This window comes from Fringilla coelebs (genome assembly GCF_963513975.1).
Source record: "Fringilla coelebs genome assembly, chromosome: 16".
NCBI lineage: Eukaryota > Metazoa > Chordata > Aves > Passeriformes > Fringillidae > Fringilla > Fringilla coelebs.
In genome coordinates this window covers 7,100,870-7,243,374 of record NC_140042.1, presented here as the reverse complement: position 1 = coordinate 7,243,374, position 142,505 = coordinate 7,100,870, and the positions used below count along the sequence as shown (strand labels likewise).

The 142,505-nt window shown below is 41.4% G+C and overlaps 7 protein-coding genes across 8 annotated transcripts in view; 6 read left to right on the top strand and 1 right to left on the bottom strand.

The window, feature by feature from the left end:
* The window catches only part of VWA3A (von Willebrand factor A domain containing 3A), a gene marked incomplete at both ends in the record, with an annotated part of 23,905 nt that extends 11,419 nt beyond the window's left edge, over positions 1-12,486 (top strand). The window contains 16 exons of the mRNA XM_084216177.1: positions 529-673; positions 1,584-1,782; positions 2,220-2,290; positions 3,283-3,423; positions 4,826-4,925; positions 5,972-6,082; positions 6,437-6,534; positions 6,684-6,836; positions 7,336-7,444; positions 8,133-8,277; positions 8,756-8,900; positions 9,948-10,099; positions 10,362-10,488; positions 11,038-11,135; positions 11,501-11,564; positions 12,460-12,486. Coding sequence (XP_084072303.1) covers positions 529-673; positions 1,584-1,782; positions 2,220-2,290; positions 3,283-3,423; positions 4,826-4,925; positions 5,972-6,082; positions 6,437-6,534; positions 6,684-6,836; positions 7,336-7,444; positions 8,133-8,277; positions 8,756-8,900; positions 9,948-10,099; positions 10,362-10,488; positions 11,038-11,135; positions 11,501-11,564; positions 12,460-12,486 — 1,885 coding nt within the window. The remainder of the gene's footprint in view (positions 1-528; positions 674-1,583; positions 1,783-2,219; positions 2,291-3,282; positions 3,424-4,825; positions 4,926-5,971; positions 6,083-6,436; positions 6,535-6,683; positions 6,837-7,335; positions 7,445-8,132; positions 8,278-8,755; positions 8,901-9,947; positions 10,100-10,361; positions 10,489-11,037; positions 11,136-11,500; positions 11,565-12,459) is intronic.
* A 9,124-nt stretch (positions 12,487-21,610) lies between these two features.
* Positions 21,611-30,356, top strand: LOC311159954 (putative short-chain dehydrogenase/reductase family 42E member 2; the record flags this gene model as incomplete). Its single annotated transcript, XM_084216364.1, has 11 exons — positions 21,611-21,841; positions 23,199-23,294; positions 24,065-24,125; positions 25,890-26,008; positions 26,355-26,430; positions 26,837-26,919; positions 27,433-27,570; positions 28,611-28,676; positions 29,481-29,544; positions 29,871-29,944; positions 30,153-30,356. The coding sequence occupies 11 exons, from the start codon at positions 21,611-21,613 to the stop codon at positions 30,354-30,356; spliced, it is 1,212 nt and encodes a 403-aa protein (XP_084072490.1).
* Positions 30,357-33,934: 3,578 nt separating this feature from the next.
* LOC311160104 (putative short-chain dehydrogenase/reductase family 42E member 2) lies at positions 33,935-45,478 on the top strand (the record flags this gene model as incomplete). Its single annotated transcript, XM_084216586.1, is given in 13 exon segments — positions 33,935-33,991; positions 33,995-34,273; positions 34,814-34,909; positions 35,888-35,945; positions 36,550-36,668; positions 38,028-38,103; positions 39,397-39,479; positions 40,692-40,829; positions 41,806-41,871; positions 42,538-42,601; positions 43,088-43,161; positions 43,739-43,903; positions 45,236-45,478. Coding segments are annotated over 13 exon segments (1,518 nt in total).
* Positions 45,479-49,659: 4,181 nt separating this feature from the next.
* On the top strand, positions 49,660-76,217 carry EEF2K (eukaryotic elongation factor 2 kinase). Of its 2 annotated transcripts, none has more exons than XR_014616568.1 (19): positions 49,660-49,759; positions 53,801-54,121; positions 55,877-55,927; positions 57,659-57,759; positions 59,317-59,377; positions 60,209-60,246; positions 62,377-62,548; positions 63,686-63,835; positions 65,315-65,447; positions 66,096-66,223; positions 66,623-66,824; positions 67,104-67,156; positions 67,897-67,974; positions 68,788-68,850; positions 70,143-70,277; positions 71,243-71,431; positions 71,801-71,881; positions 72,497-72,675; positions 73,311-76,217. XR_014616568.1 is itself a non-coding variant. In XM_084216837.1 (19 exons), exons 2-19 carry the CDS (start codon positions 53,879-53,881, stop codon positions 73,418-73,420), a joined length of 2,211 nt encoding a protein of 736 aa, XP_084072963.1. In that variant the 5' UTR covers positions 49,660-49,759; positions 53,801-53,878; the 3' UTR covers positions 73,421-76,217. The 2 variants fall into 2 exon arrangements, 1 of the variants encoding a protein (XP_084072963.1); XM_084216837.1 differs by having other exon boundaries at positions 71,801-71,925.
* Positions 76,218-79,535: 3,318 nt separating this feature from the next.
* POLR3E (RNA polymerase III subunit E) lies at positions 79,536-107,584 on the top strand. The gene is made up of 21 exons (XM_084216546.1): positions 79,536-79,632; positions 83,586-83,667; positions 84,733-84,783; positions 85,486-85,563; positions 87,063-87,178; positions 87,476-87,558; positions 88,279-88,386; positions 88,724-88,773; positions 89,054-89,173; positions 89,726-89,811; positions 90,840-90,884; positions 90,964-91,055; positions 91,703-91,823; positions 93,378-93,459; positions 95,667-95,726; positions 96,668-96,825; positions 97,112-97,176; positions 98,659-99,155; positions 103,566-103,643; positions 104,440-104,565; positions 106,826-107,584. Exons 2-21 carry the CDS (start codon positions 83,632-83,634, stop codon positions 106,880-106,882), a joined length of 2,109 nt encoding a protein of 702 aa, XP_084072672.1. The 5' UTR covers positions 79,536-79,632; positions 83,586-83,631; the 3' UTR covers positions 106,883-107,584.
* Positions 107,585-110,306: 2,722 nt separating this feature from the next.
* CDR2 (cerebellar degeneration related protein 2) lies at positions 110,307-122,761 on the bottom strand (the record flags this gene model as incomplete). The annotated part of the gene is made up of 5 exons (XM_084216524.1): positions 110,307-111,262; positions 112,379-112,543; positions 112,706-112,854; positions 117,415-117,527; positions 122,683-122,761. The coding sequence occupies 5 exons, from the start codon at positions 122,759-122,761 to the stop codon at positions 110,395-110,397; spliced, it is 1,374 nt and encodes a 457-aa protein (XP_084072650.1). The 3' UTR covers positions 110,307-110,394.
* Positions 122,762-126,512: 3,751 nt separating this feature from the next.
* On the top strand, positions 126,513-140,087 carry LOC311160015 (transmembrane protein 180-like; the record flags this gene model as incomplete). Its single annotated transcript, XM_084216458.1, has 7 exons — positions 126,513-126,665; positions 127,494-127,537; positions 128,451-129,141; positions 132,042-132,196; positions 133,644-133,727; positions 134,801-134,944; positions 139,958-140,087. 7 exons carry the CDS (start codon positions 126,513-126,515, stop codon positions 140,085-140,087), a joined length of 1,401 nt encoding a protein of 466 aa, XP_084072584.1.
* Positions 140,088-142,505: the final 2,418 nt, after the last annotated feature.

The window sequence follows — 142,505 nt, the reverse complement described above, 5'->3', positions numbered from 1 at the left end:
AAGTTAATAAGCTTGGGGTGACTTTATGTTTCATATGTGTATATAATATATATGTACACAGATACAGAAGTGTCTGTGTAAGGAATGAAGAGCTTACATGAAGAATTGAATACTGCGTCAAGTTCAATTGGAATGTGAGAGCTAAACAATGGGGGTTTTCCCACATGCTTTGGAAAAATATCCCAGGTTTCTGTTTGTGGAGTCACATCATCTGTGTTCTCATTATACCTCTTGTTTAATTTCTGTTTCTGTAAGTTCTACTACATTAATATTTTTCCACATAAAATTAGGAGAGAATTCTTTCCTCTTTATGCTTTGTATCTTACTTTAAAATCTAGTTTGCCATGCTGGCAATACAGAAACCAGAAGAAATAATTTGTTATTTAATCTGGTTTTGCTCTCTGTCATTTTCAAAAATTTTAGACTCCAGTGCAGTGTTATTTAAGACACTTAGTTCTCTTCATTGCTTTCAGCAGAAACAAGAGCTTTTGTTTCTTCATTCTTTGAACTTTAAACATCTTGGTTTAGGTGGGTGTTGAGCTTGGAGTGCAAGGGCAGTAGAAATTTCATGAGTGCACTCAGAAGAGCTGTGGAAATTGACTTCAAAGACAAAGATAAACACAAATCACAGGGACTCTACCTGCTGACTACTGGAATAGCTGATCAGGAAACAGTGAGTGTCATCATAGGCAACTCTTCTCTAAGTTCCTATCAAAACTAATATCAACTTTATTTTTCTCTTTTTTCCCCATGCCTTTTTTCCCCTTATAGCCAATCATAGTTCATTGGCAGAATATTCCTCCTTTACATGCCTTAAGGCAGCAGAACTGTCTGGATCCCAAACTTCCATTTCTGCAACTGTTAGTCATGTGTTGGAGGTAGCAATTATTAATTATTTAGAGAAAATTCAAGACAGGCTTTTAGGTTTCCTTTCCTGTTCCAGCTCTGGGCATCATTTTGCTTCAGATTTCTGAGTTGGAGCAAGATGATTTTTTGTAATAAATCATTTCTGTACAACTCATGGAACAAAGACACAAATAATTTTCCAGTGGAGGTCCATAGCACACTATGTAGAGTCAGCTGCTGTTTTTATCCCAGTAATCCCTTGCCTGGATCCATGTTTGTGGTGAATGTGCTCCATGGCCATTAAGCCTTGAGTTTCTACATGTGTGTACAGTGAAGTGTCTCCTGCTTTTGTTACCAAACCTCTGGAAATTCTGGGCAGACCTAAGAAATCATTAAAGCCCATATGGTTGACAAGAAAATGAGGGACAAATGGACAGTTTCATCCCTATTGCTTCAGTGCACAGCTAAATTTATGTCCATAATCTCTGTCTTTGATTCCCAAGTGTACCCCAGCTCACCCCTTGCCTGCAGTAGAGCTGTTGTCCCTGTAAGCAGCAATTGTGACAATTGTTGTGTCTGCATGGACTGAGGAGGCATTGCACTCCTCAGGGTATGTTCCTGTTCTGAACTGCTCCAGCTGGGAGCACTTGTACATCAGTCAGGAACCAGTGGAGCAGATGGAAGCTTGTCTGAGGCAGAGGCTCAGCCCTGATGTTTCTTTCTCCTCTGTCTTACAGCACACAGTCAGTGCTTATGTGGCTGAGGCTTGTGGAGGTTTGGATTTACAGCTCCATGTCTGTCTGTTCAGTGTAACAGAGGGCACTGACTCCACTGGAATTATTCCTGCCTGCTATGCCAGCCCCAGGGAGACTGCCAGTGCTTTTAAAGAAATTGTACAGGCAGCCAATGGGAGGTTTCACTGGTTTGGAGAAGCAGGTATGAGCAAAAGAAAGTCAGCACATACTTCTGTTTCATTAATGAAATAATATTCAGTAATGCTTTTTTACTCCCAAATCAAGTAGTTTACTTTTTTAAGATATGCTGAGAGCACTGAGATATAAACACAGGTCATAGTTTTATTGAGACCTTCAACCCCTTTGCAGAATATTATAATGCAGCCTTAATGAAGGAATTTGGTTGGTTTTTTTTTTTTTCTATTTGAATTCACCCTTTTCTGTTTGCCTTTTAAAAGATGCTTTAAAATATAGTTATTATTATGATAAGTCCAGATGATCAGGCTTGCAGGAAACAAAGGTTTTTTAATTCTCTGCATTGGTATTTAGCATCTGGTGCAAATTGTTGTACATTTAAAAAAATACTTATTTTGTACACTTTAAGAAACCCATGCTAATTAGCATCTATTTGATTATCAGGTATTTTTGAAAGTGATGATATTACCAGTATTATATCTGAAATGGAAAAAGCAAAGAACTACTCCCAAAAGGTATGAATTACATAGAACTTTTTAATTGCATGTTTCTTCCTAAAAAAAAATGAACAGTGTTTGTTCACCTGACAGTTCAGGAGATTGGACAAAACCCTTTTATGATGAGCAGGAATGTTCTAGAGCATGAGATTAGTGACCATAGAGTAAATATGGACTAGAAAGCAGTTCCACAACAGCACTGCAGTGACTGGTGTTGGAGTAGCCATGATTCCATACCAAATACAAGTTTACAGTTCAAGTGATTCTCCTTTTTGTTGCCAATTCTATGATTAATTCTTTTCAAATAAATTAATTCTTCATTTTAATAAAGTTATAAATGTTATATGCAAATAAATAACACTACATTCTTCTAAGTCCCAGTGTAGGGAGGGCTTGTCATTAGCACAATGGCTTTGTCAATTCTAAACCAGTTGTTTTCTCAAGTGTTCTGAGAGTGTAGAACTAGACTGTATCTCACCATATTCCATGCACATTACTTTTTTCCAAAGATATCCAACAGAATAACTGCAGCAGTATAGCCAGCCTGGCATTGTGGTGCCTGCTTCTTAAAAAAGTGTGAATAGAAAGAGATCTGCAGTAAGAACCTTTTCCAGAGGGCTGAGAACCCTCTTGGATGCAAGTCTGAGTCACAAAAGTTGGATTTTTGTAAAAGAAGAGCTGGTGGCTATTCAATGACACCTAAAAATACTTTGTTATCATGTTACAGTTTCATACACTTGGTTCACCATCTTTCACTTTGTTCTAGCTTTGGTTTATGTACACTGCTGCCTTTTGGTTTAGTCTGTTTGCCCAGAGCAGGAAGGGTTTCCATACAGTGTGCTTGAGCAAGCACAGCACAAAGGGGCTTCTGTTCAGTTAGAGTGTTAAGCATTGTCAGATAGGAATATTATTTATTATTATAGTAGTAAATACACAATACCTGTCTTGGAAATGTTATTTCCTAAATTCCATGTATCTGAATTGCTAAGGAATGTGGATTTCCATTTCAGTGTGCATTCCTGGTGGAGTCCTTAAAGCAGCGCTCCGTGAATCAGTCTGTGAAACCCCTCACAGCAGAAGGAGACTCAAGTGTGCTTATGAGGAATGAGAAAAAAAAACCACAGAAGGTGCCATCTCCTAAAGTCACAGCTGTAAGTCTGCCTGGAATGGTTTGAAATGGTCCCATTTTTAATATGCTGTGTGTTAGTTAAAGACCCTACCCAGCTATTGGATGTTCCTCTTTGTGAGAGAAGTGCTCAGCTGAAAATTTGAAAAATAAGAGCAGCACTGAGATAGTACTTTGAATTTGTTTGCATTCAAAATGCTACATATACCAAAAAGTGCATCATACTGAGTAATTGATTATAATGGAACCACACTGTTGTGTCAAAAGGTGTCTAAATAATCCTTCCTCTGACCTTAAAAAATAATGTTTAATGGAAACAAAGGCAAAGCAGAAATGTGCTTTACCAAATTACATCTATTTTGTGAGTCCTTCTAGAGGGTACTGAATATTATGATGTTCTGCTCATTTACAGATGAGACAGCTGCAGCTCAGTAGCATGTCTTTGGCCTCACAGAGAGCCAGCATAAAACAAGAACAGGATTCAGGATTTGTTTCCTGCCTGCTGTACTTATTTCTGTGGAGCTGCACTACTGAATCCCCTGGGATTTTGCTAGTGTTAGTTAATTTTGACTGTCTGTTTGAGTAGGTGTGCACATCTGTAATATGCATAAAGGGCCAGTGTCTGCTGGAACTTTCAGTTCTCATCTTTGGAACGGGAATGGCATTGTAGGTGTGGGAATGTAGGAAATGGGAATGTAGGTGTGGGAATGTTGCAAAGGTTTTGTAGGTCTTCCAGGCTGTTTTATCAAAAGTGACATATTCTCAACACCTCTTCACAAATGCAGGAGAAACTAATTACTCAGAGATGACAATAGAGCATAGTTTTGCAGGGATTAAACTTGTAGAAAACGGGTAGGGGGTTGTCCACAGATGTTAGGTGATATTTATAGTAGAGCTGTATGTTATATTAGATGTCAGTTGCTTGAAGGCTCAATGTCACAGCAAGTCTTATCCTACAGTAGGGTTAAACAAGTGCTTGTGCTGTTTAGCAGGCTGCTCATCCCCTAGAGGGAAAAGCCAAACCCAAAGGAGAAATAACGGGTGTCAGCACTAGATTTTCAATAGTCACTAAAATGCTGAGGAAGATGCTAAATACTGTATTCTATAAAGCAAGGCCATTACCATACTGAACTGCTCCTTCAGGTGGCAAAAATGGTCCAAACTCCTCTCCCTGTAGGTGTTAGTCTTCAGGTTTATAGTAGCAGATGATACTGGCAAGAAAATGAAAAGAGAGCCATTAGAGTTACTTAACCCAGCAAGAAACTCCAAATTAATGTGTTGTCATGGCAGTCTGTGGATTTGTCATAGCCAGAGTAAAGCAGAAATTAAATAATAAAGAAGCATAGTTCCAGGTTAGAGTAATGCAGTTATGATCCATCTGAAGCACTATTTTTTTGTTGTTGTTGTTGTTGCTGCTGTTATTAAAGGTGCTTAAGGATGTTAAAGACAACCATGGTGCAGAGAGAAATACTCCTGGAAGAGTACTGGCATGGCGTCCTCCTAGTGCCAAAGCAGGAATTCCACCAGGTCTGTATGGATTAGGGGCTTTTTTCTTCAGTTTCTTTGGGGTTTTGCTTAAAAGCCAATATTTAAGTTGGGGATTTAAATTAAGATTTTAGAAACGCCTGGAATTGTAATCTTTAATCAAATTTATAGGAACCATGGTGCTTGTTTTGGAATGCCTTTGGGATGAGTTTTAGCTGTAATTTACCTCATTTGCTTCTACACTGTGCAAGAAAGGAAGTCTGCACAGCTGTGCAATGATTTCCAGGACCTAGGATTGAATACCTGACCTTTATCAGGAAATGTCAAATGTGTCTGATGGAAAGTAGAGCCCCACTGTGTCCCATACCTGAAGCCATAAGACTCAGCAGTTCAGACATTTATTATGCTATTAGTTCAATGTATACATTGCCACTAAATCTGTTAGATCCCATTTTAATTAAGACGCCGTTCCACTTGATTTATTTATAATCAAGTAATGAAGGAAAAGTACAAGGCCAGTGTCAGATTGTCTGAAGTGCTAACTCTTCCAGCTGCTTCTGGTATATGAAAAACTCTTAAACTGATTCCAGTTACTGCTGGTCCCTTAAAGACCAATTCATTTTTCCTCCCTTTCCTTTTTTTTTTATTTTCCTGAGTTTTTTCTTTGTATCATCACTAACATTTGCAGTTCATTTTTCTTTACATTAAATTTGAGTCTTCAAATCTCCTGATGTTGATATGTAGCAGTGTTTAGAAATCTAGATTCATATTTGCATCTGAGCTGCTCTGTACAAAGTTAACTGGTTTCTCCAACAAATAATATGTTTGTTCAAACCTGTCATTTTTTTCAAACTCCTGTGACATTCTTCCTGATGGTAATTTCTTATTTGTAAAAGTTTCATTTCTATGAAAGCTGCTGAAGTAGTGCTGTAATATGATTTTTTTTAATCAGTATCAAAGAAAATGAAGCATTTATAATTGTGGTAATAGGATATATGAAGAGAAGAACAGGGTTGGGCTCTTCTCATGTAAGAGTTTTATCTAGCTGAGCTAAATTAATGGGGGTTTTATCTATTATTTACTTGTAGCACAAACAGTAAAAGAGTGGCCTCAGACTGAGAATAAAGGAAAGCACAAACCCAGGAAGCAGCCAGAGCTTTCTGTGTCTGTATTTTACACTGAAGAAGGAAGAAATGTGGGTATGTGTTATCAGGATGGGATGGGTGAAGCCCTTTTCTTATCAGCACTTCTGTTATAAAACTGGCAGGATGGTAAGTCACTGATAACCAGGGTGCTTTGAACAGTGAGTGGGAGAGAGTTTCACTTACCAAATAGTGGTAGGGATTTTTACTTTAGATGCAGGTGGGTGGCACTTTTTGCCTGTTTTTTTGGGGTGGTTTTCTTTTGTAAAGTCCCTTGGGGTCATTTGGTCTGAGGTGCTCCGAGGAAAGGCCCTGTGAACATGGTTCAGTTGTTTTGGTTTGGAATTTTTTGAAGGTGACAATTTTTTAAAATAAGAGATTTTTTAGGTACTTTGTTCATTTCTTAAATAGGTACAATATATCAGAGGTATCCCAAGGCAGTGAGTGTAAAAAAATCTGTTTGCTCTGTCACATTGCCAGAGGAAGAGGAAATCTGTTCAAGCAAAGAGGTATTTTTCTCCTTAGTAATAAATTGCTATTTTGGAACTATCCATCTGAATTAATGTAAATGTTAACTGTGATTCTGTACAAAGTGTTACTACTTAAACTGTTCTGATATTTGCCAACAATCTATTGCTCTATTTGTTTGTCTTACAAGTGGCTGACCAAGTACAGTATTAAAAAGCTTAAACTGGAATTGCCCAGACTGATGTTTGGTCCAAGCTGTACCCACCAGAAGACAACTGTGGAGTCTCTGCACAAGAAAGTATCAGCAAAATACTGTTCTATCTTCCCCAGTGCAGAAATCAATGTAGGTTTTTTGCAGATGTCAGGTACCTACATTATTGAAAGGCTTTGTATTTTAGTGAATGTTGATTGATGTTTCTGATTTTTCTCTCCACTTTTCCCTGATCTTTCAAAATCATACTTCCACTAGCAAACTAGAGAAGGTCCTTTATTCACTGCAAGAAACCATTTAGCATGTTAGAAGTCCAAACTGCATGTTCTTTAGAATGTGTATCATCTCCTCTGTTCATACAGTATGAAAAATAATTTTTAAAATTTAAGTAAAACTTTTCAAAACCATGTGTGAGTTAAAACTGGGAAAATGTTGGATCTTGATTGTTTCAGTTTGTGTAATGACTGAAGAGAAGCATGGGAAGTTAAGTACAAGCAATAGAGTCACAGAATTTTTCTTACCATATTTCATAGATAAAAAGACAGACATATCCCTGATGTCCAATGCTATATAGCAGCTCAGCTCGGATTTCCTGAAGTAAGATGCTCTTGTACAAACTGAATTTTTCCAGGGGGTTGTGAAACATCTGCACTTTCAGCCTAGAGAACTGGAAACCTACAGAGAGCAGCTGGAGAAGGTGCTGCAGCGTTATATCCAGAGAGTGCAGTGGCTTCTCTCAGGTACTGGTGTGCCTCTGGTTTTCTGTAAAGCACAAATATGTACAAAACTCTCTTGTCTTGTCTGCTGTTTCTGGTAGAATGGATCTGAATGTAACTCTGAACCTCCAGTGTGAATAAAAGTTCTCTGTCTTGTATTTCATTGGAAATTTAAAACTTATTTTTGTGAATACAAGAGAATTCAGCATCTGTGCAGCTGATAAACATCTTGCTTGCTGACAAATAATTAGGTTTTGGTCTTGGTGTGTTTGTGAATACAGAGTAGAAGCTTTCTATCAACAGAATATATATAGTAACATACACAAACAAAGTTAGCTTTTCTGCATGTTTTGCTTGGAATGTGCCCTGCTTAGAAGTTCAGCATCATTACTGGTGAGGACTGTTTTTATTTCTCTGTTGCTCATAAAGGTCTTTGTTGGGAAATAGTTTAATTTTTTGCTGGATTGTATATGGCAAATTATTTAATGCAAGTTGCTACAATTAGCTAGTAATTAATGCTTGATAGTTCTAGTTTTGAAATGGCCAAACGCTTTTCTATGTTAACCTTTTAAGTACATAATTGCCACATTAGATTATACTTAATTATGTAGAAATGTGCCCAGAATTATCCCTAAAGACTGAAGATTTACATTATGCTCAATAAAATAAGCCTATGTAATAACTCTTAATCAGTTTTAATGTTCTGGCCCAGGAAGCCGAAGATGGTTTGGTACCATTTTAGAAGCAAATGTCTGTGTTTTGATTGATACATCTGGTTCCATGGGCCCATATTTGCCTCCTGTCACAAAAGAACTTTCCTCCCTTATCTGGGAACAGCTGAGAAAAAATGAAGGCAGGTATGGTGAATTACTGATAAAGACTGAAATCTGCACTCATTATTATGTAATCAGATTGCTTAATAGTTACAGTGATACAGCACTGAAACACAATTCAATAATTACTGTGTTAGAGTATAATGTGCATGGGACAAGAACTGCTTTTCCTGTTGCTTTCACCAGTTTGAAGTTCTAAACTCTCTAAGATCTGAGCCTCTGTTGTAGGCTGATGCTGTTTACCCTTTTAAGCTCAGCATTCCCATAGATTTTCTGTTCATGAAAAGTAAGATATGCTTTTTGACTTTTCCATGGCTGAAGACTTTAATCCAACACTAGGCTCTTTGTCAGGGGGTTTAGTTGGGATTCATGGTTTTTTACTGTTGGGTTTGGGCTTGGTTTTTGTTAAATTTAATGTATTTACTTATTTCAAAACTGTCTTATCCAAAGTGACTTGTTGTATTGGTTAGGGTTAAATATTGTGGGTCATCTTTCTCCTCAGGTTTAACCTGCTGAGATTTGCTGAAAATACAGAGAGTTGGAAGGAATATCTTGTAGAGGCAACTGATGAAAGCTGCCATGATGCTGTGCAGTGGGCTTCCACATGCCATGCTCATGGGAACTCCTGCATCCTTGCAGCTTTACAGGTTGGTGTGCCACAGCTTGGAGAGCACATCCTGTCTTGTGGGGGTAAAACTCTTCCACCTGACTGGTGACATTCTAGGAGAATTACGGCGTCAAAGTGTACAGAATCTTTATATGCCAATCACTGAACAGTTTAGAAATCAAGTCACTGTTTCTGGCCCCAGGGCTCATAGATACTCAAATTGCTCATACTAAGTTTTAAAAAGAAGTCAAATATCAATATCAGTATCAATAGTTTTTTTTAATATTTGTGCTCAAAGAATACTGGAGACGGAAAATAGCCAGTTGCTCAAACTGACGTTTAAGTACAACTGCGGCTGTGCTGTGTTGCTCTGACCCAAACAGGATTTTAAATAAGCAGTGTTTGTTGGAATCTCATGGGTTTTGAGTACAGTTTTTGAACTTCAGTAACAGATAAGGCAACTTTTCTCCTATAAAAATTCTCAGTGTAGAAATCAACTAGTAACAATAACTTAAAACTGAACTTGCAGTTTTATGAGATTTTTTTAAATGGAATCAAAAAGAAATGTTGCCTCTAAGGATCGAATCTTCTTCCAGACAACCTTGGACAAGCTCTAAATAAATGTTATGGCATTCATGAAGAATGAAGTCCAGTAGAGCTGCAAGATATGTATATATTACAGAGATGTCCACTGAGTCAATTACTGTAGCAAATTTTCATAATATTCATTCAAGTCCTAGTGAGCCTGATTTTCAACTCCCATAAAATATGATGTAAAAATCTTTTGTCTGTAGTTGTCCAAAACCAGTTAACTTTCTTAATTTCAATGAGTCAATTTTTGGCCGTGTCCTGCTTATAAATATATTGTCTTATGCTACAAATTATCTACTTAAATTTTCAAATTTATATCCTTGATCTCCTTCCCAAATAAGCGAAAATGAAAAGAAAAAACTAAGTTGATTAATAATCAAATATAAATATATGGCAAATATAAACTATCTTAAATTATTGGAATGGTGTTTTTGTTCTGAAGTATGACATTTCATATAAATGTACCAATTATTTAAGCTTATTTTCTGCTTTTCAGAAGGCTCTCAGTTTCCAAGGTGTAGAGGCACTGTATCTATTGACTGATGGAAAACCAGACACCAGTTGCAGTCTGATTTTGAAAGAAATTGAAAGATTGATAAAGACACAAGATATTAAAATCCACACCATTTGTTTTAGCTGTGCAGACAGGTATATGATACTTTGCAAGAACAAAACAAAAATCTCTTAAAATGACTATTCATTGTCAGAAGTCTGTGCTACCAAGATGGTAATGGGGAAGATTGTTCTGACACAGGTAATTGCCACATGGCCTGCATTTCATACAGGAATTTATAATCATGTCCTCCAATCTATTTGTTTTGATGTCATTTTTGAGGAGTTTTTAGAAATTCTTTTGCTATTGCTTTCACAAGACAGTTTTCATAAGTAGCTTTCTACTTTGTGCTTACAGAGGGGCTGTTGAATTCCTGAAGAAGCTTGCTTCCCAAACAGGAGGCCGCTTCCACTGCAGTTCTGGAGGTGAAGATGGACAATTAGCAGCACACAGAATATTGACAGAGGGGCTGGATGATGAAGATGTATGTTAAATAAATCTGTTTGTTTTGTTTCTTTGCAACTTAGTTCTTTATCAGTAGAGAAACTTCAATTAAAAAAGAAAAATAATGCAAAACGTCTAAGATATTTCATATTAAAACTAAAAAGAGAAATCTTAGTATCTGTTTTTGCCTTTCTGCTAACTGCCTTGGTGAGGTCCCCAAGCCCATGAAAGGAATACACAGGGCAGGTTTTGAAAGAGAAGTCAAAAAAATATTGTGTGTCTGCATGTGGTTTTTAAGCTAACTTCAGCTTTTACTGTCTTCTTATCCTTCCCATCTTGTGTTTCATTTAACTGTAAAATCCTTATACAGTGCTTAGCACGTAAATTCTCCAGCAAGAGACCTCAGGCATTGCCTCTTCAGGACAATGTTACTGAACAGAGCCAGGTTCAATCTGCTCTGCTCTCCCCTTGTAAGACTGAAAACTTCTCTGCAAGTAGGGAAATTTAGAGCTTAGGATCAGTTAATTCAGTTGGGGAAAGAGAAAACAATAACTAGGTGCAAGTTAAAACATTTTAACTGTGCTTTCAGAATCCAGTTTTCCCTTACTTTGAAGGAGATGATCTAAAGAACCTTACTCAAGAAGTAGCAAAAGCTAGAAGCTTCTTAAAGCAGGCAAAATCTTGGAGGTGAGTATTTATAAATAATCTTTGTATTTATTATTTTGTGGAATGAAGACAAGAATATCTGACTCCCAATGTCTATTTTATAAAAAAATAGATCTGGAGAATTGTCTAGAATAGGCGTGAAGGACAATTAAATTGTATTGATCCTTATGTTTCTTCACTGTTACCCTTCCTAACTGCCAACCCAGAACCAGAAAGCACCAGTTCAATAGGAATAGTAGGCAAAAGCTCCTGCAAAGAACTTTAAAATGCATATATCTCTCAGTGAAAAGTCACCCAAGGGCAGGGCTAAGCAGAGACTCCAAGGTGTTCTGTGCCCCTGTGAGAAACTGCTGTAATTCTTTGTGGTTTGTTTTTCTTTCAAACAGATTATTGCTTGAAAAATGGAACACAAACCAAAAAGACAACTCTGGCTCCCAAAAAAGTGTTCAGGTAAGCAGTCACCACATTTACATCATAGTTCATGTATAGTTCATGTATTTCAGTAGAAGGGTAATATTTTATTAAATGTATTATTTCTAGCAGTTACTTTTTTCAAAATTGGAAACATTTGTAGTGGTTTTAGTTCTTAGCTGAGATAGTCCACAGTAAAACCCCAAGTAACCAAAGAAGAGTTCAGAGAGAACTGTTTGGGGTAAAAAGAGCAAGGCAGATGTGGATTTGTAGTTATTCATGGTCTAGCAAGCAGTTAAGCACATTAGAGAGTTAGAGCCAGGTGTAATGGCTGTAATAACAATTGCTGCATGGGCTGCATGATTTATCTGTTAAATGAACAAGGCTGACTGGAAAAGGAGCCCACTAATAGCAAAGACATCCTCAGCAAACATGGGACTGTCATTACAGAGTGGTGGGAGAGGCAGCTGGGCAAAATGAACCTATCACAGAGCCAACCTGCTGCTTTAAATTGGCAAAGTGAAAACCACAGGAAAAGAGAAGTTGCTGTAGTACTTTCTCAGGGTTAAACAAAACAGAAGCATTTGTCACAGAGCTGTTTGAGGGAAAACAATGGACACAGACAACTGCAGAGTTGCACTAGACAACATTGGCCTGCCAAGATAGTCATAAAGGGCTCGGGTAAGGCAGATACAGAGCAAGACTGGGTTTTTTCAAATCCTTGTTTCTATAGCTGTAGTTTGTATTTTGGTTCAAAACATTGCCCAGTCATTCAAATAGAAATCAAAAAAATCCAGTCTGACCTGCTGGCTAAGAATGCCTGGTTCATGAGAGTGGAACCTGGAGCCTGATGTGCAAAAGTGGGTGTGTGGGAGTGTGTCAGAGTGTGTCTGAGTCTGCAGAATTCAGCATTTAAGGGCTGATCACTCTCCAGAGGTGCTTGGAGAGGGAGCAGATATAAAACCATCCCATAGGAGCAGGGAAGTTCTTTCAAGCATGCAAACATAAGGCTGGTGTTCCACAACTATCTCTGTATCTCAACATCCCAAGGAAAACTGTATTGCTGCTGAAGTGTACAGCAAGGAATTCCTGTTCAAATGCTCCAGAAAGGGCATAGCACTGTAGCCCCATTAAACATGTAAGTAAGGAAACATGATTACTTTCAGTTTCAGTTGTATTGGTTTTCCATTACTCTTTTGTCAATGGTGACCTGGAGCCCATGCCTTTTATATATTTTGAGTTGTATTTTAAAAGTATTAATGTGCTTCACTTGTAGGATTAAATTTTAGTTGAAGAAAAGATCCTGAAGAAGTTTGCAATCATACCATTCACCTGCTTCTTTTCCAAGTGCTCACACCTTCCAGCTTCAAGCAGATTTTTTTCGTTGTTGTCACAACTACGGCAAGACAGGAAGTTGCAGATAAGTGCTGCACTCACTCCACTTGCAGATCTTGCAGGATTCAAAGTAAATCAAGCCCTGAACTCTACAAAGTTTAAATATAAGAAGAGGATAGTTTTCAATATAGCTAATACAAATTTAAACTGTGTATTTATCAGTAGTGATACAGGATCACAATTTTGGTTTCTCTTTTACTGCATTGTATTAATAATTTCTTCAATTAGTTGCTAGTATGTCTAAATTGCCTTTTTTGTCTGTTGAGAATGTTTTACTGGTGCTTATTATCCCTAACAGATGGGACAGATGGGTGTGATATTAGAAAGAGAATTCTTTATGCCAGTTTTGCATAGAAAGCCCAAGAAATAACCTTAGTGCAGAAAACAAAGCTTGTAATTCATGTTTTTACACAGAGAAGTTTTGCTAATAATTAGTTCAACTCTTTGTTTTTTGTGTTGGCAGTAAAGAAAAATTTAGAGCTGATGATTCAGAAATGATGAGACATGCAAGACAGTAATACCTGTTGCTGAGTAGCCTGGTTGTGTTTGTGTAACCAAACACTGCCTATCTTTTGAGCAATTCTGTTCTTATATATTTTGTGTCTAGAAAGATCAAAAATATGTTTGCCAGTATCAGTTGATTTATGAAATACACTTGTTTTTTACTGATTTCTGTAATTACCGCTCACTAGTATTTTGTAGATGTTCACTGTTGTCTTTTAGAGGGTTAGAAATTCATCTCAGGTGTTTAATATATGTAATGTAATAAAAATGGATTCATACTTCAGAATTAAGATACTTGATCTGCATTTATTCAGGAGCCATTTGCTTCTCTTGTGTGCTGCTGGGTATGCTGTGATATGGGACATTGTGTCTTTTCTGTTCCTTTATCTCTTTTGTCACTATAAAGAATTAAAAATCATTTCTATCATAAATGTATCTATTTAATGTTTTATGCTCTGAACCAGGTGACTCCTGCCTTTCATGTTAGTGCCAGCCTTTACTAGAATGCTGCAGTTGAACTGGTGCTTTGTGCTGTGCACCACTTTCTGTGATTTTATTTGTGGATGTGTGTAACTGCTGAGATGGTTTGATATGAAAAATATTAATTGGAAATTAATAGGATTGATTACATTTCTGTTTGGGGTATAGATGATGATCATTGACAAAATGAGGATTTCTACTAACAGAAATGTTAAAACAGTAAATGCAGGTAGAAAGGATGAGCTTTCTGTATTGCCAAAAAGGGTTTCTTATTTGTTTCTTGGAGGATTTAAGAAATGTCACAGTTCTGTAGCATAGAGTCTTATATTCCTATAAAAGTACTTTAAAAGAACTTAAAAGGAAACACATTTCTGCAGACGGGTTAAATGGTATCAGAGGCTCTTTGCAAAGTAAGATCATAAGGAACATGTTGGATTTTGCAAATGTGGATAAGCATCAGAATATTTCAGTCTGTTGTGCTAGACTGCAATTGTCAAAGCTCTCATTTAGAGCCTTTCTCCCCCTGTACAATATTTGGTGTTCAGAGGTTTTACTCTCTCATAACAATTGCCTTTACACAGTGTCTCCATTGGCTGATTGTCATTGGATCTGTAACCCCAATTTGGGGCAGCCTACATTAATACTCACCACTGAGCTGTTTGTTTTGGCTTGGACTGGTTGTTTGTTTCTGGGCAGAGTACAGCACATTTCTCTGCAGCCAAAGCCTTGTGGGCTCACAGGCTGGTCAAGCCCTGCTACCTCCTTCCTTTAAAACACAGATTCCATCTCCTTCCTACCTACCTGGAGACTCCCATCCTGCCTGCTCCCATCAGGCTGAGGGCTGCTCATCCAGGAAGGTGTTTTCAGGAGATGCCTCAGTGGGGCTGACCTCAGTAATACTCAGTGGCTGCACTGTCGATTTGTCAGCTCTGTGTCATTTGCTTTCCTGCTCTGTGCTTGCTGGAATGCAACCCACTGTATTCAAGACATAATAAATGAGGAGTTTTATAATTGACCAAATACATATTTTTCTGCCAGCTTGTTTGTAAGTCGTGCCATTGCTGTGACTCACTGAATATGCTGATTTGTGAGCAATGAATTAAAGACAAATGGCTGAACCAGTTGCTCCCTCCAGTGTGTGTGCAACTCCCTTCAGGAGAGTGCTGCTTTCACAGCAGGAGTTGGGAACTTCTGTGTGGAGCAGCTCATGTGCTGCCACAATTTCCAGTTTCCAGCTGCTGAGCTAGGTTTAACTGGTGCAGATATTCATAACCCTTAGCAAGGACTGGCAGTTCAGGAACTCCTTTGTGCACGGTTCAGCCACAGCTGCTTCAGGGGACAGCTTCCAGGAGAAGGAAAGCTTGGCATAGTGACAAATTCCTCCATCCAAATACGCCTGCATTTGAGTCACCCCCAGCAGTTCATGGTGCTTCAAAGGAAGGCAATGGCAGTGTGTGTTGTGTCCTTCAGAATTCTGTTCAGTAAGAATTTCTCTGTGCCTTATAAGCCTGTTGCTACTTTAAGCATATATGTAGATTTGTAACTACAAACTTCCAAGACTTTAGGCACCCAAATGTGTTACTGCAACTAAGTCACTGGAATTTTTATGGAATCACTTTAATGCATCTAAATGAGATGTATATCAGCTGTATATTTCATTCCATTGAACTTTAGTCATTTGTGACACCATCTCAGACAGATGCTTATATTTGCTTGCTGATTAGTTTAAATAAATAAATAATAGGAAGAGAGAAGGGAAAATGCAATTCCAGAAATTTGCCAGCATCAGAAAATAACCTTTGTCTTTCCTGTCTCTGTTACAATAATGATAATTTAAGTTTGAGGTAGTTAATGTGCTGGCAGAAGTAATTTATAAGGAATCTGATAATCTCTGACTCATATCACGTGATAGTTCATCAGTTAGAATCTTAAATTCTACCCAGAATTTGATAAGTAGCTTAGGCAGACCTTGTAAGCCACAAGTTTATCTCCTTTCAGTGACATGGGCTGCCTCTGTCACCATAGCCGCTCCTTATGTGGTACCAAGGCTTTACTAAATAGAGTAAGAATTAACAAACCTGTTGGAATTGGTGTTATAATTTCTTTCAAACATGCATTTGTATAGTTTGTTCAACACTTTTGTTGTCTCTGTGATTCCCATGTACAGCAAGCTAAGCTGTGATCCCTGCTAATTGTATAGAAATGTGCCTTTATCCAGTACAATGTAATGCAGTATTTTTATTTATGATGCATTTGTATTCCTTCCCTTCAAATATTGCATAAACTGTCCTGTTCTTTAACAAGACCCTAGGGCTGATACAGGGATGTTGGTTGCTGCTGTGAGGCGTTGCTTTGTTTCTTCGTGTAATTCCATCCTGACTTGGCAATGCAGGCTCAGAGTTATCATTTCATTTGACCTGTAAATCAATCTGTGTAACATGCAAAGTAACCACGAATGCAAAGGAAATGAGAACAAAGTCATTTGAAAAGCATTTTATGGGGCACATTCCAAGGCTGTATTTATGTGTGCTTTCTTCCTTCCATGAGGAAACAGTGAAATATGCAGAACTGTAACACAAATACACAAAGAAAGAGGAAAAAGGAAGGATAGAGTGAGAATATTTATGTATGTTAATGAAGAATGGAGGGATTTAAGAAGAACCTGATCTCTTAGCTTTGCACCGAGGAATAAGGATCTGCATCTTCCTTTCCCTTCTGGCCTGGACTTGGAGCAAGGCATGGGTAAGTTGCTTTGCCTCTGTTCTTACTCCTCTAACTTAACAAGGAATGTGAAGAATGTTGTGTTATCATAACAATTTGGGTCTTACTTTGCATTTGTTGTTGTTGTTGCATCAATATTGTGTTGGTAAACTTTCTTAAGGATGACTTCATGCCTTAGAAATGTTTGATATGTACCAATGTTTAGCATTTGGTTATATGAAAAATATTCTGAAGTTTCCTTTTCCAAATTCAGATCCCATGATTAATCTTTTTGACTAAAATTTCTAAGCACAGCTAAACATAATTAGAGGAGAGCTCTACTCTTTTTCTCTTCCATTAACATTGCAAGACCTGATTTAAATGCTTTTTAACATTTTCTGTCCTCTCTCACATTGTCACTTCCCTTCTCTCAGCTCTCTGCTATTTTAGACATCCTTGTTATGAGGGTGGTTGTTTTTGTAGTCACAAAGAGTAAGTTCCCTTAGTCAAAAGTACTTACACCCTACAACAGCTCTGCCCAGACTTCTCTGGGGTTGCAGAGGCAATCAGCACTCTGTGCCCTGTCCAAACGGGTCTCACCACTCTGAGTTCACAGCCTGTGTCAGTGGCTCTGATGGGCATCTGCATGTGAAGAAGTGCATGAGCAGGAGCTCAAACACACAGTAAGCCTGGACAACTCTACTAATTTAGGGCTTAGATGCAGAAATTTTTGGTAAGTCAGCTGAAGAGAGGGTATCTTTTGTATGGCAGGTATTTCAGCAAAACCCTGTCCTTGAGTAGGTTTAAGAGAGAGCTTAGGCTCTTCTGATTTGCTGCTATTCCTCTGCCCTTGGGCGCTCCAGAACGTCCCATCCTGCCCGTGACTCACACCAAATATCCGGCTGTCATCTTAACTCACGCCTCTGCTGAGCCCTTCATGCTCTGGTTATTCTGTTAAAGCTCCTTTCTGCATAGGGTCCTCCACACTTGAAAGCCATTTTTCAGGTTGCCCCACAGCTGGAGCACAGTTCCTGTTCTGTGGCCTGGGAGTGCAGAGCTGTGAAGTTCAGGACACAGACCTGGTCTCACACTTCTGCCTTCTGGGCCATGGTTTGAAACCCTCTGGGGTCTGGTACCCAGCAGTGTTCAGAGCCAGCATAGGGACCAGGTTTGTATGCTGGGGACAGAGATTGTCTTGTCTGTCTTATGCCAAATGCTCCTTACTCAATTCAGGCTTGGTTCTGGCAGCATGTGACTTGAAATGAACGTGTGTAAGCACACTGGGTTCCTCTATGAAACAGTGCAATTACATTTCAACATCACCTTACAGTCTGGATGTAACACTTTGATAAGCCAAACAACATTTCAGAAATGTGGACCTCCTCCATGTACATAAATGGACAAACTCCCTGACACCTTCCTGCTGTATTTTAGTCATCTGCTATAAGTACTGGATGTTTTGTTTGTTTCCATGTGCCTACATGAACTATGGTCATAGGAGGAAAAGCAGAAAAAGGCAGTGTAGAGTTGTGATTCGAGACCAAAAGCAAGCTCCAATCTTAATGCAGCAGCTTTTCTCCTTGTAACTTTAGTTTCTGTTTCTTGCAGAAATACTTAGCAGGATGCATTGAATAAAATATGACCATCCTTCTTTACTAAAGGTAAGAAAATAAGCATAACAGGACAGGTGCAAAATACCAGTTATGAAAAATCCTCTGAGGCGTCCCCTTCTTGCCAAGGTGGAAACCAAGGCCAAGTTAAAATGCTCTTTGTTAAATTTCACTGAAGAGTGAGGGATTGATATCCTTTGGATAAGCTGGCAAGCTGCTTTGACTTATGAAGGAGTTCTGGAATAGTTCAGGGATAGAATGGGCACTTTATTTACTGCATTAAATGGTAAAAGCTGTCAGGGCTGAGTACAGCTCAAAACAGACAGTTTGGTGTTCTTGGGGATTTTCCTGTGAGCTGAGCTTGTCACTCACTCAGCAATCCAAGAAGTGCAGATTAATTTGACAGGTTCAATATTCTGGTTCTAATGCCAACGATAGGGACTTTAGAACATCCACGTTATGTGAAAATACACTTGCCTAGGTGTCAGTTTGAGTTCTTGTCAGCACATGAACATTAAATTACATTTAAATTGCAATTGGTTACCTATGAACTTGAGATATTTCTAACATGCAAACACTGAAAATTGTAGTAATTTATATTTAGATGTGGGAGTGTTTCTTTAGCATCTTAACTACTGTTTTGAGTCTTAATTTTAGACACACCCATTTAAAAATGTTGGCTTTGATTTCTGATTGTTAAACTTGCAAAAGCATATGTTTTAAAAGTGCTTTAAAATCTTAGGACAGAGCACATATATAATTATTAACAACTTCATTAATTCATCATTCATTAAATATGCATTATTTAACAGTACATCACCTTTTCCTGTTATGTACAAGGTAGTTTATTACCTTCATATTCATCTTGGAAGCCAGGGAACACCCCATGTGCCTACAGTTAAGCCTTTCTGCAAATACAAAATTGGGTTGGGGATGGAGATATAAAAGTCAGGATGAAAGTGCTGAGTAGCACTGCAAACAGGAATTTTGTTCCTTCTCTAGTAGTTTATCTACAGAATGATGGTACCAACAGTATATTTGTGTTGTGCACTGTCTTATACTTTTACCAGGTAAGTGATAGCTACCATCCTGTTAAGAAGGGTCTGATGTGGAGAATTTTAATTTTTTTTTCCTGAAAAGGAACGTAAATTATGTACCAATTAAGCCCTGCCCTTTTTTGGCTCCCAGCCACCCACCAGCTACAAAGGAGCAGGAGCAGCAAAAGGCCTGAGCACACGTGAACTTCTCTGTCTGCCTGAGAGCACCTGATGCCCTTGAGTCACGAATTGTCCAGCACAGACATCTCACCCTCCTACCTGGACAGGAAGGCCTGGGAGACACTGACAGCAGGATTCTACCAAGGGTACTTACTACTTCTTTAGCTATTTTTAAAAACCTGATGTGTTTGAATTTAACTTTTTATGGGAAGTAATTAGAACATTTCTGATATTTGAAATGACAGTAGGGGAGCTAAGAGCAACTCCCACTACATGTGCTGCATGAGATGTGACTATGCTTATCATGCACAATACATTAATAAATAAGAATAGCTCCTATAAATTCAGAGAAAAAAGGAAGTTACTGATTCTGAAAAGAAGCATTTTCAAAAAGAAATTGTGTTCAAAATTTGAAAACAATTTTCTACATCCATGAAGCAGATTAATATGCTAATGCTATTAGTGATTTTTAAGGAAGAGATTTCTAGAAAACTTTAAATTTTTAATGCAACCTCCAGCTTATTAAAACCTTAAGAAGATATTAATGGCAAGTATTCAAATATATACCATTTCTCAAATGTCTTTTTGTAATATATGTGATAAACTTCACTTTGCTTCTCCTTACAGTGTATAAAAAGATGCTTTTTCTTAGAAGAGAAGGCAAAAGAATTTTATATGGCTTAAAACTCCTGCAAAGCATACTCTAGAGATACAAATTTATGTTTCCTTGCTTGAACAGGACAGCATACTTGTTTTAGTTGTATTACATTAGTTGCAATTTATATTTTGTTTGGAAACATGGATTATTTTTCATTTTTGAATTGTTAGGATGTTTTTCAACATAAGGAGCTTGTGTTTTACACTGTTCTGTCACTCAGAATTGAATGAGCTGACATTGGTGTTAAAACCATGTAACAGCATGGAGAATATGGTCCTTTCCTCTGTCTGAAATCTAAAACCCAACATATAAAATAAGGAGAATATCACAAACAAAATTTTAAAATACTAAGTAAGCAATGGCTAAAGTAGTCCATAATTTTGTGTGCTGTGGCTGCATTTTGTGTTACTTTTCTAGACCCTGGAAGTGACAGAGCTGCCAGCTCCCAGCCCTGCCCCATTTCTGCCTGGGCTCTGCTGAAGCCTGGTGGAAATGGCTGAGAGCAAACTGTATTTAACTGTGAGGCTCCTCTCATGTGAGGAGCTCTCCAACTATGAGAAAACCAAAATAATCTGCAGAGATTGGGTCCATCTTCCTGTACTAGACTGCAAGAACCCAGCTGGGCTCCCACTTCATGGTGACATGACTGATTACAGATTTCTTCTGGATTTTTGTTTGGGGGTGTAAGAGCCTAGGTGCAAAGGCCAAGCATGGAATCAGGACAACAGGGGCTCTCTGTGTGGAAAAGTTAAATTTTGTGGACAAGTGATTAATGTTGAATAAACTAATTTGCAATACAGAACAAGGTGTACAGCTGGGTAACTCCCATGGAGTTGTTATCCTAGAATGATATTCTAATCAGTTTTCCAACTAGATGAACCCACAGGGCAGATGGCTTATCTCTTCTGCCCCTTGTTGGTTTAGCTGTCTATGAATGCCCTAGTGAGAACAACATGGTCAAAAGTTTGTGAAAACTGGACAGAAAACAAAATATATTTAATGTATAACCAGAAAATGGTTACAAACTGTTATCATTGCTAAAGACCGAAATGTGAAATAAAGTTGATTTTAAAACTAGAATGAATCCTTTCTTATATGCCTCATCTAAAGTCTTGGTTTATTTTCCTGACTAGTAGAAAAACATCAATTTGGTATTAATATATCAGAATTTAATGAGCTTTCAAGGATAAAATATTTGATTAAACCAAGTATTAAAAAATGCCATCATAGCTGTTAAGGTTAGGTAATTATAATGGCTCTAAAATCCTGTAATTTTATTTCTATATAATATGAAATTTAGGAATATGAGGAAAAGACTCAATCCTGGAATATGAAAGTATTCAGACTCATTAAACATTTTATATAGAAAACCCATCACCAAAATTATGAATTTACACATTTTAAACATACTAAGATAATAAAACTAGTATGGGAGCAATGTAATGTGAAAGTCATTGAAATTACCCAGACCCCAAAGCATTATGCAGGAATTTTCAAGAGATCTTCTCTGTTGCAGTCGTGATGCCAGAGGGATCCACAGAAGAGCTCCACAGCAGCCCACCCTGTGGGAGCCAAGTGACAGAGCCTGCTGGGCTGCTGGCTCCCAGGAGCAGCAGGACAATGGTGACAGGAGGTGGAGGCTACCTGGGATACAATCTGGGATGTGCCCTTGTCAGCTCAGGAATTGCTGTTGTGCTGTTTGATCTTCGCAAACCTAAATGGGAAATTCCACACGGAGCGGATTTTTTCAAGGTATGTTGGAGCTTCATGTCTAATGCTCATTACCAAGGCTTCCTCTTAAGGATCATTGATTAAAACATTTATGGAAAAGCCTTTCAGGACAAGAAGAAGCTGTGGTAAAAGGTCCTTGCATGCATAAGTACCTGATTAAGGGATGGCAAACAGGGTCCCAGTGTCTCCAGTGTCACCAGTGATGCTCTGCTGGGAGGTGCCATTCAGCGCCCCAGGGAAACTGAACAATGAAGGGACAAAGGTTCCTGCTCAGGAATTATTTGAATTATTTCAGATAAAAAGGTGAGAGCCAAGACAGGGCAATAACAGGGATCACAAAAGCCAAACGACTGCCATGCAGAGAATGATTGAGGAAACTGGGATTTCTGGGATTTCCAGGCTGGGAAAGAGGTGACTCAGGAGTGGGAGAGTTCTACAGGCTGTGAATGGCATTGTCCACTGTCCTTCCAGTACAAGAAGGAAAGGCCATCAGGAATGTGGAGTCACTTCAGTACAAACAAAATGACGTGGCTTGATTTGTTAGTGCTATAAGTCCGCAGAATTTAATTTAAGTTTGTGGACTTGATGGCAATTTACATCTTCTAAATGGGATTTGAGATCTCACAAATGATCTTCTAGAACAGAGTTTTTTTATAAGTCAATTTAGAAAGAATAAATATTACAAAGTGTAGGAGAGCTACCTAGAAAATTGAACTATGGAGTCCCAGTAAATGAATTAGTAAGTGACTTCAGAGGTTTGAGCCTTGAGCAGAGATTTGGAGATGGCTAATATTGTTTATACTGGTTAGCTCCTGTAGCATTGCATTGAGGGTGGGAGGTGTAAGTCAGCTGTATTTGTGAAATACTTTGGCAACCTTAGGAGAAAAAAGTTGAGAGTTAAAGACTGGTTAGATTAGCTCTTAATGTTATTCTATCAATTATTCTATGTTATTCTATCAATCTCATTGCAGGAAATAATATAATACCTAATATTTTGAAATATTTGGTGATTCCAAGGCAAACATTTGAACCCTTCCTGCTGTGATTTATTGTCCCTGGGGCTGGATTCTCCAGCCCTCAAGCACTTGCTGCTCCCATTCAAGTCAAACAAGTTTTGCCAGCCTGGAGGCTGCAGGACTAAGTGTGAAAATACGCATTATAATTGAAGCCAACAAGAGTCATCTTTGTTTTGCAACAAAATACTGGCAGAATTCTTAGTCATTGTTTCTTCTGCCCGTTCATAATATTTTATTTAAATGTCTGTGAAAAACAGACCAGAATACCTTTAGATTTTCCATACTAGCCATAGTTAATACAGTTCTGTAGAGAATGTAAGGAGCTCTACCTGTCAAGAATCCATTCTTTTCTTGTTTTACAGGGTGATGTGAGGGATTATGAAGCAGTGTTCAAAGCATGTGAAGGGGTTGACTGTGTTTTCCATGTAGCTGCATGTGGAATGTCAGGATTGGAACAAGCAAGTACCATTTTCCTAAAGTTTTCTTTGGTTATTTTTGAGAAAGAAGAACACTGTCTGCTTGTTACAAAGAATGTAGTTTTACAGTATGTCAGAAGTTGTTATAAAGGCCAAGTCATCCATACAAGAAACAAGGGAGGTATTCCTAAAATAATGAAGTCAAAGTGCAAAAGTAATGTACTACAAAGTATTCTAGAAAAACGAGACCATAGTTTTAAGGCCTCGGATAAGAAGGTGTAGCCTTTTTCTCTGATCTGAAGAAGGGTGACAGCATTGCTCTAAAACTAATACTGATGCATTTTCTTCTTGTGAACTCAGTCATAAGGAAACAGACCACAATCAATATGTTATGCTAAATTACAGTGATAGTCACAGAAGGTGTTATCAAAAAAATCATGAACCTACTAATTTATTTCTAGGAACAGGACAGATTGCCACTGGAACAAGAACTTGTGAAAGCTTCCAGGGAGCATCACCCCTGCCCATGATTCTTGTTTCTATATCATGGATTGTCTGGGGTGTGACAAAATATTGAAGTATTATGATTTCTTTTTAGATGCATTTTATCTTTCACTTTTCAACTTTCTTTGCTCATATACAGAACAAGAGAATAAAAATGAGAACTGTCAGAAATCACTGTATGTCAAACAGACAGAACTGTAATATCTATCACAAAAAGACCTCAGCTATTCTAGATCTGGCAGTTGTAACCATCATATTGTAAATGTGACAATTTGATTAATTAAATCTTGTGCAAATTCTATTTCTAGCTTCAAAAGAAAGATCAGATTGAATCCATAAATGTTGGAGGCACAAAAATAATAATTGATGGTAGGTACCTAGATTTTCTTTCTCTGCATCAGATCCAAATCATGAATTAAAAAACTTTCTAACTGGATGTTTCCTGTGAAGAATAGGCAGTAAAATGAGGCTCTTCTCTGCCTCCTGTCAGAGTATGATGTAAACCTGAGTGTGCAGGGCCCATTAAAGCTGGTAGATTTGCCACTGGTTTGAACTGGGGATAGGTTTTCAACCTGGACTTCATTCCTTGGCAATCCAACTAAAGCTGTCCTCCATGTACTGGTCATTTTTTGCCTTTACTCTATGTAATGGAGAAGTGTTATCCTCTTTCCTCATAGAAATAACATGAGAGCTGTTGTACTGTTTGTTGTGTCATAAACATTTGGTAACAGGCACCACAGATGTGTAAGTATATTTAGCTATTATTTTATCACATTATTACAGAAAAGCTTCCATTCTTTCTGCTTACTGTGATCCCTTTTTATTATACACAGATTCTTAACTACTGTCTCTGGAAGATGCCAGTAGATCTCTTTCAGTATCTTCAATTCCAGAAAGAATGTTTTCTGAATGAACTGTAAATACCAAAGCTACCTTCTTTTTGGTTTTCCCTCAAAAACTAAATGGGGGAAAAAAGGCAGCAAAATGGCAAAATCAGGTTTTTTTTAGACTCATTTTCATGCTGCCTGTGTGTTATTACTGAAAAAATGCATAAATTGAATAGTAGGCAAGTAAAACTCTAAATGAGTTAGAAGGAAGAGTTGCTACATATTGCCTTCTTTGTTCCCCAACCTCCAAACCCACAGAGACGTGTCATGTCAAATTTCCATGGGCTCCCAGCAAACCAAGACACTGGGAGGAGTATAAACTGCTCATCTACATTTTAATAATACACGTTATTATTGCATTTTTTCCCCAAATATTTACAACAATAAGCATTTTATTTTCAAAATGAGCCAATGAATCAGCAGAACAGATTGCTCTGTAAATTCTAAGAATTTCTGAGTTTGCATTTTAATTCTCTTCAGCTCTAGAAATATTGTTAAATGAAAAGGAAATTTACATTATTCAAGTTTGCAATGACAGATGTGCAGCAGAATTTAGCTAATGTCTTGGCTACACAGGACTGGAATCCATAATTAAGTCTTTGTTTTGCAAATAACATTAATTTCCTTTGTACTTAAAGCAGGACTGATTATACACTAGCAGAGTGTGTTTTCCTGTTAACACACCATTTGTCACTGATGAACAGACTGAGACAAAGGCACTTTTGTGGCATGTGGGCAGAGCTGGCCCGTGCTCCTGTGTGACTTCATGCTCCATCAAAGTGGGGTGCAAGAGGCAGCTCATGGAACAGGGGTAACCCAGTGGCCTTGGAGTGGCTGCTCCCCACGCTGCCCAAGGGCTGTACCACAACAAATGTTCTTACTCATCTCCTTTGTATTCAGTTTGTAAAATGAACATATTTTAAGAAAGGTTTCTCAAGGAGTAATTTTTCCTCCACTAAGGTAACTCCTCTACCCAGTTGGTGACTGCAGTCCAGTGATGTGATAGTTACAGGTACCTCATTATGAAACATTTGGTGATCACAATGTGTAATATTTGCATATTCAAGGAAAAATTCCAGCTGAATGGAAAATAATATTATATTAAATAATAAGGTAACATTAAAATTAAAGTACTGCCTTTTCTCTATAACTGTAATGTTTGTTTTCAAAAATAAAATCTGCTAGTTCAGCTATTTCTTACTCTTTATTTTTGTTTTTAAATAATTTATTTTGTGTATCACTCTAGTCTGCAAACAAAGAAATATCCCTAGACTGATATATACCAGTACAGTGAATGTGGTGTTTGGAGGGAATCCTATTGAAGAAGGAGATGAAGAAACTGTACCATATTTTCCACTGGAAAAGGTACTTTGTCCATGGGATGGTGTGGCATGTACTGTGCTCCAAAGGGTAGATGGTGTAAAGGCTGTTCTGAGAGCAGAGGCTGTTTTACTGTGCATGTTCTCAGTACATTCAGCACAAAAAGTGAGTTAAGTAAATATGAATGGACTTAAATTCACTCTGAAGCTAAACTTGTGCCACTAAAGTGTAAGTCTTTTTGTCATAAATAAACTATATACTTACTAAATTTTACTATTTCTACTTTTGTTTTGCCCAGCTGGTATCTGTGAGCTGGCTAGATTTAAATGTCAGTCATGCAATAAGGTTGCCTTTACAGATTCAATAATAATCTTATTCTGCTTCCTTATAGCAATTTAATCATTATTCCAGAACCAAGGCAATTGCAGACCAAATGGTCCTTGCTGCTAATGGAACTTTACTCAAAGGTACATATGAAGCATTTGGGGCTTTTCTATCATTTAGGTGTGCTAATGGGCATTCCTTTCTTTGGTTGCTCATTTATCAATAGTATACTTTAACTGAAAAAAGGATCTATTTGTTTCTATTCCTTTCTTCAGCAGATAATTAGCTGTTCTGATAATACCAATTTGTAAGCACTGTCCAATGGGTTCTTCCTGTAATCCCAAGAAGGTTTTTCAGGCTGCTAAGCTCAGCTGTCACAGCTACTGAATTCAATTTCACACAGAAATGAAATCAAGTTCCCAGGAAGCCGAACCACTCAGAATGGTCAAAATGAGCCTTAATTTTGACAGTGTAAAATTCAGCCAATATGAGTCAGCCCTTTGCTGCTATCACAGCTGTCTGACAGTCACCTGTTGCTCTCTCTCCAAGGAGGGGACAAGCTCCACACGTGTGTGCTTCGCCCGCCGGGCATCTACGGACCAGAAGAGCAGCGGCACCTGCCTCGAGTAGCCGTATGTGTTTTGTAGTCAACTCTGGAGGACACCACAAGTAGTTGTAAGGGCATAACACAAGTGGTAGTACCTTGATTTCAGTTCTTAACCATTCCTGCAGGAATGTGGTGAAAGTTTGGGGATAGCTGATGTGGTGCAGGGTAACAAATAGCAGGAAACCAGCTCTGTGAGCCAGGACCAAGCTGGGCTTCTCAGTGAAAAGTGGAAGGCTGAAATGCTGTGGTAAAAGAACAAGGTTTGCATCCCTATCATTTAATGGAAATTGTCTTTTAAATATGCACTTTAGTTTCTGCCAAAAAATATATTGTCACTATATGTTGCCACTGCCTATCAGTGCAACCATTTTTGATTTCCAAAACCACCCACTAGTTGGTTTTTTTTTTGTGACAGGTTTCTTGTGCTGTAATTGTACACAAATACAGCAAATTCCAAGTATTTGAGTTGAGACAAAAATCATATTATAGAGCATAATAAAGGAATAATGTAGTTATCTCATGTTTTCTGTTTCTACAGATAAATATCCAGAGGAGACTTTTTAACTTCAAGTTTGGGAATCACAAAGTTCAGATGAACTGGGTTCACATAGGAAATCTAGTGCAAGCTCATTTACTGGCTGCTGAGGCCCTCACCTCTGAGAAGGGCTATGTAGCTGTAAGTAAACAATATAATCACCACTAGCTTCAGTTCTCAAACAGGCTTAATTTTTGATGTTTTGAGATCAGGGTGTCCAAAAAGTCCTATGCTAAATTCTGTAAAATGGTGTGTAGCTCCACAAGCACACAGACAGTGCAAATGCAAATATATTTCACTCATATTTTGATGATGTTTTGTTGGATTTGAAAATACATAATTTCCTGGGTTACTGGAGGAAACTGTATTTTTAACTAGCTTAATATACCATTCATTAACCATTACACAAATCTATATATCCTGTCATTCTCTTGAAAATATGTTCTGACCTAGAGGCATAAAATTTAGAGCAACCATTCTGAGGCATTCCAGTTGAATTTTCAGAGCTGAAAATTCCAAAAAGAGGTTGGACAATTTTTAATGGACAATTTTTAAAGGTTTTTCTTTTTGTTCTACTGGTCATAATTGCAACACCAATCTGAGGACTGTGAAGCATTACAGAACTGACAGTGCTGCAGCAGCTGCTTCATTCACAGTTCCTGAAGGTCCCAGATTCATTTAGATTGGCAGGAACATACAGACAACAGGCACTGACACAGGTGAACACCTCTCCATGTGTTCTCAATTAGTTCAGCACTTGGAAGCCACACAACTGTTTTAGACTGATGTCATTCCCAGAGTCCCAGGTTTGCTTGGGTGCTCAGGTGTTCCTGATGCTCAGAGCTGTGTTTGTTAAATGCCATCAGTGCTGCCCCTCCTGTGGGACTCACAAAGGTCATTCTGTGCCCAGCACATCATGAAGAACACAATGCTCCAACAGCTGGGCTGCTACATGGGGAAACTGAGCTCTGATCTACACTACACCATGTTAATCACCATGAGCCCTACCACCACTGTGGGGTTGCCACAGGGAAGCCCAGTGAAGGCAGCTTCCTCTGTGTGCATTCACCTTGTGCATGCTGGCATGTTGCTCACAAAATCATGACAGGTAGGTAGGTATGAGACAGAAAATGCCAACCTGTGCACAGTTTTGTCACTGTTTTTCTCTGCTTCTTTACCAGAGTGGCCAGGCTTATTACATCCATGATGGTGAAAATGTCATCTTCTCTGAGTGGATTGTGCCTTTGGTAGGTACTGCACAGCCCTGCAGCTCCCAGAACTGCCTGGGCACAAGGCCTGTCACTGACTGACACACCAGACCAACTAAATGAACTCAGTGCACAGAAATTACTTAGCATGAAACTCAGTCCAGTTTTCCCTGCATATCCCAAAGTTCCACTGGTGTTTAGGGAAGTTTGGGATACCTGTAACTGTGGAGTTTGGCCTTATTGTTTTGTGAGAATTTAGCTGGGAGGTTCAGAACCTGCTGCAGGACAGCATTTCATGAAGCAAACCCACAGTGCATGGCAAGCTCTGCCTCTGGCACCTGGCAGGACTCTTCCAGCCAATGTTTATCCCTCTGTCCTTGGCATCAGCTGCAGCACAGAGGGGAAGCCCATTCAGAATCTTATCTTAGAAGCTAAAAAGAGAGAACACTGTATTTTCAGAAATATTGGGCTGGGATTCTAGGAGCATGCCAAAGTTTTGATCCTGCAATGCCAGCACAGAAAATGACTGCAGCAGAAACTTATGCCTGTATTTAACTGTAGTTCAGTATTCCAGTCTGGGTCACTTCCCCCTTGGAAATGGCCTTTGACTCCCCTTTACTGTCCAATTGCAGATGAAGGGTGGAAGGTGGGCACCAAAGAATAAGTAGTGGGCTTCAATTTCATGTCTTGCTACCTGTATTGACAGGAAGACTAGCTGGAAAAAAAGTTTAGATACAAGTTTTGTCAACATTCTTTTAATTTCTTTTTCCAATTTCAAGCCTTATTGACACTTTCAATTTGGTATAAGTTCTCTGTTATTCTTTCTTTTTATACTCTTTTTAGTTTGAAAAATTAGGCTACAGGAAACCTTGGATACATATTCCTGTTCTCCTGGCTCATATAGCAGGTAAAAAAAAAATAAAATACATTCTTAATTATTGTGGGTTTGACTTTTTTTTTAAATTCCTATAAAGATACATAGTGATTTTATAAAATGCAGGGGCCCAAATTGCAAGAATTATTTAAACTAACATTATTTTAATTGAGACTAATTACTTGTGCCATGTGGTATTACTTAAAGCAGATAAAGTTTAAAGGCTATGCATAAACTCATAATGTACTTTATAAATTAAACAGTGCCTTCTGCCAGTAGGAATTACAGGATGTATAATATCAGCATTGTCTCAGTTTATTGTTAACCAGATGTCTCATTAAGTAATTTCTGTTTCACAGCCACTGTGATGGAATATTTGCACCTGTTACTAAAGCCAGTTTTTAGCTTTACACCTTTCTTGACAAGGAATGAGGTAAATATATTAAAAATAATAATAATAATGTTTATATATTTCTGACTCAAATTCTCATCAAGGACATGATACACCCTTTGGATTGTCTGCATTGCAGCTCTGTTTTGTGTTCTGTTTCCATTGTAATATCATTGTTGATAGATTTTCATCCAAGTTCTACAAAACTGGATATTAAAGTCACTACCATAAGTGTCCTTTTGGCTTTTAGGTGTGGAATGTCACTGTAACTCACACTTTCCGAATAGACAAGGCACGAAATCAACTTGGTTACAAGCCAAAGAAGTTCTCATTCGCTGATTCTGTGGATCATTACCTAAAAACAAGACCTACCTGCCAAGAAGATCACACATTCCTTAAAATGGTGTTTGTTTTAGGCATTTTGTTAAGTTTTGTCATTCTTTCTTTCTTCTAAAATCAAATAACCACTCACCTGCTCCAGAAAACTTCATTTTGTTTCTGAGTATTAATTATCTGGTCATAGTACATTCCTCAGCCACTCTGGGCTTTGTTATTCATATTACTATGATGACACCTCTCTGACGTCATTAAGAAAGAAAAAAAACCCAAACAAAAAAAACAACTAGAAAAGTGAAAACATAGGATGTATCAGGCAATGTTCTCCAAGAGCAACACAGTATTACAGCAAAGGAGGCCACCACAAATGGGTGCAGGAATAGTTTTAATGGATCTTCATTAAGTGATGTTTCATGCTGGGAAGCATTTTCTAAAAATGATAATTCAGGAGGGTGAGAAGGTGGAAGGAGAGGAACTGTCACAGGACAACAGTGCTGTAACAAGTCCAGTAGCTCCAGTGAAGAAAAGTGTGACTAAACAACTCTTCTGATGAAGCTACAGCTGCTGTCAGTTAGCCTGAGGAATTACAGAGACCTGGGAAACAGTGGAAAAATGTGGAAAGTAAATATTTATAAATAATAGGTGATTAGAGGAGTGAAAGTCATATTTATGTAAAATAGTTGTATTGTTCTAAAGCTTTGTAAAAATGTAATAAATATCATTATGTGTGTTTGCAAATCAAATATATCCTTTTAATGCTATAATAAATAATAACTGAATCAAATAACTGAACCTCCTGTTTTTAAGGAGCTTGGGGCATGGTGGAATTCAGCCAGCTGTTATTGGTCTCTGGAGTCACATTCTCCACAACCCTGTAGCAGAGCTGGCACACACTGTGTGTTCAAGGAATTGCATTTTGGGGTGAGCAGAGAAGCCAAGCACCAAGATAGGAATGAGAATCCAACTTCTCTCTTTTCCCCTTTCTTAAGTCTCACATCAGCTGCTTCTTGGGTGGACTGCATTATGTGAACCACCTGTGCTACATGTACACACCAGATGTAGCCCAGACAAACCTTAAAGATGATAAGAGTTTTTCCTTAGGAACCAGCTTTGCTCTGACCAGGGAGCAGCTGCTCCCTCTCTTGCACCCCAGGTAAATCAGGAGAGTGGACTGGCCATAGTGGGCCATGGGCCATGGAAGAAAGACAATGATGGAACAGCTCTGCCATCTGATTATCTCCACTCATTATTCATTTTGCCTTTTGTTAGCATTTTACAGGATTTTTAGGACCAGTAAGTTTATAGAGATTCTTTCACTCTACATCTATAGGATATGCAAGAGAGCCAACAGCAATGCTAGAAGAATAAAGGTCACAGGTAAAAGACAATACACAGTGACAGGAAAATGTGTGAGCAACCACAGTTACCACTGCAGCTTATGTAAGCTAAGATTTGTTTTACTCTGGTTTTTTTTCTCTTCACTAAGAAAATAGTTCTGTGTGCAGTGAAAGCAGTAGAGTCTGCTTGATTATGGATTTGCATTTGGAGATTGTCCTTATCCATATAAAGTGAGCTCCCACTGTACATCTTCCTTTAGCAGGGGCACTGCTCAGCTCTGTCTCCTATTGCTGGCAATTGACAGGAAGCTTAAAGAAGCTCTACCTTTATTCAGGTTTGATCAAAACCAGTTAAATTCACAATTTATCACTACAGAGCTGCAGCTGAGGCAGCAAGTGCTGCAGGCAGGCAGTACCATGTAAGCCTTTACTCCCTAGAAACCCAGAACAGAAAACCACAAGTGTAAAGTTACTTCCCAGTGAGAGCATTTTAGCTGCATGTAAACATTCAATTTGGTTCTAAATTAGTTATTTATAAATTTTTCATGTCACTTTTATTGGACTAATAGCTCAGGATGCATCCTGGATTACACCAAGACTTTTCACAGGAGTGCAGGCTCTGACCTTGCTCGGATGCTCCTCAGGAAGGACTAACCAAGGAATTCACTGGCTTTGTGCTTGTAAGTCCCCAAGTCCCATCATTTCAGTTCTGGAACACCAAACCTGTGGTTTGTTATTTTGGGTAGGATGCTTTTTACATCATTGTTATAATAGCACTGATTAACAATAATTGGCTTCAGTACATTTGTTTATCTTTCTTACATATGCAGTATTTGAGATTTTAGAACAATGCTCAGTACCAGTTGGGCACAGCCAGCTCTCTTATTTCTGTGGGTCTTTACTGAGTCTCACTTTAAGCTGGCTCTTGTTTGAGTTACTCCTACTCTAATATAACTGCAATGTGTCTTTAAGTGATTAAAATTTAATATGAACGTTCAGACATAGCACAGCTGTAACAAAAGAGGTAAACGTGTTCAAAGCTTAACTTTTGCCTGGAATGGGTAACTGAAAATTCTGCAGCTCCTGACCCTTTTCACACCCTCCCAGGCTCAAATGACCACAGCGAGGCTCAGGTGGAAAGGGACATTAGTGCCTGTTTGTTTATTTGTGCTTGTTTGGGAACTCCTGCTGCTTTGCAGGTGTCTCAGAAGTTCTGCATCTCTATGAGCCATGTCCTGCCACCGACTGTCCAACCAGTAGGCAGGAGGTGGTGTTTTTTTCCTGAACAACCTGTTCAACAGGTACCTCAGTGTGACCGGAGCCCTCACTACTGCCAGGATGCTTTTGTGCAGCAGTCACAGCTGCGTGAAGACACTCGGAGGTAAGAACCACCGTAGGATGCTCTGGGATCCCAGGGATGCTCTGGCAACCAAGGAACACCGTGACATGCTGTAGGAACCCCAAGATGCTGTGGGCTACATGGACGCTGTGTGATGAGCAGAATGCCAGGAAGGATGTGCAATCCCAAAGCTGCTGCCAGATGAGTGGGACCCAGGGGTTCTGTGGGAGCCTGGGGATGCGGTGGGATGTCAGAGATGCTGCGGGATGAGAGGGTGCGGGGATGCTGCGGGACCCGTGCGGAGGCTGTTGCGGGGCCGGGCCGGGCGCCCCTGCCCGGAGCGGCTCCCGCGGCCGCTGCCCGCGCCCGGCCCCAACGGCCCCAACGGCGCCGCCCGCGGAGCCGCCAGAGGCCGGGGGTCGGGCGGGGGCCCGGCCCGAGCACGGGGCCCTGCGCTGCCGCCCGGCCGATTTGCAAGTGAGATGCAGAGAGCCCCGGCGGGGCTCGGGTGGCTTTGAATGTTTAATTGCGGCCGGGGCAGGGACTGGGTGTCGGAGGGAGTCGGTAGCCACAGCCTCTGAAATGTCCTGACTACCGGTGAGGAGCCCCTAGAAGGGCAAGAACCTCCGTGTTCAGAAAATAAGTGATACACGAATACTTTTTTCTTAATGCAGTTATTTACGTCTCTATAGTATGGCAGCTATTTTATTCGAGTTCCCCTCGAAAGCAAGGGATTTGATAGCCTTGTTCTCTGATACACCTTCTAAAGTTATAGGGATCAGGCATCCCTCTTCCCTCCTGACATCTTCATCTCTCTCAACTCCAGCAATGATAACAACTCAGTGTATTCTTAATTTATGTTTAACTGCTGGTACTTAGAAGCTGGAAATACCACTTCTCTCAGATGTCTGTCTTGGCAGTAAACTGGGGACTGTAAATTTTGGGTTGCTTTTGTCTTTATCTCTCTTAGGCAGGCTGCATTAAAGCCAGATTTTGCTGCTGTGACTAGATCTTATCAACATGAAACTCCCTGAAATTGTCTGCATCCAGAAGTGCTATGGAGCAATTTTCACCATGTAGAAGGAATTTTTACGTGTATCTGGTAGTGCTGGGCAGTATTTCATTGACACAAAACCAAAAATGAGCAGAGCAACACCCTCCCGCCAAAACTCTGACTGCACACAGAGCAAACGTGCTGGAACACTCAATAAAATCAGTATGAGAGCCGTGGTGACAGGAGGTGCTGGCTATTGTGGATACAAGCTGGGATGTGCTCTTGCCAACATAGGAGCTTCTGTTGTTCTGTGTGACATAAACAAGCCTTTGTGGATGATTCCCAGTGGAGTGGTGTGGATCCAGGTATGATAAATAATATCTTCCCAACAGTCAAAGTTAGTTCATTTGCCTTTTTCATAATGTCTTCCTAGTTTTCACAGAATCCAAATTATTTCCAATTATTTCAAATTTCAGTATTGCCAATTATTTCAAATTTCAGTAACCTTTTTAGCTGTGAGAACATCCCAGATGAGTTTTGACGAATGGATTTTAGTATATCTGAAATAAACCAACAAAACCTGTAATGCGTGGAGCAGTTTCACTCCTGACTCCTCAGGATCCTACCTTCATCTGGGCCTAAGTTAAACTGCCTGTAGAATAAACACAGGAGTACTGTGAACCTTAATGAATGTCTTTAAAATTCTTTGGGTTCTATGGAAGAAAAGTATAATTATCAGCAAGTAGGGAGGTGTGCCCAGTTTTGAGTCCCAGGATACTTGTACAGCTAGTACAAGTACATATGCCTTCTATTAATGGATTCCCTCTGTGCTAACCCCACTGCATGACAAATGCTCACCTGCAGCTTTGATCTCATGTCCAAATGTCTTTTCTTGTGTATTACAGACAGATATCAGGGATTACAGTGCCATACTGGCAGTCTGTGAAGGGGCTGACTGTGTGTTTCACGTAGCTTCATATGGAATGTCAGGAACAGAGCAGGTGAGTCCACATAGTTTTGGTTTTTTCTGTATGACTGCCCACACAGAGGGTGAGAGACTTTGATGCTGTAACACTGCATGACAGATTTCATCTCTTCATATTGCCCTGGTCTTTTGGTAAATTGCTCTGTGCAAACTGGAGTGCCACCTGCAAGCAGGCTGCTTGCAGTGATTTCCTCTCCATTAGAGGTTCCACCAGCACCCTGGGAAGATGTTTGAGATGGAAATGGCATTGAAAAGTTCTGAAATACTGTGAAGACAAAATGAAGGACAAGAGAGGCTGGTTCCCTCCAAAACCCTGATTCTTCCTTAAACCTTCACATGGATCTCCTAGGTGTAAGGTCACTAGGAAGAATAAAACCTTAACTAAATTATAAATTATTTCATTTATCTGATTTATAACAATAACAATATCTGAAGTCTTTAATTGTTCACCATTTGGTAAAAAGCTGTACAGATGCACTTGATGTAGGACTCTGAGTCACAATTTTATAATTAGAGTTACAAGCACACACACACACATACACATCCACACACAAACACACCTCTTTCTTACTTTATTTAATAAGAGGAACTTCAGTAATTACCCTGTCTGGATAGAATAGCTCACTTGAAGTTGTTTGTCACTGAGCAATGCCTAATTTGAATTGCTCTGGCTAGAGGCAATTGGTCACTAAAATGCTACTGAAACACATGTATTTAACATACTGCTGCAAGATATGTAATAACTGGACATATATTTTTAGAAGCACTACAATTTTCTTTGCTTCAAGCAGACTAGTCTGTAAAACTGCAAGAAAAATACACATATAGTTTAAAAATAATGATTAGACTTCTTTAAGTCTGAAACAGCAGTCTAAATGGCATTTTTAACAATCAAAGCACTAAATTATGTTTATTTGGGGACATTTATAACATCCCCCTATTGAACTGAATATGTATTATTACTGTAAAATGCACCATTTTTTTCTTTTCCTAGTTGCATAAAAAAGAGATTGAAACTGTCAACATTAATGGAACAAGATTAATCCTTAATGGTATGTATTTAACTGTGCCATTGGGTGTTAGTACAGCATATCAAACATCATATCCCATTTAGAGAAAGTCAGTTGGCCTTTTTGGCACACTCTGGCTGTCACCAAGTACTTTACATTGTTGGCAGAAAATGAGGAAACATGTCATGGGATGGAGGGGGGGGGGTTATGCTCAGTTCTGCTATGAGGTGTGATATGAAAGGCAGCACTGTAGTTCAACTACTTCAGCTTTTCAACACCTTGTTTGCCTGATGTGGGAATCTGTATCCATGTAAGGAGTTAACCAATTCCCTGTGTATTTTACAGTAGTTAACCTGCTTGCTTACAACTTGTGTACAGGCAGTGAGCAGCCCTTGAAGCAGAAGGACTTCTGTCCTATGCCCAGCAGGCTGGGGGAGCTCTCCTGAGGCACAGTGCTGGCACCCAGCTTAGGATGTGCTTCTACACTGAAGTCTTCCTTTTCAATATGCTCTGCATTTCAACTCACCCAGTCACAAAATAGAAGGATTTTCTCATTTAAGATTTGATACTTTCTTAGAAAAAATGGCACACAAACTTTTTTCCCAAATAATTTTCCACTAAAGTAACTGATTATTCATTGCTGCAGCCTGCATAAAAAAAAACGTCCCTCGGCTGGTGTACACCAGCTCAGTGAACGTGGTGTTTGGAGGGCTTCCCATTGAAGACGGGGATGAGGAATCTTTGCCCTATTTCCCAATTGACCAGGTATTTCCTTGTATTGTATTCTCCACTTTCTCTGTTTACTTCCATGTTTCTGAAAAAGCCTGGAGTGCTTATGACAGAGTTTTGCCTGATGCAAGCATCAAGGCACAAGAAAGGTCAGGTGGGATGATGTAGGGGGATAGAATGTAAGAAAATAAAGATAATGTAGAAAGTAATCTTACCCCTAAGGAGTTGGAGCTGGGCCAATTATCAAAGATCAGGAACAGGCCTGACTTTAACAGGCCACAGCTGTAGAGTGCTGTAAAAGAGTGGGGTGGCTGGGTGAGAAGGGAACTGGAGTCAGTTGGCTGCTGTGTGAAGAAGGAAGAGGCAGTGCTCTGAGGAGGTGGCCATGAGAAAACACCAAGAAGGTGTGAAACTTTTGTGATAAGGAGACAACAGCATGGAATCCCTACAATAAGATGACAACAGGATGAAAGTTTGAGCAGCCTGGTCTAGTGGGAGGTGTCCCTGCCCATGGAAGAGGGGGTTAGAACAAGATGACTGCTGAAGTCCCCTTCAACCCAAACCATTCTGTCATTTTATGAACGAAAAAAGAAAACTCTTTGCACTCTTTGAAGATGCTATTTACAACCCTGGCACATCAGTTTTATGTACATCAAAGTATATATTTTTTTGTTTTCCTATTAAGGTCTTGATTTTGGAAAATAACTCCCACAGTGCCACATTAACATGAGGGATATTCCACCTGGACATGAGGATTCTGTTAATATGGCTTGGTGCCTCTTTAGCTATTTATTATCTACATGATTTTTCTGGTTTTCCCTTAGAGGATGACATACATTCAAGGTAGAGCTGATCTGGGAAAGCAGCCTATTTTTATATGGTTAATTAAAAAAGAGAAAGTACTTCTGGCTGCTTTGCATACACAGTTGTTTTTTGTGTCCCTCCTTTCTCCATCAAGTACCTCACAGTGTTTCAAGAAGTAGAGATGGAGATAAAATATGAATATTTTTAATAACATTTTAAATAACACTTTCTCTGGGACAATGTCACATGGAAGTGAGCACTTCAGACCAAGTGTAATGACTTCAAAACTTGGCTTTTGACTTTTCCGTTACCTGAAGAAGAAATCCAGATTACAAAGTAGTGATCAATTACATTCCTGGCAGCATCCAAAGCATACATATATTTATCGCTTCTCAAATGTGCTGAAATTAATTAACCGGATTTGCATATACAAAAATGCTTCCTTACTCTAGAAATATTCATGTGTTTTAGTCTGAACCTAATACCCCACAACTTCTGTATTTTGAGGTAAGTGAAAACTAGTGAAGGAAGAGATGCCTCTGTCCCACCATTTCAGGAACAGATACAAATGTATTTGCTTTTTCTCTGTAGCTTGTTGACCACTATTCCAGAACCAAATCGATTGCAGAACAAATGGTATTAGCAGCTGATGGATCTTCACTAGAAGGTACTTTTGTCTGAGCATGAATTCATAGTAGAATTTACTCCTCCTCTTCTTGTTCCTCCCCAGAATCCTGTGTCCTGAATCAATCCTTAGTGGACGAGATTGCCCAGCAGTTATGAAATTAAGTTACCAACTCCCTCTCACAAATTAAAGTATTTTCATTTAAAAATTACTTTTAATTAGTTTTAAGTTCCCATTCTGATTAAATAGTTACATCCACACACCCCCTCAAGTTATAAATTAAAATCTGAAGTAGGTACCTGAGCCTAGGGCCTGGAATTATTTATTAGTGCTTCCCAAAGTTTTCCATGTTGAGGAAGCCAGTTATACACTTGAATACTTAAGCTCACCTGTGAGATACTATAACTGCCAGTGCAAAACAAATTAATGTAAAGTGCAACATGATTCTGTGTGACCAAGTGATACTGAGCTAAATTTAGCTGTGGACAACTTACAGAAAAGACTCTTCACTTGATACGTGCAGAAGCTATAACAGATAGAAAGTCCATGATGGGAACTCCATCCCAACAAAATTATTTTGTTCAAAATAAGAAAAGGGTTTTTTCCTCCTTTTATTTCCTTAGCAGCTCTTCACATCAAAGCCTCTCCTAATTACAGGACCAATACACAGTTCTGTATTTGTCAATGAAATAGAACCAAACATCCCATTTTGATTCTGTGCCATAGCAGGACTGATATTTTATATGTTTACAAGTACTATTAAGAACAGTTATTAGCAGATGATGAAACAGCCAGCTGATGTACAGGGGAAGATTTGATATTTATGATCCCACTGAAATTGTCAAGAGCTTCTACCTCACTCCAGTGGTAGCTGAACATACTGTTGAGGGAATCTTTCAGCTCTACCCTGTACTGCTAACAGGTCACTGCTTCCCATCAAAAATTTTGTGGGGGATTAGTTGGTTTCATTCCATGATCCAATATATTTTTGAACAACCTGCTCACTTCAATGAATTCATCACCACAGCCAACACATTCATTCACTGCTCTGGCAAAAGGACAAGGGACTAATTAGAAAAAGATTTTTAAATATCTGGTATTTTCTAGGAACACAACTATGCTAGCAGGACTTCTCTGAACCTTTGCTATTTTGCATGCTCTAATTCTCCCATCTTATTATCCAACTACTAATGCAGCACCTTTTGGTATGTACTGTTTTTTAAGGTAGTGAAATGAATTTAGAGTAAGTTCTGCTGCCTCAGCCTTTGGTTCATACAGTCAAAGACACAATGTAGTGATATGAAGGTCTCTCAATGATCTTATCCCATGTTCTAGGAGGTGGAATACTCCATACCTGTGTCCTCCGCCCACCAGGAATCTATGGACCAGAAGAGCAGAGACACTTGCCAAGGCTAGCAGTATGTCATCTGAATTTTTTAACCAGCAAAGTTTTCTGTGATATGGGTAAAAAGCTGAAAGGAGCATCACTTATTTGTATTATAAATTGACTGATCTTATTGGGTAGCAATTCAACAATTCAATCTTCTGCTGAGGATATTATAACTTTTTTTAACAAGCATTCTATCTGTAAAGTGTAGATTTTAAAAGCCTTTTTTTTTTAAATTAAATATAAACACATGAAAATTCAGGCCAATCCAAGATATTTCAAATGTCTGTTTACATGCAACTTACACCAAATGGTTTTAAATATTAATGAAAAGAGATACAGCAAAATATCTTATTTCCAGTCTCAACTCTTAACAGCTTTCCCTGTCCAGTGAAGCAGGTTCCAAAGTTGGAAGAACCCTCTGGTACAACAGGTTACTGAAGGGCAGCAGCTGAGGTGTTCACATTTTACTCTTTTTCATTTGCTTTTAAATTGCAGGGCCAACAGATGATGTTTAGAACATGATCCCAGTAGAATTCTGTCAGCCAGTTATTTTAAAATAATTAGTGTAATATAAAGTTATACAAAGCTTTCAGGAAATAATAGATTCATGTTGACCACATAATAGACATTTTTTGTTTGTGGCTGAGGTAGGAAATTATATTGCAGTCATCCAAATTATATGTTATCATCTTGTAAATAATTTTAAGAATGGAAAATATAATTTTAGTTAAATCTGAGATTTTATTTTAGCTCCTTTAAAAATACAATATTTTAAAATTTTTATTTGATTTTGAGCTTTATTGTTTTGAGCCAATTTTAAGGCATCATGCAAATGTCATGTTCTGCAGTTTCTAAAATTTACATGTTCAATGAAAACTGGGACACTTTCCTTCCAGCCAAAGTGTATCTTCCAGTTTTTCCTAGTCAAAGCTATTTGATAAATTTGATCCAATTTAGTGAATACTTTTGATCCACTCAGAACTGTAACTTACCTTTCCATACAATATTTTACTTATCCCTAGATAAGTAAAGACTTGTACTTTTTGTAAATTCATGACATATTGCAATACATCTTTTGACATTTTCTCGTGAGCAGCTCCCTTGAATATTTTTAATTGATTCATGTATTTCCCTTTTTTTTAAAGTAGAGCTAGACCTACATTTAGCTGGACAAGAAAGTACTCTTTACCTCATTCTAAAACTCATTTTATTATGGTTTCATGTTTGTTTATATCTACAGAAGATTATTGAGAGAAGGCTACTTAGCTTCAAGTTTGGGGACCCCACTGTTCAAATGAACTGGATACATGTAGAGAATTTTGTACAAGCTCATATTCTAGCTGCTGAAGCTCTCACCCCTGAAAAGAACTTCATAGCTGTAAGTACACAGTGAAACTACCACAGATCTCACTTGAGAGTGGATCCTGTCACTGTATCCTGTGCCACAGTAAGCACTGCAGTAATTAGAGTTGTTGTCCTTCAGCTCACATTGTTGTCTGTGTTTTCAGCTGATCAGTGTGCTATGAGCAATCTGGAATGGGGCACAGTGTTGGCTGTTGGTGTTGGTTAAGAGATGGAATATTCAGTTCTGTAACAATGTCTCCATCTTCGCATTTTTAAAATGCAATATTTATAATTTCTGGAAGGTGAGCAAAGAATGTTTGCTATGCTGGAAATGAAAGTGGAAGTTCAGGCAAATTCATCCTGTTCCCCTGTACAGGTCCACATTTAGTGTTCTGAACTGTGATGGTCAGTTCTTCCCATACCATGTGCCAACAGAGGCACATTTCATTTGGGGTCATTGCTTTCAAAAACAGTCACAACTGTTTTCCTCCTTGCAAATACAGGTTTTTAATCACCTAGAAGCATTGTCCTGAGACTAATTAGAAAGTGGTTCAAAGTAGATTAAACTACTTTTTCTAAAACGCTGAAAGCAAAAGGAAAGCAGGAACATAGAGCTTGGCTACACAGGAGTCTTCTGGATTCCAGTGAGCCTTAACTAGATCCAGGGCAGAAGATGTCCCCCCCTTTGGTGGACACGTGCCAGCAGCACCAGTGAGATCCAGCAGGAGCTCCAGTGGTGTCTCTGCACAGTCAGTACAGGCACATCTGTAATGAACCATTCATTCCAAGGCAGGTTAACCACACACGCCACCTGCTCACCAATTCTGTTGCACCCAACAGTGCCACTGAATGAAACACAAGCAGAGTTTGTGACTTGTGTGTGCACCCACTCATATTTCATATTGCTGTTTGATTTTTAAGCTGTTCATAAGGGGTGAGATAAAGAAAAAAACTAAATATCTATGCAGTACTATTTTTACTGACTTGTCTCTTCTCTACCTCTTTAACAGAGTGGCCAGGTGTATTTCATTCATGATGGAGAAAAATCCAACCTTTTTGAATGGCTAACTCCCCTTGTACGTGCAATACTGATCTCCAAGTACATTCATTTCTTTAACTGTATGCAATTGCAGTTTTTGTGTGCATGCTACATTTTGTATGTTTGCTTTGGGTGTGAGAGTTCCACATGGAACTCTCTGAATGTGGGCTTAATTCCTGCTTGAATTTCAGTGTCATCAGCACTGTAACAAAGCCCACCCAAAATACTACAATTAAAGCAAATGTCTTCCCTGGGACCAAAGGACCATCTACACCAGCACTGTGTCCTGAGCTGTTACTGTCTTCATTTATGGGGCATGCAGATGGGAATAATGGGCATTTGGAGTGGGCAAAAAATAGAAATCTTAAGTATTCATCTCTTCATTCTTTTCAAAATACCATGTTGTTAATGACAGGCTCAAAACCATGAACATGTCATGATGTTAAATTAGGAATCAGCACACTATGACATTTCAATTAATTATTGTAATTTCATTTCTTCTTTTAAGATGCAAAAATGACATAGTGTCCATGGGTGACATTTAACTGGCATCTCCTCAAAAATGAAAAATAGTAAATAATAAGAGCCATGATTAATTTTTCTGTTTTAACAGTAAATATTTCCATAAATATCTTCTATATTGAAACTTTAAAACTTCTTTAAAGTTTCTGGGGGTTTTCATTGTTTTTTAAATCTTTTTCAGTTTGAAAGATTAGGCTGCAGTAAGCCATGGATACGTATTCCTACTTCTTTAGTCTATGCATCAGGTAAAATATTTTATCAACATTTCTCTTTCCTATTCATGCTACCCTGATTCCTAACTGTAATATAATATTATTTGCCCACAATTTTCATTTTCATGTATAAAAATGCTGCCTGCTCACCTAGTGTTCAGCAGTGTAAAACTCACCTCTGTGCAGTTGAAACCAGAATGATCTCCTATTCAAGTCCCACTAGAAGAGGTTCTCTGTAGCCATATTTTTTATGAAGCCTCATGACCTTTTCACTAGATCTGTGCCGAACTTTTTCCTTTTTCCAAAACCTTTTTCCACAAGCACAATAATTAAGATTAAATTAGATTAGATTAAATTCCAGCCCCTTGTGAGCAAGTAGTTAGATGGTGTTAGTAATGGTGCCCTGAGCTCTCAGGTCTGTGATTATCCTTAGTGAGCATTTACAGTGTGAGATGTCACAATCACAATGGCAAAGCAATTTACTGTTCTTACCTCAAGTCAAAATCTTTTGTTATGCAGCCACATTCATGGAACACCTTCATGCAATTTTGAGACCAGTTGTTAACCTGCCCCCACTGCTGACCAGAAATGAGGTAAAGTCTGTGTTTGTAAACTTTCCTTAATTCCCATGGGATCCATACATGTTCATCTGAGGGAGACTTTCAGTCAGTAGAAAGTAAAATCCACCCAGTGCTACTTCAGCCTCCAGTTTCCAGGGCAAATACAGGCATCGTGTACAATTTAGGCAATATATTGTGCTTGGCTGCCACGATTTTTGAAAAGAGCTTATGCTTGCAATCTGGGAGAGGCTTCTTCAGCCCCTCTCTTCCAAGGGTCAGTATCCTGTAAGCCTTGGCTGGGCCTTTAGGAACCTATGAGATGGATTTGATCTGACTCTTTGAGTACCTAAGCAAGAGAACACTTGCAGAACATTTTTTGTGACATTTACAGATTCTTCTTGGCATTTTTTAATATCTCTTTGTGCTTTCAAGAATCTCCTTTTGAGTGGACAATTTTAAAAATAATGTGTGCAATACTCATAGGACATTGATATAATGTGGGGTTTTTTGTATTTTACATTTCCTTTAACTGTGTCTTTGCTACCATTTACAGTATGTTCCAGTTGCCCGTGTAGTCATACCTCTGTATGTTGACTCCTTTGCCCTGCAGGTACAGAACATTTCTGTAACTCACACATTTCGAATAGACAAGGCACGAGCTCAGCTGGGGTACCGCCCACAGAAGTTTGACTTTGCTGATTCTGTGAACCACTACATTGAATCCAGACCACCCTCACATTATAAGCTCTTCCTCAATATTTTCCTTACTTTATTTGTTACTTTAATTTTTCTTTTTCTTTTTGCAAAATTTGGTGGCCTTTCAATTTTTGATGTTCTTAAAGGAAGACGACACTGACCTGCACAAACTGCACGGTCACAATATTGCTACCCAGATCATTCTAACTTCCACAATAGTTACTGGCACAGTGCAACAAAGAGGCAGCTACTTTTGAATTTACAAACAATATCATAACAAACAAGTGGCTGGACTTGAGAAATTAAAATACAGTAAACAATAATTGCCAAATCACCGAAACACAACCAGAGTCATGATTGTTGCCTCTATTTCAAACCAAACCAACAACTTTCCAAATTGATTGCCGAAGTAAATGAGAACCTGCAGGAAAAACAAGAGCTGCAGACAGCCTGCAGTGCTTCACCAGTGAAGAAAAATGGCAGAAATAAGAAGAAAGACTGACCACAGCTTCTGTCATGGCTCACTACCTTGTGGAACAGAGGAACAAACAAAGGCACGGACAGAACAGATTACTGCAAATAACACACACCAGGCTTACAGACACGTCACATTGTGTGATTTCATGAATTAGCTCTAGCACCACTTCTGAGGGAAAATAAAAGTGTACTTGAAACATTGCTGAAGTCCGTGCTGTGCCTCTCCACAATTTCCCAGAACAGTTCCCTGCCCTGCCCCTGGCATAGAGCTGTGGGTACATGCTGGTAGGGCTTTTCACAGGGTATTTCAGTTAAATTAGAAGTTACTCAGTAAGTTACATTAGTTAAGAGTATTTATGACACAGTAGAGGAATCTGCTGCTATGGCTTGAACAGATCTTTTTCTAGCTTTCTTCACCTCCTGTAGTTAAGGGCAACAACTAATACAGTTCAGTTGCTCCTCAGCTTAACTTAAGGCCCAAGTCTGTTTTGGCACCAATTTCTGAAGTAGGGCAGCTGTACTGAGCAAATCCCTGCAGCAGCTAAAGTGAACAATGTGCTTTTCAATTACTGTTCAGTGGGAATTTATCAGAGAAATCTCTTTCCCACGTGCATCTTTCCAACCTGTAACATGGAGAGACAAAAACCAAGGGCAATGTGCAAAGAGCTTGGGAAAGGACTAGGGATGAGAACTTGGGAAATCATGGTCTGGAGGGGAGTAATCATTGATGAGTTTGAGAATTCTGGAGAGGGTGCGAACACTGGCACCGCCCCTCCAGGGGAGTCAAAGGCAGGCCACAAAGCCCAGGGGCCGGGCCCGTGGGGTGCTGTAACGCAAAAGCAGCGCGGAAAGGCAGAAGCCCTGAAAATTAGAGTGTTTCTTGTTTTATTCTTAAAGCAAGAGCCTCGCACAATGGATAAACCCTTTTCTGTAGTTCACATCACAACTTTCCATAATACTGATTTTACCGACTGTGACCGACAGCCCCCAGCACCCACGGCGGGCCGTGCTCGGCCCGGGCAGTGCCGCTCGCACCGTGCCGGCCCCGGGCCGCCCCCGCCGGCAGCTCCCGCGTTTCTGCTGTGCGGGAGGCGAAAAGGAGCCGCCGCAGCGGGGACAAAAACAACTTGGCAGCGGTGGGATTCGAACCCACGCCATCGAAATGACTGGAGCCTAAATCCAGCGCCTTAGACCACTCGGCCACGCTACCGCCTGGCTGTTAAGGCGCCCGCCAGGCCTCTTTGACGGGGGCAACGCCGCCTTCTTCCCCTCCATATGCGCACATTGCCTACTCGTGTCCGCGGCAGCACACCGCCTGCAGCGGCCGCCGCGCACCGTGAAGGCCGCTGCTGCCGCCAGCCCCCGCCCCGCGTTCCCCATGCCCGCAACTGCGGCGGCGCCGCCGGGCCCAGCCCAGCGCAGTCCCCGCCCCCGCCCAGTAGGTGGCGCCGCCGCCCTGTGCCCGCCGCCGCCTGCGCACGTGGCCCCGCGCTCGGCCGGACGAGCGGCTGCCGGCCGGGGCTCGCAGCAGGGCTCCGGCTCCCTCTCCCGGGCTCGGCCGGACCTTGAGCCTCGGCTCCTTCCTCCCTAGGGGCTTTGGGGCCGTCGGGCTGCGCCTCGGGTCACTTTGTCCCCGGCAGGCCCAGGCGGGCACCTCGGCAAGGCGCTACCGTGCGGTCTGTGCCCCACAGCAGCCGCGGCTGTGGTGGATCACCTCCAGCTGGTCCTCGGGACGGCTTTGTCCGTGCCCTGGTCCCGCAGGGTAGAGGGCAGCCCTTGGCTGGTGCCTTGGCAGCCGCGATAGCAGGTGTGCACACACTCCCGGCCAGGAAGAGGGTTCGTCCTGCCCCGTATGGGGGACCCACTGCCTTCCCTGCCCGCTGCAGTCGCCTCTGGCCCACCAGAGCACACGTGCTGCCCAGGAGGTGCCAGCTCGCTGCGAGGCCAGTGACCTTCCCTGGCAGCTGCTCCTTTGGCATGGCTGTGTGTCCTCAGCTGAACCATTCCCACCCGACCCGGGAGGCCCCCGCCGCCTTTATCTCGCTGGCACCTGGGGGTCGGGCTGGCCGCACACCGATTGTTGTCCCGCCAGTCGGTGCCTCCTTACCTGCTGCTGGGCTGCGGACGGTGCGCGCAGGCGGTTTCCCTGTCCGCCTCAATGAGAGAGCTGGCTTTGGCAACCAGAGCCAGATTCGGTCACTGGTGAGTAGAAAGATGAATTCTCATGTTCTGGGAGGCCTGCGTTACAAATTTCTATAATTACTTTGTGGACAGAGCTAAAAATAGCAAGACTAAATGCAATGCAATTAAAACAATATGGAGAAATTATGTCCACCATTGCCCTTCTTCCCACAGACAATCATGCACTGGTGCTCCAGGAAGTTTTAGGTGCGTGTTACATGCACCTCCCATATGAATGGAGTGAGGCTTATGACCAACTTGATTCACCTTGTAAGACCAGATTATCATAGGAGTATGAGGGCAAATATTGTCAGGAAATTGATTGACTTAAAGGCAAGTTTTAAAATGTGAAGATTTAAACAAATGCAGAATAAAATTGCTCTGTAAGTTAATATCATATGGGGTGTCCTTTCCTTTTTCCTTTCAAAAACCACAGTTCCCTAGAACAATGATTTCTAAAGGATACCTTATTTAAAATGAGCATACTGAAACTTTACAAGCTATACTGCTCTTGGAAAAAAATTCATGCAGTGCTGAACATACTCACTGGAAGAACACCATACTAGACTTGCAGGTCACTGATTCCCTGGGTTGCCATTTCTAATTTAATTTTTAATATTTTCAAACAACAAAAAAAGTGACTCAATTCTTTAAGTGTATACATAATGTATAAATAGAATACTGAAACTAGAACATACAGCATGTCTGGGCCAATGCCTGATTTCAACATGTCTTTAGTTTTTCATCATCACTGATTGTTCTTTTAAAAAAATGTTACAGAGAATAGAAGAGAAGCTCCAGGCTTAAACCTGGGAATAAGTACACCCTTGCACCAGGGTAGCAGAGCTGGCTTATTTAAAAGCATGAGAAATGTGTAGCTTGACAAGGCATCACCTATGTTCCTGATAGAGCAGAACATTCTCCATGAGGATTTATGGCAGAAAGCAGCCATGGCGCTCCTTTTAGTCCAAAATAATGCCAAGTATTTTGTGTCCAGAGATGGGCAACAGAGCTGGTGAAGAGTCTAGAGGGTAAATCCCTCTAGAGGAGCAGCTGAGGGAGCTGAGGGCATTCAGGCTCAAGTAAAGGAGGCTCTCTGCAAATCCCTGAAAGGAGGTTTTGGCAACATGAGGAGCAGTCTCTCCTCCCAAGTAGCAAGACAAAAGGAAATCACCCCAAGCTGCGTTGTGGGTGTTCAGGTTGGATATTTGGAAAAATTTCTCCACTGAAAGAGTGGGTTAAGCATTGGAACAGACTGCCTAGGGAAGTGGTGGAGTCACCATCCCTGGAAGTGTTTAAAAAAACAAGTAGATGTGGCACTTTGTGATACGGTGTAGTGGGTGTGGTGGGATTCAGTAAAAGGTTGGTCTTGACCTTGGAGGTCTTTTGCAACCTTAATGATTCCATGATTTGCCTGAGTTTAATACAAGCTGCTCTCATGATTTGTGTGTTCAGTCATGCCCATGGATCACACCAGTTACAGTATTCCACCTTTATCAGTAGCCTACCATGGCAGGTGGTGATTTTTTAACCATTATCAACACAATTTCACACAGTGGGAACCAGACATCTGGCTTCTTCTAGGCTTTCAGAATTCATTTGATGAGTCTGTGTTCTTCCCAGGCCCTGTCATGAAGCATCCCAACATCAGCCCTGCCGGGTGCTGCTCTCCTCAGGGTGCTCAGCTGGGCTAACAGCAGAGTGAAAAATGAGGAAATGCAAGTTCTGGTGCTCATAGGGCAAAAGTGCTCAGTTATTGATAACTACTAATATTACCACAGTGGTTTGCAGCTGGGAAATGAATAAGCTCTCAAGAGTTTTTCTGCACAATCACTAACATTGCAAATGTGTTTCAGTTTAAACTCTGCATGAATTTGAGAAAAAATGTGCCCTTAGGAAGAACCATTAAACAGGGGCTCAGTCAAGTGTCTGCTTGACATTCTCAAACCAGGGCTTGCAGCCTCAGCATGGTGCTAGAAATTGGTGACAAAATTACAGGTACTGTCAAATTGCAGGTGGTGTTCCTGCACATGTGTGCTGCTCCCTCCAGTCCCCATGCTGAGACACAGTTTAATTTATGTAAGTAATGGCTGGTTTTTCTGGCAGAGAGTCAGAGCATCTGCTCTGTGTGTTTTTAATTAAATATTGATAATCTTCCTCCTGAAGATTATCTCAGCAGCAGTGTTTTTCTGCTCTCTTTGGAGAGCACAGGGATTGTGCATTTTTCTGTCTGTGGTGCTGCAAGAGACCATCCATCTGTCACAAAGGACGTACTCACATCTTCCAGTCTCGGTTCTGTAACCTCTACTCATGGTAAAAAGCACTAATGAGGATTATTTACATGAGTAAGGGATTGAACAGCAGTAAAAAAGGCAGATTCTTTGCAGGCTGCCAAGTAATACAATTAAGCCAGAACCTATTTACATTAATTTCCATGTAACTCATGAAAGGATAAGGAGTTTTGTTTAAATTTTCCACAAATTCTAGCTTGAGGAAAAGCTAAAACATGGGCATTTTCAACCCAGAAAGCCAGTGTTTTGGGACAAATGCAAATGTGGGTATTTTGAGGAAACATAGTCTTTAGAACGTGAAATCTGGTGCATAATACTGCCATTTCTTATGGGGAAATGTGCAATAGCGCAATTTAATTTAGCTCCAAAGACCAACCTGAAGTGCAGACAGGCCCCGTGGTCGCTGCCCACATCTGCTCCCTGTGCCTTCCCTCGGGGCTGGGATCTTCGGGGGGCTGCCATGCAGTGGGTGCCCCAGGACACCTGCCCCAGGACACCCCCCTCCTTTCAGCTCCCTTCCCAACAGGAACAGAAATGAAAGCAAATTTGGGCGGCTCTCCTGTGAGCACCGGACACCCGTGAGACCTATCCTGTGGGTCCTGCACACCCGCTCTCCTTCCTGTCCGCATTGGCCCCGGGATTCCCCATCGCTAATACCTAACGGTGTTAGGTGGGAGCTCTGCTCAGATTTTTGTCGGTTTTCTCACTGGAATAAAGTATCTGGCAGGGTCCCGGCGCCGTAGTGCTGTGAGGCGGCGCGGCCGGCGCCCGCGGGGCCGCTGAGGGAGCGGGAGGCGGCGCCTTGCCGGGGCCGCGGGCGGTGAGGGGCGGCCCCGCTGCCCGGCTCCCGCCTCCTCCCTCCCCTCAGCGGGTCGGCTTCTCCTCCCACCGCCTGCCTTTAGCAGGGCGGCAGCTCGAAGGGGGTGCTGGGGTTGTGGAATCGCTCCGTACCGGGCTGCACGGTGGATCTGGGCTCTCCTAAGCCGGTAGGTGCCGTCGCGGTGCGGGGCTCTGGCCCGGGGGCTGTGGGCAGCTGCCTCAGCGCCGCCCGCGGCGGGAAGCGCGGGAAGGGCGTTTTTAATTGCGGAAAATGACGATCGCTGGGGTGGTCGGAGCCTGCGAAAGGCCGGCGGGCAAGCTTCTGCGTCGGCCTAGAAAAAACCTGATTTGTGGCATTTGGCAGCAGTGCTGTGCTCACACCTGAAGGCTGGCGTTTCGTCCATTTATGTGTCCACGACAGTGCGCATTATTTGGTGCTTAGGCTGTTTAAAAGTGCCAGGTGCTGTGACCGTGGAACAGCTGCTGTGCGCGGGACTGACTGCGGCTGAGTGCGCCCTGACAGCTTGGGACGGCTCCAGGACGGTTCGTGTTCGGAGAATTCTTCAAATACCTCAATGCGCATAAAGCATGGAGTTAATTACAACGTGGGGTAATGAACAAATGCCTACAAAAAGTCAGCGATAGCTAATTGTGCAGAGTATTTAACGCCAGTTGAAATGACAGGTCTATTAATGGCAATGGGAGGGTATTTTAAAGTTATCTTGGATGTTCCTTTTCTGTCCTTTCCAACCCCCGTGTTTTGGATACTCTTAACGTAGTGTTTATTTGCTGTTTGGCAGCCGGCTGGACTTCACTCGGAAGGGCTTTTCTTGTGCCTCACTGCCTGCAGCTCTGTGTGTGTGTTTTGTGTGTTTGAAGCCGTGCTGTGTTTCCTTGCACAGGGTTTTGTCTCAAATGCTTTGTATTCTGAGCTGGTGCAGTTGAACTCACCCCTTTGCTTCATGAATTTTGCATTGTTGCTCTATAACACTCAGTCTTATAAAATTATTACCCGGCTGTGCTTGCAGGAAAAGTGAATGGGATTTGTGCCATGGTGTTTGCAGTAGTGATACTCTGGAAGGGACCTGTGTTAAAGGCTTCTCATTAGAAATCTGTCTTTGGTACGACAAGGTTTTCAAAGATGGACAGCGAGATACCTCATCTCTGGGGTTTTTTATCTTGTTTTTTTATCACAGCTCTTACCTGGACTCACTAAACCTGTTTTCTTGCAGTGTGTGGTGCAGATGAGAATAGACATTTACTTTGCAGGGGTCACTTGGGTGTTTGGACAGCACAATACTTCTGTAATATGCTACAGGACATTAATATAGCCAGTGGGGTTGTCTGGACAAGTTTATGTAGCTTTGGGTCTGTTGCTCATAAAGGTGATAATACTTTTTAAGTTGCATAGTCTGTATAGTTGCTTAGGTTAAATTTTGAATCTGGACTTTAAAAGGTGACTTCTCTCTTTTAAGAAAAAACCTGTTTGTTACTCTTACAGGTATCCTGTTAAATGGCTTTAACTGATGTGGTATTAAACCAAAAGGGATTTAGTATTATACCAGGGAGAGCTGGGTCATGCTTGCTTTGATACTTCACAAGACAAGCTGGGACTTCTGTTACAGGGCAGTTCCTGCCCCCCTGTCCTCTGTTAAGGAGTTGCAGGGGGCTGTGTCTGAGCTGAAACAGTGAATTAGAAGGAAATGGAGATGCTCCAGTTGTCCCCTCTTTTGCTGACTGTAGTATTTCTATCACTCAGCTCTTTGGGATTAATTAAGGAAGGTTTAGATGCTGAGGCCACTGTAGAGCTTTGGCCAAGAGTCTCACTAAACCCAGCAGTGCTTTGTAGCAACAGACACCTACAAGAAAAAAGTCATGCTTTAACAGCCCTGTGATGTGAATTTTCCCTGCTGTTTATCTGTGTCCACATATTTGCATGTTGTCCTTGCAACTCACCTGCCCCTCCTGGCTGTGTGGCTCTTGGATATAAAGGCAAGAGAAGGAAAATACTTAAAACAGGCATTGGGAAAACAATAATAAATGCAGACTAAAGCAGATTAAGAACTGTATTTTAAATTATGTGCATTTTGAATCACATAGTACAAGGTTGATAAAAAATTGAATAAATTTTCAAAGTGGGTTGGAGTGGGTAGTTAAAATTATAGGTTGTGTGTGATAATGCAGGCTGGCAGGCTTGGTTTAGTGCAGTCTCACTCTGCTTGTTGCTTAGCCTTAGGAACACTTCTGTAATGGATATTAAAGATTAAGTGATCAAAACACAACAGCGATAGTAACAGAAATTCCTATATAGTACAACTTCTGTGCTATAATGCAAAAGCACAGACTATAACTCTTGGGCTGAAGCTCAGGCTTTTTATAAGGGTTTTTGTCAAGCAAACTGTGAGGTTTAGAGCAGTATTTGTATAGTTCAAAATGTGGTTATTGAATTCTGTTTTAAAAAGCATTTTATGTGAGTATGATTATTGGTACATACATTCCCAAAGTAAACATCACAAGTACTTTACAAGAACTATGGTTCCAAGAAAAATCAAGAGACTTTCATAAACACCATTAGCTTTAAATAGAAACTGATTTGTGTGTTGGTATTTCATTTACACAAGTCACAGGAATCAGAATGTTTGCAGAATGCACAAACTCGCATTCCTGCATTGCTGCTGCTTCTTAAACTATCCTGAGCCCCATGGATCTGCTGATGTGTGTGACAGCAGGAGCAGAAGGGAGTGCAGGACAGCACTTGGGTGTAATGAGGCTGTGCAGTGCTGTGGTATGTCCTGGATTAGTCACGTCCTGGAGGCATCGTTTGACAGCTGCTGGCTGTGTGTGTGACAGGCAGTAGGGGTTCTCCAGCACTCTGTGCACGCTGGTAAGATGATCTCAGTAAAAATGGCAATGGCAGCTGAGGACACCTTCCCCGGCCAGGTGTGCGTGCAGTGACACCTTCCCCAGCCAGGTGTGCGTGCAGTGACACCTTCCCCGGCCAGGTGTGTGTGCAGTGACACCTTCCAGGCCAGGTATGTGCTACTGCCCCTTCCCAGAATCGGCAGCTCCCGCGTGGTGTTTGCTGGAGGAGCAGGTGAGCACTCCAGAGCTGCTCCAGTGCAGAGTGAGGTGAGCTGGCTGAGACCTCCTCCATCAGTGGTGTTCCAGAGCAGCTGCTGCCTGATGGAGTGCTGGAGTTAGCTCTGTTGCTGGCTGAAGTGTGGGAATGCTGCCCCCATCAGAAGAGCAGTAACCGGCAAAATAATGCTGCTGGTGAAAGCTGCCTCGTGTTAAGGCACTGTTTCTGTGGTGACCACTTCTCTCAGTAACTGGGGAGTGAGGTCAGCAGCTATGAATACTTCTGTAGGAGTGCATTCATCTTCCTGTTTCATGCAGAAAGAAGACTGAAAATGGAAAGGGCTGAGGAATAACTGTAAAGCAAAACTGAAAACCTTGGTGTGTGGTTGTTTTATTAAACTAGCTGCGTGAAAACCCCTGATTTTTCTGGGTGGGTGAAGAACTAAACAATGTGACATTTAGAAGTGTCTGTTTTAAATTAAATCCCGTTGCTCAGCAAGCATCATGGCCAAATTTCGAGTATTCTCACTAATCCTCTATTTTGTACATGCTAGAATTTCCAGAGTATCTGTGTAAATGTCCACCTCTTCCAAGGGCTTTAGTCATTCCTCCACCTCATTTTCCTGCAGTGTGCTACACTTTCAGCAGCCTGGGGGCCATTGGCTGTATGTAAGCTAAAAGCCAACTTAAGTCTTATGGATGGTGGAAAATTTTTCTGTGTTGTTCTTATAATACTCTCTAATTCATTTCACTGATAATTTGTACAGAATATGCTTCAGAAGACTTGTCCTGAAAAGATTTCAAAATTTGACTGTGCTGGTTGAGGTAAAACTCTCTCAAGTTTCTAAAACTAGTGTTGTGAAACTCAGCATTTCATATAAGGAAGAATAAAGACATTGGGAGGAGGAGATAACCAAGGACACTAAGCTCCTATCTTCTCAGTCCTGTAGCAGTTTAAAACCAGAATGCTGCTTCTCAGCAGCTCTAGCAGAGGAGTTTAAACTACTTGAGGATTACTTTTACAGAGCCAGATGCAAATATATTTTTTTTCTGCCAGTGTGCTGACCTCAATGTCATGCATTATTTGTTCTTTTATTAACAACCTTTTCCTTTTCTCCTCTCTCACCCAGCTCTTCCCCCTGTTTGCATGTGCATTGGAGTAGTGGGTGTTCCAGTCCTGGCAGGAGTTAAACCAACCTCCTGCAAACATGGCAGACGAGGACCTGATTTTTCGTATGGAAGGGATTGATAATGCCAGAACGACTCCAGTGGACTCTGGGAATTATCTTGATGCTGATAGTGATGATGAAGACAATTATTTTATCTGTCCAATAACTGATGATCCAGTTTCTAACAAGTCTGCCAATACCAAAGTAGACAATTATTACAGCAGCTTAGCAAAAACTGAGCAGTACAGTTCAAGTTCTTCTCCCAGAAGCTTTAGCTTTAAGGTGAGTATTGGCTCCAGTCTTCATTAAGGTTTTGGTTTTACTTTGTTGGCATGAGACATTTTCTAACATCTTCATCTCTTATAACTAACACTTTTCAATTAAGATACTCATCTGTTTTTTCCAGACCTGCAGTTAATTCCATTAAGCCAGTAGTCTGACACTGCCATGGAATTGCTTACTGTCCCTTTGAGTTCAGTGGGAGGATCTTTCTCCCCTCAGTCCATGAGAAAATTCACTGCCATTTACAATGCAGTATGTTGATTGGGAGATTCAGAAGATAATACAATTGGTGTAAGAAAATTGGGGCCTGTCAGAAGATAATTTATTATGAATTTTGCTAGTCGGTGATATTTTTAGTTGGACAAATAAAATTGTAAGGGTAACTTTTTATGTTGTAGCTCCTTCTTAGGGAGCTTTTGGCATGTTGACTGTCATGCTTGGGCATGAGGTATCACCCTGGCAGTAGTTCCTGACAGTGTACACAAGCAGTATCTGACCTTTTTGGGATGAACAGCAGCTACAGCATTGCAGGGAGGTCAGAGGGACTGTAGCTGGTGCTTCCTTGGCAGTGTGTCCTTTTTCACTCAGCTTCCTTCACACAGATCAGGCCAGGCAATGGAGCCTCAAGTGACATCCACTCTCTAACTTACATATCCTAAATAAACACAGTTTGTGTTTTGTTATTTGTGTTTACATGCTAAACTGGCACATCTTTTAGATTTTCCTATATTTAATGTGTTTTATTAACACATTTCTTATTATTGATATTAACATTTATTTAATAGATACTCTAAAATCTCGGTTATGCCTAATGCATGCTGTAATTGTTAAAAAACACTGGGGGTTATTTCAGTCAGATAACATAGTGAGTATCACATTGAAAGTGAAGCTGGCTTGTCTGCAGGAACATTTTTGCCAAAGCTAGTTAATAGAAATGTAATATGCCTAAGGAAGGTGAGGAGCAAAAGCTTAGTATAGAAATGGGACAGCTGTTGGTGTATGCTAAACTAAGCAAGTTAAGGCCTGCTAGCAAGCTTCGTTTTCATTTGTGTGTACATTTTTACATGCATTAAACACTTGCCTCTGGGTCTGCAGTGCAATTTTTGAGTCATGTGCTCTGAGATAAAACTGATAAGGACTTCAGAAATTGCAATTATTTACTCCTTCCTAAGCTGTCGTTTTGCTTCTGTAGAATGTTTGTACCCATGGTTTGGTCTCTACAATGTCTAGTTTGGAATTGTAGCTCCTATCACAGATAAATTGCTTTGTGTTGAGATGTGGAGGAAGCCAGTCTCCATCTCCTGTTTAAGCTGCAGGGATGGTGATTTCCAGCACAGTGAAGCAGACAGGCAGGGCTGATGGCATCCTAAACCCCACAGCCTGGCCTAGCAGTCTGCCTGTCAGACCTCAAAGCTAAAGCAAGGCAGTGTGGGCCATTGATAATGAAAGGCAGAGCCAGATAGAGAAGTTAACTCTCTGCTTTTAACAGGACTCAGAAATGTTTAATTAGCTAGTTAATAGGCAATACCCTTTTAATAAATTCTTTCTAATTAAACAAATTACCAACTTACCTCAATAGGTTTCTTCCCAGATATTCTAAGAAGGAACTTAAATTTGGAATATAACTTGAAGAGTGACTTTTAACTGGAATTTTTTTGGGTTTTTTTTACTAACAAAGAGAACCAAGACTCTTTGTCAATCATTTGTCTTATCACATGTATTTTCCTGCTTTCATGTCTCTCATGGATCCTTTAGAATGACACACAACATCGTTCTAAGCATGGCTCTGTGGTTGACCATGGTCGGGTAGGTTCAAAAGAAAATGTCAACACCATATCTAATAGATGCATTATGATTTTTTTGGTTTGGTTTTGTTGTTTGGTTTTTTTTTTTTCCTTTTATGGACTTTTTTTGTTCATTATTTTATTATTTGGGAGGACTGATTGCCTCACCCTGTAAGAGTCATCAAGTCAAAACTAGAAGAGGTACTTGTTAAATGGAATAATACCCATCCTGTGTTCTCTACCCTGAAATTTCACTGTGTGGCAGCCATATGCCTCCAGCAGGAGAAAAATTGCACTGTGAGCACCATTTCCATGAAATCCAACTAGTGTTTGTTTGAAGATTAGGATACAGCTTTTGTGCAAAGCACTTCAAGAGATCAAGCACAAGTAATTAACTTATTTAAATTATCATCTAACATGAACACAAATCACCTTTTGGAGAGGGAATCTGCCCAAGAATGATTTGATACAGCTGACCAACCAAGCAGTTATGGTTGCTGTCTCTCCTTATTTCTCTCATAGGTATTTAAGTTTGGAAATTCTCAGGTCCATATGAGCTGTCACTGAATGGCCTGAGGCAGCTTCATTTTCTTGTGAAACATGTAGGAAATCTTTCTCAATAAGTCCTTTAAAGTCACTTTCTTTAATGTCGTATTGTTTTCATTTTGTGTTATTATTGTCAGAAAGGGGTGCATTTAAATTGTTTGCAAGGTACGCATAGTTAAAGCTGAAATTCAAAATAAACACAAACATTTAAAGCTTAGCTGCTTCAAAAACTTCCTTGATGCCATTGCTGACACAAATTTATAGTGTATTTTTTTTAAAAAAAGGACTGATTTTAATTCTTGAAGATAAAAAACAAAATAATCACAACATTTTAAAAGTTACTGTTTCTGCACACTTTGAGTTCAGTCAGAGAGGCAGTAATAATATCTCAGAGTTCAATACTTCTTTATTGGCAAGGTGCAGAGTGCTTTTTCTCCTGCTCACTTTGCAGAAGGCATTTGGCACATCACAGGATCGTATCTCCAGTTTTCTTGGAAATACACAATGTAAGAGAGGGAGAACAAAATGTTAAGAGTAAAGCATCCAAATTGGCTGGTAGAGAGAGACTGTTTGTACTCCAGAAAAGTGCTTTAATATTTTACTATTGACTTGGTGAACATTGAAATAGCTACTTGTCTGGAATTGTTATAATAATCAATTTTTACAACATTCTAATTTCTTCTTTTCCACGCTGAGCACAGTCTGGGGCCCTGGGGTTCACAGAACTTCTTACTTTATCCATATTGATTGTATCTTTAATGGACTTTTTTGGACTTACTTTTATGCATGCAAAACCATATGCTGCTACATATGAAAAGCTAAAAATCAAAACTGAAAAAGTGAATTAATATAATCTTGGTGTGCCTTACTGCCATGTGCAGAGCATGTTGAAGATTTCTGCAAATTACCACAGGTTTTGTAAATTGTATCTGGTATATACAGTGCCAGGTTCTGTTCTCAGTGACTTTACAGTGGTGCAAATTGAATTGAAATCTATGCTTTATATATCTGAGCTGGGTTTCATTATAATTGAAACTATAAAAAGGTCAGAGTTGTCTTTGGTACTACTTGGTCCCTGCTCTGAGTAGTGCTCTGGGGGCTTGTGTAGTTGCACAGCTCCATAGCATTGGGATCCTGATGTGCTCTAGAAAGTGCTGGTTTTGTGAGCTGCTGCTGATTATAAAGTGCCAATCTGTAACTTCTTCAGGAAACCTGGAAGCATGCTATTGAGAAAGCCAAGCACATGCCTGATCCCTGGGCAGAATTTCATCTGGAGGACGTTGAGACAGAGCATGCCACTCGTTACAGGTCTGTGGGTCGTCCTGCTTTGGATGCTGATATTAAGTAGGAATGCTGGTTTGTGCAAGGGCTGAGTTTGTAAATATCTGACTGAAGAAATTCAGACAGAATATCTGGCTGAAGAAATTTCATGATGCCCAAAGGGTCTTAAGTCAGTCTCCCAGGAATATGTAAATACTGCACATCACAAAAATAAACCTTTCAGCAAACCATTGTCACACTGTCTCTCCCACCTAAGCAGTATCTAGGACTTCCACTGTGTAGACAGGAAGCAAGGCTGAAAAGTATTTTCTGGTTGATTTGTTAATGCCATAAATGTAATCTAATAAGGAAATTAATCCCAACAAAGAGGCAGCATACTTATTTTAACTGGTTTGGGAAAGAAAGCAACCTAACCCTCCACAACTTTCCCAAAATAGCAGTTTCAGTTTTACTGCTCCATGCAGTATTGTTGCATGTGGCTGGAATTTAAATCCTTATAAAGCCCAGAATGGCTCATTGTGGTCTACGTGCTAAAAGGGAGTTTGGCCCTGAAACTGGTTTCAGTGCTTTAATGTGAGCTTTGCCAAAATATTTACTCTACTGACACAGGTTTCTGGGAGGGAGGGTTAGGGGTTAGAGGCCAGTTAATCACCACTTAGCATCAGTGTTTGGGGAGGCCTCCCTTCCATCCCCATGCCAGTCATGCAGTGCTGCTCTTCCCCATAGACTACATCTGTCCCTGGTCAGCCACACAGTCCTGAAATAGTTTGCATATTTTAAAATACAAATAAGGGATAATTTTAGTTTAGGACCACTCAATATCCTGTTAAAAAGAGATGGCTCTGATACTCCTGTTTTTACCTCTTTCTTTGCTGCAAGCTGGGGTGACACATAATATATAAGTGAGAATATGGCATGTCTGCATGCATGAATTACTCTGTGCAGATTGGGGGAACCAGGCTGGAAACAATCATGTGTTGATGACTCAGCTGCTGTGGTTCCCAATTTGGCTTTCACTGTGTTGGGAGCTCAAGGGGTGGGGAGAAACCACAGTCGTACTCTTTGTATTATCACAGGGTTGTGCAGGGACTTGCTCCTCCCTCAGTGCAGTGTTGGGCAGTTCCTGGCCCCACTGTATCTCACAGCTGGTGCTGCTCACATTCTTCACAGCCCCAAGGCAAATATCCAGCCAGAACCAGGCTTATGCAAGCTCAGAGTTGGAGGAGACAACCTGTCCAGTGTGTAGAGCTTGGTGAGGCCCTTTCTGCCCCCAGGCATCACAGAGGAGGTTTAACTTCAAAGCAGATAAAGCCTGATCTGTAGTGTTACAGAAGTTTAGATTCTGCTTTAGAATCTGCTCATTGACAGGAGGGTTCAGTGTCTCTTTGAAGAGCTAGATGTGTTTCTCCTTGCCTGCCCAAAATGAGGAGGGCCAGAGTGTAGTGGGAAGACTGGAAGCTTTTGTGTGGGAGTGGCAGCAGCACTTTTCCAGAGTCAGTTACAGATAAGGAAGGATAGGTGCTGGAAATGGGAGGATTTGGGTTCCCTTTGCATTCTTCTGAGATGTATCTCCTGATTTTGCAGGTACAATGCTGTTACTGGGGGCTGGGTTGAAGATGAAGTCCTTATCAAGATGGCTTCTCAAGTAAGATCACACTGGCCTTCATGTTCACTAACAGCAAGTTTGTAATTTCCTTTCTGTTCCTGAACAGTGGCAGCAAGATGTTTTCCTTATAGAAATTTTGAAGTCTCGGTGTAATTCTTTTCACCAGCCTCTTTTTCTTTGTATCCTTCTCTCGAGAATAGAGCAGAAAATGGAGTCAGACCTTCCCTGTCAGCAGCATGAGGCATTTGTTCCATTCCCAGTGATTTCCCTTCCATGTCACCCCTCCCATTTCCTTCTGGCATCATTTCCCTGCCTGGCAGTAGTCCCTACTATTTTGTGTGCTCCCAAATAATTTCTGTTGTTAGAATGAAAACCAACTGAACTTTCTGTATGTGAGAGTAGAAGGCACTGTCCTTTCCCAGTTAAGTCCTGGGGTGTGTTGTGTGTTGGGGTTGCCTTGCTCTGTGCTGCTGGTCGAGTGTCTGGCATCTGGAGAGATGATGCTCTTTGGCACATCCCCTATGGAAGCCTAAATGCAGAGAGCATGAAGTCTGTGAAGCTTCTTTAGGCAGTCACACAGAGCTAACTCCCAACTGGGGAGAGAATTGAAATTGCTTATTTAAAAGACATACCATTTCTTCTCCATGGGATATTGGTAGGGGGAGTTTATCCAAATGCCTTTTCCCCAGATACCTGCTTGCACTACCAGTGGGTTCTCACTTTTCCTTGAGGAAATATTTCCTATAGAGCCTGTTTGAAAACTGCTTTCTGCATGGTATAAAGGGGAAGTCATGGTTGTGTCTCTTACTGGTTAGAAATCAGCTTTGTGGAAATGGCAGTGCTGAGTTTTTGGTTTTTTCTCTTCCCCAGCCTTTCGGCCGTGGAGCAATGCGAGAGTGTTTCAGAACGTGAGTATTTGCCCGCTTCATCTTTGTTGGCTTCCTTGCAGTATTTTTTTCTGTGATGACTGGAATTTCACTCACATACAGTGGAAATTGTGTAAAGCTCGACTCCTTTCTAAAATGCTTTTTTGAGGGGTTTATCCCAGTTGTGAGACTCTACCTGCAGGGAATGGGGTTCAGAAAGGAGAATGTCCTCTGAATGTTGTATTTCAACTTACCCTGGGAGGCAAAATATTCATGAAAGTATAGTAACAGCCACTTAATTTCTTCTTGTTCCTTGTGTGCTAAAATATCTTAACATTTGATATGACGTCATAGGTGTGTGCAACTGGAGACCAACTTGAGGCCATAGTTAGGCAGAGAAAAGTGAAAGAAAGAATATCTGGTTGGTGCAGTCTCAACTGGAAAAGCCTCCATTGATAAAGAAGGTTATCCTCCTGGAGTTTGCTTTGTTTCACATATACCAGTATCATGTTCTGAGTAAGGCAGAACTTGAACACTAACAGTTGTGCTTTATAGAAAGATAATGTGGGGGGGAAGACTGAGGAGGAACTTTTCCTTCCTTGGAGAGTGTTATCAAATGTTATTGTGGGGATCAGCATCCAGCTATAAATTGGTGTGTGCTAAGAGATCACCCCACCCCGTCCAGGCTCTGGGAATAAATGTTCCCTGGAAAATGTCAGGAGGTGTGTGTTTAAAAGTATTCCCCCTTCTTCCCAAATGTAGAATCCAGAGAAATTGCACTTCATGTGTGGTTTCAGCTCTGGAAATATAGACACTCCTGAAAGATGGAAATGTGATGTTTTGAACTTGAGGAAAAAGGAAGAAAAGTAACCCCACACTGCTCCAGTTTGGCATTGGCATTTCAGTATCAGTTCATGCTGGTGGCTCTGTTCCTGCAAAGCCAGCTGGGTGCAGTAGTGAACGATGCCTAGGAAGTAACAATTCTCAGCCTGCTGACATTGCTTTTAGTTGTTGTTACTTACCAAACTCCTCATTATACAATATTTTGAGTAATGCCATAAATAAAAATTTGTTAGCAGTTTTGCCTTAACCTCTGGTACTAAAAAAGCATAGCTTGAATATCAGCTTCCTACTGCTGGGTTTCCCATATGTGTCAGTGGTACAGGGATATTTCCCATCTGGAGCTCTCTCCAAGATTTTTGTAACTCTGCAAGTTTTTAGTTAAGACAGTGACAGCATTAGCTGCCCATGGCACAGTGAACCACTGTGAGGATATTGACTTCAGAAAAACATGAGCTGGCTTGTTTTATGCAGAGGAGTGAGTTCCTTGAAGATCTGGCTGAAATTTTTACCTCATTTCCTTGTTCATTCTTTCCAAGGCCTCTTTCTGTGACTGTGTGCCCATCCCTGTAGGAGATCAGGCAGCATGAAGTTGCTTTGCCTGTAGAGTGTCCCCTCTACCAAGACCTCTGCACCAAGTTCTTAGCAGGGAGAGGAAGAAGAATGAGGGGGAAGGGTTGACTGAGTGCTGCTACTAATTAAAGCACCTGCCTAATGCATTTGTTGGCAGCCAGCAGATCCTTTCTTATCAAAGTTTTCCTGTTCTACACACTACCACGCCTCCTGCCTCAGCCCCCCTGCTTTGGAGGGATCTGTGGATTAAAGATTTGCGCATCAACAAAAGGGAAAAGCTGCATCATGGCAACTGTCAGGTGCAGTTTTCCTTCCGGGAGTATGTGGGGTACTGAGCAGTCACTGCTATGTGTTGAGAAGCAGCAGATTGCTTTTATCCCAGGAGAGGTTTCTCAGTTCATGTTTGAAAGGCCACTCCCTGTTAATTTCTGCAGAAAATAATTGTTGACATTAGAACAGGTTGTTGTACTCCAGGTTTGAGAGGAACAGGAAGGGAAAGGGATTGAAAAAAGGAGAAAGTTCAGAGCACAAGTAGCTGCAGCTAAACCAAACAGTTTGGCACATCCCAGCCATTCCCATGGGATGTTTCATTTTCCCTTGTCCCTTTCCTGTGCTTCACGTTTCAGGTGAGATACCTGGTGAATGATGCAGGGTTATGCTCATCTTGGAGCCTGGCTCTGTCCATGCAGGCAAGGGAATGGGAAAGATTGAATTAAAATCCTTGGGTTTCCTTTCACCTATGATTGATTTATCTTTCAGAAAAAAGCTGTCCAACTTCTTACACACTCAGAACTGGAAAGGTGCCTATAATTATGTTGCCAAGCAATACATAGAGAGTGTGAGCAGGGATGTTTATTTTGAGGATGTTCGACTGCAGATGGAAGCAAAGCTCTGGGGAGAAGAGTACAACCGGCACAAGCCACCGAAACAGGTGCATTCAAAGATCTTGCTAAGCAAAAATGCATTATGGTTCTTCTGTTGGGTTAGTTTTCAGACATAATTTAGAAGGAATTATTTGTTCACATTCCATCACATTTAAATGCTCGGATAGATTCTTTTGCCCTTCTATGTTTTCTGTTATGCAGTAGCTAATTTTGAGTGGAGTAAATAAGAAATTGCTTTATATTTCCAAGACTAGGGGCTGTGTGTTTGTGAATGTCTGACTGTCCTTAGCTGTTGACTGAAAACCAAAATAAAATGATCTTTGTATTGCTCTCTTTGATGTGTGCCCAGCTGCTTTTGTGATAACTAGAGATATCACAGAATTTATTGCCAGCAGCAGTCTCAGCAAGCACTTAACTGTTTGTGCTCCAGGGAGGTAGATGCTTAAATCTTCTACACCCATCCAAACATGTAACTAGCAATGATTTTTGAAAACAGCTGGAAACCTCCTGGAAACTTTAGCAATTTTAATAGCCAAAATTAGTGATTTTGATACAGGGGATATTGGCATTACTTCCCCTATGAGGAGCTGTTACTACTATGCTGTTACTACCTGGCTCCTAACGGCAAGGTGAGGTCTATAGTGAAGCTTGAGGAGAGAAATCTACAAATCTGGAAGTTTTAAATGCCATGTTGGAGAAAATATATAAGTGGAGTGAGAGCTGTGATTGTTTCTGCATTAGGAATGTGTGTGGGACAGAGAGAGAAGGTGAGGCAGGATACAGATATATCTGAACAGTAGATACCCTCAGCCCTTCTCTGAAAATGCATTTCTTTGAATTGTGCAGTAGTAATTGTATGTTTTGCTCTCTGGGTGCAGGCTCTTTGTAGAGTACTCTTAAGGTACCCACAAGATAAAATAGAAAGCCAGCACATGCTAAGAATTATTTCAGAGGGGTTTTTTTGCCAAAGTGAGCTGTTTTGAAGTAACTGCTTTTAATTTATGGAATTCCTCCAATAACTCAAGAAGCACATGACTCTTCCCCCACCCCCTTGTTAAACAGAAGGATCTTTGCAATTGTTCAGATTCTTGCATTGGGAAAGTTTTCACAGCTGGAGGATTCACACACACTTTGATCTGAAGACAGTATGTTATTAGTCATATTTATCTTCTTTCCCTCCCCAGGTGGATATAGTGCAGACCTGTATTATTGAAATGAAGAACAGGCCTGGAAAGCCTCTTTTTCATCTGGAACATTACATTGAGGGCAAATACATCAAATACAACTCAAATTCTGGATTTGTGCGAGACGACAACATTCGTCTAACTCCACAAGTGAGGCTTTGTTTAATGCTTTCCATGGAGTCTGCTGCAGAGAATTTCTGGGCTCTCTCCAGAGCATTACTGCCAAGAAAGGAAACTGCAGGCTCTGCAGTACAATGCCAGATTAATTTCTCTGTTTGCAGTTTGTCTGCCTCTTACTTGGGGCCCGCTCTTCTAAGCGCTGAGTGCTTCTTTATTGGATTTCAGTTGATTACAGTTGAGTTGAACAGGGTTAATACTCTTTGGAAACCTTAAGCCCTTTGACTCTAATTATAACTGCAGGCATCAAAATGTTTCAAACTTTCTTCACATTGAGGCAGTGAAGAGATCTCTCATGTACTATGTACTGAATAGTCTTTTGGTTCCTCACGTAATACACAAGAGTTGGCTGGTATCCAACTCATGTAAATAAATCCAGTCCATTTGCATATAAAAATGTCAGTTTTTCTAGCTGCAGCCTCTGAATAGCTGAATCTGAGATTGCATATAGAAATACAAGGACAGATTTCAAGTAATTCTTGAATCTTATAAAATTAATTTAAAATATTACTGAAAAATGCAAAGTGGTCAGTGTAACAAAGAAGTATTTTACTGGGCTTGAGAGTTTTGCTTTTACATTTTTTTTCCACTATTTTAAGGTATTTGTCATGAGGCTTAATGTAAGCAGAGAATTTGTTCTGGGCTGTCGGTTGTGCACTCAATCAGTGCTGTGCTTTCACAGGTTGGGAACAAAATGTTCCCTGGTATTTGCTGCAGTTAAAATGTTTGTCTATCACCACCAGTCACCACCCCCAGGCCTGGCAACGCTGTTTTGGAGGCCTTCCCAGAAGATTCCTAATATCTCAACTTTATTCTAAAGAGAAGGGCTTTTTGTACCTCATTCTAGAAATGTGTTTTTTCAAGAGCACAAATGTACATTTCATTATCTGTTACACAAATGTAGACACAGAGCAGTTGCTCAGGGGGATCACTCAAAGGGGAAGAAGAATTTGTAGGGATGCTCACATTTATTTATTGGTTCTTTCTCCAAACTGTGGCAGAGCTAATGCTTGTTGGCAGAAAGAAGCAGTTTCCCAGAGATGCAGAGCTTGCAGATTCACAGGGACAGCCAAAATGTTTATACAGAAGTTATTCTGCACTGGCTTCAGAGCCCACTGTTTTTCTCTCTGCCAGCCAGCTCCCCACTACCTAAGGTGAAGACTATGGTGGAAAACAATTGCTAGTACAAAAATGAGGAATTAAGCAATGTCCTTTCCCCTGCCTGTGCCCACTGCTGCTTTTCACTTTGCCTTTTTTAGCCTCTCTGTGAGTTGGAGCAGGTTGGAGAGACAGGATATGTGCTCTCTTGCTGCTTTCATCATGATGTTTATACCAGTTATATTTCACTGATAGGGTTACCAGACTTCTTTTCCCATTTATAACAGGGGTATGTGTTGCTATGCAGTACATGAAGGGAGAGTGTTCTCAGACATCTTCTATGGTTCTTTCCAGGCCTTCAGTCACTTCACCTTTGAGCGCTCAGGACACCAGCTCATTGTTGTTGATATCCAGGGAGTTGGAGATCTTTACACAGACCCTCAGATCCATACAGAGAGTGGTACAGATTTTGGAGATGGCAACCTAGGTAAAAATCAATGATTCTGTTTCACTAAAGGGTGCTTCTCTTTTCTTCCCAGCTCTGCTGGGTGAGCTGACACATTTCTGAGGGTCTTGCAAACAGCTGGGGAAGTCCTATTGTAAGGAGTCCTGTACAGGTCAGCTGTCATATAAGGGCAGTCTTAAAATGAGAGGTGATCATGGCTCATGTCTCCTGGCCTACTCCTAAACAAGTAATGTAATTAAGTAGTTTCTACCTTGTGAGAACAATAGTCATGGCCTTTGATTTCCTTGCCACATTGCAGGAATGGATACAGCTGAATGCAGAAAGATAGGCACCATGTATTTTTGAAGTTCCAAGTGTCTGTGTATGAAGCTGTTCTTAGGACACTGCAAGCTTTGTAAGCAGGATCAAATTTAGGCACATTCCTCAGTGATGGATTAGGTTTTTGTTATATCTTGCTCATACATAGCTTTCCAAGATTTTCCTCACTTCTGTCACTCTTCATGCAGAGAGACTGAAAGGCTCTTACAGGTGTTGAAATGGAAGAGGGTTAGGCTGTGTGCTACAAAGCATTTTCTCTCTCTTGGCTTTTTAGGAAAAGCTCGGCTTTTAATAAGTAAATTGTAATATAAAATTTGAGCAAACCCTTTCTTAATTTTTTTAATGCCTTAGGTGTTCGAGGTATGGCCTTGTTCTTTCATTCTCATTTCTGCAACAACATCTGCAAAAGCATGGGGCTTGCACCATTTGATCTTTCATCCAAAGAGAAAGATGCCTTGGATTATAATAAAAAATTGCTTGTAAGTGTTTGATGAAAAAGTTTCATTAACAGGGAACCTTGAAATCAGTGTATATTTGAGACCAAGTAGATCTTTGAATGATGAAATAATTTATAAATTTTGGATTTCACAAACCTGATTTGATGCTTGTTGCAAACTGATCTTGGTTTCAGTGGATTTTGGTGGCAGTGGGACTTGATACAGCACTTGGAATGAAACTCAGTCCTAAATAAAACTCTCTGACAGTAAAAATGTCAGGGTTTGATATTTTGCTGCAGTGTAGAGCTTTTCAAAGCAAATACTTCTGGATACCTATGTATATTTATAGAGGACTGCTAATAAACATTCACATTGGCTTGTATAGCATGCTTAGAATTCACAGAAGGATTATTGACAGGACTTTCTCGTTGATTTCCCGAGGAATCTGCTCAAACAATTCTCCGTGGCACAGAGGAGAAGTGCGGCAGCAGCCGGGTGAGGACGGTGTCCGGGAGCCGGCCCCCCCTGCTCTTCCGCCTGTCTGAAAACTCGGGGGATGAAAGCATGAGTGATGTGGCTTTTGACTCCCTGCCCTGCTCTCCCTCCTCTGCAACCCCTCACAGCCACAAGGTGGACATGCTTAGTGAGTGAGCCTGTCATACATCACCTCCTGGGGGGTTCCTGAACATTGGACGTGTCTTACCCTGGTTTTGTCTTTGTTTTTAAGCACAACAGCATTGATTTAGTCCAGAACAGTTTCTATTGCTCCTCTTTGAGCAGAAGTAAAACTGAACATGCTTCTATATAGATAATTAATGCACAGATGCTTCTGTGAAAAACACAGCAGTAAAATGATATATCTAGAGCTTTTTCCTCAAGCATGTTATCCTTATAATAACAGCAAATATTTTTTTTCTCCTAGATTGGCCTGTGTTCAGTGAAGTAGATAACTTGGATCAGCTTGACAACAAAAGGGTGAGTGTCTTTCTAACAGAAAATGAGGCTGCAGTTGCCTAATGAAATGTCTCTTTATAGAACTTCTCAAAGATTTTGTTCAGTAAAAGCACATAAAGGTACTCTGTCTATTTCTCTTGTTGCAGATCATGTTACCTCCATGCATTTGCTGTTTCTAGTAAAGGAAGAACATTTTATCTTAATATTTTAGTATTCATTATTTTGCTACCAGAATTTATTTGGATCTGGTGTATTTTAACAGATACTTAAAGCATGTGCCTGTTTTCCTGCCTGCATATTGTATCTTTAGTGCTTGTCCCAGCTGCTGTGGTATTAAACCTAAAGAATCCCTATGGACTAGGTCTCTGCAAGTACTGGTACCCTGGAACATTAGAGAACCTTGCCCGAGGAGGTGCAGGAAGTTTGCAATGGGCATTTTCCAGTGCTGGGCCTTAGTGCCAGAGGCAGTCAGTTACTGGTTTATTACTGAAGCTGAAAACTATATTTAGTGGATTCTTGATTTGATAAAATATGGAAGTCATTGATTTGTTTAAATGTATGTAAGGGGGAAGACAATCTTAGACTACTTTATGTATCATTAAGTCCTGCTCCTTCTGACAGAGGTAGCATGATCATTTTCATCCAGTCTAACCATCCAATATATTTCACTGAAAGAGCAAACCATTTGCTCTGTGAGAAATGTTGAGCTGAGGTTCTTACAAAGTATAATGCTAATGCTGTTCCGTTCTTGACTTCTGTAGGATTTTGAAAATGGTGGAGATAGTGGGTATCCCAGTGAAAAGAGAAGTGAGACAGAAGATCTGGATCATAGAGAGAGGGTAAGAACCTGACTGGTATAGGAGAGTTGGTATAGCCTGTTCCTAGTTAAACTGTTTTTGTAGAAGAATCTTCTTTTTTATCCTTTCTGATCTAGATCTGTTCCCGATCTAGACTTCGAAAACAGGAAACAGAGAGATTCCCCCATGTGGCAAAGTTACTTATTCATATTGGGAATTGCACTCTTACAGGAAAAAGATGATTTGTAATGAGTAGCTTAATTTCAAATATTGTATTTGATTAGGTGTTGTTGTGTGGGTTTTTTAAGTTATTTAAGTACATACTGCATTTAGGATGTGTAGCCATCTTTTTGTCATGTGGAATCCGTGAATATGATCTGCTTTCAGACTAATTTACCTTCTCTACTTTGTATAGCTTGAATTATTACAGAACTTAAATGTTGTTGTCAGGTAATAATATGGAACTTTAGAATTCCTAGAAGTTAGTTGCTTGTTCCTCTAAAATACAAACTTTTAAATAAATGGTTCTTGACCTGGAGATCTTAACAAGATATTTAATTAGAAGACAGGAAAGAGAATACTGCTTCTAGAGATACCCCTCCTTTTGTCACCTCCTTTGGCAAGGTATTTGTCATGGCATCTCCAGCTTATGGGATTGAAGCCCATGTGTGCCAAGTTCTTTATCATTTTGGTATGTATCACTGAAAGAAATGGATCCAGTGGAAACAGTTTTGGTCTTTATTAATTCACTGTTTTGGTCACTATTAATTCTGGAAGGTAGGAATAGTCTAGAGGCATATCTGGCGCACATCAGTTGCTGCAAATTCAATGATGCAAATCTTTACATTAACGTAGGGCCATTCAAACAACAACCGGAGGCAGGAGTCTGATGAAGACAGTTTGGGAAGCTCTGCAAGGGTAAATAAAGCAGAAATGTTCATAGACTGAGTTTGCTGCTCTGCTTGTCCTTTGTTCTACTCATCTGCCATCTAACCACATGTCTGAACCAGATGTTGGTTCCCCTTCCTTTTCAGCTACAGAAAATATTTATTAATATCAACTTACCACTCTGTTACTTCCTTTTATGTTTTGTCTTTGTTTTCTCGTGAAAGAAGTACTGTGAAACAAATTGTCACCTCTGTAGCTGACCTCTGTCATAAATTAGTGATTATGCGTGGGTTTCTCACTTGAAAAAAAAATTACAGTTCTGTGAATTTATTTTCTACCTAGATAAATTATATTTCCTTTAGCTAAATTATATTTCCTTTTTGCACATTAGTTTTGGAATTCTATCCTGTATGTAGTTGTTCTGTAGTTGAAATCATATCCTGTATGATTTCTTAAAAACATGCAGTGTTTGAAACAGATACACGGTGAAGAAAACTGCTGTCGCCTGAGTTAGGAAAGACCAGACCTTATATGCTTTTAGAAAATATAACTTCTGTGATAATTGGTCTTGGAAATAAGCTTAAATAACTACTGTGAAAGGAAAGATAAAAATAGAACTTTGACAGCAATTAATAAATTATTTAGATACAATTTTCAGAATTTCCTTTTAATTATTATATATTCCTGTTTCAGAAAGTTGAAACAGCTTTAACAGACTGAAGTTATGTGCCAGCAGCCTTTCCTGTTGTGTTTTCTCTGTGTACCTGCAAAGGCCTAAATTGTGATAGGATTGTTTTCAGCTACTGTTTCCCACCAATTCATTATGTTCAAAAATTTCTTCATTTGGGTTGCTCCTCCTGAGAAATGCCAATGCATGTATCTGCCTGTGATCTTCTGCATGGTTACATAGAATTTTTTTAGACTTCTAGAATGCATACTGCATTTAAAGTGTTGGGAACTGAAATTCTGGGCAGAAAAGTATGGGTTTCATTTTTTTTCTTTGTGCATGGATACCTTCAGTGCTTGCAATGTGACTGTTCAGCTGCTTATTTGTGTAAGTAATGTCTTCTGATTCAGAACTTTGAAATGATTCTTCAAAGTGATGATGTTCAGATTAGAAATAGAGGGATTTACTCCATTTCTTTAATGAAGAGTAATAACCAATTATTCAGCTACTAACATGACTTTTGAAAGCTGTGTTTTAAAATACAATATTTACTACAAAGTAACAATATTAATTGAGGCTTTGATTCCGGGATGGTAATCCATATGGATGGGAATTTTAATTTTGAATATGAATAATAGTGTATTTTGTATTTCAGATCAGTGTGGAGAAGTGGAATCTTTACAATTCTTCCAGAGTCCACGTTCATAGACCGTCCTGTGTTGCCCAAGAAATTCAGAGGCTCAATGCACTAGAACTTGAAAAGAAAATTGGGAAGTCAGTCCTTGGAAAGGTGGGATGGGTCTGCTGATACTGTTTTATCCAACAAGAAACATCTTGTATTTATTACTTACGTAGAGATGTTGCCCTGCTTGCATTTATTTGTGCAGTTGAAAATAACACATCTATACCTTTCTGTCACCTACCCATGTTGTATAAGTGACATTTGAGTTCAGAAACCCGTGAATTCCATCTGCTTTTGGCCTTGCAATTTCTGGGCTTCTTTGGGAAGAACCCTGCTGTTGTTAATCTGCATTTCCAGAGGCATCACACAGGGAGGATAGAGTGGGATGGGTGTGCTGTGCCTGACCCACATACCTTGCACATAGGCAATGCTGAGCTCCTGAAAACTGGTAGCATGGACTGACTCTTGTTCCTTCAGACTATTCCAGATAATGCAAATGTGAATTAAGGGGTTATGTATCGCCTTAAGCCCACTCTTAAAACATGATGTAAATCTTACTGAATATCCTGGAAGCTTTAGGTGTTCTCAGACCTTTTGATGTGGGAAGAAACTTGTTTTGCACGGAATCTTTTAGGTTTGAAAAGACCTCTAATATCATCGAGTCCAGCCTCTGACCAATCACCACCTTGTCAACCAGACCATAATACTAAGTGCCATGTCCAGTTGTTTCTTGGAAATGAAAAGAAACATTCTGGAGCTGTGATTCCACCACTTCCCTGGGCAGTTCATTCCAATGTTTAACAGCCCTTCCCATGAAGAAATCTTCGTGATGTCCAACCTGAATCTCCCCTGGTGCAGCTTGAGGCTATGTCCTCTCATCCTGTCTTGGGAGAAGCTGCTGACCCCCACCTTGCTAGAACCTCCTTGCAGATAATTGTAGGGAGTGCCAAGGTTGCTCCTGAGCCTCCTCTTACTCCAGGACTTAGCTCTAAGACCTGCTAAAGTAGGAGCAGAGGGCTTTTGGAGGATCAGATCCCTACATCATGCTGTCTCTCCTGTGCAATTGTGTCCAGGTTCACCTGGCCATGGTGCGCTACCATGAAGGCGGGCGCTTCTGTGAGAAGGACAAGGAATGGGATCGGGAGTCAGCCCTGTTCCACCTGGAGCATGCTGCAGACTGTGGGGAGCTGGAAGCCATCGTTGGGTTAGGCCTCATGTGCTCTCAGCTGCCACATCACATTCTGTCTGAGGTCACTCTCGAGGTATGGAAGATGCCAAAAAAGAGAATTGTAGTTCATTGTAAAAATAACTTTAGAATAGTAGGAAATGGAGATGAAATGGAAACAATATTTCGGTGTTGTGTAGCCTCTTCAGAGAAAATAGATGACTTTGTAATTAAGGATTTGGAAAAAGCAGCAAAAAAATGCTGCCTCTTTCTGGTTTTGCCAGCAGATTACTGCATGCCTTTGGGAAACTTTTGAAGCCACCTCTGCTGTTCAGCTGCTTTGTTTCTTGTGGCTGTGCCAATTTCTCAGACATACTAAATACTTGCTGACTTTGAGAAACTGCATTTAATGGTAAAAGGATGGTTTTAGAAGCATGCATTTTAAAGGTTTTGTTTTCTTTACTAGGATACAAAGGAGAACAGAAATAAAGGATTTAATTACTTGCTGAGAGCAGCAGAAGCTGGAGACCGGCCTTCCATGATTCTGGTAGCAAGAGCATATGATACAGGTGTAAATCTTGGGGCAGACAGGTACTGTGCATGGCTGAGTAGATTAACTTGGTGGTACTTCACTGAGGCAAGGCTGGGGCAATGATTTTTCTGCTTTTGTATTTTAGCATGTCTTTGTTATTTATGTGAGTTTTCTGTTTTCCACAACAGTGATACTGTTTAAATTTCCCACTGTCAAATAACATTAAACATCTAACTAAACTTCACTGAGCATTCTCAGTGTGCAAAATAACTGATTTTAAAGTATTTATGAAACAAAACTCTGCAACTTGAGGTTTTTTTCTAAATTGGTTGCTCTCACAAATGTAAATGCCAAAACCATACAACTGAAAATGAAGCTCAGACTCTGGAGTTCAGGAAAACACTTCAGTCTGATACTTTCTTCCTTAATTCCTGCATAAAGTGACCCCAGCCTCATTTTGCTTGGTGACCTAGTGCCACAGTGCAGTTAGTGAGTCTCCATGAGAACATTTGCTTTCTTGGGGGGCATTAGCACTCTGAAAAGCCAGTACAAAATTGGATGCCGAATCTCCAATGCAAAGTACATTTGTTTCCTAAGGAAACCATCTTCAGAAATGATTTTTGACTTCAGGGCCCAGGATTGGAAGGAGGCACTTCACTGGTACAACGCCGCGCTGAACATGACCGACTACGATGAGGGAGGTGAATATGATGGCACTCAGGATGAGCCACGGTATCTGCTCCTGGCCAGGGAAGCAGAGATGTTAATGATGGGAGGGTTCAACCTGGATAAGGATCCACAGAGATCAGGTGAGGCCTCGTTTCTGTTATCTGTAGTCTTGCTTTTCCTTCCCTTCTCCCCCAGCATGTACCCCAAAAATAGATTTCTTGCCTCAGCTGTTACAAAACATAGAGAGGGTCAATACCTTCAGATTTAATGGTGCTGGGTGTAACAAGGTTGGTAGCAGAGAAAGAAGAGATCTTGGCAGGGACAGGGTAGTGGGTGGTGCCAGGTCCAATCTGTGGCACACTGAGTCACTGCCAGACAACCTTCACTCCCTCTGAGGTTGCTCTTCGGGGTCACTCCCCTGAGCTGCAGGTTGCTGCTTGTAGTTTGAGCTACACCTATGATTCTCAAGGCCCTACACAACATTCTGTTACTTGTTGTGTAACCTACATGCTAGATGTCTGTCCTGGGGGGCTCCTACAGGCTGGTCCTGTCTGCAGTCCTTCCAGATACATTGGGGAGCCATCAGCAGCCCGTTGTATAACTTGAAGAGCAGAGGCCAGCTTCCCACCTGATGTAACTGACACCATTAAAACACACCCATACATCCGGCCCTGCAGTTTGACCTCAATTTCTCCCTTTGTCCTGTATTTGCTTCAGGCTAAAACCATATTCCTTCTTTACTCTGTCAACATAACTGATGCTGTTTCCTCTCTAGGTGAGCTTTACACAGAAGCAGCAGAAGCAGCCATGGAAGCCATGAAGGGCAGACTAGCAAATCAGTACTACCAAAAAGCAGAAGAGGCTTGGGCGATGATGGAAGAATGACACTGAAATTAAGCAGTTCTTGTATATAAATTTGTTAAAAACTTGCTGCATTTGCAGCTACAAAGATGTATTTTTATGTGATGTTACCAGGTTGGTTTCTTTTCATATTTTAGTTTTATAATTTTTGAGGGTAGAAATCTAAATGTTAGTAGTATGTAGGGTGCCATAGCATACTTCTGTTTGTGTTTTAAAGCTGTAATACACACACACACTTGAATCTTTTATACTTTTTTTACTGTTAGAACTGAGGGGCCTAGTTTTTTTCACAAAAGAAAACAAGGCCTTATTGTTTAGGTTTTACATGTCCTGTTTTTTTACACAGCAAATGATCAGTGTGTTTACATTTTTCTTCTCCTCCCCAAATACAGAAAAACATGTTCCTAAATTCTAAGCATTTCTTCATCATTTTGGTGTATCTCACCAAATTTGCACGTGAATGTCAATTTTCAGTTTATGGATGCAGCTACTGATGTTAGTAAGTAGTCCCATGCTATTTTGCTGACATTGTTGGACATTTATTCTCAAATGAATTTCAGATGGAATCCTTAGTTTGGTGAAGGGTATGGAAGATGATTCAGATTGGCAGTGAGGATATTCAGGGTAGAATATTTTATTGATTTCCAACATTGCATATTATACCATTAGAAAATCGTTCATGTTCCTGGTGAGGTGAGGCATCAGCTACCTCTCTGATTTTCACATGTTGCACCATATAAAATTTTATTTGTATAAAAGTCTACTGATCTTGTATTTGTCCAGTAATGTACAGTAGCAAGATTTGTAGTATATGGGTAATTTGAAGTTAGTTTTACAGGGGCATCTCCAATCTCAGTAAAGATAGATCATCTCACTTAAAATGAGAAAACATTTTCGACCATTTCCAGATGGATGTTTGAAGAAGTTAGGTGACGTTGATTCACCGATTTCTATGTACAAAAAAGAATTTACATGGTTTAAGTATATTTTTAAATGGTATTTTATCTGCAAATACTATTTAGAGAAGAGTTTTTGGTTAGAAAGGGAAAACAGTATTACCCCAAACACTTGAATTTGTGTCCTCTTTGCCTAATACTAATCAGTGAGGGGAGGAGAAATACCTGGTGGTGGTTGAATTATCCTTGCATAGAGATAAGTTTCTTCAAATCCAGTCTTTTATTCCAAAGCTGCTGTGCCATCTGTGTGGATAGTACAGAAGCTGTTCCTGCTCCGTGGTTGTGGTTAACAGTCATTTTGCAGGAGATTTCAGATGGAAGCGCCTCCTTGGCCTGGCAGTCTCCTGAGGTGTAAGTTGATGTGCACAAGGGACAGCCCTGTGAAGTGCTGAATGACCTGTAATGCTCACCACTTCAGCCAAGCAGTTGTAAAGCTAAGCAGGATTGATTAGGATTTCTCTCATGCATAGCCGAGGAATATTAATTTCTTGTAAAATGCAGAAGCTGTTCAGGGAACAAAAATCAATTCTTCCTTTCCTGTGCAAGTGCCTGTCACTGGAATCAGATTATGCTCCCATTTTTTCTTTCTTTATGGCAAGTGGATCTTGAATTGCTGTTTAGACATTATCCAAGGGTGATGTCAATAACAACTGCCACTGTCTGAAAGAGGTGAACTCCTGGTGGTTAAGGGAGAATTTGAATCCTTTCTAGGAGGGAAGGGAAAGTTATCCTTGGATGTTGTGCTTCTGGCTGGTGCTGTAACGAGCAGGCAGTTGTAGCTGTGAGTAGCCTTGCAAAAGATGGCAGCATCTTTTTGCTGTACATTGCAGAGGTTGTGGGAAAGCAGTGCCCATGGCCTTTCTCTTTTTTGTTTTGAGAGTGAGAGCAAAGCTCTTCACCAATTAATGGAGGAATGTTTCATTTCTAGATCTCAGCTGGTCTTAGGTAATGAGGTACTAAAATGACCAGATTTTTGGACCTAATATTTTTGTACATGCTGAAATGGAACCAGAGGACTGCAATTCAGATGAAAGTTTTCAGTGCCTATCCAAAGTTCTGCTTTAGATGCCTAAAGCCTCTCTGGGATGTGGCCTTTTTTGCTGTTTCAGTTCATAGCATTAAGGTATCAGCTGTCAATGAAAGGGGAAGCCCCTCACCTCTGAAGACAGTTGCACAGTCTGTTTTGTGCAGAACCTATACAGTGGAGGGACTATAAATCAGACAAAAGGATTTGTTCCCCTCATACGGTGGTGATGCCAAATCTTTGAGATTTTCCTTGAGAAGGAAGCATGTGTGACAACACCACTAACCTTGTAGGGAGGAGATTGAAAGTGTCCAAAATGTGCATGCAAAGGATGTAGAGTGTAATTATTGACACTTTTTGGTGTAGTTTAATTTGCTAAATTCAGTAGTTGCTAAAGTTGCTGACAGCTCTGTGTAGATCTGATTTGTAAACGTGCACATAACTCAGTGCAAAAATCATTATGGTTAATTCTTTGTTTGCAAATACTACTTTTTGGTGATGAAGACTACCTTCTGTCCTAAGGTGTATCAGATGATTTAGGCATACAATAAATGGGACTGTCAATAATATGAAAATGGAAATTGTTTACAGAAATATTCACAACTTATTCTGTGACATTCTTTTGAAGGGAAAAACTGTATATTTTAAAGACTTTTGCAATGATATTGCTTTATGCTGTATTTTTAATCTATTCACAATGAATAAATCTGTATTTTTTAAAAATGTGAAAATAAATCTGAGGCTCAGCCTACCAGAACTTACCTGGGTTCAGTGTTTCCAGATATCAGTGGGAATATTGTTTGGGTAAGGACAGTGAGATGGAAGCCTTTGTTTGATGTCAGACAAGCAAATACTGCTTGCCTGCATCACTTAGTCTTCTCATTTACTTTGTCTGAGTTCATTCTGGCTAGTAATAAAATTGTTCTTTTTGTCACTTTTCTCAGTAGAGTTTTACTCATTGCTTGTGGGCATTTGCTTTTGTTGGTTTTTTTCCCCTTTCCTTTATAAATTCTTTTTCTTTATAAATTTCTCCAAAATTCAGTCCTACTATTGCAAGCTTCCAGAAATCCTCTCAGTTGTTTGTATTATTCCATTCCCAATTCCATTCCCTTTCAACAGTCAGAAGTAACTAACTGGGAGGAAATTATTAGACGTGTAACAACAAAATCTGTTTTCTTCCAGAAAACAAAATGGTTGATGTGCTCTCTGATTTGCATTTGATTACACATGTAGTGTCTCTAACCAATGGGGGATAACATATAAGGACAGGAAGGCTCATTTGCAGGGTGCTACAGAGGCTTCTCCCTATGCTTTTAGCTTTTGTTTAGTCCTGAGAATGGGCTGGAAGTTCCTGGGCTCTGTGATTTGAGGTGGGATACAACATCTAATGATACACTGTCATCTTGCTATGATTTATTTCTCTTTATGTGCCAGAATAATCTGTTTGATACAGGCCATTTCAAACTGTTCAAAAGGGAGCTCTTAGTGTTGCCTTTTTATTGCTTTATTCAGACAGGTGGAACTTATACCTGTGTAGTTTAAAGAATGTGAAATTATCCTCTAGCAAAGGCACTGTGAAATAGCAGAATTTCCTGACAAAAAAGCACCATGTGGGCCTCTGAAGAATTACTGTGCACTGGAGAATTACTAAGATGAAAAATGGTGAAATTTGGCACTGCTCTAGCTTTATAGCCTTTGGAGGTTTTAGATATAGCTGCTGTCACAGAGATGGAGTGTTTGCCAGTGTAACAAAGTAAGAATAGCATTCTTCAGAAACCATGGAGACAGCAAACTCTTATAGCTTACAAAGTGTAAATAACTATATTGCCTGTTTCTTAATGACTGGTCTGTGGGACTGATTTGAATCTCATTCTCTTTCCCCACAGATGTAATTTCACTCAGAGTAGAATGAGTGCTGACAGAGCCAGGTGTAGTTACGATGGGTCAAGTCAGGACTTCTCATCTGAATTTGGACAGGCAGAATTTCATTTGAACTTCTCAGGATGGATGCAAGGCAGTGCTGCCAGGGGTGAGTCAGGGTATTTTCAGGTTTAAGTTCAGGGATATCTCTCAGTTGCTCCTGCTGATGGACCTAACTCCTGTGTGGGGACACCTCAGGGCTTTGTAACCTTTGGGCCTGGCCCTTAATGTAGGAGTTTGATACAAGTGTTGGGTCCTTGCTGTTCTCTGGCTATCCTGTGCCAGGAAAACAAAGTAATGAGCCTGGTAGCTTGTGTTATGTTGGAGTTCTCCTCTATGTTAATTCTGTTTTAATTTGGAAAAGTTCCTGGCATGGTAACTGATGTAGCACAGGTGAAAGGAAAAAACTGGTGACCCAAGTGCCACCCCCAAGGGACAGCCTGTGCTCTTGCCCCCTGTCTGTGTCACACATGGCTGATGTGAATAATCTCAGGTACACAGGCTTCCTTTGGTGCTCAGGTGAAATGTCTCTGTGGCCAGGCACAGAAATATTTCAGGGACAGAGGCTGAGCTCAGCTGTGAGAGGGCAGAAAAGCACTTTTCAGGAGGGTGTTGGTACCTTGCACTGCACTGGACAAAAGGAGCTGTGGGACTGAGCAGCCCACTCAGTAAGGAACAGTTTGTAATGAGTGTTCCATGCAGCCTCCTGCACACACACACACATGCATGCTTGGAGACTTAAAACTGACTTTTCTGCCTGAGCAGGTTACAGGTGATTTGCTGTGTGAAGCCAGTTCAGGTCTGCCTACCTTCTCTGTGAACCAATCCTGCTGCTCTGCAGTCAGCTCCCTCTGTTCCTAAAAAACCCTACATCCTGAAAAGACACTGAACTGAGGGTGTGGAACTGTAGCAGCACTAGAGGAATTTATTCATGTTTACATGTGTGTGCTGTTATTCCTCAGTACCTGTAGGCAGTGAATGAATATTTTAGCGAGACTCTGCAGTGCTGCAGCCTTTCACAATCAAAGTGCTGAAATGCTGGCACAGGTTGCCCTGAGAGGTGGTGGATGCCCTATCCCTAGAAACATTCGAGGCCAGGTTGGAGAGGGCTCTCAGATCAGTTCAACCTGATCTGGTTGAAGATGTCCCTGCTCACTGCAGGGGGTTGGCCTATCAGACCTTTTTTAGACACTTCCAACCCAAACATAATTCCTTGCTTCCATTTCAGCAGCTCCCTGGAAAGAGAGGCGGCACCACGGGGTGCTGCAGGGACAGGCTGTGGGAGGTGCCAGGGGAAAGGGCTGAATGATGCTGTCAGCAGGGCTCTAGCAGATTTATTTTCACTATCCTATTTAAATGAAATACCACAAGGACAGAATTAAATCAAGCTACATTAAGGCTATGTGACCTTACCCTAGAGAAGCTGGAATTTTTCTCAAAATACAACCCTTCAGTTGTTGTTAAGTGGTGAAAATAACATCAATTCTTTAAGAAAACTCACCAGACTTTCAGGCAAAATGCAGCCAGAGACTCCCAGAAGCACCTTCATGGAGCACCAGCAGCTGAGGTGTGCAACCACCTGTTTGCACAAGTGTACTGAGTACTGCCGTGCTGGTCCCTGTGCTATCGGCAAAAGAGCAGCCCTCCAGCCATAAACTGCTGACTTTTGACTTTGCAAATTCAGTGAGCTTGTGGCTTTGCAACGGAAAATTAGAATTTAGGACTTTTTTTAGGCTTTTAGAGGGGGTCTCCGGGCGGTGCCACACGTACCGCGCAGGGGCTGTGCTGCTCCGTGGCATCCACGTGGCAGCGGGCGCAGGGCGCAGAGCTCGGGCACAGCTGCTCCCGCCCGTCCGTCCCTGGCTGCATCGCGCTGCTCCAGGTGCCGCCGCTTGGGAATGGGCTGAAAAGGATCCCCCGCATTTTATTTTCTGGGTAGAAGGGGTGTGTGGGCAGAACGGCTGCTGGGGATGGAGAAAGGTGAGAGAGAGGGGGAAAAAAATTAGTATAGAGTAAAAGTACTGGCAAAAGAGATTGGAGACAGGGCGGTAGCGTGGCCGAGCGGTCTAAGGCGCTGGATTAAGGCTCCAGTCTCTTCGGGGGCGTGGGTTCGAATCCCACCGCTGCCAGCAGCGTTTTTTTGCGCCGCGGGCCGGTGCCACCGCCCCCTAGCGGCGGCGGCGGCCGGGAGAGCATTGTGGGTAGGAGGAGGCGCCGCGTCCCCACGTGCCGGCCCGGGGGCCACCAACATGGCGGCTGCCTGACCGCTGCCCCGCCGCCACCGACACGGGGAGCGGGGGAGCGGCGCTACCGCCGCCCGCCCGGTCCGCACACAGGTACGCCGGGCCGCGCTGTTTTTGCGCCTCCCGGGGCCGCCCCGGCGCAAGGGACCCTGCGGGCGGTGGCGGGGGAGGAGCGCGGCCTGGGCTGGGGTCGGCTCTGCCTGTCCCAGGAGGACGGCGGAGCCGAGACTGCGAGGACTCGGCGTCGCGGGGGCAGCGGGGGCGCGGGGCCGCAGCGCCCTGACAGGACACGGCACGGGCCACGGCGCTTGGAGGCCGGGCCGGGGTCCGGCCGCGGCCGCGGCTCCTCGGCTCCGGCAGCAGCACCGGGGGGTGCCGGCCGCTCCTCCGGGGGCTGTGAGCGGCGGCCCCGCCGGTGCTACCGGGGCCCGCAGCCCCGCGCCTTCCGCCCGGGAAGGACTCGGCGCACCCGCCCCGAAGTGCAGCGGCTGTCCCTGCGTGGCACCGGCTCTGCGGGGCCGCAGCCTAGCCCAGCCTAGCCATCCCGCCCGGCGGGATTCGCTTCGTCCCCGCGGTCGGGGCGGCTCGAACGGCTCGCTGTGGCCTCTCCGCGGGCCTTTCCCGCAGCCCTGCGCTGCCTGGCTGCTGTGTCAGGGCAGGGCGGGCGCCAGGAGCCGCGTCCGGCGGGAGCGCTGCCCGCGGGGAGCACGGGACGGGCACCGCGACCTGCCCCGGGAGTGTCGCACCGCGGCGGCAGTGACCCCTGCCCCTGGCAGCGCGGCCCGGCACGTCCAGTGCTGCGCACGAGGTGAGGTGGTAAAGAAAGGTTCATGCTTGATGCATAACCTGGTAAAACCCCAAAGGTGTGCTTCGGTGACATCACCTCCTGAGAGAGGTCCTGGTGCAGAGGAGCCCTCTTGGGTTCACTGCCCGAAGATGACTGTGCAAAGCTGCTTGCAGGCGAGGAGAAAATGAAGCGAGTAATTGGGTCAAAATGATAATTGCCATAAATGTATGGAAGGTGCTTTAACTTCTTCTGGCAGGTTCCATTTTACTGTGTGCTGTGGGCCACCCTGAGCTAGATGGCTGCCCAGAGCCCCTTCTAGAGGAGCCCGGGTGCCAGAGGTAGTTGTGGTAGTGATTCAGGACATGGCACTTTTTCCACAGTGCTGTTTCAGCATTTATACTTTCAGGCACTGATCCAGCAGGAATTCTTGGCCTTTTTTTGGCACTACGTGATTATATATGTCAGGTTTTAGTGTTAGCACTTTGGGGATCCATTTAGGTAAAAATGACAAATTTAGGTAAAAATGAAATACTGGAGCATTTCTTGCAGGCCTGACTAAAAGTCTGTGTGTCAAATTATGTGCAGGTTTGCAATTTACCTTCTTACAGATATAGTTAAGTCTTTGGCAGTAAAATAAAATTAAATCTCTAATACTCAAATGCCCTTCTAAGCTCAGAGTGAGATGCAGGATTCAGTTGCTTCATCACTGATTTTTACAGTTCTTTAACCACAACATTTTTCTTCATTGGTTCTACATTGATGGTGTTATGGGCAGCTAATGAGCAGTTTCATGGAGTGGCCTTTCTACTGGTCACTTTGAAGGAGAAATGAGAAGATTTATATCTCTTGCCCTCCTGTGAGCTGATAACTCACATTATACTTTGATTTGCACCTTAAACGAAAGTCCTTAAGGCAGAAAGGTTCTACCAAAAGAAATTTGAACCTGCTGACCATGTTTGCTGTCTCTTAATATTTGATTCCATTCTGTAACTCTTGTGGTATCATAAACGTATGCATATGAGAAGTGTGGAGGTTAACACTATGTATGTATATATCAGACATAGGATTATGTCTGCATGCCTTCATTCTGATTCAGAGGATTTCTTCCAGTTGCATGAGTATTATAAGTTGTGCTGGGACACACTGCTTCCTATTTATAGATGTGTCAGTCTCACTTTCCAGTAAAAGGATCTGTAGTCATGCTTTGTCTTTACAGGACTAAGAGAAAAATGTAGTTTCTGTAATACAGCATTTCCCCTGTGTAGTGACAGGTGGATTCACAAAGGGATTTTGTGTATAATTGCATAGGCAGTGTTCAGTGAGGGGCCAGAGACCAGGCCCTTCAGGCTGAGTTTCTCTGTCCCTCCTTAGCTTAGGGAATCTTTCTCTTCTCAAAAGTGAAGTAACTTTCTCAGAAGAGAGAGAACAAGCGCTTGGCATGCAGGCTGTCAGGAAGGGAAGGGTGGTTCCTGGTTCTCTCAGGAGTGTGAGGAAGGAGGGTTTGGACCCAGGTGTCCCACCTTTTGGGTGTTACCACATGTCCTCACACACCTTGGGCATCCTCCCACCCTCAGCTCTGTGCTGAGTGCAGACTGCAGTTGTTCCATGTCTGCAGAGCTGTCAGGTATTGGGCCAGCTGGGAATGTGAGCAGGGAAAGCAAAAATGGAACTGACAAACCTCATTTCTTTAAAACATATTAGTGTGTGTTTCTGGGAGGAGCTGGGTGCCTAATGGCAGAAAACACTGATATCAGTCAGATATCACATACTCAGGGTTTTGCTCACAGCCCAGCCTGTGGTTAAGGTACTGCCTTTTTTCTGGGAAGGTAGGAATCTGAAATACTGAGGCATAAATTTTCAAATACAAATGTATGGTACAAAGACCCTGGGATATGCTGGTGCATAAAGAAATGGAGAATGCCAGCTCAGTACTGGGAGGGGCATTTTTTGCTAGCCGAGAGTCTGTAAGTGAAAAATATGGAATTATATTTCTAGGTGCAATGGCAGAAACACTGTAAGCCTGAATGGATGTTAATAACACTTGTATCCAGAATGTCTAGCCTCTCTGAAAGGTTTCTTAGATACCTCTGTGTACATTAGTGTGACATTTGAGAAGCCTGTATGTCAGCTGAAATATACTGAGCTGCCTAAATTGTGTGGTGGCTTGAGTATTTGAAAAAAATGCCATTGTTCTAGATGTGCCGTGGATGCTGGGTTCCTTCTTTCCCAGCTGCTCAGTTCCCAGCTGATCCTGGATACTGCTTATTTCTCTCTTTTCCTCCATAGGAGGTCCAGAAAAGAAGTGAGCTATCCTCAAGGAGTGAGGACAATGAGGGAAGGTTCCTGAGCACAGATCTTGTTTCTTTTTGCCTGATCATCTTTGTTGCTAAAACTTATTCCTTGGTCAGTTTGTTAGAGGTCTTATTTTTTTATGCCTATCTTGACCAGTACTGGCTGATTAACATAACATTGTTGCAGTGGCATCCTGAATAATTTGTAAATCCTTTTGTTTAATTTCAGCAGGGAAAAACTATTGTTGATTTAGCTGAGAGATCATTTTTTATTCAGAGGTCTGAACCAGGCACGACACTGACTCCAGCACTGGATTGAACATAATGAACTTTTGTTCCAGAGTATCCAGTCCTCAGATAATATCAGAGTCTTATTTTCATTGGAGTTGGTGTAGTTGGGAAGAAAAATCTGTTCTGGTTGTTTTGGAGGACTCCAGGAAAGGCTGAGCAGTATGTTCTGGAGCTCTCATTTAGCAGTACAGTGTGAAGAGTGGCAGGTCAGGAGACAAGGCTGCAGCTCCTCAGGGAGATGAAATCAATGTCAGGGTATTCCCAAACTGGAATACCTCAGACAGGGACCCTGCAGGTCCAGTTGTGGCTGGAAAACAGCTGCTACCTGTGTGTTACTGTTACATAGTATAAAAAAGATACACTTTATGCTAGTGAAAAAGGCTGCCTTTCTGTCTTTAGGGCGCTAGTTCAGTGCTTTCTCAGTCACTGCAGCTATCACAGAAATTATAGCAGTTTACTTAGTTTTGAGACATTTGCTTGTCTCTAGAATTTTGTGGCCTTTGGTCAGGATTGTTGAGTATCAGGGACCTGTTCATGCAAACATATACATACCTTCAAAATACAGACTAAACAGATTATCAGTGAAAGGAACCAAGTTAACTTGAGCACTAGTCGGGGCTGCATGTGGTATGTGACACAGATGAAATGATTCATATGACATTCCTGTTTTCTTTCAGGTTGTGCCAAGGAATAAGCCAAGAAAAAGCTTTGTTTTATCCTAGCATGGCAAATGAAGAAGATGATCCAATTATACAAGAGGTAAACGTGCCTTGTGACAACAGTGATTGTACATGAGAATTTTTTATTATTGCTACAATTCCCAGTATTCCTACACTGCTGAAACAATGTGTCATCAATATCAGTGATTGCCTTATAACCAATGGCTGGGGCTGTACAAGATTTATGTTGTGTGGACCAAGTATAGGGCTCATGGTATTTGTTTTGTCAGAATAGTCTTGTCCATGTTGGCAGTTGCAGCTCAGTTTTTTCACCCTTTATAATCTGTCCATGGCAGAGAGAAGGTGGGGAATTTGCTTCTGTCATTGTGTACTTCCAGTGAACTCCATTGCATGTCTCTGGGAAAAAATTGGAATGACTTTGATGATCTGTTAAACATGATTCTACAGTGTTCATGCCTTCTGCTGAAGTAAGGACTTGAGTTCTGGGTCTGGACTTCTTTAAAGGACTGCTGTGTCCCAAGAAGTAGCCACAGTGTCTTGTCACCTGATACATGAGTTTACACACCAGAAGCACAAGGAAGGTGAAAAGCCATGTGAAAAGGACTGGCAATTGTCAGGAGTGTATCTGAAATGGCAGCTTCCATATGTCTTATTCATGAAACATCTGTGCATTTTCTGTTCTGATGGCCAAGTGCAAGTATTGAACCAGCTTGAGGATGTGGGTGTCTCTTGTCTAATTTAGAAAGATTTTATGCCAAAATACCAGTAAGGAACTTACCTTTCAGTTGTGCTGCCAAACTGAGAACTTCCTCCTCTTTCTATAATTGTGATAACAGATTTGCTTCAGATCCTTGGAGGAAAAAAAATCCTCTTTCACATTTGTTTGCCAAGTTTCCTAAGAGAGGAAAAACAACTAGAGTCTGCTGCCTCTTTGTAGTGGGATTTTTAGATTTAGTTTTTAAAAAGGCCAAATGTAGAATTTCATGTCAAAGTCAGCAGAGAGGAGACTTTTGACAGGAGAGTCACGAATCTATTTTATATTGGAGTTCATAATGAAAAGCTAATGATGTCAGTATTTGAGCTCTAAGGGTTCTACTTTTATTACAGTTGGCATCTGATGAAAGTTATTTGTTTTGCTTTTTAGATTGACGTGTTCCTGGCCAGAAGTCTACTGGAGAAGCTCTATCTGTTTCAGGTATTTCAGTTAACTTTCATGCAGTGATAGTTTGTTGTAAAATAAATGCAAAGAACATAACTTAATGCTTCAGTCTTGCAAGAACTTGGATATAGAGAATCTTTTTGGGTCTCAGTTTGGAGGAGGCAGGAGTGAGGCTGGTTGGTGGTGGGGTCTGTGGGTGTGCAGGAGACCTGGCAGCTTTAGCAGGATGCTGCTGTGTCTGGGAGATCTCACTGGGATAGCACACTGTCCTCTCAGCATTCCCAGAGGAGAGACTCAGAAGAGAGACCCATGTGGCTAAACCTGGGTCTGCTCTCCTGATCAGCAACATGTGGCCTGTGCTTTCTAAGCTGACATTTACTTGTATACCCACAGATATTTAACTTCTAATAACTCTACAGAGAGTTAATGCTGAGGGATAAGGTTTTCTTTTTCTGCTGGACTAATGTGTTAAGGTTATTGTGGTGTGTGAGGGGCAGGAATGGGGCTGTGAAGGGACAAAAGCAGAGGGCTGGGAGGAAAACAACAGACTTTCTAGGTCATGTTCCCAAATTCCCTGATGACTCACAAATCAGTCAATTAATATTTTTTCTGGGTGTCTTGTGTCTGAGATCTGGCAAGTGGATCTTCATGTGAGGGGACAGGGGAAATTGAGTTGATTTCTGTGAAATTCTTTGATCTTTAAGAGAAGGGGGGTGTATGAAATGATCTGTTTTCCAGTATCCCATTCGCCCAGCTTCCATGACCTACGATGATGTTACACATTTGTCAGCGAAGATAAAACCAAAGCAGCAAAAGGTTGGTCATCATTTGAGTCCATTCTGTAAAAGTTTTTTTATGATGTGCAGAATGTACTTAAGAAAAGCACATTATGCTTTTGAGCTCTTCTAACCATGCAGCTACTTGCAGAACCAGATCTCTGTGCTTGAAGGTATGAAGAGTCTTTTACTGTGTCTGTAAGGTAGAGTTTAGAATAAAAGTTTTTAAATCATTGTGGGAAAGCCACTATTTTAACAGAAAACAGAATCACTCAGGGAAACGTGGTTACTAATGATAATTCAGTCTGTGGATGATTGTGTGAAAAGAGTTTGAATGAAAAGGTCTGTACAGTATTCAGAGAAGGGTTGAAGAAGGATTGAGCCTTGGAGCCATCCTCTGTTTCAGTGTCAGTGCAAGTATTGATTTCTCTCTTGCCTGGCAGTGAATCATCAGGAGTCCTTTTGAAATCACTGGGGCAGTACAGGTAAAGTATAGCCAAAGCCACAGTCATTGCACTTGCAAATGTATCCCAGAAATCTGGCTGTTATTTTGCAATATCTTATTTTAAAACTGCAGCATAGATGTCTGTGTTACTTCAGTTTGGTTCTGGGAAATGGTTAAGGGAAGTGCTTTGGTGAACTTTGGATTTAGAATGCATGTTGTGTTCATGAAGTTTTTATTAAATTCAGCAAATATTTGCACACTCTGCCCTGTACAAACCTTTGTAAATATGCTGTCTCATCCAGGGACTTGAAACTAGTTCAGTTTATGAATAACATAAAGGGAAAGAAAAAATAAGATGGTAGCTGTGATACACAAATTTCTAAGGGTTTTGACACACCCTGAAGGAGAATATGCTCTGTATTGTCATAGTATATAAATAGAAATATTATGCAGGAGGATGCTTATTTTTGGACATTGGTCTGAAATTTAAAGTTGAAGTGGGGGGGAATAGTTCTTCTTATAACTTAAGATTTAGAGCTTGTTACAGTGCTCTGACAAGGGAAAGTCAGGAGTAACTGAAGTACTGAGTGCTGCAGTCTCGAATTAGCAGAATGGAGGCCTTTGCCTCTGAAGAGGACAGAGTTACTTTGTATTCTTGGTACCAAACTAGAGGGAGATCCATTTTATGAGAGATTCTGAATGGTTCCTTGGTGATGGGGAGGCTTGAATGAGGTTGCTTGTGCACCTGATTTGTACTGATAAGTAAATTAGACTGATAGTGTCATGGAAGGAATCCAGCAAAGTGAATGTGTATTTCAGGGCTGCCTAAAGAACTCTGCTTTTTCTGATCCCATTTGTGTACATGGGAGTTGATGTATCTCCAGCTTGTTGTTTAAATGACCTCTCTGTACCAAACCCATCTACCTGCTGTTCAGCTCTGTGTGAGATTTGCCCTGTGGATTTGAATGATGTTGCTTACATACTTAAATTTACTGTAAACCTCTGAAAATGTTAGAAAGTGTGGGGTTGGGTTTTACTTGGTATGTTTGGGGTCATTCCATGGTAATTAGCTGTCTTTCCCTGGTATTCTTTAGGTTGAACTGGAAATGGCCATCGATACTTTGAATCCGAACTATTGCCGCAGCAAGGGAGAGCAGATCGCTCTCAACGTGGATGGCACCTGTACAGATGAAACAAGCACCTATTCCTCGTAGGTGTCCTCTTTGCCTTCCTTTCCTTTTTGGGGTGAGCACAGATACCTGTGTGTCCACCAGGGGCTGTACAGTTACAGGGGCTGCTTTGGACACTGTTCTGTAGCAAGTATTCTTGAGAGTAACCTACATTTTGTGGGGTGCATCATGAATTCAGTTTTGCAGACAAAAGTGATGGATAATTGTCTGGTGTGATTGTTGAGAGTCCATTTTGGGAATTGGTGCTTTCAGACTTTTGGCACCTGCATGCCACATTGCCTGTAGAATGCCATCTCACTGCCCTCCTCTGTCTGCAGGAAGCTGATGGACAAGCAAACTTTCTGCTCTTCCCAGGCTGCCAGTAATGTTTCCCGCTATGCAGCTGCTGTTTATAAAAAAGGTAAGGTTTTTTTTGTTTAACCCTCCCATCAGGGAAGCATACTCATTTCAGTGTTAAGATAAGATCTATTTGATCTTTTTTTTTGGGCTTGAGTTTTAATTGACTGATGGGTCTTTAAAGAAAGGAAAATTATCTATTATCAATGTCCCAAGAGTCCTTGAGTAGGTCTAGCAAAATTGTAAATATCATGTAAGATCACCCTGGGTTTGTAGATGCCTCCAGAATCTTAACAGTTCATGGTGGCCTGAAATAATATACACTTGTAGCATGAAATTATCATTATTATTTATACTGCTTTCTTAATCTAATTTTGTCTGTCTCATTTTCCTTTTTTGCACTTTTTGTCCTTCTCTTGACTGCCCAGGCCATCACAGAGTTTTGATTGGTGGTCATTTGAGATGACAATATGTAGATTGCTTTCAGTGATTACTATTTTACTTTTGGACTATGGGTCAGGCCTGTGCCAAAATGTTGCTTTCTGCAAGATCTGGTTTCAACACAAAAGGCAAAATAACAGAAACAGGTCTTGGTCTTTCATATTCCCTTGAAATCCTGAGCACTGGATGCATTTTTCACTTCAATCCTTTTTTACATTTTGCTGTATTAAATATTTATGCTCAATTGAAGCTGTGGCTTTACAGAGACAGAGAGATAATGAAAAGTTGTGTCCTTGTGCAGTGGAAAAAATCAATTTTAACCAACCTTAATTCTTTTTTTCAGGTGAACTTCACTTGACTCCACTACATGGAATTCTTCAGCTGAGGCCAAGCTTCACCTACTTGGACAAGGCTGATGCTAAACACCGAGAAAGAGAAGCTGCTAATGAAGGTAAATTCTCCACAATTGTGTTTTCTTAGGGGAGGTGAGATACAAGTTCTCTCTATAATGTGGCTGGTGAGTCATTGTGTTCTGAACATGTTTATTCTAAAAACACAGTCATTATTAGACCATTTCTTAAGTTGTTTCACTGATTTTGGTATTTTTTACCTTAATGCTTTTATGAGCACAGTATGGGGGATTGGCAGAGGGATGGGAGGTGCTGGGTAGTGACAAAGGGTGGTGGTGGGGACTGTGTCCCCACTGCCACTGGGAAGGTCATGGCAACAGGATATCCTATCACAGGAGCAGTGTGGTGCTGTCATACAGCTTTTGTGTTTTCTGACAGGTGGTGATTCATCCCAGGATGAAGCTGAAGATGATGTTAAGCAAATTACTGTATGTCCACATTTTCCTTTTTATGCTGGTTCAGGCAACAGTTCACAGGAAAGCTTGGCAGTTCAGAGTGAAATGAAAGGACAGCAAACCTCAGCTAGTCCTGCTGACCTGGGCTTGGGTGGGGGCGGCCAGGTGGACTCACCCTTGTTGCACAGGCATAAAGATGGTACTGAGAGCAAGCTAGGGCCCCTAGCTTGATACTGATACACCAAATCAGTAATGCAGATGGATTTTTCCCAAGGGTTTTAGGGCTGTTTTGAATGATGCCCAAATCTTCTAGGTCCGATTCTCCCGCCCTGAGACCGAACAAGCTCGGCAGCGACGTGTTCAGTCCTATGAGTTCCTGCAGAAGAGACAGGCAGAAGAGCACTGGGTTCACCTGCATTATTATGGCTTGAAGGTAGGTGTGTGCTGGCTCCTGAGGTGGCTGCCTGGGTCTGAAGGCTCAGCCAAGTCCAGAACCGTTTTAAATCTGGGCCCTTGGGAATCAGGGGATCATCAAAAGAATGAAGAGGAGCTCTGTAGGCTGGAACAGACCCTGATGGGCTCTGTATGTCCTCTGCTGGATTATGCTTTGGAGTCTCCACACTTCAAAACTGAGGGCTAGACAAATATAAAGGGGGGGGTCTGAGTGTAAGAATCACTTGGGTCTTGGATTATAAACTGGAATTTGTGAAAGACTTGGGAAACCCATTCAGTCAGGTGTGAGAAATCCTGTTTGGCTGACTTGGGCGGGTCTGTCAGGAGGTTTCAAAGGCGTAGCAAGGGAAATATTCCCACATGACATGAGCATCATACAAGGAAGTGAAAGCAGAACATCAGGTAGCGAGGTGGAACGCTTGAGTGGTGGAATGATGACAGGGTGGTCATAGTTTGGAATGAGAAATCCAGCTCTCTGGCATTTTGTATATTTTCAGTATGTGATAATGACTCTTGTTGTTTCCATTTCCAGGATAGCCGTTCTGAGCACGAGCGCCAGTATTTATTTAGTCAAGGTCATGGCCTTGCTGAAAACACAGAATTAATTAAATCTCCCAGGTAATGGTTTGGTGGTTTCCTACAGAAATAGCATTAATTAGTTGGGATTGTTTTCAGAGTTATAAGTAGGTATATTCTTAAAAATATACCTGCTTATATCTGCTCTTTGAAAATCCCATTCATCATAAAATTTGAATTGTTTTAAAAAACACAGAAACAAACTAGCTTTCATCTTACTGAGGTTGCTTTCTTTGTTTCCCTATACCCTTGAGATTAAAACCTCTTGTTTTGACGTAGGGTTGTAGCTTCTTGTACATTATCACAGCCCTACTTTATCTGGACTGTGAATACCGCAAAGGAAAATTAAAACAAAAGCTTCTTCTGGATAATATAAATTAACACTCTGAAGCCAATAACTTCCATTGTTAGCAAATCTTATAAAACTTCAGTTTGTGATTTGTGGGGACAACTGAAACTACTTGAAGGGTGTTTGTGTCTGTTTCTTGGTGACTGCAGCTCTACAGGAGCCTTCCATAATGCAGTCAGTGCTTCCCTGTCACCTGGGACACCCATGGCCCAAGTAGTAGTGAAGAGGCAGAGTCTGGCTCTGGTAATGGTGTTGGCATGTTTTTCTTGTAAATCAGTGATAGCTGTTCTGAAGAGTCTTTTGGATCTGATTCTTTCTCACAGACACTGGTAATTGCATGGGCGAGACAGAAATTTTGCTTTTTGCTGGCCTGATTCTCTCTGTCTGTGGGGTTTCACATGACCCTGCTGATGGCTGTCAGAGCACCTGTGTTTAATATATTTGCTTGTGCAGATCCTCTGTTTGGACACCTCTGCTGTACAAAAGAGCTGGGATTCTGACTCACATTTACTTCATACTCTCACTTTGGGCAGATGAATGTCAGTAGCTTTTACTTTTACTAGTTCTGAGGAGGTGGGAGTGGCAGGGAGAGCTCTTTTCAGGCTGATGTTTGTTTTGTAGATTCACACAAGCAGGTTTACTCTAAGTGAGAAATTACTGTACTTAAACCTGGCAAGTCTCAAGACAAGCATTTTAAAGAATGTGTTTCCTTTTCTTCTAGTGAATATTTAATGATGCTGATGCCTCCAAGCGTAGAGGAAGAGAAGTAAGTGTTTGTACATCGTGTGCAAAGTCCATATTGGCTGGATTCTCCTTTTCATGGGCTCAAATCTTTTTATGTGCAGTGAGAAACCAATGGCTCCAAGCAATGTGCTTTCTATGGCCCAGCTGAGGACTTTACCCCTTGCTGATCAGATCAAGATCCTGATGAAGAATGGTTTGTAGCTTTTGTAATACATTTGCACTTCACTTTGTGACTTGTAGTTGCCTCAGATAAGGTGCTTTCCCCAGTATTACCAGTTCTGTCACCCTATCAGACAGACTGTCTAGCTCTTTGATTCTCTGAAGAATCTAAATCCCAGGCCTTTTCCTGAAAAGAGCAGTGACAGCTGATCTGACTGTTGATACACTTGCCATCAATTTCTTAGAAAAATTTCTAATTTGATTATAGCTTTCTGGATACAATTCAGGAAGTATCTCCTGGAATGTGGGTGTCTGAGCATGTACAGCCTGCACTTTGGCATTTTCTGGGAAGTTTTTAATGATGCACACCTAATGAGTGTCACTTAGGAATTTGATTTTTGTCTCTTTAGGGTTACTCTCTGATGAGAGCAAATCCTGAGGATTTTGCCTCAGGAGCAGCCTGCCTTGTCAGGTATCTCTGATTACAAATATTGCCAAAGATACAGGTTGGGGTTTTTTTTAATGTTAATTTGTGACCAGTTCAGCCAGTCAGCTTACAGTGCAGGGGGGTAAACCTAAGACTTTATTTCTTCCCCCAAGATAAATCTTTGCCCATGCACACGCTGAATCCCCGTTGCTGGCTGTGTGAGTGCTGTTTGTGACTCTGTGTTTGCCTTGCAGTGAAGGTGATGCCGTTCGCCAACCTGCTGGGTCTGCTGGGCTCGGGCACCGACCCCACGGCCGTGCTGCGCTGCGTGCAGCAGGTGGCGCTGCTGGTCCAGGGAAACTGGGTGGTGAAGAGGTACGGCCCGGCCCGCCTTTGTCCCCGGCATCCCTCCGGCACCGCCCCGGCATCCCTCCGGCACCGCCCCGGCACCGCCCCGGCATCCCTCCGGGCTTTGTGTCCCCGCCCCCGTGGCCCAAAACACCCTCTCTCCCATCTCGCGGGTGAAACCTTTGGTTTTGTGTTGTCTGCGTCTCAGTGCAGTCAGCTATTCCGTATCCAAAGGGATGCTGTGAAAGGATAATGCCTTAGTACCGGTCCCAGGTGGGATTGTGGCTGAGCAGGGATGTAATCTGTGTTTGCATCTGAGCTGTGACAGGTTTTTGATGTCTGCACTCATGTTCTTTTGTGAGAGAGGTGTTCTGAGTTCTTCCAGAGATTAGCATCAAATAGAAACACAGAAAATTAAACCAATGTCAGCTATAGTATCTCTTAGCAAAATTCAGTCCTGTTAGGATCTCTGTGCAGTCCTGTTGCTGTTCATCAGTGGATGCTGCTCTTGTCAGCTGAAAACTACCCTCAAAAAATCAAGCATGGAGGTGTACCACATGAATTGGAGTCTGTATCATCTTCCTGTTTATTAGGATAGAGCACCTTATTGGGAATTGAAATCTAAAATGCAGTATGATGATTTTTTTTTTACCTGGGTGGATCCCTGCATGCAGAGATTTACAGTCTCTGGAATAGCTGTGTTAAGATGAATGGCATCAGCTGCCAGCCCAAGTATGCCAGCAGGATGTTTCAGCTCTTGTGGTACAGGCCTGTGTTAGCAACGTGACCAGCTTTTACAGCAGCCCTGCTGTCCCTCCAGCTGTTACAGGAGGAAGCTGGGAGCAGCTTAAAAGACAGTATGTTAGTATTCAGATTGTTCTTAGGTTATAGCTGATTCTTTGCTACTAGTCTGAGGAAGATGTGAGGATCTGTAGTGGATGGGGTGTTTGAGCAGCACACATCAGAGCTTTGAACAGAGTGGGGACCCATTTCTTTGGCCTGGGTAGGATCAAGATCATGAACCTGAGTTGCTGTGGGGCTTTAGAAAGCCTGATAACACGTCATCAGCTGGCCCTGCAAGCAGACAAGGTCACAGACATGGAGTAATGTTGGTCTTGGGGCTGTTGATTCAAGTATGGCATTTTGTAATACTGTTCTGTTAAACCCTTGATTGCTGGGAAGGAAATAAAAAACTGTCTTGCCCGTACATCAGCATTTTGGCTAAATGCTGCCTTCAAGGCTGCATCCCAGCTTAGCCTAAGCACTTCTTAGGATCATTTTGGTCTTGTTTACATGGATCCAAGGGAGGGTAGGCTTTGCAAGAACAAAGCAGAGCTTGTAGCTGTGTTGCACACACCTGCTTGCCACAAGGCTGTGCTTTGCTGGTCTAAGCCTTTCTGCACTAGTGTAATTGCAGTGGAGTAATTACACCAGTGTTAAAGCCTTTAATGAAAACCACGCTTTGCATAGAGGTATAATTTAACTGCAGAACAGGGAGGGCATGTTTGTTATGTTAGTCTTCACTAATGCCATTTTTCTGGAGTACCTAGTAACTAATTTCTCTTCCTTTTTAATTAACAGTGATGTTCTCTACCCGAAAGATACTTCTAGTCCCCATAGTGGAGTTCCTGCAGAAGTGCTCTGTAGAGGAAGAGATTTTGTTGTAAGTATAAAAGTGTTTGTTGCTTTTAATGAAAACACAGGTGAAACTTGCCTGGGAGGCTACAGCATTGCAAAACTCTTCTGCTCTACTGCAGCGAGGTGTTTCTTCCAAGGAAGTTGTTTGTGCTTTAATCCTGAAGGTGTTGTTACAAGTCTGCTGTGGGAATGTTGGTGTAGGCTCACTTTGTGTCTGCCTGGCAGGTTCAGATCATCTGTCATTAGCAGCATTCATCCCTTTCTAGCACATGCTGCAGAGCACTATCACATTGCCCCCACAACGTGGGGCTTGCAGAACACCCAGGACTGGATAATGAAGTGCTTGTTTCTCCAGCTCTATTTCCAAGGGCTCAGGACTGAGGGCTCAGGAGGGCAGTGTGGGTAAGCCTTCTGCTCCCTGAGCATGCACTGTTGATCTTTAAAAAGGACTTTATTCCCTAGGGCTGCTAATCAGTGAAAGGACTTTGTTCCCAGGCACCTTTTGTGAGCAGTAGCTGCACATGGAAGTTGAAATGAATATGGGTCTTGTAAACACACACATAACCACAGCAAAAAGGAACAACCTCTGCATTGTGTTTATTTTCACTAACCGTGGAAAGAATTAAGGTCCTAAGTGGTTCCTAAGTTCATAATCAGTTTATGGCTTCCGCCCCACCAGAGCAAGTCTGAGTGCACAGCTCTCAGTTGTTTCAGTTAGACCTGAGTGTTTTTGCAGAGTTTGTTCATGAGGTTTAGCTCTGAACAGGAGAATGCTGTGCAAGAGACTTTAAGGGTATTACAGTACTACTGTAAGATCAAACTGATGGTGATTGAAACTGACTTTTCCTTGTCTCTTGATGTCTGCCCAAGACTGCCATATGGAGACCTGGATTCAGGTGTGACCCAGTGACATAAGTTTTTAGGACACAGCAGATTAGGTGACATGTCTTGTGTAAAGTTCAGGGACCAGAATTATTGTGCTCAGTTAAGTAAGGGATACTGTTTTAATATTTAGGATAAAAAGTTACCTTATTTTCATTTGGATTATGTCAAATATACCTTCCATGAGAAATGAATCTGTGTTGATCTTAAAGACAAATAATTTGCTGATTAATACTACAAGAAGGCAAAAGTTTAAATGTTAGAAAATAGAAAGGATCAATATTTCTGGCTTTCAGACAAAGAGTAATGTGTGGTTTTAAGACTCAGAAATTGTATTTAATGCTGTATGGCAGCTGTGGAGAAAACGTGTTCTAGCTTAAAAAGTGAACTTTATTTCCCTGGATATATTTGGGCAAGTTAAGAAGTTTAAAAAATATTTATGGACTTCTTGTGCTTTAAAACAGAAATGCCCTGTGCCCTAAAGAGAGTGGATTGGGTTTGTGTGTTTGTGGGCAGAGAGGATCTGAAATGGGAGAGAAGGAAGCATGGATGATGTTGTAGGCCAGGAAGAAATTGTCAGTAATGAGATTTTGGATTCTTAACAACATTATTAATACAGACTAAGAGAGCCTGTAGCTTATTTAAATGGAGACAGGAAGAAATGAAAGGTCATGTTCAGTGTTCTGCCCAAGTCCTGTCAGCCTGCCCTCAGCAGCTGCCTCAGGATTTGGACCTCAGGAGCTGCTGTGCAGAGCACCTGGCTGTGCCCTACCTGGGGACACGTGTGTGAGTGACAGGACATCTTGGCATGACTGTGAGTGACTGTGATGGGGCTGGAAGGAGGGAACAGGCACTTGGCATGGGCTCTGTGCTGCTGAAGGGCAGCAGCCATCAGCCTGCACAGACCCCTGTGTAAGAGTGCATGGAGAGTGTCTCTAGGCTGGTGATGAGGTATGTGAGAAGAGACTTCTGGGGTCCCAGCATCACTCCAGTGGTTTTTTGGGTTTTTGTTGGTGGTGGTGGTTTTGTTTGTTTTGGTTTTGGTTGTTTTGTTTTGAGACCAAATGGAGTTTAAGTTCAAGAGATTCCTCGTAGCTTTTTTAGTGATAGGTTTGCCAAGGCACACCATGGACTCTCAAAGCTTTTGGGCCTGTGTTCATGGCCCTTTGAGGACAGAAGGAGCCAGAAGATGTTTTTCCTCTAGCTGGCTGAGAATCACTTACTTCTACATTCTTGAAAGGAATGGGTTCTATTTTGTGGTAGCATCGTTGAACAGGGTCATTTGCTACAACTTCAGTAAAGCTCCTGCTAATGCAGTTGTTAGATTTTCCTCTTTTTTTCCCTTCCTAGATGTGGAAGTTCACACAGGACCGTTGGGTGGTGAGAAAGGAAGTGGCAGCAGTTACAAAAGTGAGTGAATTCCTTTTCTTCCCAAATCCAAAGGTGGTGATAAGTTGGCCAAATGTTGCTGGGCATTGTGTGGGTGTAGATAATGGATGCTGCTGTGAGCCTTTCTTCTCACAGTGCCTGCTCTGCTCTCCATCTGAACAGGTACAGATAATATTCTTTCTAGAGAAAAACATTCTGAGCAGCTCCCATGAGTTTCCACAACTCCAGACTGGCCTTGTAGCTGAGCCACTGGAATGCATCCTCTCCTCTCCTGTGTTTTAGTGGAAAGCTGGGCACAGTTTGAATTGAGCTGACTGAAGGTGCTTACCCAGCCCACAGAAGCTGCTTTGGGTGTCTTAAGAGCAACTCTTCTGTTGGCATTTGCCAGTTACAGTATTGAGTAAAAACTTTATAGCAACTCAGACATCTGAACATTCTGTTAAAAGTGGCAAATGAATGAGAAACATTAAGTCAAAAGGACAAACCCCAAATTCTTTAAATGCACTAAAATCATAAAGGAGGAGTCAGTTTATGTGCAGACCATCTATTTTTGGAATGTAAGAGCCAGTGCTGCATAAAAGCTGGGCATGTGTAGGTGCAGCATGTCTGGCCTGCAGCTCTAAAATAAGATTAACACTGTAGAATATACTTCTCTTCCCCATAGAGTCTTTTCATCTCAGTTTGGAAACTCCCTTTTCTTTGCAAAACATGCCATGAGCTATTTGACTCTGGGGTGATTAATCACCACGGCTCTCTGAAGTCCTGGGCTTTTAACAGTGTGTGAAAGTGCTGTGCTGCAGAGCAGGATGAGTATCTCTGACTTAGCTGGGTGTGTGCCCACGGAGGTGCTCCTTGCACACCAGATCAGCCCAGCTCTCCTGTCCCACGCACAATGCTCACTGCTGCTGCTGTCCTGGGGAAACTGACTTCCATGCTATTCATGCTTTTCCTTTTTCTTTTAGCTTTGCCCAGAAGATGTGAAAGACTTCCTAGAGCACATGTCAGTGGCAAGAATAAACAAAGGTTGGGAGTTCATGCTCCCTTACGATGAAGACTTTGTTAAGAAGCATCCAGATATAGTTCAGAGGCAACAGATGCTGTGGATGGGCATTCAGGCCAAGTAATTATTTTACTGTATTTTGGGGAATAAGCTAAAAGCAAAGAACTGTTTAGTACAAGGGTTCTGTAGACACTGATAGATAATGTGATCTGTATTGCCTCCAAGTTTCTCCCTCCCAGAGCCCAGGCAGTGGTGTGGTGGCAGGTGTTATTGCATCACTCAAGTCATTCCTGGTTCTTGGCTCCCTGGAGAGATGGAATGTTCTAGCTAATGGCTAAAGCTGGCATGGCTGCATGCAGACATGACAACTGAAACTGTCCTGGAATATTGTGTCTTTGTCTTTCAGATTAGAAAAGGTCTATAATCTCTTAAAGGAGCACTTGACACCAAAGAAACAAGAGGCACAATCAGGTAAATGGAATTGTGCTCGAATCATGCTGAAGCACTTGCGTGTTTTCATCTGTCCTGAGTGTTGTTTTGGAGTTCCTCTCTGATTTTGAAAGTGGTGGAGACTGGTTTTGTTTAATGTATTTTCTTTCTTACTATTTTCCTTTGGAATATTTAAGACAGATCTTGGTCTGTACTAATGTCACTGAAGTTGGGGTGACACCAGCTACTGTGGCATCCTTGTAGCAGAGCCAGGAGGAGTCTGTGGCCCTGGGGACTTGCTGTTTGACATTGTAAAATCAGCTGGTTCTCTTACCCACTTGCTCATTTAAGGCAGCTTGTGGGGTGTAACCAGCTCCTGAAGGGAGGACAGACAGAGCCAGTGCACAAAGAATTCTCACCTCTCAATTTAATGTTAATGCAACTTAATGTGAGTGAGGTGATTTTTTTACTTCCCTGATTTGCAGGAGGCTCTCTGGTGTGGTTGAGGGCCAGGCAGTTACTGGAGGATGTGATGGCAGGAGGCTGTAAGGAGGTGTGAAGCTGTCTGCTTTTGACATCCTTCTCCACTCTGGATGGCAGTGAGAGTACTAAAGTAGCTGCTCCAAAATCCTAAAAGATTGTGAAAACTTGAGATTCCAGAGTTTTAACTGGACATTTGGCTCAGTGCCAGACACTGGAGCAATTGAGGAGTGTAAGCAGAACTGACAAAGGAGCATATGAATCCATTTCAATACCCTGTGTCTGATCTGCTCAGAAGGATTAGGTGCTGGGTTATTTGGAGAGGATTAGTGAGCCTAACAGCAGAGAAGGTAACAGCATGTGTGCTGGGCATGCCTTTGCCTCAAACACTGCACTTCTTGCTTTGGCAAGGACTGGGTTCCTCTGCTGCCAGCACACCCCTTCCTTTCACCTGTGGATGGCTGGCTGTGGAGAGGGGAAGGGCAGGGTTCCATGGGAGAGAACTCCTTCCTGTCCCTTTCAGCCCATTCCTGGGTACTAACACTAAGCAGAGGGTCTGAGCCTCTCCTGCCCTGCAGCCTCATGCTGCAGAGCTGTTCATGTTCACTGTTAACCCTTCTACACTCCTCCTTGGACCTGGTGACACCCCGGTGCTGCCTCTGGCAGGGGCTGCACCAGGCCCCACCAGCCACTAGAGAATCTAAAAGACAAAAAGAGCTGTTGGACAAAGAAGTATTTGAGTCACAAGCAGAGATTTGTTAGCAGTTTGTATCCTGATTTCCTGAAATGTGGAAAAGGCCCTGGTGATTGAACAAACACACTTTGCTTTGGATTCCTTGACTGTAATACTGTTCCCCAAACATTTGGCTTTAGGTAAACAAATACACATTGCCCTCAAAAATCCAGCAAAACTCCCCAAAACTAATGTAAAATTTAATCAACAGACTGAGTTTATGCCTTTGATTTCATAAGCAGATGATGTTTCCTGGTTTCATTTCACTATGAGCCCTGCTGAGATTTATGGTACCTTTTATTTCTTACCAGCTCATCCGTTGCTGGTTTCTGGGGAGCAAAGGGTCAACATGGCTAAAGCAAAAGTCAAGCAGAACTATGGGCAGCTGGAGAAGGAGTTCCAGAGGCAGAAGGCAGAGATGAAATCCAACGACGGCTCGGCCAAGCCAGATGTTCCCAATATCCGCATTAAGGAGGAGCCTGTGAGCGTGGAGGAGCCCATGGACACCTCAGCCCACGAGGGCCTGAACAACGGCCTGGTGAATGGCCTGCACCCAGCCCAGGGCCCCATGGACCCTGTGAATGGCCACCTGCCTGGGGGCTGCATCGACAGGGTCGCCCAGGAACTGAAGGCCTTTGTGTCCTCCACGTTTAAGAAACAATTTGTGCTCACCCTGAGTGAGCTTAAACGGTTATTTAACCTTCACTTAGCCAGTCTGCCTCCAGGACATACCTTGTTCAGTGGCATTTCAGACAAAATGTTACAGGACATGGTGTTGGACACTGGCTGCAAACAGATTTTGGTGCCTGTAAGTATGGTTTTCCCTTGGTGTGCTTTGGGGGAGGGATTGGGGGGGAGCAGTTAAACATCTGAGATGTGAAATATTTGTGTCCTGTGCTGATGGACCAGAAGGACAGATGTGCTCTGAGTGCCTGTCCGATACTGGACGTGTTGGAGCTGCTGGAATTCTGTCTGGGGTCCTGCTTCTGGCAGGCTCTGCACTCTGCCCTGTTGTCCTTGGGACTCCATTTCCACATCCAGGGTGCTGGCCCATAGTGATTTGCTGTCCCAGCTTGCTCCTGTTAACATGATCTAGGGCAGTCCCAGATTCCCATCAGCTCTCCTGGAATTGCACAAGCTCCTTCCCTCGGGGACAGGGACCCAGCTGGGAGGGGAAAGGTGACATTGACTGCCTGGGAGCAGCAGGGCACACCCAGCAGAGCCTCTGGGAAGCAACAAAGCCCATCTGCAGCAGGTTTCCTTGGCCTCTCTGTTTCCTCCTAGGCTGTGCAGAGGTGTCTGTTTCTTTGTCTGTATGGAAACAATGTGGGTGATTGCGTGAGACAGAGCAGGGCTGGGAGACTCTGCATTGCTTAGGAGAGCAAAGGGAATCTGGCATCATGGGAAAGAGCCTAAAAGGAAATTAATTTTACAAGACATCTGGCACTGCTGATTGGGTTACAACCAGAAGGAGCTTGGGAGCAGCTGCCTTTGGGGAGAGAGGAGAAGGAACATGTGAACTGCTCAAAAGAGCAGGAAGCAGGAGGGCTGGGAGAGCCTGCAGCGTGGGAGCTGCTGGGGGGGCAGCAGGGACGTGTTCAGTCGTGTGCAAAGTACATGTTGTGGCACCTGGGAACCGAGTAACAGCCTGGAAATGTCACTAGGGAGAGCACCAATTGTGCTGCGTGCTGCTTCCTCTCCTGGCAGTTTCCAAGTCCTGGGGTGGTGCTTGCCTGGAACCGTCTCAGCGCTGGCCAGGCTCTCCCCTGCACCTGGTGTAATGTGTGCCTCTGCCATGCTAAACAGCTGAGGTCATTCCTGCTCTGTTCCTTGGGACTGGGACTTGTTTGCTTTGGAAATTTGAGGATTTTAGAAATCCACACAAGAAGTGAAAGTGAGATTGTTTCTCTTTTCAAAAAGCAAAATCCTGCTGAAGAGAGGTGGCCAGGAGCTCCTTCTGTGTGGAAAACTCTGTCACAGGAGACCTGCAGAGGTGCAGAAATGGCCCCTGGAATGTCTCTTCAGGAGACTGTTGCAAGTTTTAGTTCTGCTGACTCAGAACTTGCTGCAGGACTTGAGCTCTTGTGTATGAGCCTGTACTGCTGGCAGCAATGTAAATCATTGCCCCTGAGCCTGCCCTGATGCTCTGTGCAGATGGCAAAGGTGCTGGGGCTGGCTCTCTTCTTTGCATGGGCTCAGACACTTTGGTCTTTCTTGATTGTTCCCCTGGACAATTTTGTCAGAACCCAACAAGGGCGCCTGAGCTCAGGGAAAGCCTGGAGGGTTCAGGGTGGGATTTCACAGTTACTCATTAGTTTTCTGTAATTGGAAGTGCTTTGGTGATAAAAATCAACGATCTGAGGTAATTAAAATTATGTTCTTTGGCGGGTGAAGACACTTTTGGTTTGACTGCTTACCTGTTATAGAAAACGTGTGGCTGAAAATGGCAATTGAAACCTTACCAGGGAATGCAGGATCTATTACAGAGCTGACCAGCAGCACCCAGGGTGTGAGATAAACAGCATTTGTGGGGAGCCAGGAGAGGCCACTCCAGCTGCAGCTGAGGCTGTGGGGATGCCTGCAGGGTGCTGTGCTTGCTGTCCCTCATCAAGTGTGAGGGAAAAGCACAGGTCAGGAAAGAGCAAGTCCTGAGCTGGTGAGGGGGCAGAGAAGAGGAGAGGAGCCCTGGGCAGGCAGGACTTGGTGCCTGTGCCCTGAGCTGAGCCAGTCTCCCACCCCATGGGAAGTGCAGGACTGGCTCCTGAGGACCTACACCCATTTCCTGCAGACTGGGGTGGCTGGCTCCTGCCATGGCTCCCTTCCCATGGCCCCTGGAGTGGCAAGGTTCTGCCCAAAGCTTGAGGATATTTTTGAGGCCTCAGGAAATGATGTAACTGTTGTGTGTGTCCTGCCTGGCTGGGCTGAAGGAGGGGAGTGCAGCCCTGCACTCACAGAGAGCCCTGCAGGCTGTGCCAGTGCCAGCCTCCCTGAGAGCTGAGATCAAAGTTTACCTTTAGGATTTCTCCAGCTGATAAGTTTTTTTCTGGCACTCTCAGCCCCTTCCATCTGGTGTAGCTATAACTGAGGCTGCCTGGCAGTGGCTCAGTGCTTGAGTAAGAACTTCCCAGAGCCCAGGGCTCCTCCCTGAGAGGTTCCATTTGAATGTGGCAGCCCTGGGGCCTGAGGCAGCATGGAGGTCATCTCCAAGAGCCTGCACTTGCTCCAGGAGCTTAGAGCAGGAAGGGGCACAGGGCAAATATTTCAAAAAGGATTTTAAGGTAGCAGAGAACTGTTATCAAGGTGAGGCTGGGGAGATCCAGGTGACATAAACCAGCAAAGGGACAGCAGATGGCAAGGCAGTGAACTGTTTGTGCTGTGTGTCTCTCTGAAGAATCCCTGATGGCATTTCCCACTCCCAGGCCAGGCTGTGTGACAGGAGCAAGCAGGCAGGGAGCTGCTGGCTTGCAGCAGTTTGCAGAGGGAGGCTGGCTGGGAGGAGGAGATTCTCTGCGTTTTTCTTCCCAAGTGTTGTGTTTGTTTGGAAGCTGTTTCCTCGCCGAATGGCTGGATAAACACAGCTGTGTGTCAGCCCTGTGGCTGAGGCAGGAGGAGTTTGCACTCTGGGGCTGTGCTGGCTCACTTGTCGAGCCCAGCAGGTTGTGCCTGGGTGCTCCCAGTGCCCTGCTGTACTTTGCCATTCCTGCTGTGTTGTGTGGAGGGAAGCTGGAGGATTTGATTTTATCTCTGCTGAAAACCTACAAGAGGGATTATTCCTCAAAAGCAAGTGTCCTTATGGGAGGAGAATTATGTCAGGTGCTGTGAGCCTAGTCAGCCTGAATCCTGGCTCTAAACCAAGTGTAAAACCTTGTTATATCCCAGCCATTTGGACTAACCTGCAAGTCAAAGCTGCTAATCCCACTAGGCAGCTCCCACTGGACAAAACCCTTCCCCTTTGCAATAAGATCAGAGGCAGAGCATGAAAGAAATGCTGATCTTTTCACTCTGTGATGCACAAGTCTTTTGGCTGGTGAGGGAGGCTGGGAAGAAAGGATTGGTTTGTACCAGCAGCCAGGATTGAGGGATGCTGGAACAATTGGGACTGGCTTGTTAGCTTTTCATAGATGATTGATTTAGGTCATCTGGATGGTTAGCAAGGAATAAATTGTTAGTGACAGACAGGAAGAGACATGTCAGGAGTGAAGGCATATTCCAGCAGTGCTCATTAGTCACTGCTCCAAGGGGAAATGTTAGGGCAAATGGATGGTATTTTATTTTTTTAGGGGGAGAGGCAGTTGTACTCCTTCCTGTCTGCAGGGGTGTGAGGCTTCTGCCTCAGAAAAAGTGAAAGTGTTTCTTTAGTTTGGCACATGGGGGAAAAACAAAACGCGCAAAACCACTGTCACTTCTGGAGCCTGAAATGAGCAAATAGCTGGTTCACTGTCCCTCTGTGTTCAGCCTTCTGAGTGCTGTAGTCTGCCCCAAAACAGAGATGGCAATACAGCAGCAGCACCTGCTTGTCAGTAATGCTCATTGGGATTAGTGAAGCAGATAACTGCAGGATGGAGTGAATCTGTAGAACCTACCACTGTAAAGGGAAAAACTGCCAGAGGGACCCTGCAGTGCTCTTGGTGCTCTCAGCTGTTCTGGATGGTCTGGAAGCAAACATTGCTGACAGGAAAAATCTACAGATACCTTGCCATGGGGATACCATCAAGGTCCAAGCCCTGGGATTGTTCTGGTACATGGTGGTCAACTCTTCACCAGTGGGAGACTGTCCCCATGCACAGTTCATGGGATTCCAGTATGTCCAGCAGTTCCCTTGAAAGCCCAGCTGTGGCTGGTGTGTGACAGATGTGGCACCAGTGCCCTGTGCAGGGTGTCCCACTCTGAGCAGAGCCATCAGTCAAACCTGGGCACGTTGAGACACCTCAGGGTGCCACAGGGCTCATCCCATTCCCTGGGTCACAGGTGTGACACAGACCATGTTTCTGCTCTGTCACTGGACCTGTGAGGGGGTGCTGAGCAGGCACAGGGCTGCCAGAGCCAAGGCACCCCTTCCAGTGTGGGGTGGGACAGCAACTGGGTTTTTTCAGCAGTTATTATTCCATGGCAGCCAGGGTTTTGATTCAGTAATGGGTGTCCAGGGATACAGTATCATGGAATCATTAAGCAGAACTCATTAAATAGCTGGTTATTTTTAACAGCCTCTTGTTCTCAGTTTCCTCCACAGACTGCTGCCTCACCAGATGAACTAAAGGTCTATGCACTTTGGGAAGCTGGTGACACTTATGATCAGGTAAAAATAAAATAATTGACATTTCCCACTATATATTTATTGAGTGTTTTGCATTGTTTGTATCCATGTTTCTGGAACTGGTACAGCAGATAATTTCCTTTTTCTCTATTGGTGTTTTCAACACCAACCTGTTCCTAGCTGAAAGGAAGCTCAATGTGTTGGTAATCATGTCAGTAGCCATCTCAGTGGCTATTTCTGAACCTGTGAGAAGAATGGATTCTCCAATGCAGGCCTTTTTTTCCTTTTGATGGTAATGCAACATTAACCAGAGATTAACAGGTGTATCTGTTTATACTTAAGAGTAGGAAATGATTGCAGCACATGTGAGCATCTGCTGAGTTCTAACTGCTGTCAGAGTAAAGGAGGTGAAAGGGCAGGTGCCTGATGACCTGTGGATGGGCAGTGCAATTCCCAGCTCCATGAACTGAGCACATTTCTATAGGAAAGAGGCAGGAACTAGCCAACCTCTTGCCTGGAGTGATGTGAACTCCCATGCAAGCATTTGAGAGGAATACATTGCAATGCCTTATTCAGTGTGTTTTTGTACCTTTGGGGTGCCCCAGGTCACAGAACAGGAGCAGGTGTGGCCACAGGGTCTGGAGGGACCCTTGTAGAGCCCCTGCGGGATAAGGCACTGCTGGAGAGCGGGAATATATGGGATGGTTTCAGGATTATGAAGCAAGAATCCTCTGATGTAGTACAGGGAATGTTTTGTACAGACTAAGGCATGTGCAGTTGTGGTAGAAAGGCAGGAACAATTGTTCTCTGTGTACTTACAGTACATTTTCTTTTAAAGCATCGCCAAGTTTTGCTTGAAATCTTTTCGAAAAACTACCGAGTGCGCAGGAACGTCATCCAGAGCCAGCTGAGTCAGGAGTGTGGAGAGGATCTCAACAAGCAGGAGGTGGATAGAGTGTTAAAGGTGAGCTTCTGTTCACTTTGGGTCTGAGCCAATTAATAGATGAGTTTGAATGCTTGATTTGAGCAAAGGGTTATATTTCATGTTGCACTGACAAATGATAAGGATGGTAGAACAGTTGTTGTTGGAATATGGACAAAGCCTGTGTTTCATCTTGTTTTCTTAAAAATGCACTTGTCTCACTCCATCTTCTTTCCCTCCAAGGAACAGTGGCTCACACATAATTTTGTATTATTGCTACAAATCTCTCTGTCATCTTGAAGCACCAGAGAATAGAGTGTAGTAAATGTGATACTTGAGTTCTTTTTAAATAATGCAGAATTAAGCATTAAGGAGGTGGGAGGGCTCTGCCCAGTGCTCTGAGTTACCAGCTGACTGCTGCTGGTTAATGCTGAAGAGCACAAGTGCCTCAAGTTCAGAAGGAAGTGGATTTTATTCTCTAGCAGGATGTGCAGCTTTGCACAGAGCAAAACCCTGGCCAAAACCAGCAGGCAGAGTAGTAGTTAACACATCTCATTGTAAATGTTTATTTAAATCCTTTCATCTCTCTTTGAAGATGCACCATTTACTTGCTCAAGAAATTTAAGGTATAAAGTACAGACCACACAGGCCATGACTTTAAAAGAGATGCAGGATGGCCAAGCAGAAAGTTGCCTACTAATGTAATACTTTAATCATTGTGGCTGGGCCTTTGCTCACTGTCACCCACTTCAATAAGACAAGTGCTTAAGTACTTTATTACATTGTGATCTGCAAATGAATAATAGCATCTTTGAAGAACTACAGATCTGTTGCTGTGATAATAAGCAAACTGGTCTTGCTTGAAAGAACCTGGTCGTCTTAGCAGTAAAATAAGCTCAGACATTTCTGCCTGCTAGACAATATTTCCTTTGGCTCCCTGTGCTGGGGGATTTGTCAGCGACTACATGAGCTCAAATATCAGCCCTGCTGGAACATCTAGACAATGTACTGGCATTAGTTTTTCATGATGCTGTTGCTACAGATAACCTATTTCTAGAAAAAATACTTTCCCCTAAGACATCAGGCACTGTTTTTATGTAAGTCAGTGGATGACCAGCCTTGTGTTGTGGCAGGCTTTATTGCCTTGAATACGTTTGTCACAGGACTAAGGGAAATTACTTGTTTCTGAAATAAAATTTAGAAGTATGATTTAATGAAATGGGAAGATTCTCTGGCTTCTTTAAGCCACAAGAGATTGGATTCCACTTGAAGTGAAATTGGTTTTGTTGACTCCTATTTCCCCATCTGCCTGTGCTCATTTTTATACACAGAGGAACAGACTGACAGAGTTTGTGTTTTTGCATTTATAGATCAGTCTGCAAACCCTCTTTCTAACCTCTGGGTTTGTTTTTGTTATGGATGAGCCCCAAGACTTCAGAAACAAAGCAACATTTAAGCTCCACAGCCTCAGTTCTGCAGTAGTACTTGAGCCTGTGTTGAATTACTACCTAAGAGGGAGGCTGGAGCAAAAGAAAGGGAACTGTTAGCTCAGAACTGGAGACTTTGTGCTCACCTAATAGAAACAAGGAAATGAGCCCCAAGACAACACAATTCCTGTGCTCCTTTGCTGAGGTGCTGTAAGCAGAGCACACCTGTGGTCACAGCAGGGCTGAGGTTTGGCACTTCATTACCACAGAAAGGGTTTCTTAAAAGGCTTCATATCCAGTGACTGCCCTCACTCTCCTGCTCTGTCCTGCTGCTCCCCTCAGCCTCTTTCCCCTCTTTCCCCCTCCACTGCCCTGCTCCTCCAGCCCTCACACATCCTTCCCTCCCTTAGCTGGCTTCTGCATGAGCCCCAGGTTCTCCCCCAGGAGCCACTGCTGTTCCTCACTGCCTTGGCACTATCTGTCCCTGTGTGGCTCTCAGCCTTCCCACCCTCGTGTGTCCCCTCCGTTGAAGCCCTCTGTCCTTCAGGGTGGGGACATCCTGTGCCCCAGGTTCATGCTCTCTCCTGTGCTCTGGAGAAGGGCTCGTTACTGATCGTGTTTATTGTCCCAGAGCCAGCCAGTCATTCTCAAGACTTTATGGACTTTAGAATCATACAATCTTCAAGGTTGGAAGAGACCTTCGAGATCATGCAGTCCAACCATCAATGCAGCAGTACCACAGTAACCAGGAAACATCACCCAGCCCCAGATGCACACACCCCTTACACACCCCTGGGGATGGTGCCTCCAGCACCACGGCAGCCCCTCCCAAGGGCTGAGCAGCCTAACCGAGCCTTTCTCTCCCGTCTCCCCAGGACTGCTGCGTGAGCTACGGTGGAATGTGGTATCTTAAGGGGACGGTGCAGTCCTGACAGCGGGGGCAGAGGTGTCAGGTGATCTCGGGGACGCAGGAGGAGCCCCAGCGGGGGCACAGCCGGAGCAATGCCGTGGCCTCGGCAGCCAGGGCGGGGTCTGAGCTGCCCTGGGGCCCGTGGGCACTGCGGGCAGCCCCTGCCAGCCCAAGACTCAGAGTTTGCATGGCCTCCGAGGCGCGGAGCCGCCGGGAAGGCACCGTGGGACCCTGTCTGCAGCTTGATTAATCTGGGATTTCTAATGTATTGCAATTCTCCTTCTGTTTCGTTATGACAAAATAAAACCATATAGTGACACAGACATGATGGAAAATCATGGTCTAAAACTTTATTTTGTAAGTAATGCCAATAAATTAAATTTGTTTACAAACATCCCAGTTTTTGTTAAATCCCTGGATGCTCATACTTTAGTGTGAGCATTGTCATAGCCCTTGCAGCCCTCTTCATAGAGAGCAGGTAGTCATGTTCATGGGAATGTCAGGCCTGGGAGGGGGGAACAAAATCACTGTCTGTGAACTTTGTACTACATAACCATTGTTCTCACCTGTTGTCTGTGAAATGAGTTATTTGGAGAAGTACCTACATCTGAGACATGGGGAACAGCTACTGGATTTCTTCTACTGGTGTGAGGTTGGTTTGAGGGACCTTGTGCTTTACTGTATGTGACAGAGAAAGGTAAGTAACTGAGGGCACCCTCTGGAAGGCATCCAGCTGTAGTTACCACATGGCAACCATGTAAAACCTCTATTTTGTGTAATTTTTAAATAAAATTTTATCTCAAAGGTCAATTCTACCCCGCCTTGTATTTGTCCAAGAAGAAATAGAAGCTGCACCTTCTCCTTTTACATCCTGAAGGCTTGGGGAGGAAGGATAAAGGCAGAGAGCAAAGTGCAGCGCAGTCCCTGAGCTCCCTGGGGAGCCCAGCAGCAGGGACAGGGACCCAGCCCTGGTGGCTCATCCTGAACTGGCCTTACCTGCAGTACCAGCAGGAGTATCTGCTGTGAGCACTGCACAGCACAGTCACTGCTGCTCCTGTTCTCTGCTGCAGCTTCCATCACATGAGAAGCTAAAGGGGATTCTATTGATTTCATCTACTTATGCTCAGAAAAGGCTGAGTTGAGTTGTTGACCAAAATAAGAAGATTAAGGTAGTTAATCCAGATAAGATTGGCTAAGAATATTGTCCCCATACTTACGGCATTTCACATTTTGGTGGAAAATGGCTATTTTTGAACTGCTTTAAAACTCAACCTTATTTAATAGGTTAGTGTAGTTTATTAACTGCATCAATAAAACTGGGATGTGTTTTATGTTCAGGCAGCCCTGGCTGGCAGTGACCCAGTGGCTGTGGCTGGGAAAGCCACGCTCCACGAGAAGCTCTAAGAAGAGCCCAGCCTGGAGGGATTTATTCCACAGCCTGCACAGGTAAGTGCTGCAGGACAGCCAGAGCTCAGCAATGGCACAGGTAGCCAAGGGGGGAGTACAGTAAAGAAGAATCAAGAAGTTCTGAGGAAATATTTTTGGTATTTTTAAAGCATAGAAATTGTTGCTATCAAAGTGCTCTAAATTAGCCAAAAGCAATAAATCACTGAAGATCGCCTATTTACCCAAAAATCTGGAAATGCTTTTACACGTCTTCTGCCCAGCAGGTGTGGTTTGCCCCTGTCCCTAGAGTGGTAAGGAACACTGGTAGTGAACCACTTTGTGTCTTTCTCAGGGCACTGCTTTCCAGTCTCTGAATTGGGGTGAGACAGGTGGAGGTGGCGGGCACACACTGACAGGACAGAAACCTCATGGCAGAGCAGCTTTTCTGCTTTCCCCACCCTTGTCTTTTTTTTGAACAGCACTGACAAAAACCACAAAAATGAGGAAAAACTACTTACTTTCATCTGGATCTCTGTCCTAGACAGGCCTGTTCTTTTCCATGTAGCATAACTTTTCTAAAATACAAATTTTGTGGGAACATCTGAGCTCTGTAGGAAAGATGGCAAGACTAGATAATGCAGGTGCCAGCTGCACCAAGTTCAGTTTCCTGATTGGCACAGATGGATATAATTACTACTTACACATGCAGCTTGACTGGATTATTTATTTGCTTAGAAAAATATTCAGATTCCCATTTTTAAATAATTTTCAGACTGCAATACATGTTTTAGAGAAACTCCCGCAACATGGAAGTGTTAATACTGCACCTGAAGGACGAGCAGAACAGAGAACAGTGTAAGGCAGCAGAGCTGCAGCAGCAGCAGCTGGACTAAAGCTGAGAAACTGTCAACATTCTGGGTCAAGGGTTTGGTACCTTGCAGCAAGTCAGCAGGAAGCTGCTTCCCAAGAACTGCTGGCCACATTAAGCTATGAGACCCTTTACAAGGAGAAGGATGTCACCTTTCACTGCGCTTTTCTTCCTCCCTCCTAATTTCTCTATGTTCCGAAGAACAACCTTCTCCATGTTCATCGTTTTTCAGAAATTAAGTATTGTATCAATTACTATTGAATGGAATGGAAAAGGGAATGGAAAAGGAGAGGGAGAACAAGAGTATGGTCCGGTTTTCAGTAGGATTTGTGCTGGCAGTGTTGTGTCCATCCTCCCACCCCCCAGGCAGCATGGAATAGGTCAAGAGAGGCCAACACTGGAAGCAAGAGACAAAACAATGTAAGGTTTTACCTGGCCTGTCTCCTCAAGCACTTAAGAGTTTGTGGTATGCAACATTAAAAGCTACTCCACTATGTCAATGCTACTTCTAAAGTTAAATAGCTAAATAACTCTAACTCACCAAATACACATAAAAATGTACTTTGCAGACATTCCACCAGAGAACTGTAGGTCCCAAGTAACACATAGAGTCAATTCACAGTATCTTGCCTTAAGACAAAGTGCCCTACAAAGGAAACCATATCTAAAAAGCCACACAAACTTTACATCAAATCCTTTCATAGTAGAAAGACATTTATACTAATCTGTGGGAGAGCTTAGTGATTGTGAAAACGTGGTATTAGCTTAAAGCAAGCACAGCTTTCCACCACCCTGCCAAAGCAAGATCAGCTGGACTGCTCCCTTCCTGGAGCTGAGGAGATGCTGCCCCTGGGACTGGTCAGGGCTTTGCTTTTGTTCATTTTCTCCATCAGTGTAGTCACAGGGATAGATCATCCCTGTGAACCAAAGGAGAGCTTTAGTCTGGTTCTTGTGAGAGATTCAGAGTTCTTAGCTCGGTTATTTCTGAAGTGGACTAAGGAAACAAGTGCCAGTCACTGCTCTGGCCAGAGATGAAGTGTAATAGTAGTGTAGCATAAAGCTATGATGTTTGTTTGCTTTACAACCACTGGTTTGTGTGACTGCTAAACATTAAATCTACTGCTACACAGGAACAGGGAATCTAGCTGATAACTAACTAGCTTGTTAACTACAGGGCTACCAGCCTATCCAAAACATTCATTTTGAGTGCTTAAGAAACACATCAGTTTAAGGGGTCTTCTGACATTCATATGAAGCGTTTTCTTGACTAACAGATAAGGTTATGGCTGAGAGGAGAGAGTCTTGTACTTTGCTCTGTGTTCATCTATTTCTTCTTTTGTTTTTCTGATACAGCTAAAAATCTCCTTGAATAGTGCTTTATATTCAGGGGGAGCAGTTGTGGAAGAGTCACTTAGCTCAGCAATTGTGAATTCTTGATTGCTAGCTGAAAGATCATACTGGGTATTCCCCACATTTAGGTCTTTGGAATACTGCTTCAGTGTTTGTACAGCCTTGTGTTTCAAAGAATCTTCATCCATTTGACACTTCTTCAAAAGTTCCTCATACTTCACTTTCAGAGCATTGTACTGAGCATCAACTTCATTGAGTACAGAGATCCCTCGCTGCTTCACAGCTTCAGCTCTCCTAATGCACGTTTCTTCATGGCCCCTGAGAATGTCTGCGCCGGCAGCGCTGCTCAGGAGGCTTTCGCTGCTGCTCCGTTTTAGTGCCTTCTTCTCAAGCTCCGACACTGTCAGAAGTCCATCATCTGCCAAGCTCTGACCAAGCTCCCTGTCTAGAGATTCCTTGAATGAAATGAAAAAGGATTCTGGCACCAATTTCTCTGCATTATGGAGCGTGTTTTCAGACTGAAGGATCTGTCGCATTTCAGCTACTTCAGCTTCCAGCTCCTCCGCCCGAGCCCGATACAAGTCTGTGTCCACCAGCCTCCGCTCCAGGTCACAGTTCTCTTTCACCATGAGACTGTATTCCTCTTCCATGGTTACCCTCTTCTCTTTCTCTACATTCAGCTGGGCTTGCAGAACTGTCACTGCCTTCTTTAACTTCTCATTTTCTTCTTCTAGAGGACTTAGCTGACTATCCATCGAAGTAATTTTTTCTGCAAAGACGTGATCATAAACGAAATACCTGCAGAAACAAAATAAAGGTTATCAAAGGTAGGAAGTACAGCTGGCCACACCTAAGGTTTTCCTGTCCTGGGTAACTAATGACATATTTAAACTGTGTGTTAACACAGTTCAGAGCACTAACAGGGCCATTGCACTAACCAATCAGTCAATTTAGTAATCACAACAGGGTTTGTGAGGACTTACATGCCATCAAACCAAGCTTACAGCTTAGGCAGAATGGCAGCTTGTTAACAATTTCATATGACAGATAAGCTGATTGAAGAATGTAAATTTAAATTATAATTTAAGTTTAAATACACACAGCCTCCCTGTACCACACAATACTTTCTAACACTAATTTTTTCTACAGCACTCCACTCTTGTAACTTTTGTCATTATTAATGTAGGAACAAACTTCATAATTGACAAAGCAATGCTGGAGGCTGGTATTTTCACAAGCCTTTGGCAGCTTGAAGGATTCAGTTATCTTTTGAATTGTCAAGAAATAACTTCTTTTTGGATTTATGATTTATTCTAGAGTATCTCCATGTAGACACAAGAGCCTCTTCTATCTGTGAAGATGCTTTCTTTGCCCTCTAGGCCTGCAGCTAGTCTGAGCTTTTACCAGGTGATTGTCCCGATGGCCCCATTAATGCAGTTCAGCTGGGTCATATGGCTCTACATTTAAAAGGCAGCCCGGCAGCCCAGGCACCATTTTCCAGTTTAGGTGTCCTTTTCACCAGCTTCAGCTTGAAAAAACTAAGGAAATATCCATGGACATCCAAGGAAAGAGTAAGTTACAGGAAATATTTTGCATTTAATGAGTTTGTTTTTCAGATTATCTGTGTGTTTGCTTTTATCTGACTGAAAACACTAGAGTGCAAATTGTTGTAAGCTTTCTAGGCTACCATTTGACATGGCTGGCTCTGGGGACAAAGTGGAGCACCAATACTGGTGTGGTCTAGAAGCAGGCCAGAAGTAATGACAGTGCCATACAGCAGAGATACTTTGCTAGTTGTGAACATCAGGGAATTTTTTTTCCAGCTTGTCTGGTATCTATGCTGGTGTCTTAGGTTTTAAAGTTTTGCTTAAAATAGTTTCAGAGCTCTTCACTATGTGAGGTAAAAAGTCTTACTGCCGGAGGTCGTAGAGCTCCTTCAAGCATGAGAAACTGTGCATTGATCTTGGCTGCTCAGATCTCTCCTGGCTCATCCGGCCTCGTCCAGGCTTCTTCAATTCTTCCACTTGTCGCTGCAGGTCATCTATGTGTGTTTGTAGACTTTCAATAGTCTCTGTCAAGCTAAAAGGTGAAAAGACCTTTAAATAAAACTAACCTTTCAATTTGCCAGTATTGTAGAACACCACTAGGCAGACACAGACACCCAGTAACTACACAAATACACCTGGACTGCTCTTATTGATATTAACAGCTGGGGGGAGGAAACCTCTAAAAATTTGTTACCTTATTATCTTTTGTTGTGAAGCTCTACTCTCTGCAACCAGTTTTTGATTAGTGTCTTCCAGTTCTCTTGCTGTCACATCCAGCTGTTCATAGACTTTTGCATGCTGGTCATTCATCTGCCGCAGGAGCTCCACTTGCTTTGTGAGGTACTGCAAGACAGTTCTGCTGTTACTGGTTTACTCTTGAAACTCGAGCTACAGCTCATATGCTGCATTTTTGCTCACATTCAGAGAGAAACTCCTGAGTTTTCTAAATGTAAATGCCTGTGTTTGCTTTGGTAAGCTGAAGAGACACTATCAGTAACTAGGCAGCTTGCCTTTGCTATGGAGGTCACCCCAGACTGATGAAGCAGCCCTTACCTGGAGGAGCTGGCTTGGATGGTGCCAGCTGTCTTTATCTGTACCCAAGCCTTCTGCATAGGGCTATGCTGCAGTCAGCACTGATAGGGCCTTCAGGCTCCAACACAGCCCTTACCTGTCCCCTGGGTTCTAAAGGTTGCAGTCTGCTTCAAAAGAAATTTCTTATCTGTGTTGACACAACAATTTTTTCAACATTAAAACTGAAATACTGGGTAGCACCATCCATAATTAAACATATTTTCAGCTGACCCAAGTTATTCCAGTCTGAAGCAGCATTAGGTTCAGCATGGCAGAATTTAGCTTGTGGTCACTCTTAAGACAGTATGTGGCTAGAATGTGTCAGGAAGTAAAAGTTATTGAATTCAAATCTTTAATTACTCACAGGGAACTATTTGAGTTACTTTAATCCCCAAACAAAGGTCTCCTGGCTTTTTTTTTTTTTAAATAAAGCCTCACATGAAGTATTCTCAATTTAATCCTCTTGGGTTTTACAATTAACTACACACACAGTTTAGTTTCCTGAATAACGTCAGAAAGCTTGGAATTCTTAGTCTAAGCAGTTCACAATTACCTAAAGCTCTTTAAAAAAGTGTCTTATATTCTGCCACCCAGGACATGAGCATTTACATGAGACAGTTCTTTTCTGTTTGAGTCTAACCCTCGAAATCTGAAATATTTTGTTCTTATATAGAATTTGTATTTTACAATATATTCTGTATTGCTACATGTTACTTTCTTAAAAATAAGCTTTAAGCAGGAACATCCAGTAAACTCCTAGGCAGAATTACTTCTCTTTACATAGGCTTGTTACATACTCAAAACTTCTAATATTCTACTTAACCTTTTACCTCATTAAAAGATTGTTGGGTTTACATTTTAGGCAATTTAAGAACAGATAATAAGTTAATCTAGGACTAGTAACTGCTCCATACAGACTTCTAGAAGATCAACATGATAGCTGTTGGCTGGATCCTTTTGTAGCCTGTGCACACATGACAGAGGATTTACACAAAAATAGAACATAGATTAGCAGTAGAATCTCAATGTGACCCATTTCAGATTAACTTTCCCTATTGGTTATAGCTGAAGGAAGGAGCTGGAGATCCTCAGACTTTCTTCTGCAATACAAGTGTGGCTAAGCACAGGAGCCAAGGCTTTGGTGCCTGAAGAGATGTTGGTACTGATGACAATGGGCTTTTGCAGACCTTTGAGATGAATGGAGGGTGTGAAGCACCACTTCCTCCACCTTCCATCTCCAGTATCTTCAGTGCTGGTGTCCAAGTGGCCTGGTATAACCAGACCACCAAAGATGATGTAATAAATACTTTAGAAGTTCATGTTTAATCCATGTCCCCTACAATGGAACACCTAACATGAAGCAGCACCTTGCATTCTAGCACATGAAAACTGGAGATTGTCAGGATTTCCAAGATCTGAGTGCCGAGAACAGATTCAGGCAGGAATAAAGTTGCTGTTTCCATGCAGCCTTTATTACATCTACAGTGATTAGTTAGTGGCACACGTGTCAGCACAAAGGTCAGATATAATGATCCAAAGCTGTAAAATCCTTAATGTGTTAGTATTTAATAAATGAGATGTAATCTTAAGGACACCACTGCCTTTGACCCTCCTCTTCCAGTACAGACAAGGCAATGCTGTATATTGGAATGATTTGTCAGCCAGCTCTGGACTTTGCTACCCATAAGATCCAAATTAACAGGGAAAGAGTCCCAAAGATTTACATGGATATACTGCACTAAAAAAACTAGTACAGAGTGGAGTAGCTACAGGAACAGCTGAATGATCACATGTAGGTTACAGAGACAAGCACTTGAAAATTGGGAAAAAATCAAGCATAGAGACTGAATATGCCATTTGCACGTGTATCCTGTGCAGCGGGGTATCCTGTGATCCCACAAGGGCCAGAAATGCTGGTATGAAAATAATAGACTGAACTGCTTTATACCTTGCATATCTTTATACATTACTGTATACATTGCAAATTTTATTCCCATTTGTTTCAGTGAATTCCTGTAACAATTCCTTGTGCCAGTAACCTAATATATTCAGTTCCTCAACTCGAGGTCTCTCTGGGTATTTGAACAAGGGGTTCATTTTCCCTTTTCTGACAGAAATCCAGGGACAAGAGAAACTTCTTTGTGCTGCTGTTACACTTTAAAATGGCACTGGGGAAAGAGAAAAGACTGAGACAGGAGATAGGACTGGGAAGACAGCATGTTACTACAGCAGATACAAATACAGCCTTTGGCTCAACAAGCTGGGCAAAGAAAAGGTGCAGGCACAATTCATACATCAGAAGAATCACAAAAACCGTTCTCCCACTCTCCCTCTCCTCTTGGAGGGAGCGAATAGGACAATCCAACACACGTTGACTCTCCTTGAGGGAGAGGAAGAAAGAGATGGAAGAGGTATCAGATAAAGCCTTCAAAAAGTAGCATTGCCAAAGTCTTGGTAGAGCAAGACATTGAGAGAAAAAAATTAATCTGTCGTGCCTGAGTTTGTCTGACTGCACGTGTACTTGACCCTGCAACACACCAACTATAGATCAGTGCTGGAGGGACACTGGTGACACTTCCTGGAGCTGCAGCTCTCTTATGTCCTCCACAAACACTGAACCACCAGAACAGCTTAAGCAAGTAAACTGGCTTAAACCAATAGGATATTGCATTCTTAACAGCACTGCACTGTTTCTGTAAATCAGTGTAGCCAAGCAATAATGTACTTTCCACATTTCTAGACAGTGTTAAAATGCAGCTGCTTATTAAGTAGCTACACTCCATCAGCCAGGTTAGTTGCCTATCACAAAGTTATGGTGAGTTATTTCAAAAGGTATGTTGTAACTCTACTAAACACTTAGTTAAATATGGTTATTCATACAAGTACCTTGTGTATAGCATTTGAATAGCAACTTGGAAGTGTTTGTCTTCTCTACACCTTAAGAATTGATCTTTTTATAAAAACTATTCATGGCAATGAGGTATTTTCAGTCTCTGCAGAAGTAAATACATCTTCTAATGCGGTGGCAGTGATATAAATATCAGCCATTCCACCCACTGTATCTCAGAATGAACAGGATAACAAAGATTACAGTTAGCACATAACAGAAGAAAGAGCCAACAGATGAGGTACAAACAAAAGTAACCTCTAAAAACACACCCACAAATCAAACCTGCACTCAGAAATTCCTCCTCACTTACTAAAAATGCTGCATTTGTGTTGACTACTTTAAAGATACCTATAATTCTGTAATTATTAAGGTTAGGATTCTTTCAGTTACCTGTTGCCACTACAATATTGAGCATTTTCAGTCTGAAATTGCAGCTGTACAAAATGCACATCTCTAATTGCAGTACTGCTAGCACAAAGGAACTCAGATTTTGTAAAAATCTGGTACATACCAGTCACTGCCTGTTCCCTGTGATTCACACCAGAACCAAATGGAAATGCTGACTACGTTTTCAATATGTTGTCAGTCAGCAAAGTCCTGAATATTTAATAATTTAATTATTAGAGACCATGCATTGCCCTCTAATAGCTGAAAAAATCTCATTATGCTGACAAATGCTAGGTCTGCAAGAACACAGGCAATTTTAAAAAAAGAGAAATTGCCAAAAACAGCCAGGTTTTTCCACAGTTACCTAAAGATGACTGGTTTTGAAAGGATGGTTATGTTTTTTGGGTTTTTTCCCTGGAAAATATGGAACAATATATCCACTATATCCTATATTTAGATACTACTTAAATGGGATTTTTTTTCTGGTTTTTTTTTTTTTTTTTTTTTTAATTTTTGGTTGTTGTTTGTTGTGGTTTTTTTTTTTTTTGGCATTGCAGGGTTTCTTTTACATTGAAATAGACTTTAGCTCCCTTTATCACAGATCAGTTTACTGGAAGTACATATCCTCAGATTTTACTTAAATCTCACTTCTGCACTTATCGGCATTTAAATTTCAATGCTGCATTCATTGATTCTCATGTAATATTTTAAATTATTAATGTCTTTATCATCATATAATTTAATGTTATTTTACCTGGCAAGATCAGAAAGTTTAGCAATAAAAATAACTAAAGCATCTTCTCTGTACAAAACCAAAACATACCAGGCATTTGTCATTAAACAAACTAAATCCAACATTTAGTGGCACAAAGTTTTGGTAATCACAGAAACAGTTCTAAGTATGAGCCACCTATTCTAGTTCTCAAATTCTCAAAATAGCAGAAGTGGTGAAAGATTGTTCAGTATTTCCCATTAGAAGAAATTCAGATCTGAACTTTTACTCTGTATGTTGCAGGTCTAGATGCTTGCACACAAGGATCCTTTAGATATTTTACCTCTATCTCCTGCAATTGCTCTTGATTTGTTGCATACATTTGCTGTAAGGATTCTTCTAGTTCAGTGTTACGGTCCAGTAGTGTCTTCCCGAGCTCAGCAGCAAGGTGAAGATCTAAACAAAGAAATCGTGTTTGCATGTAAGTGAGAGCAACAATGATGTAATCAAATTCTAAAGCCTGCTATCAAATACTTGAGGTATTTTCTTATTGCTGTTACAACTGCTTCAAGTTATCTCCAGTACCCAACATGGAATTTTGCTTATAGCTAAGGAGAACATCACTAATGCAAGTCTAAGTCAGCCCTGACACCCAGGGACACTTTCATGTCATGAAGCTTCCTCAGCTCCTCCGTGGCCCTTCAGACACACCCAGCCATGTTCCCCTCCCACAGTGTGCCCAGTCTGCACCAGCTCTGCCCAAGGTCTCTTGGGCTTCACCCTCTTTACAACCCTCAGAGAAATAAGCACAGCAGACCCTACAAATGCTCATCAGTCTAGACCCAGGCCAAAGCTGATGAACTCTTTATTGACTTGACTGTTCCTCCCCATTACCCCTCTACCAGAGTTCGGGTCACTCAGGATCACAGTGCTAAATGAAGGTTTCAGATGCTTTTCATGGTGAAACAATAATATCAAAAGACATAAAACTGATGGAGACTTGCAGCTATTCTGCTTTTCAAGCTCATAAACTCAGGTGACAAGAACTGTTTCATGTGCTTCAAAACATCACTTGAAATGTCATTTGTTCTCAGGCATTTAATCTCAATTTCACTTCAGTCATCTTCAATCACCTCCAGGGTGCAGTGACTGTAGCTGTTGCAAATTAAGAAATAAGTCATCTGAACACTCAGCTCTGCTCTAGAGGGAAGTTTGATATTTGCTCAACAGCATCAGAAATGCTAGATATTCTGTATTATTATGTTGAAAGACAAGTGTAATTTAGAAGCTAACATAATGTGACAAAGAAATAAATCTTGGTATTAATGCTAAAATTGTAGTTATTCTGTGGAGGGAACTACATGTCAAGCATCCAACATATTTCTAGAAATATCTTATTTTCCACCTCCTTCCTATCACATGACCCATGACCTGCATGCATGCATGTAATAATCATCTAGTTAGTTCTCACACAGAACTTGTATCATTAATCAGAAAGAGAAGTCAAGAAAAACTTTGAGTCACATTAAGAAGCCTTAAATGAATAAACAGGAGACATGTATTGCATCATCAGTAGTTACAGCCAGAGCAGCAAACACATTAATTCCATTTTCATTTGATTGCAATGCCCTTTTTTAACATGTTATGCTACCTCTTTCCTGCTCCCTCTCAGTTATCTTATCAGCTAGGAACTGTAACATATACAATACTGCTCCAAGATTGTTTTGTGCAAACCTTCAGTTTGGCAGCCTGTCCAAAATGATTACTCCATCTCCACACATATGCCAAAGACCAAATTCAGACTTACAAGGACAAGTCAGTATAAACATTTGTCTATGAAGTTGTAGAAGTTCAATTGTGGCAAAACAACAGCTGTGCTATTCTTTACACATTCTTTACAGGCACAATGCATTGTTTCCTACCTTAAGGTCAGATTTTTGGATTAAATGCCATAAAATTATTTAAAAGAAATCCCACTGCATGGGAGTTCTTCAGTTTCAAAAGATGTACAATTAGAAGGCACAAGGCATATTGGTCTGTACTTAGGAGTTTATTCTCACATCGCTTTTTCACTGTGGCATTACTCATTACAAAGCAGGATTTAAAGTATTTGGATAAGGAAACCTTAAGGCATCCTGGTTAAATTTTTCCCATTTGGTAAACAGATTGCACATTGTTTCTCCATGAACAGAATAACTCCCAGTCAAACACCAAGCTGTTTGTTCTATCTCGTTACAGAATACTGTAGTCTTCAAATTCAGTGAATTCATTATCCTATAGAAAATGGAGTCCCACTTCACAAGTTTTTGTACTGCACAGATCTTTATTAGGAGCCATCATCTTTAAAACAATACTAGCATCATTCAAAGCAAAGACTTAATAGTCTATTCTTTTATTTTAATAGAGTAGAAAAAGAGCTTTAGAGAGGATTTAGGATTATGTTAAAGGCATAAAGCATAATGGAATTACTACCATTTCCCCTCCCAAAGTGAAAGTTTGTTTTCATGTTTAAGTACATTTTAAGGCATTTAAGAATGGAGTTTATAGCTCCATTCTTAAATGCCCCCTCACCTACTAATCAAACAGCACATAGCACACAGTACTTGGAACACAAGGTGAATAATGGCATTCATGTCATGCTTCACACTCATTCTGTTTGTTAGACTGCCAGAAGCCCAAATGGGTTACTATAGGAGAAACAATTTTATAATTAAGAGAATTTGTTTCTGAGGGGAAAAATACAGTGGGAGCGCTCAGGAACATTCAATAAAACCTTAACTCTAGAGGAAGCAAGTACTGAAATAATTTCATCTCTTCTAAAATTCAGATTTTTTGCATCCATTTTTCTACATTGTCAAGTACCTGGAAGCTCTGTAAAGAGCAAATTTTACAAGAGAGATGTGTCATGTATGTTTTCCCGATACAAAATGGGAAGTATTAATTTACATTTCTCTGGAGAGAGTTATGGTAGAACAGTAGAAGCAAAACTGCATTTTCTGTTGTAAATTTATGTAAAGCAAAGCTAAATTCTGACAGACATTTTTCCTTTTACCATAAAGATGGAAGTAGAGAGGTTTTTAATAATGCAAAATGTGTATGTGCAGATCTAAAGATCTTCGTTTTAGTGAATCTGATTAGTTGTACTGGTGTTTAACAGCTCCATCAGAAATCTCCAAAACAAGACTTCAAGGATGTCTTATGTGATGTTGAACAGCCCTCACTTACCAGTGCTTCACAAACTCTTCTGACTGCATTACCATCATTGCAAAAAAGATTAAAACAGTACCAAAATCCTTCTCTTCTACTTTTTCATAGCCCACCTAACAAAATTATTAAGAGAATTTTCAATCTAAAATTAGCCTATTCTTTAAAACAGCAACAGTCACTAACTGTGCAAGATATAAAAGTAAGCCTAGTGTAAGTTTACTTAATTGCAAAATTTTTTTTTTTCTAGTTAGTTTCCTATTCCTGTTCTGTATTCAGAATATCCTCTGTTCTGTAAAAGTGAGTAACAGCAAGATGAAAAAGAGCAGTCCATATAAAAAAATTCTCTTTTAAAGGTCAGCATACTTCAGCAAAACATTGCAGAAGGATGTCTGTTCCCAACCTTACAGGAATTCCATGAGTACTTTATGCATGAGCAGTATGCCAGAAAAGCCCATCTCCATTGTCAAGGCAAAAATCTTTGGTACATAGGAAGACTGTCAAGGTTTTCCAAAGCCCCTACCCTAATTTTAAGTCTCAAAGACCAACTGACCAGGACTTCAAGCTTGTTTCAAAGTGCTTTCTAATGTTTTACAACCTAGGTTCTCATAACCATACTCATCGGTTTTTAAACATGCACTGATTGTTTGGGTTGTGAGAGTTTCAGGAGACCTTGATAAGCACTTACTACCCTGTTTACACACATCCGTGTGTCTTAGCCTTAGCAGCAGGAGGAGTAGTATCCTTCAGAGTCCAGAAATAAAGTACAGCACAACATTTTAAAAATTCCTGTAAGGAATTTCTTCTTTACATTTCAACTTGCCTATCATTTTATTTTCCTCCTTTTCCTTCTGGCAAGGGTATTCGTTGCTTCCATATAGGAAAAAGAGAGAATCCCCAGAAAGATTGTGTCCACATGTTGGGGGTACATTAACCAAACCCCCAAAATGCACTAAACCTCTAGAACTGAATACTGTTTCTTAAAAGGAGACAGCAGAGTCAACTGGTGATCATTTCATTAATTTTTAATTAAAGATTAAAGTAGAGAAACATAAAGAGGGCAAGAAGTCAGTTGTTATACATTGTGAAGTCTCTTTGTAGGTCTTCAACTCCATAAACACTGACATAGTAAAAACATTACTGAATCATGTCTTCAAACTTTTCACTCTCTTCCCTGTGACAGCATACAGTAGTTTCAGGATCTTATTTCAACTGATTTGTTTGTATCCTAGAGCCAAGAAAACATCAATTTTGGGTGAAGAGTACCTAAATACAGCTTTCAGTCAGCTATTTTTTATAGCATACAATTAGAGAGACCTGGCCCTGTCTCAAAAAGTTTCTGTGGTCAGATACCTGATCTCAGTGGGAATACTGTTTAGCTTTCTCTATGGTTTACAGTACAGCAGCCCACCAATCCCAAGAATTAATGTATTTCAATATAAAAGCAAAACGCATAAGACTGGAGCAGGTTTTCAGGAAGCCATAGCTTTGAACTTGCCTTTCAAAACAAACTCGGGATTAAGAACAAAAAGTAGAACTAAGTAACTTAAGAAAACACCAGTCATAAATGCCACTAAGCTCTTAAGGAAATTGCACATTCTTTCCGCGTCATGCCTGTTAAAAGATTTTTAGTGCAATTATACTTGTATTCCTACTACTCCTTTCTCATTTGTGAAATGAACAGCATTTACCTCTTGCATGTAGTGCTTTAAGACCTACTGATGAAATGACATGCAGAAGCTATACATGTATATATCTGAGGCGTAGCGGAGTTACTTGGTATTTTGAAAAGAAACCTTAAGAGTTTCTAATAAGGGACCTGCAACTAATCGAGCATTGTACGACTACAACTTCATCGACTGGAAGCCCTTACAAAGAGCTCAACAGGGCGCAATAGCGCATCCGACCCCGGTGCTTCCAGCACCGGCCCCGAACAAGGCACCTCCACATTCCGTGCAAGGTGCAACTTTTCGGAGAGCCGCTTCCCTCCCTCCGGCCGGAGAGGGACCCCGGCACCATTCAGCTCGGCTGCCGCACCTCCTTCCCTCAGACAAAGACGGCCGCAGTCGTTACCGGTGACAGCGATTCCGCGGCGGCGGGAAGCGCGGCCGCGCGGGGATCTCGAGCTCCGACGCTCCGAGCCCGGCACGACCGACGCGCCCTCCGCCACCCTCGGCCCCCGAGCGCCCTTCCCGCCACCCCTCCCGGCGCCCCGCACCGCCGTCCGCCGCGGCCCCTTCCCTCCCACACCGCCGTCCTCGCCGCAGCCCCTGCCCTCACACACCCTGCGCCCGGCGGTCCCCCACAGCCCCTCACCTCTCCCGCCCTGCTCAACGCAGCTCCTTCCCTCACATCCAGCTCGCGACACACCCTCCCTCACACGCCCCCCGCCGCCGCCCCGGCTCACCTTGCTGCAGGTCCTGCTGGTCGTACCAGGGCTCATCCTCGCGGATTTCGAACTCCTCCACCAGGCTGTCGGCCAGCATCGCGCCCCTGCCCCTCACGGACGGCTGAGCCGGCGGCGCCCACCCCACGATGCCCCTTGCGCCGAACGGGGCAGAGCGAGCCGGCAGCCGCTCCCCGCCTCAGCAGCCGCCTCCGGCCATTGCCGAGCGGTTCCGGACTTTGCCGAACCTCTCCCCCTTCTGGCCGGGCTGCGCCGGCGGCAACGTGGCAGCTGCTGCCGCCGCCGCCGCCGCCCACCCTCCGCCTCCCGCGATTCAAACACAGCACCCTCGCCTCGCCTCGCCGGCGGGCAGCCAATGGAGAACCGCCCGCCGCACAGATCGAAAGGAGCCTAAACCAATCATAAGGCGAATTCATATCAAGCGGCCAATGAGAGCGAAGAGAGGGCGGGCCCGGGACAGCCGCGCCCCGCCCCGCCCCGCCGTGCGCAGCCTCCCGTCAGAAGAGGTGGGTCGGTGTCGCTAGAAGGGGCGGTGGTCGCCGGCGCTCAGGGGCGTTGATGGCTGGGTGCGGCTGCTGAGGGATGTCGGCTGCGGCTTGTGGCGGAGCAGAGCTGTCACAGGCCGGGTTGGGACAGTGCGAGTTGGCATAGGGAAAGCCGGGGCTCGTTGTTGCCCCGCGTTGGGAACGCTGAGGGAAGAACCCGTGAGGAGGGGCCCAGCGTGGCGTCCAGGTGCGGGGCGCCTCTCCGCCGGAGTGCGGGAGGGGAGGGCGGGACGGGGAGCCTGCAGTCCGAAAAGGGCTGGCTCCATCCCCGTACCTCGCTCGAGCGGCACTGCTCGCTCTCGCCTCTTTACCGCACAAAGCGAAGAGAGCCGTGTTTACTGTCCAGGGACCTGCTGAGAAAAACGAGCGTAATTTCCCCATTCTTAACAGACGAGCCCTTACAAAGGTGCAGTCCTGCGAGCGCCCCGAGTCCCGCGCCTGGCCGGAGCGCGGCCCCGCAGCGCGGGCTCGGCGGAGCGGGCACCGGCCGGTGCCGCAGCCCGGCTGCCTCTCTGAGCACCCCCGAGCGTCTCCCCTCAGTGCTACCCCTCGGGACTAGAAGCGCGTTTGTTCTGTTTTCCGTCTTAATGTGGTGCAGTCACGTCAGAAAGATGAGGAAGATCCGTGCGTCCAACCAGTCTGTCAGGGCTGTGAGCATTGCACAGCGGTTTGGGACCCAGAACGGCAGAGCAGGATGTCAGCTAGTGCGCCTCAGGCAACGTTTGCTATTATCTCTCGGAATCCACTTTTCTTCTTTAGACTCTTGTTCTAATTTCTTGTAGCAGTTGTCATCCTTCTGTGGGAGAAATGCAGGTAATGTCACAGTGCATCTCACTGGCCCAACAGCCTGCTCTTTCGGCCTCTGAGTATTAACACAGTTGTAACCACTAGAAATTTCTGAAACCGATTTGCCTTCTGTGAGTCACAAAATGTGCACCCGTGCTTTAACCAGCTCAATATAAAGGCTGACTATTAAGAAGAGGGAGGGGATGCTCGTGCATGATTTCATTGTAGCGCTATTAAAGGGAACGTCTGGGGAAGGAAGTGTGGTACCTCAACTTCTAATTGAACCTATTTCATAAACAAGGGGCATGACTAGATGTACCAATTAGGGTAGAGTTGTGTCAGATCCTGCATATTACAATTAGTCATAGTCGTAGAGACCAGTTTGTGTATTGTTAGAAGATTTTTGTTGAAGAAATTTCAAATATCTTTCAGATTTTCTGAGGGGACCATTTTTAATTTCTGTCAGAAGGAATTGAGTCAAACAATTTAGAAATGACTGATGGTGATGTGTGAAGTGTGAAGCACTTTTATTCTTGGTGCTTGTGGAATTTGAAAGAAAGTAAAGTTTCTCAATTCTCCATTTTGAAAACCTGTGCAGGGTGCTCCAGGTAGAAATAAGAGTGAAATGTCTACCTTTCCAAAAGCCCTAATATCCACTATATAAATAACTTCATTAAGTATATTTGTGAAGGTTTAAAAGAGCAAATGTGGCACTTACCAATAACATACTCATTGTAATTACTTTCTTATTAATATCACACTTATTTTTAAAAATAAACATTTCAATAACCTTTTCCTTCATTTTAGGTTTCTCGGTAAAAGATTGTGAAAGAAAACTTGCTACAAAAATGCACAATGAAAATGGCATTGTCTGTACAGGTGTAGAAAAATAAGTTTGAAGATCTACATAATGGTCATTCTCAAATATTTTTAAAAATCAGTCATATTCTCAGAAATAAATTGGCTTTAATGAAATGAATCCTAGGGTTCCAGTTGTTTGTCAGCTTGACTTTTTTCTTAGCTATAAAATGAAGTTACCTCCTCTTTGCATCATGTTTCGTATCACAGCATCTTATATATGCATCCACACTTTATTTGCTCTTCAAGAGTTCATTTCCCATGGTGGGGGGATGGAAAAACTGCCTGTTCCATCTTCCCCAGTCCCTACCTGATTTGTGGCTTTTGTGTGGTCCTTGCCGGTGATTCGGAAGTTCCTCCCTTCCTGCACAGCAGCCTCTCTTCAGCCGCCTTGTAAACCACAGGAAGGCTGGAAAGAGCCTTGGCTTTCATTTCCTGTTTCTTCCATGGTTATTTTTATGAGAAGTTCAGGGAGCTGCTTCTAGAGCTGCTGATCAAGCAGATATTCAAAGTAGATGTTTTGATGGATATGTGAAAATTGCATTTACGGTAAAATAGTTGATATGCAGAGGAGCAGAGTGTGAACTATTGGCATAAAGCAGGTTGTAAAGCTCTGCATAGTAAGGCTGAAATTTCAACTTGAGGTATCAAAATTAATAGCAGACAGCTTCCTTTAACAGATGTAAAAATGAATAAAGCCTCAGTTAAACAGATACCTGGGAGTGATTATGTATTGGGCTTATAGAATCAAGTATGGTCAAGGGCCACTTTTAGGTAGCTGTTAAACAGCTTTAAAAGGTAGAGGTTCCCTGGAGCTGGCTCCTTTCATGGCATAGTTTACACCAAACATGCTAAGATAATTGATGGAAAAGATCAGCATCTTAAAAATTTATTGGCTGAATATCTGAATGGTAAGAAATCTGTATTCTTGGGCTGAATCTCTGCTATTTAGGCATACATAAAATGGTGTGTGTGCTACTTGGTACGTTTTATTTACATGCACTCTTTCATATAATGAAAATTTTAATTTAAAGGTGTTTTGTTTTAATTGTTTTATGGTTTATTAGGTGAAAATATTGCTTCCATGACTTCTCAAAAATTTGTATTTTCAAATAGAAGGGCAAAACTTGGTATTTGTTTTGAAAGAAATATTCACCTACGTGCATGCTGCATTTGACATTCATAGCATCGGAATACATAAGAAGTTGAGTAACTTCATTCCAACACAGTCCATAATTTTAAGAATATATAACTAGAAAGAAAGATCTAAAATGTATGCAATTACTTTGAACTCTACACCAAGATGAGTGTTTGCAATAGCAGGTTTTTAAGTGGAGTCTATACATCAGTTAGGAAGGGTTTCTTTTAAATCTTTGTCTACTTGTTCCATTAAGTACTGATTATACTTAGAAATGTAATCTAATAACTTATTATTTTGGGCTTAGTGTCTTATTGCTCACTAAAATGTGTTTCTGATTTTAAAAAAAAGGAAGAATGGGAACATTTTCCTCCCAATAGTACATTTCTGCACCCTCTGAAACAAGCAAATCCCCCATGTTATTTTAATTTGGAAAATTATTCTACTAATTGTTGTAATTCTCTTTTGTAACTTGAGGAAGAAGAGAGCTGTACTCTTGGAAGATGAAGACTCTTTGGGGAATTCATGCTAATGCACTGGCATATTCTATGACTACCTTAGGTGCTGGAATGATGAACAGCATTTTTAATTTCTACTACGTTAAGCTTTTCCTAAACCGATACAAAATTTCAGAAACAGGATTTCATGTAGCACAGGTACTGTACAATGGAATATTTTGATTACCATGTTGTGCTATGCATCAGTGTTATTACAACAAAGTGATCCTTTTAATGACAGATTAATTTTGAAATAATTGCAATTAATTAACAGTAAATTATCAATTGCAATTAATTAACAGTAAATTATCTTTGACTTTAGTTAATCCATCGCCAATGGAACTTACACATAAAGCACATCATTTACAGTCTGTAGAGTAAAAATCTCCAGACTTAATTGCTGAAAAGATTTTTATATTTGATAGCTTGAAGTAATTTTCTAAACTGATTTTGCACCTCAGCTCCATAGATAAGTTTGACATTAGTGCTTTCCTATGAACTGTTTAAGTACTTAAATACTGCATTTATCCTGCAAGTCATTATCCATGTGAGTAACTCACGTTGTAAATGGTCTCCTGAAGTAATGGGCCAGCTCATGTTTTGAATTAACTTACTGTGAGAATAATATCTGAGCTTTGCAGGATGAAAGCCCAGATATATAAGGTTTCGAACAAGTGGAGTCTTAGAGACAGTTTGTTTCACATGAAGTTGGTCACCTACCTACTTACTCAATCTTATTTTTTCAAAACTTCTATAAACCTATGAATACCCACATAAGAATTTGGTTTAGAGTCTGTTTTGACTCTAAGTAGCTGTTACTAAGACCTAAGTAGCTGTACTAAGACTCTAAGACCTGTTCTATTCTGAATAGCTTTTCTAGGTATTTATTTATTGTTTGAATAGAGGTTTCTTTTAAATAAATATGCTGCATTTGCATAATCTCTGTAGAAGAATGACAGTAGTGAAAAATTCCCTTGTTTGTGGCAGGTTGTGTTTATGATCTGGAACGCCATCAACGATCCCCTTTTTGGGTATGTGAAAAACACCAATCACTTGTTTATAAAATATTAAAAGATTAATAGTAATAAATCGGTTATAAAAATAGTAATACAATTAGACTAATAATAATTTGGACAGTTTGAATTAGGACAATATGAGACAATAGAAACAAAGAGTTACGGATGTCCGGGTACCTTTTTCTGGGCAGCATAAGCCAGAAAAAGGACACATGTTAAGAGGATTAACCCTTAAAAACAATAACCTGTTGCATATTCATACATCTCACACATGATGCATAAATTCCATTCAAATACAGGATTCTGTCTGGTCAGTGTCAACTTCTTCCTCATAATCCTAACAGTGTCATCCTGCCCAAGCGAGGTTGGAAGAAGTTGGTTTCTCCTGATAATGGAGCAATAAATTCTCTTTCTCTGAAAGATTTAGCTGTCCTGTGACTGTTATCTCAGTGCGAGTCCTTTCTTTTAGAAAAAAAGTATCCTACATAGCATAGTTTCTATTTTAACATTCTGTTTGTTATAACCTAAAACTATATTTAACCCACTACTTAAGAGAATATGTCGCTATAGGACATGAAACAACACGAGCGCACACATCGCTGCTCTCAAGGTGAAGAAAAAGGGAAGTTTATTTTCTGACTCCAACATTTATAGTATTCCAAAAGTGACAGTGGATTGGAGGGTGACAGTGCCACCTCCCCAATGACACTGGACAAACTAACAGTCCATCAAATTTCTCCTCCTCCATAAAAGAATGCAAAATAATAAGATATTTACAGAAAGTGTGTGAGAAAGTTTGCTACAAGAATGTAAACATCAGAAGGCTTAGAAAATCTTAAAAAATCAGAGCGACAAGAATTAATACAGCATTACTTTCTGCATTTTAATATTTGCAAAAAGCCAATCATCAAATACGCATTTTTCACAGGTACATTCAAGACAACTCCCGGCTGAAGTGCTGCGCGCGGCGCCAGTTCTCCATTCTGTACGGAGCCCCTCTGTACGGCCTGGCCTTCCTGCTGCCCTGGTTCCCCTGGAGGCGCTACGGGGAGGGCGACTGGCTGAGCAGCCTGCACCTCATGGTCGCGCTCTGCGCCTTCGACGGGCTGCTGACCTTCGTGCTGCTGGCACAGTGCGCGCTCTTCGCCGAGAGCTCCAGCAGGCACGACAGCAGGCTCCGGCTCATCAAGTACAACCAGGTGGCGACGCTGCTGGGCTCCACCAGCGTTCTCTTCTGTGGGCTCATATCTGATAACATGGAAAACTTTGGGTATTTCCAGGTTTTCACTGTTTTGATCGCAGCGCTAGCTACGGCTTGTATGTGTTGCACAGGTAAATACAGCACGAGTCAATATGAGCAGAGGGAAATTCATACAGAGGATGCCAGTCTGGAAAACGGTGGTGGAGCTTTCTCCTTGGCCTCAGTAGTTTCGTTGACCAAACAGATCATGACAGAGAAGAACTTTCTATGTTTTGTAACAATGAACTTCTTCCAAGTCTTCCACCTAGCCTTCTACAACAATTTTATGATGATCTTTGCGGATAATCTTATTCCTAAGGACATCCTTTCTTCCTCAGTAAGAAGTATCATGTATGGAGCAGGTTTTATTTGTCCTCAGGTAGGTAGTCATACTTTATTTCTGAGTAGGAAAACATGGTGTTTCAGTAGTTCACAGTATCCATTTAACGTTTGAAAAAATGCTGTACTTGGCATAAGGCATTTACCAAAATGAGTACTAAATCTCACTCCCCAGTGCTCTAGAAGAAGAAAGTACCGCAGTGCAGGCTGATCAAGTGTAAGAGCTAGAGAGAGCAGACAGACAGGCTGGTGGAACATGTGTTTAAAACAATGTGAGACTTGAGTAGGCAAGGAAGGAATGTTTTGTATCCTCCAGCATTTATAGTACCTAAGCATAAAGGAATTAAAAACCAGGGCCAAGATCAAACATTTCTAAAGCAAAAAATTCAGAATTCTGAATTCTGTTTTGTTTGTTTTCCAATGCTGTGCATTAAAAATGAAAGATTAAGCTCTTCTTCAGGAAGTTTTTTAAATAAAATGCTCAAAATACCAGAAAAAATTATAAAGTATGAAAAGCATTGTTAAAATATGTGGTATCTCCCTCATGGAAACCAAACAAAACTCTAAATAGCTGCTTTTGGAGAATAGTACATTCCCGTTTATTTTGTTGATTGGTCTCTTGGTCAGCAGTATTTATGGGGAAGAGACATCCTTTTAAGAGCCCAGTCAGGGATGAGGGGAGGAATAATTAACTGAAAAGAGAAAGAGAACCCAAAAGAGTAATGTGTGAAAACAAGCAGCAAAAGTATATCCCACAGAATTTGACCATACTTCTCAGCAGTAAATTAAAAATTCCTCTGTTCATTGCCTTATAACTTCTTTCTCTAGATCTTTAAAAAGTTTCTCTGTGTTTACCTGTTGGATGCCAAAAGTTAGGATACTCAAAATATGAGTATCCTGACATTCATCATAAGTGCTGATGGTGTTGAGAATTTTTTCAAATCAGGCTGTTATATGAATTAAATTGTAATGGGTTTTGATAATATGTATAAGAAGATAAATGAAAATGCAACTGGAATTCACAACTCAATTTCAGTTCCCATTTGAGCTTTTGCATATAAAACATACAGATCCTGAACATACCTTCTGTTCCCTAACTCCTAACTATCTATAATTTCAACTTTTGTTCTTATCACAGGTTTAAGAGTTTTGGGGTTTTCCCCTGTTCCTCAGGCAGTTAGGTAATGAACTTTGGAAACAAATCAGAAGCCACAGAAGTTAGGAAAGCTTAAATAATTTTACACTTAATATATAGCAATCACTTTTATTGATAAAATCAGTGTGACAGTGTGAAAAGAACAATCTTTCAGAAAATGCGTCCCTCTCTGCTCCCCAGAGACTCTTTGTCTAGAAGGTCACTGAACCGTGGAGGGTTTGCTGTGACCTTATTTTTCTCAGGTTTTGTCCCTTTGAGCTCAAGATACAATAAGAGAATTCTCTGATGGCAATGTCCTGAACTTCACTTACTGGAAAAACACCCGACCCTTGTAAAATAAAGCTCCTTTTTATGAACTCTGCTTCAGTGGCCTCTACTAGAATTCAGCTTCTGACTTAGGTTCCTTCTAGTAGAGGGTGTGAGGAACACAACCTGCCCACAAGGAAAATGTTGCTGTAACATAGACAAACAACTTTGAATTTGCATCATTGTTAGTATTTTCCTTACAAACACACAGTCTTAAAGACGTGCAAGTAGTGAGGAATTTTCTAAGTCATAAGTACTTCCTGCGACAGGGTTATTTTGCAATTACAGGGAGACAGGAACATGGTGTTTACAATAGCAGGCATTACATGATCCCTTAGTATTTCTAGTGGAGGCACTTTTCAGCAAAATACCTGAAAACAGCTGGGGGAGGAGTATGTTTTAAATTTCTTATAACAAGATATTTTTCTTATACCACCTTTCCAGATTTGTTGTACCTCCCTGATCAAGTAGAAATCTTGAGCTTTATATACAATAGCATTTGCCATGGTAATCTTTGTCTGACCGTAGCATCCTGGTTTTATTTGTTATGTTAAAGCAGTTCAGTGGGGGAACAATTGTGCAAGGAAAATTCTTTCCTGTTCTTCATCTGAATATTACATAGTTTATCTCTGTAACACAGAAGGAGAAAATCTTTTAGAGATCCACAGATCTTTTTTGTATATTTGTGACAGAGATGAGGACCATGTACATGTAGATGGTGACAAAGGCCCATACAATAAAAAGAACATAATTCATTACAGAATGTCCTATTCAAACTGAAAAGTAAGGAACAATGTAGAACTTAAATTTTGTTCATACTATAATCAGCACTTAATATAATTTTCATGAGTTAGCCAGCCACTAGATTCTAGGAATCTACTCCTTGCCAAGATTGGCAAAATTAAAACTCAACCATGCACAAGCACTGGCCTCTGCCTGTCTCTGCTTGCTAGTAAAGCCTCTAACTTGCTTAGTTAAAGCTGTCCTGGTGAGCTTGCTTTGACAACTTAAAAATCATGCTTGATTTCTATAAATGTCAATAAAAATAGTAATATTAATGAAGAAGCAATTACTGAAAATACATCTTTTCAGGAGTTACATGGCAAGATGCTTGGTTTACAGTTACCATACTACAAAGCTAATACTTAAGGGATATCAAAAGTAAAGATAATGAGCATTAAATAATAGTCAGGCATTGTAGGGGGCTGTTTCCCTCAGGATATAGCAGTTCTCAGTGGCTAGTTTTTCAGTGAAAGGAGACTGTACACAGTAGAAGTGGCATAGAATGAGCCAGTAGAGAGTTGTCTTTGTTCAATTTCTATTTTTTTTATTTTGTTGAACTTCTTAGAAAGGGTTATAGTTTGGTTTTTCTTTTCTTTAAAGGGTATTTATGTCAGGTCTGTGTTTTATAGCTCTCCTAACGCTGAGACAGTGCACTGTACCTTTTCATCCTATATGTATATATATTATCTTTTCAGTGCCTTGTTCTTCTTAGTCATGCTTCGTTGAAGAAGTTTGGTTATTACAGAATCATCTTATTTTCCTTTTACTATGAAGGAGTAGCTGCTGCTGTCATGTGTCTTCTAGGGCAAGAACACTATTATCTGCTGGCATTTTATGTCACAACAAACATGTAAGTAAATCCACTCCCCTGTTCATAGACACAGCTGAAATACTTCTAACAGAGCAGACACTTGCTTTTATTTACCATGAAGATTTTGCCTCTGCTTTCATGGTTTTCATTCTGTTTCACTTACCAGAAAAGTTGAAATTCCAGTTACAGCTTTTTTTTTTCTTTTCCATTTTATTTTGTTTCAGCTTTTACTTTCTGCTTGAAATAAAAGAGCCTAAAATGCAAACAGCAATTATGGTTTGCAGCCCCATGCCTCCAGTCACTTTAACCTGAGATGCAAGGGAAGGAGAATCTCATGTTTTCCACAGACATGGAAGAGCTCAGCAGTGGAAACAGTCTCTCTCCCCAGGGACTGTTTACTAGGAAAGCTCAGAGCTCACCCTGTGTCACAGGAGCACTCGTGTGCTGCACTGCAGGCAGATCTGGGTAATTCAGGTGTCTGCTGGGGAACCAGCACTGAGCCCATTCCCACTGGGCTCATCAGTAAGATGCCAAGCTGCAGTATTTTCACATAAGTGCATAATGATACCTGGAAAACCTTATTTCAAGATAAAGAGCTGTTTGTGTCAGAATACTGTTACAGCAGTTTGGTTTTATTTCTTCATGTTCTCTTTCATTGTTGTCTTTCTCCATGTTCTTTCCTGCCCTCTTTTTCTTCATCTTTTCCTCCCCACCCCATTTTCTTTCTTATTTTCAGTATTGCAGTCCTGGGCTACTCTAACACTGAATTGTGTGAACAATAAATTGAATTTCGTTATCTGCATGTTTTAAATGATGAAGATGTGTTTTGATTTCTCCAAGAAAAAATTCTGAGGTACCTAAAGACTGTATGTTTAAAGTGCTAGTTGTTCAAAGTACCTTGTTAGTAAAAGCTCATCACACCCAAAATTTAATGACACAGAAATCATAATATTTTAATTTATTGTTTCATTTGGCTATTTGTTAACAATTAGCTTTGTATGTGTGTGTTTCTATGTGTGTGTTGTATATCTATATACATCTATATACACTGTAAATACAGATCTAGGAATGTATGTAAACTATTCTTTCTATTCTAATTCTTCCACCTTGAAGTTTATCTTCCACATGGTCATGTCTTTTCCAGACTTCAAGAGCAAATTTGCAGTTTCCCCTTTTTTCTATGGTGTGACTTTTCTCCCAATCATTTTAAATTACATTTACTGATAATGTAAATTTATTGTCAAAGCGTTCACAACCTTAAAAAAAAAGAAGAAAACTTTTAGGTTTGCATATTGATTTCTAATTCTCAGCTAAGAATACATCTGGTAATGCTTTCAGATAGATCACCATGTTTTAAGGAACATCTCAGCTTAGTGTGTTTGCAGAATATCAGTGTTGGTGTGTTTGTGTTTGAATGTCAGTTACAATTTCATTATAAAGTAAATATAAAAATGATGAACATCTAAAATATTTTGTTTTTCTTTAGGGTAATCGTGCAAGCTTCATTTAGCTTGTTCAATTTGCCTTTGGCAGATATTGTTGATGCAGATTTAATAAAGCACAAGAGGAGGTATGTCAGTCATTTTTTTTAAACATGCTGTTTGCCTTGTTACTCTTTGGTAATAAATTATGTCAAAATAAAGACAGTAAATGATCTGGGATCCTTGATACAGAAGTACTTTTTGTGAGAGCAGCTTAGCATAACTGAAGATCAGAATTTGAGTAAAGTTTCCTGCAGTTCCTTCAGTAGAGTCATTTAAACAGATTATTAGCTAATTTCTCTTTTTTCTTATACTATAAGATAAGCCAAGTCCTTCCAATTTTTGTAGCTTTATTTTTGTTAGCTTCAATTTAATTACTTGGTAACTAGATACATCTATGATCATGTATGGAATTTTCTGAATGAGGCCTTTCCAAGGTGTTAATAAAAGGTGTTAAGAAAGCTTTGCCTATGCTAGGTAAAATGCAGATTTCAAAGTCTAACTGTTTCCTTTATCTCCCTGAAATAAAAGTGATAAAACCTGCTGCAGAATAGCATATTGCAACTCACTTTATCTCCCTGAAATAAAAGTGATAAAACCTGCTGCAGAATAGCATATTTCAACTCATTGATCTTTTGGATTTTTATCAAAGTGCACGTAACTTCCTGTTGGTTCAATCAGTTGTTATGTAAGTGTAGATTCTCTCCTGTTAAAGAACTTGCCCCTCACATTTGTTGCTTTCATGAGGAAAAAGCCTCATTTTCTGGCCTATGCATGCAAAATCTTCAGTTGTAATTAATCCTCCATGCACTGTTCAGTCTAATTTAACTTCAATAATTAATCAAAGGAACAAAGTTGAATTTAAGTACAAGTCACTTCAGAATGAGGCCCAAGCTGTGTCTATGTGTATATGTGTGTATATACATTTATATATATACACTCATACACACACCCTATAGAGGTTTGTAATCTTTAATTTCCAAATAAATTTAAATTTCATTATGAGAGTAAATCTGATATAGTGAACTAGATAAATCTAAGGATCATGATATTTAGCATTTGCACATTAACAAGATTTCAAGCTTTTTAAAATCACAATAGTAATTAATACACTAGTAAGTTTGTGTTGTGCATTCATTTGTTTTTTCCCCAAATATTTTAGATTACCACTTTCCTCTATGGTTTTTGGTACCAATGCTTTATTTACCAAGCCTGCCCAATCTTTGGCTCCAATGGTTGTGGTTACAATACTAAATCATTATGGATATTATAACCTGAATAATGCTCCTGGTCATCCTGATATGAGGTGAGTTCAAAACAGATACTTTAAATCTTAGAAAATAACATTAAGTAGTCCTGTAATCTAAAAATAAAATTGGTCAGCAATTACTTTGTATCAAGTGCATTTCAAAAACATAAACATCGTAAAAATACTTATCAGTTGTTTTTGTCTGTGTAGAAGTACAAATGTTTTTTAAAGAGTAAATAATTTATAAAACAAGATACATGAGAATATCTACCTATTTTGAAAAGCAAAGGATACCTTTCATCCCCTGGCTTTTTGCAATAAAAGAAGAAGAAAATGTTTGAGATCACTTAATCGCTCTTATTAAGATACAAGTTGTCCTGGCATCTGCATTTTGTTTACCTCATAAACCTACTTCCTTAAATATATAATAGAAAATGTTAATCAGATTTTTTTTGTTGTTGGTTTTTGGTTTGGTGTTTTTTTTTTTTTTTTTTTTGAGAGAGAAAGCAGTATAATCACTGGAGGGAGAGACTTTGCCTGGAGTAGGAATGTATCGTTTTGGTTCCAACAGTCCTTACCATTGTAATGCTAATGATTTCATTGTAGTCCCTGGAGACCTTAATACAGCATAAAGCTGTGGTTGCTGGTTAGTTGGACATGTGTGGGCTTTTATAAAAATAAATTAACAGGGAATAACCACACTGAAAGGGTCACAGGCTGTATTTATGACCATCAGGAGGAAGTGGCAACATAAGAAATAACTGAAGTCAGGGCTAAATGGAAAATTCAGTCCTGATTAGGATTTACTTGAAGGAACAACATGTATATCCTGAGAGCTACATAGCTCTCCTAAAATTTTAGTAAAAACCTAAAGGAACAGATAAACTCAATTTTATAGGAACTTTTGTGGAGATAACTCCTGAGGGAGAGAGGTCTGGTTATAAGTTATCTAAGGTTAGGAGAACATTCCATATTTGAGGAATTTTCTAAAAAAAATGGATGAGGACAAGCATGACATAAAAGAACAACAGGTGGTCTTCAGAAGTGCATCCAGACAGAAGCAAAGGCAGCTTCAGTTTGAGGCTATGTGTGAGAACAGCTTATTTTAATGCATTTTGTAGATAGCCAGTGAGATGATGTGAAGAGGACATGAACCTCATTATAATGTCAAATAAGATGAGTGATTTTTGCAGAAGAGAGGTAGGTTGAACTAGATGTGGATATGAGAGGGCTGAATATATTCATCTTGATGATTCAGAGAAATTCAGATTTGAAACATAAAAACTGCAGTTCTGATTCCTTTCAATCAGAGAAATGACCCCTTTGTGGATGGATTTTATATCACAGTAGTCATAAATCTTTTCTGCCTGGTAAATAGCCCCTGGACTATAGCAACAATAAATATATTATATAGAGGTTGAAATACTTGGAATGCTCAGTCTATAAATCCTGTGTTTTCACTTGAGTCATGCTGAAATTTTATTTATTTCACTAGGGCCAGGAACAGCATAAAATATACAAAGCTGAGATTAGTGAATCAGAGCACTTGAAATATATATTTCTCTTGCCCATCCTTTCAAAAATAATTTCTTAAATATGAAGCAGTTTGCCTGTGTTTCCTGTATGTTTGGTGTGTGAGTGGGTTTCCTTTGCTTGCAAATGGAGTACAGGGTTGGTACACAATCCATGAAGACCAGAAAGCTCCAAGTTGTTTCTAGGGAGTCAGTTTGCCCTTGGCACTGTTCTCAGACCATTGACTGAGCTAAAACTACTTATATATATATTAAAAACCTATTGGCTGGTCTCATATTTCAGCCATAGGCAGACAGTTAAAATACACTTGCCCCAGGACCAAGTTGTTTGAGGGCAAACAGAAATTAAGTACAAGAGATTGTTTAAAATACACCCAAACTGTTTTGGGGAAAAAAAAGCTTTTCACACATATGAATGATATAAAATGAAGTATATAAATAAAATGAAGTATATATATAAAATGAAGACCCATACCAATACAGTCTCAGCTCTGTCCTTCCTCCTTCTCCAAAGTTGGCAATATCTATTAAGTGCTTTGGAAAGCATTTGCTTTATTAGGTGTAGTGGCAGTGAATTGTGGAGATAGTACAGAGGACCCTTATTCTGTGTTAACAAAATGTTTGTGCCCTAAATAAATATGTCTGAAGAGTTTACTGGGACAAGGCAGAATATGCAATCTATACACTATTTGCTGCCTTCTGAATTACTTTTAATAATTTATTTTGCTAATAATTATTACTTTTTCTTGAACTGAGAGTTAAACTGTAGCAACAATGATGGAGCAGCTAATCCTGGAAAACTCCAGGCGCAGTAAGGACAATAAAATGATGAGTAATAGCCAGCATGGCTCCCCCAAGGGGAAGTGATGCTTGACCAACTTGATAAACTTGTGCAGTTGAATGACTTGCCTGGTGGGCAGGGGAAGGCAGTGGAGATTGCCTGCCTGGGTTGCATTCCTGATGGCCAGGATGATGGAGCAGGATGGACCCTCAGGAAGTTTGGGGATGACACAAAGCTGGGGCTGTGGCACGTGCACAAAGGGTCACACTGCCATTGGGGGGATCTGGGCAGGCTGGAGAAATGGGCTGGAATTATAGACAAAGTCCTGCAGCAGGGCAAAGGTGATCCTTCCCCTCTGCTCACACATTGTGCCACATCCTTAGGAAGTGTGGTCACTGCACAGAAGTTAAGCACTTTGTTGTGGAAAGTGGTTTTTAATATCTTTAAAATTTGAACAGTACTTTGCAGAATGGAGTGTCCTGATTTTTCCTTTCTTCCATCATCATAGCAAAGCAGTATGTGCCCTGTATGGCTTGAGATGTTGTTTGTTCTTGTTTGGATTTGTTTGGTGGGGTTTTTTTTAGTTTGGCTTGATTTTTTTTTTAACTTTGCTATTGAAAAGATGCCTAGTTTAAAACCTCCCTCTTCTGGAGAGCCACTGCAACTACCACCAGCTTCTCTTGAGAGTGCTTTTCAAATTCGTTCTTCAGAATAAAGTTATTTGGCAGCAACTCTTCATTATTTATTGAAGGCACTTTAAACTGTCAGTGCTTTCATATTGAATTACTAAACTACCTGACATTCTGTTCAGAGTGATTTTAGGGCTGTTTAGGGAAACATTGTGCAAAAAAAAGGTAGATGTGGAAATTTCTGAAGTTACTTGTTCATCTGTAATTGTGATAAAAATCCAAGATCTGCTCTTGATTTATCCCAGTCCCTTAATGAAATATTTTCCCATTCCTTCTTTTGTGTATTATATTTTTTCATAATTCCTGCAATAACTTAAGGTTTTAGAGTACAATAGGTAATATTACTTTCTTAAATCAGCATCATTCCAGGGAAACCAAATCAGGCTTGCACAGTGTGAGTGATTTTGCAGATGTTCTTTGTGTAAAGGTGGAATAATGTTAGCATTGAAAATTGCAATCCTCTCTAGTGTGCAGAGCAGGCCAAATGCAAGCCCCAACATCCTGTTAACTGTGTCTGAGTCCTGTTCTCATCATTAGGTGGTTAAATAATGTGTCTGTGGCCTCCCTGCTGGCACTGCTCCTGCAGTCCCTGGGGGCAGCTGTGCCAGAGCTGTGCACGATGTGGGCTCCTTCCCCTGTAGGTGCACTGGAAATGCAGTTGGATACAGGCCAGTAAACAACTCCAAATGGTAAATTATTGTCCCTGCCAATAAACATTGGCTATGGACCAGTGGCCTGCTAGTGAACATTTCCAGCCACAAATGCAATTACCCGAGTGATTAAGTGATTCACTTGTGAGCCTGTGGGCTTTTGTTTTCTCCTGTAGCATTAGCATGTACATGGTTTGAGATAAACTGTGCTCATTTCTGAGCCTGTGTCTGTACTAAGGACAGAATCTGGGCTTTGTTGGAGGTTGCAAACATTTCTTTCTGTTAAACTGAGCGAGACATGAGTTGATTCTTTCATGATTCAGAGGAGCTCTTAGGTTTTATTCAAAAACCTGCTCAAGGTTTGGGGGATTTTTCACAGATTTTAGGTTTCTTGGACCATGTCCATAGCTGTTCTGTGAGTCTCTTATCTCATCCCTGAATGCCGAGGAAAAAAATTAGAAAGGAACATAAACTGCCTCATGGAGAGAAAGTTCACTTAGGGGCTGTTTCTCAGCTTGAGTTGACTTTCTTGATATTTAAGTAATTAGAATCCCATAATTAACAGAATGCAAGTAGATAATGATTCCTACTAGATGAATGCCAACATGCATGCTTTGAGCTGTCAGAAACCATACTGCTCATAAAAGCGAGCTCATTTCATTCCTGTATTTTCTTGCTTCATTCATATTTGCTGATGCTTTTATTTCTTTTTCATTAGAGAAGATTTAAATGAGGAAAGGCCATGCATTCATTACAAAAAAATAAAACTAGTGTTAATTTCACATTTATTGAAATTAACAATAATTAATTTATTTATTCTTTCTGTTGCTTATATTATCTTGTAATCATTTATTTTAAAACCAAATGAAATACGGCTTGATATTTCAAATGGCCCTTGAAACCACACCTGAATTTTGTGCAATTATCATTATTTCTATCTAGCATTCAGCATCTAAAACATCACACTATGTGGATAGTTAGAGCACAGATTTCAACTCAGATAGATTAATTTCATGTTCAAATGTTTGTTTCCATTTTCTACTTCTCTTTCTCTTCCAAATTTTTCAGTCTTATTAAAGCTTTTTGGATGCTCTGTTCTATAATTGGATGAAATTTGCTTAAATTGATTTCTATATTACATAATCAGTAAAGTAGTGAACAGGATTTCTTAGGTTGTATTAAAATTAACTCTTTCTATGCTAATTGTCTGAATTCTTCCCACCTAGAGAAAACAATATATAATACATATCTGTATGTAGAATTAGAAAATACACAAGATGTTTCTATTTCTTTTACTTAGAATTGACAGTACAGCAGCATGTCTTTGTTTATAATAGGAATGATTTAAAAATAACTTGTTTAGTGACCATGGAAGTTAATCTTCATATTGAAAGCTGTGTTCTCGTTTGTTTCAGCAGGTCATTCTTAGATCTCCATGATGCCATGTTCTACCTGGTCTGTCTGGTTCCCCTCTGCATTGCAGTCCTACAGATCCTGACCTGGACTCCCTTTTCCATCCAGAACAGCCACCTGGCAGCTCCACAGTAAATATGGAACCAGTGGTCACTGCATCTCCTGCTGAACCACAAGAGAGTTCAGGAAGTTTTTCGTGTGAGAGAGCAAAACTGCAAGATGAAACACAGTTTGAGCTGTTTCATTCAGTCTTTATAGACTGTGACTCACATTCAGCCTTAATGCTGAGCCTACACAAGTTTTTCCTAGTTCAGTTGCTTTCTGCTAATGGGTTTTATCCTTAATTACTTTATTTAAAGTAATTTCTGGTATATAATGATTACTGTTAACTCATTTGAAGAAAGATCAAATGTGGCAGATCAGGGAAAGGGATCCCAACCCAGCACCTGGAATTCAAGGGAACTGTATTTTCTGAAGCCTACTGGTGGATTAATTTTGCCATACTGATAAAATGGCAGATCTCTGAAGTTAATATGGAAGATCCCAGTGGACATCCCTCATGGATGGCAGGGAGATTAAAATTTAGATGTTGTCTAGCTTGCCAGTATCAAGACAAATCTGACAGCTACCATGGGAAGAGCAAAGAGTAATTAACTACCCCATGAAAGTCTGTAAGGCTAAAGAAGAAAAGGATTCAGATGCTGTTCAGTGTTGCTCAATATGGAAAAAGCTCAGTAAGTCCTCACTGGCTTTCAGAATCTCTGCTTGGTGGAAGGTCAGTGCAGCTTTCTGGCTTTAAATGGGAAAATAATTTTGAAGGTATTCTATAGATAGTGCCTCATACAAAATGTCAGTGTGGCAAGGACAGCATTAGTCTGTGGATGTAGGATTTAGCTCTTAGACAAATGTATGCACACAGTTACTAAATCAAGCTCTGTGGTGTTACGTTGGCTACCTCATTTGGTGTGGCTATTTAAGTAAATTTCTGAATCATCAAGTTGAAGTTAGTTAATTTCTGATTAATTATTATCAGTTAGGATGTTAAATGAATCCTGTGATTTTTATAAAATAAAGGGTTTTGGACCAAAATTTAGAAACATTGAGTCCTCTCTTCATTTCACACATTGTAATGATAAGACACATTAGCATGTTTACAGGACTCCCATTTAATCAATATTATTCTTCCTCCAGTACATCCACGGTGTAATAGTGCAGTGATAAATATCTTTAGCATAATACAATCACTGCATTTTTGTATTTTGTTTTGCCTGGGCAAACACAGTTTTAGTAGCACCTTTCTTAGGGAGTCCCACTTGAAAGTACAAGAGCATTGTGTGGATCCCAGTTTTAAAAGGCTGAGTGAGCTTATTTTCAAGGCTCTACACTTACTGTGACGGGTAACTTGGAAGAGAAAGGAGTGTAAGAAATGGCTTTGCATTTTGGTGGACACCAGCATAATTTAATGAATTTGTTTGAGATTTGAAATACCAGAGTTGAAAAAAACATTCATTTGTGCTTTGGCTTTTACATTTGCAGAGCAGAAATAACATCATTTCCTTGCCTTTTTTGAAGTGTGAAGTGCTTTCAAGGCGATGAATGAAGAAGAGGGAGATCATCATTAAATATTTAGAAATCCAAATGAATCTTTTGATAGAAATATGAAGATTTATGTTAAAATGTAAGAAGCCAGAACTGAGATGAAGTTTGAAGTTGCCTTATCTGGTTTTTATCTGTCTTGTCAGAGACACTGTTGTCCATTTGCATTGTGCATGCTGACAGCATTATGTGCACATACAGCATCACTTGTGTGCTCTGTGGATGGGTAAATACAAATACCAGAGCAGATACAGCCTGGGTGTTTAAGGTTTGAATTTGAAAAGATTTCCTGCATTGTATGTATTTATTTCATGTCTGAAAGGCAGGAGCAGAAGTCAAAGGAATTTAAGTTAATATAATCTTTGATTCATTATATGAAATAGTCTTCTCCCTGACAGTTCATTTAAAATAGTGATAACTTTACATAGTCTCTTTTTTCTTTATTGTTTCTGTATTTCCTAAATTTCCCATGTCTATCCTATCTTCATAGAATATATGTTTTAACAATCACAATCAAATAACGTTATTGTACCCTAAACAGGGTTTGTTAGGTGACTTAGTTATTTCTAATATTAAGTTATTAGAATATAGTGTACAACTGGAAGGGTACCATGCTGTACAACAGGAAATCTAATAATTGATTTTAAGAGTCAAAATTACATCAAGAATTCATTGAAATAATCAGAATTAATTTTTTCTGGAAAATGTCTGGTAAAGTTACCATTAATTTGCTGAAATAAGAAAAGAGTAAGGAGTGGTATGACTCTATGCACTGTTTGAATAGGCTCCAGAATTCCTGCTGCATCTCTAGAATTTCTACAGGAAAAGTACATAATCAAAGATTTCTAAGCAAATCAGCCTGAAGATAGGAGACATTAACTGTAGAATAAACCAGTTTAGAAAAAAAATCTGAGAAGTAAAATTCAAATTATTTAATATGTAAAATATTAATAATTT

Coding starts and splice junctions, on each gene's coding strand:
- EEF2K (XM_084216837.1), top strand. CDS start 53,879: ATGGCAGACGAGGACCTGATTTTTCGTATGGAAGGGATTGATAATGCC. Junction 66,825..67,103: donor CCACAAGGTGGACATGCTTA/GTGAGTGAGCCT, acceptor TTTTTCTCCTAG/ATTGGCCTGTGTTCAGTGAA. Junction 70,278..71,242: donor GGAAGTCAGTCCTTGGAAAG/GTGGGATGGGTC, acceptor AATTGTGTCCAG/GTTCACCTGGCCATGGTGCG.
- POLR3E (XM_084216546.1), top strand. CDS start 83,632: ATGGCAAATGAAGAAGATGATCCAATTATACAAGAG. Junction 83,668..84,732: donor ATGATCCAATTATACAAGAG/GTAAACGTGCCT, acceptor TTTGCTTTTTAG/ATTGACGTGTTCCTGGCCAG. Junction 89,812..90,839: donor GAATTAATTAAATCTCCCAG/GTAATGGTTTGG, acceptor CTTTTCTTCTAG/TGAATATTTAATGATGCTGA.